The sequence below is a fragment of the Dermacentor andersoni genome, chromosome 3 (genome assembly GCF_023375885.2).
Source record: "Dermacentor andersoni chromosome 3, qqDerAnde1_hic_scaffold, whole genome shotgun sequence".
Classification (NCBI taxonomy): Eukaryota; Metazoa; Arthropoda; class Arachnida; order Ixodida; family Ixodidae; genus Dermacentor; species Dermacentor andersoni.
In genome coordinates, this window is record NC_092816.1 from 122,104,819 (window position 1) to 122,248,997 (window position 144,179).

General features: G+C 48.7%; 2 protein-coding genes and 1 long non-coding RNA gene across 3 annotated transcripts; 1 reads left to right on the forward strand and 2 right to left on the reverse strand.

Annotated features, from left to right (window-relative positions):
• Window positions 1-5,406: 5,406 nt before the first annotated feature.
• Window positions 5,407-12,463, reverse strand: LOC129386257 (uncharacterized). The gene is made up of 3 exons (XR_008613698.1): window positions 11,131-12,463; window positions 9,998-10,078; window positions 5,407-7,567 (listed from the first exon to the last, which is right to left on the reverse strand). It is a non-coding gene; the product is annotated as an uncharacterized lncRNA (long non-coding RNA).
• A 4,001-nt stretch (window positions 12,464-16,464) lies between these two features.
• Window positions 16,465-60,016, forward strand: LOC140216529 (uncharacterized). Its single transcript, XM_072286885.1, has 4 exons — window positions 16,465-17,178; window positions 17,263-17,742; window positions 59,739-59,906; window positions 59,981-60,016. Exons 1-4 carry the CDS (start codon window positions 16,465-16,467, stop codon window positions 60,014-60,016), a joined length of 1,398 nt encoding a protein of 465 aa, XP_072142986.1.
• A 28,285-nt stretch (window positions 60,017-88,301) lies between these two features.
• LOC126538065 (uncharacterized) lies at window positions 88,302-128,307 on the reverse strand. The gene is made up of 2 exons (XM_050185117.3): window positions 127,734-128,307; window positions 88,302-89,594 (listed from the first exon to the last, which is right to left on the reverse strand). The coding sequence occupies exons 1-2, from the start codon at window positions 127,923-127,925 to the stop codon at window positions 89,316-89,318; spliced, it is 471 nt and encodes a 156-aa protein (XP_050041074.1). The 5' UTR covers window positions 127,926-128,307; the 3' UTR covers window positions 88,302-89,315.
• Between the last annotated feature and the right edge of the window lie 15,872 nt (window positions 128,308-144,179).

Genomic DNA, 144,179 nt, shown 5'->3' on the forward strand with positions numbered 1-144,179 from the left:
GACTGTACAGCTCACTAAAAACTGAGTTTTTATATTTTCTTGGTCTAAGTAGGGCTCTGACTACACTTAATGAATCTGTAAATACAATAGCCCTAGCAAGTTTTGTGAGCCTTATGTTTTGAACAGCCGATAGTATAGCGTAGGCTTCAGCGGTAAATATACTTGTGTGTGGATTTTGTGCTCCGGATACTGAAAATGAAGGTCCCAGAGCTGCGTAGGAATCTCCTTTAGAGGACTTGGAAGCGTCTGTATAATATTCTGTACAGGAGTACTTCTCCTGAAGTTCACGAAAATGGAATTGTATATGTGCTTCTGGTGCCCTCTTAGATATTTCTACAAAAGAGATGTCGCATTCAATGGTTTGCCATTGCCATGGTGGGAGCAGGCGAGTGGGTGCCATTAGGACATTCTCTGGGACTAAGACACCTGTTTCTTCTGCCAGTGTTGTCAAACGAAGGCTCAACGGAGGTCTAATAGCTGAGCGGTTACGATATAATCTGGCTGTAGACACTTTATGAATAGATGAGTGACATGGATGGTGAACATCTGATTTGACCTTGAGAGCACAGGAAAAAGTTAAATATGTCCTTTGGAGATGTAATGACCATTCATTACACTCCACATACAGGCTTTCTACGGGACTTGTCCTAAAAGCGCCTGTAGCCAGGCGTATACCCAAGTGGTGAATGGGATCTAGCATCTTTAAAGCACTAGGCGCAGCAGAGCTATATACTATTGCTCCATAGTCGAGGCGGGACCGTATAAGGCTTTTGTAGAGGCTCAAAAGGCATCTCCGGTCACTTCCCCAAGATGTACGGGACAGGAGCTTTAGTAAATTCATTGTCTTCAGACATCTCGCTCTCAGATATTTAAGGTGAGGGACAAATGTTAGTTTAGAGTCTAAGATGATTCCTAAAATTTATGTTCGTGGCTGAGAGATAGCCGTTGTCCATTGAGATAGATAGCAGGGTCAGGTAATATACCTTTCTTTTTCGAAAATAGAAGGCATGTGCTTTTTTGGGGGTTTAACTTGAATCCATTCTCGTCAGCCCACTTAGATATTTTGTTTAGGCAAAGCTGTATATGTCGCTCACAGATAGAAATGTTGCATGATTTAAAGCCTATCTGTACGTCATCCACATACACTGAATAAAACATTGTTCGCGGTATGACGCTATAGAGGGAATTCATTTTTACGATGAAGAGCGTGCAGCTCAGTACACCACCTTGTGGCACACCTGTTTCCTGCGTAAATTGACGAGACAGTACTTTACCGACCCTCACACGGAACGTACGATTAGAGAGGTAGCTTTGGATCAGATTCAAGAGATTGCCTCTCACACCCATACAAGCCAGATCACGAAGAATTCCATAACGCCAGGTTGTGTCGTATGCCTTTTCCATGTCTAAAAATACGGCTAATAAAAACTGCTTGTGCACGAAGGCATCTCGGATATTCGCCTCCATGCGGACAAGGTGATCTGTCGTACATCGACCCTCCCTAAAACCACACTGCAAGGGGTCTAGTATTTTGTTGCTCTCAAGATAATGAATTAGGCGTCTGTTTACCATTTTCTCAAAGAGTTTGCATAGGCAGCTTGTCAGGGCTATAGGCCTGTAGCTGCAGACCGAAGTTGGATCCTTGCCCTCTTTGAGAATAGGAATGACGACTGCTTGCTTCCAGGCAGATGGAATATAACTGGCAGAGAATATGGAATTAAAGAGTGATAGTAGTGTTTTGTGTGTTTCGGCGTGTAGGTGTTCTATGACCTCATAAACTATTCGATCGCCTCCAGGAGCTGCCTTATTGCAAGAGTTCAGGGCAGCCTGAAATTCAACCATGTTGAATGGCCGATTGTAAGGTTCATTTTTGTTTCCTTTCCGGTTCAGAGGCTGTGGTTCCGCTTGTCGCTGATATCTTAGAAATGTATCTGAGTAATGGGATGAGCTCGAGATGTACTGGAAATGTGCCCCTAGCGAATCAGCTTGGTCCTCAATAGTGTACCCTTGTGTGTTTACTAAAGGCAGAGGGTGAGTTCGGCGGCCTTTTATTTTGTTGACCCTACACTCTAAAAACTAAGGGAGTGCCGGGCACTCTCTTTGAGTAGCTGCTTGTCCCATATTTCACTCTCTTTTCGAGAGTAGATCGACCCTCTTTGAGAGAGAGTAGGTCAACTCCTCCTGACAGAGTTTTGTTACTCCACCGCAAGGGATTGCTAGTACTCTTCCGCAGAGTGATAATACTCTTCCCACAGGGAGTGCTAGTACTGTTCCGCAGAGTGCTAATACTCTCCCCGCAGGGTTAATAGTACACCGCCAGACCGAGTACTTCTACTCCCCCAAACAGAGTGCTTGTACTCCTTCAGAACAGAGTGCTAGTACTCTTCCCAATACCCTCTTAGCCAAGTCCTGGTCACGCATGCAGGCAGGAAATCAGATCAAATTAGGGCCGCTGATATACTGTTCCCTAGGCGGCTCCTCGAGACACTGGCCCGATTCCAAGCGGCCTTCAGAATAGGCGTGAGCAAAGTTACGCAGGATTTTAAAGTCATTTTTTCCTGGCTATTTGCTGCCTACCGTGAGGCGTGACTGCTCTTAAGCGGCCTATGCGTATGCGTCACGAACGCCACTGAGGAGAAAAAAAAGCGAATTAACACTTAATCTGCAAATATCTTCGCAAATTTCACAATCAGGAGTCACACAATCTAATTAGAATAGAATTGTCAAGGGGATCACATACTTATCAAGAATCACAATGCTCTATACATCATGTGGATTCGAACCCGCGTACACTCGCATTTGTACAATTCAAAACACACATCATAACCATTACACCACAGCGCCGCCACGCCCAGTCGTGTTATTTTAGAGGTTATATATATACCAAACGTATTTGATGAATCGGCTGTGGTGGGTGGGGTTTCTCTGCAGTGTGCTGTGCTGTTGTGTACTGGAATACGTGTGCGTTTGCATCATTTCCATTCCTTGCTACGACTAACGAAGGAAGACAACGTAGACAACAACGTGAGAACTATTCACGGCTTGTCGTCACCGCAGGAAAATAACAAATGTGCCGTTCAGCTCATGATCGAGTGCTTCTCCAGTCCATGTTCTCCAAAATACGCGGATACAAAGTATTGCGCCAACCATCCACGTATGTGAATTTAATTCGCGCGTATACTGGTGAGCAACTGCGACGCCAGTACCAGGCATTTCGACGTGCCTCACGCTGCCGTGTAGGCGTTCTTTTCAAGTGCATTAGTTTAGAGTTTGGTTCAGTCCGCTGTGAGCTGTTGTCCTGCATTAGCAGCGGATCGTTAGCGTTTTGAAGCGCATGCATTCCAGCATTTGGAGACTGCTTATGCCGATAGCCGCGTCAAATGCATTGGCACGCATGTTTAAATGACTAATGTGTCCACTTGTTACGCGTGCACTGCTCGTATCCTGTGGCAGTGCTCGTTCTAAAAGCTTCGAAGACCATCTACACTCATGCGTGTGTTCAATTTATATATGCACAGGATGGACTTGCCGGCTAGTTGGTTGAGCATTTTAGGAGAAACAGCGCAACACAAGGACGACGCAAAAACATGCCACACCACGAAGCGCTGGTGTGGTTGATGCTTTTTTTCGTCCTTGTGTTTGCGCTGTTTCTTCTTCCACGATACACGCACACCACAGGTAAGCGAAAGTTTAGGAGCATAAGTGGTTAACTCTGTTTTCCCCGTTTTCTCTCAGTGTCAATGGCACAGTGCGTTGCCCGGAATTGTGCACGCTTACCCCCATATGCAGAAATGCATCATAACTTGAAGCCCATGCTTGACTTGATCTAAACGACGCAAGTCGTGAACGCACCAAAAGAAAGGCAGTAAGCGTCTTGGGGGACGTTCGCACCAGGCGTCCTTTATATCAAGTCAAGCATGACCTTTGTATTAAGATACATTTATGAATACGGGGGCTAGACATCTGCTTCTTCCAGAAAATGTCGAAGAAACGCCCGCCAAAACCAGGCACATTCGTAAACTTAACTAGGCAATACGAAGCTCCATAGAAAAAAAGAAGAGTGGTAATAAAAGCTTTCAGTATTTTTCTTTACTCCAAAATAGTTGCGCTCTCGTGGCTTCACTGTACAGAGATAGTGCAGCGTTAGCTAGAAAGCATGAATTTCCTAACTCCATGCCAAAATAAGCTTGTAAAATTATTTAGGTGCTAGAATCCAGGGTTTGTAGCGATCCTTGAAAATCCTTTATTTCTAATATGCCATTTTCAAGGCATTGAAAACCCTTGAATTTTTAGAAGTACTGGAAAGTCCTTAAACTTGTACACTTGGCTAGACTTAGCAGACATTGCCAAGCGCTTTTTTTCCCTTCTGTGACACTCTTTCGCATGTCACAGAAAATTGTCTCTGGAGGTAATAGAAGGAAAGCGACATCCTTAAAGTTGAAATTACAAAGGAGCTGCAGATACCAGTTTTATGCACATGGAACCGGCGACAAATGTGCTTGGAGGAGCAGAAGCAGGAAGCTCAACAGTTGAGGCATTCGAAGAGAAGCCGTGAAGAGTAAATTGAGAGCGACAGACACAATAAAAAGAAAATAGAAATGACTATTGCTTATTTGATGGTGAAAACAGCTGAGGCAACAGATGACATCACATACACTGTCAAACCAAACAGTATTCAAAAACTGCAAATGTTGCAGGTCCAAGTAGTTAATTGTGCTATTGCAGAAAAACTTTGAGCGCTTTCTTGAAATGCTTCCTTGTGTGCATTTAGTGGTGGGCGGTGAAAGGCAAATTAGCAGTCTTTCAAATGTTTGAAATCACTGAAATGCGATTTGTTTTGTTTTCTTTTGTTTGCATTAAAGTTAACGGTGTTCTTGAACAAGTTATTGCCTGTCCAAACTACTACACATATTGCGCGAGGTCCTTGAAGTTACTGTGTCGGGGCCTCGAAAGTCCTTGAAAACCATTGAATTTTTTTCTTCAATATTGCTACGAACCCAGTAGAACAACTGTCATGGAGTAAAAACCTTGGCTGAACAGGGGCTTATACGCAGAGCACAGGAAGACTAGAAATGCAGTAGTAGGCATGGAGGGCCCTGAAAAAAATGTGCCACATCCACTCGTCTGCCTTATGTTTCTGCACCGACTGTCGCATTTTTAATAGAAGTGCACTTTCTGTTCTACTCCAATAAACGCAACATTACGAACTCCAGTGTGGGGCAGTCCTTCAGCCAGTGCAGAACTTTTTCTGTACATCCGAGTCAGCTCTGTCATTTTTCCAGCATTGTAGTACAAGATTTGTTAAACTGGTTTAGCAGAATATGAGCAGTATACTCTTAAATTAGCTGTTTATTTGTATGCACAAGTTCAGGTCCTCAGTTTGGTTGCATGACAAATTGCCATACCTCAATAGATACAAGAAACAATTTTATTACAGTTTAATAAAATCCAAACAGTAATAATCACAACAATATAATGACATACATTTCTTTTGGTACGTATACAGCCCATGTCTTGGCAGTGTATAAATTCAACTATACACCGCAAGTACTGTGTCCCGACCACTATTATTCACATGTGTAAAACCATCACAGCAATTCAACAAATATCACAGTAATTAGTGACATACACTTTGTAACTGCTTTACATGAGCATAATGTATACAAATGGTCCCTGTGTACCTACACATGACTAGTGCCACCCGAGTACTATTACTCACAGGTGTAAAACCAACAAAGCAGTTCTTTAAAAAATATCACAGTGCTTAGTGACGTACATGCTGTAACTCCCTTGTAGAAACTTAATACAAACACGTGAGGACACAGAAAGCTAGCAGTGGGCATACCTAGGAATACCACTGCCTCAATACTAATTCACAAGTGTAAAACCAACCAAGCAGTTCTTTAAAGAATATCACAATGCTTAGTGACATACATTTTTTAACTAGCTTATATAAGCTTTATACAAACATGAGAACATACACAAAGCTAGCAGTGCACCCGCATAGAAGTGCGGCCATCTGAACACGATTATTTGCAAGTGTAAGCTCAACAGAACAGTTCGTTATTGTGACACACATTTTGTAACTGCCTTATACAAGCTTAGTGCAAGCACAAGAATGCAGAAAAATATAAATTAAAAACTTGCTCTATGCATACACAAACAGACCAACACAAATGGTAAACACCGCTTTGAAAACAAATGTGACTGTGGCAAAGCGCAGTGCTGTGCCGGTTGAAATTGCCACCCACAAAAGTATTGAGCAATGCTTAAACCAGAGGCAATAAAGTGCTGAAAGACTGCGTCTCTAACGTAACTATTTTAATTCAAATTTCTTGAATATAGGGCTCGCTTGCAGATAAGGCATCTCATCCAACTGACCTGATTTTACACCTGCTACATGCATACAATGCACTCAGATATAACTGGTGATAATAATTATAAAGGGCATTTAAAAACTTGATAGTATGATGAAGATGCATGACTAGAAAAGTTCTGTCCCCCTCGTACTTGTTAAAAAGGTGTAAGTACGACACATGTTCTTTTTTTCCTCAATTTTTGCATTAATGGACAGCCGGGAACCTCGAACCGACACAAAAAAAAAGATACTGCTATGTTAATAGTGTTATAATTTTTTGTGAAAGCTTTTTTACAGACAAGTTGCAGTCTCGTTTCTGGAGGTTCAGCTGTATCTTGCAAAATAACTAGAAAAGTGGTCACATGGGAGCATGACACTATATCATAATGTTAGTTTCAGTTGACTCTCTTGCCCTACAAGTCGCTGCTCACTGTGGCCAGTGATGCAACAGCAGTGTCTGTGTGATTTTCATCACACTTATGTCCTATGCCATTCTTACCAGAGTTGGCGGCACATAGATACCCAAATTTCGATAGTGTTGCTTTCTCAGGTGGTTGCTTTTGATTTGCTCAATATAAGTTGGCACTTCAGCTGCATCAAACTTCTTTTTTACCTCTTCAACAACAACATCAACAACAATCTTATGACACCTGTGTTGTCCTTCTAGTTGCCTACAAAGACCAGTCAATCTAGCAACAACACTGACAGTCTCTACTATCTTGTAATGGGGGAGAGGTGTGTCCCACCATGTGTTCCACATTGTTGTCACTATGTGGGCTGGCTGGGGAGGCAACAACTGTAATATGTTTGCATTTGCATATATTAAAGTGATGCTTGTACTGTGTTATAACACCTAACTTAGTCTTGCACTTGCTGCACAATAACACTGGCTCACAGTCGTGGTGAAAAGCTTTTGTATGTTGAGCAAATGAGTTGTATCCACTACAAAAAAAGTCAGTGATAGCACACATGTTGCTCTACCAGGCCTGGTGTGGTTCCTTCTGACACTGCTGCTGATGCTGACGCGCTGCTGCTTGCCTCGTACACTGTTGCAGCTGCAGTAGACATGGCAGTCTCTGTATCTATTGCTGCCGTGTCATCTGTCATGGTAACTTCCAAGTGGTATCGGGCTCACTTCTGCAACAGAGATGTTGTTTGCCCCTTGAGGGCTCTCATGATCAGGGCCAATAATTTCGTAGGCATTGTCTCCTGCATCGAAGAACCAATAAGAACAACATGAATTAATAAACATAGCTCTAAAAATACGGACATCAAGACTTAACCACAAGCTTTGCACATAAGTGACCGGGCTTAATGAATAATACTTGCAGGAGGAGTTACACAATTGTTTGTGTATATTACAGTAAAGCCTCATCAGAAGATATTCAAGAGGCACGGGAAACATGTCTCTCGAAACCAAAAATTTTGAGACACTGAGGAGCCAGACTAGATCACTTTATTATGCATCATCACTAAAGTATGTTTTGATATATCTGAAGGAATAAATGCTCAGAGTGGCTTAAAGGGCCCCTAAACCACTTCTCGACATTTTTTGAACATTTCAAGTAAACACGCGTATCAAAATCAGAATGCCGTCACGATCGACGAAGCCAAATGCCAGAGTACGTAGCACTGCCGGAGCACCACAATATGAAGAAAATGACCCCGTGCGCCTCTCTGGACCTATCCTGCACCCCCCAGTTTGTCCTGACGTCACCAGGCTGTCTCTGATGATGTCACCAGTTTCCGGTGCTGTCGATTGGTCGAACGAAAGTGTACGACTGCCGGCAAGGCCTGCAAGCAAATACACACACTCCTTCCTCGTCGCGTTGCGCGCGATGCCATTGTGGGCAGCCAATGGGGGCAAAGAACAGAAACGCCAACAGAAGGGTCTCCCTATGAGGCTCTTCAACACGAGTCACCATACAGTTCCGTTGTATTAGCGCCATCCCTCGCAGGACGACGGGCCAGCGCGGCAGCAACAGAGCTCGTTGCTGTTGGCCTGTCCCGTAACATTTGGAGGTGTACAAGGCAAGGAAAAGACGATACTGTCCATATGGCGTGTACCAGATGAAAGAGTAAAATGAGTGGGGACTACTTTTCGATAATCAAACACACGTAGCTCCACTATTACTGCACCGTTTCAAAAAATTCTCGTGGCTACCTGTTCATTGCCTTATTGTGTAGAACTGCAACACCGCAACTAAATTTCAACCTCGGTGGTTTAGGGGCCCTTTAAAGAAGACATTCACAGCTTTTTAGTGACTGTAGATTGTGTTAGCTTCCTTCCCAACTTCTGGAATTTAAACACTTCACTTTGCAAGCCTTGTTGCTCGCAGTACCTTTGAGGTGCTCTTAGACGCTCGTCAGCTTCAACTGCCGACACTTTCTGCCCTGCACTGTCCTCGTTGCCCTCATTTTCTGGTTCATGCTAAAAGAGACATGCGCGACTGACTTGTGTAAGGATTGCGTGATCTTTACGCCCTTCGGAGCACACAAAGTGCACAAAGTGAGTGTGTCTGGGTTGTGTCCCTTCGAAGTAGTGAATACTTAAAAAGTCATCCTTAGTAACAAAGGTGTCTCTTGTATACAGTATTGTTAACGTGGCAAACATCGGAAAACCAACCAAACCATTTTCAGATGTCTCTTACAACCAAGTGCATCTTGTAATGAGATTCTACTGTACTGAATATTTTTTAACTATGGATCATCTGCATGTACATATAGTCACAAAGACATGTTGTGTGGAATGGCGAATCGGGAAACAGTTCGTACTCTTACTTTTTGTCCCTAACATAAGCAGCTGATAACAATATGATAAAAAAGCAGGCAATGAGGCTAGAATGGAACATAATCCTTCAGCTCTAAACAGTTTTTTGGGCCCACATCATTCCCTCATATGACATAAGGAAACAACTTGATTGCAGTAATGGCTGCATGTGATCTGAGTTGATTGAAACAAACTCTACGTAAGGTTGTCCTGTATGTAATTTTATCAGAGTGCTTTTTAGATGTGCTGCTGGTGATCCTGGCTGCGCGATGCTTCTCATGCTTTTTGGCACGATTCCTTTTTTTCCACTCCACTTTTTTTTAAGATTTTCTCCCCTTTCCCTTCCCCCTTTTGTAAAATAGCACACTTGAAGTATCAAATCTGTTAACATGTGTGCTTCTCTGTGGTCTGTGTTGTATTTTTGCGCTGCACAATTCAATTCAAGATGAAAGATGGAACGTCCCTGCCTTTAGTTTAATTGTGTGTGTGTGTGTGTGTGTGTGTGTGTATGTGTATGTGTGTATGTGTGTGTGTGTGTGTGTGTGTGTGTGTGTGTGTGTGTGTGTGTGTGTGTGTGTGTGTGTGTGTGTGTGTGTGTGTGTGTGTGTGTGTGTGTGTGTGTGTGTGTGTGTGTGTGTGTGTGTGTGTGTGTGTCATGTTTTGAAATATATGTACATTCAGGAGTGCCTGCATGCCCTTCTCTCCTGCTCCAGTGACGAAAAGGAGAGCCTGTTTATGTACCATAGTAAAGAATTCAAAGGTTTTCGCTGTGCCCATTACATCCCTTATCATATGGATCTGTCACAATACAGAGTAGCAGTGGTCCATAATACTAGCCCATCCCAACATAATTATAAATTAACACATACCGACATGCTGCGAAACAGCTGTTGCAAAGCCGCTGGTGAAGGCAATTTCCGCAGCACTGGAGTGGTACAGCCGAGTTCCACCTGTATAGTGACAAATCCATATGCGTGTTAGCAACTCAGTAGTTGCTGATGGTTTCATAAGCTTTACACTACACAATAAAGTAATCTAGACAACTTTGTTGGAACAAATGCACATAATTAGGACACCACTTAAACACTAACACGATTAATTGCCCCCAATCTCTCACTCACTAAGGGATAATACTACTGAAACATCGGTGGAGAGCTCAGATTAACACAGCCCATAAAGGACAAGCGTTCTTTGAGGAAAACAGCTATAACAGCGGTTAGTTTTCTTGATCATTTTATGTGGTAGCTTTGATTTAAATGTCATGCAGTACTATAAAATACGAAGTGCCGCATTTCTAGCAGCAGAAGGCGTCGTCAGGCTCATGGTACAACAGATTTTTGCACTGTTTGTCAGTGAGCCGACACATACAAAGAAAACCGAATTCACACATACATATACCGTGTCAAGTGCACTTCTTCTGAAAACGCAGCCACCAGTTCCAATGTTGCTGAAAGGAAATGTTATATAAAGTGCGAGACTGCATGGAACTGCCACTTATGACTGTAAATGTATGGTCTGCTGATTGCAGAGGTAGTCACATGCTATTTCTAGTCTCTTTTAGAAGCATTACTAAAGAATAAATTAAAATCTATTCATAAGTCACGAATTTCATGCATCCACAGTTTGGCTAAATAACCTGTGAGAAAAAGACATGTTTACCTGGAATAGCAACCTTTTTTCCTGTTGCAAAACTTTCCTTCGAATTAATGAAATAACTTTACAGCGTCATAATGCGTTCCTCGCAACTACTTGCCGGCAGTGGCGAGTTAGTGTTTATACCCGACTCATTGGGCGACAATACTGCCAAACACAAATGCTTCACGAACACGAGAACACGTCCCTCGCAGAGAATAGCAACCATATATGCCTCTGTGAGACATGATCGCACCTTTGTGGTCAAAATGTACATTAAAACGACATCACCATCTCATTAAAAAAAAAAGCCTCCGTACAAGGCAGCCGCCAACTGCATAATCTGAAATTGCAACTGATGTCCACTTACTGGTGGCCTTTGTTTGAGTAATGCACGTCCTGGGTTGTCCCTGCAAAACATACAGGGTTATGTCAAATGTTGAAAATATATATATGCCGGCATTTCATCAGTCGCAAAACAAGCGAGTAAACTAATAAACAACTGTAATGTAAACAGAGTACACATCATAAGATAGGCTGTCAATTGTTAATGCATTACGCAAAAAACCTAATGCATAGGAAAGACTATATGTATACACACGAAGCTGACACACAATTTAATTCGCTCTAGGTTTTTCCGTGCAGTATATTCAAATTATTATGTCTCGTGGTTAGAGCAAAATTAGTGTAAATTACGAACTAAATTATCTACCCTGGAAACTTTTCTTCAATATGCACCTGTGCGCGCTTCGAACGAGTAGCGTTGTAAAATTTACGTACATGGCATTTAACATAGTTGCTGAACACGGATTTCCTTTGCCCTGTGTCGTGTACAGTGAGCTACATATATCTGCCCCCCCCCTCCCCCTTTTTTGTACTAGCCATACTGCGTGCCACTGCACCTATACGCACGTCAATAAACCTCACGACACAGAAATAAAAAAGCGCCAATCACCCATGCCTGCATGTTGTAGTGGGCCTAACCTAACCAAGCATGGGCTGTTGCTTTTTATAGTAAACACAGGCACCGTGCTCATTGCAAGTATGTATCATGTCGCTAAGCAAATATGCAATTTCATTGTACCACTATTTTTTTATCACATGGATATATCTGTTGAGAGGCAAGACAAAAAGCAGTCACTTCTCAGAACTAATCAGCTTTCTTAAAACACATTTTTAACTTTTCAATGACACTTGCTGCTATGTGTTTGTCTCCAGAGAGCATACTTGATTTGACTTTCCAATCAGAGACATTACATAAGTATACCATGTTAAGATGACTGCCTGGAGCACGTGAGAATTTTCATCTTCGTGTAACATACTGTATCTTGATTTTGTTGACATTTGGTCAAATGGTACACCCAATATACCCACATACTAGTTTTCTTGTCCAAATAACATGCCAATGTATTTTGATTTTTTGGCATTGGCTCCTCTGCACTACGTGAAGTCGCGCTGCACTGGCTCTTTCACATCCTCGTGTCCTTGCAGCTGCCTTCTTGCGTTATATAAAGCGGGTGCCTGAAAAATATCGTATGCAAAAGTCAACACAAGGGCATGGTGCAAAACAACATCAAGACAGTCAAGGCCATGGCAATAAAAAAGTCTTAGCTCTTAGTCTTCCTAGTGAAATGCATGCAAAACATCCAAATGACTGCAACAGTCAACTGCTAAACTAACTTCAATTTTTAGATTTAAGCAAAAAAAACAATTAAACCACAGTTCATCCTTGTTTTTCATGAATGTTAGAATACTCCTGCTAATGAATAGAATATTGGTCATTTTCAGACGTCATAGGTCTGTCATGAGTCTGGTGTATCGCAAACACCACTTGTGACACATCCTAAGCACGTGCCCAGTGTGCCCCCCCCCCCCCCCCGCACCATCCCTGGTTGTGCCACCGCTGAAGCCATAATTTGAGGATTATAGCTGCAAACATGATGCTCAGTAGGGATGAAAATATTGTCCTTCAGCTCAATGGATATATGGATGTGCCTATAAAAAAGGGCAACAAGGCTTGTTATGGCAAGCTTACCCACATTTCAATACTAACAAGTTCACTGCGGCCTGCATCTAAGCTTACTAAAAGGCATGAACTTATTTTCATGCATGAGGTGCGCAGTGAAGTTCATTTTTGACAGACCCGACGACTGCTGCAGTTTGAAATCTAGCATTTTAGATTCTTGTAGGCATGTAAAAGTTGCAGTTAAACCGCAGTTATTAGTTTATTACACCAACCTATTGTTCTGTGTACGACAGACTGGTAACACGGAATTAAAGCAACATTTTATTTTGATATTTTTTCTCTACTAAAAATATTCAAGCAATAAACACATCTTGATCTGTCATGCTATAGCAAAATGCACACATTACGCTTGTAACCCCCAGAGGAAGGCTGATTTAGCTGTTCATATGACATAACTCTGACACGCCAACTCATATTAGCAAATGCACAGGCATGTCCAAAACAATAAGCGTATGCAGAGCGCCCCTGCAATTGTAATTCCACACAGCAGCCGTTGTATTCGATGCCGATGCGTAACTAGCTGCTCGACAATTCACCGAGTTCGTAGACATAAGCATCCCTTCAGTTTCGCACCGTGCACGAAAACCGCAACAGGAGAGAAAACCAGACCTATAATCACACCATTTCAACATGAGCAAAAACAGTTCAGTCTTAGGGATAAACACTGTGAGAGCGATTTAGTGCGCGACGGCGACGAGCGACGGCTTCGAGCGACAAAACGGGCCGTCGCTTGAACAGATGGCTCGGTTCTGGAAATCTAGAAATCGTCGCTCGTCGCCCAGAAGTGCTATGAGCGACTAGCCAATAGCGCGAAGCCGGAACTGGATGTACATACATCGCTCAAATACTACCGATTGTCGCGCGGAACGAGCAAATGATTCAATTTTTATACGTGCAAGGATAAGAACGTACTGCAAGACCTCCGGAAATATTTTATGCTACTTTTTATAGTAAAATACATCAACGTAAATTACTAAAGCACGCGTCACGCGTGACTGCAGCCCTCATGCCGGCAACACCGGGGAGGCGTCGCTCAAAATCGTCTCAAATCTCAAAACCTATGGAAGCACTGTAGACGTGTTTCCACAAGGCCGCGTTAGCAGTAACGGCTCCTGTGACAGCCACCGATGGCGGCAGGCATAGCTCGCTCGGCCATCGAATCCGACACCGGTGGCGCTTGTGAAACGATCGCTTGCAGCTCGTATAACGAAGCGCCTATGTTAGTCGGCACAACATGTAAACAGTTATCTCATGCTTAAATTGCAGCACATTTGATTTCATTGGCGCCGACGGAAGCGAACGAGCATGCCAGGCGAGCTTGCGATCGCTGGGAGACTGTGTAGGCCTAGCTCGCCGGCCGTCTATCCGAGGCCAAGCGCCTAAATTCACAAGCTCCATTCTGGTGAAAAAGCCACCAGGGGGCCGAGTGGAGCGGACGCGCTTCGCATGGGCTGCTGCTTTTATCGCGAGTTATTGCAGTTAACCTTAACCAAACTTCACGATTTTGTGTCATTGAACTCGACAAGGCAATCGGCATCGAAAGTCGCCAGAATTACCGCGGTGAGTGGATTTGTTTACCTTGAGACACCGAGCAACGAGCACCTCGACATATTCGAACACCGTTCTCCGAACGCCGCACGCGCCCCAGGAGCGGGCCCGCGTGGCCTCGCGAGCACCGAGAATGGCAGGGGAAACGAACGGCAGTGCTCACGAAATGGACATAGAGAACAATAGCCAAGACTCCACAGCGGTCCAGAGCAACATGGAATTCGACGAGAACAGCGGCAAGACGCTGAGTCAAGCTGGCCCATGGTTCCAAGCAATCAAGGCAAGAAAAAACAAGAAGGCGCTGAACGAGGACCGCATACAAGAGGGAGGAAAGCAAGAAAACCCCCAGAACCAGCAAGGAGGACTGAACGCGAGGAGCAACCCGAGAGTGGAAGCAAGCATGCAAGCCAACAGCAACCACCAACGGCAGCAAGATCAGGGAAGCCGAACCAACGGCAAGCTACCGCCGCGACGCGTGACGCCGCCGCTGCCAGAGAATGATTACAAGGTGGTATACCGACCAAGAACCGGCATGAAACTGTCCAGCTGGCCGGACGAGATCACCGAAGGACTTGCAAGGGCAAGTGGTTCTCCTTTCAAAGAATTTTGCGCGAACGTAACCATCCAAACGCAGTGGAAGCAGAACCTGATAATTGCCAGCACCGCAGACGAGGACTACGTACTGAAGCTCGGTTCCATCAGCAGCATCGAACTTGGGGCGGCCACATACGAGATGACGCCGTACATCAAACCGCTCCCAGGAACAGTACGTGGAGTCGTGCACGGTATCACTGCGTGTACGACAGAGAAACGACTTGCGGAACTACTGGCAGCCAACAACTGTGGCATCCTGCATGCGAGGATGCTCGGCAAATCCACCTCAGCAGTTATCACCTTCGAAGGTCCGCACATTCCTTTCTATGTGAAGGTGGCCGGCTCGTACACACGTTGTCGCCCATACCGCAGATCGGTACACTATTGCAAGGCCTGCGAAGAAATCGGCCACCGGCAGGACGTATGCCCCAACCCAGACAAACATATCTGCAACCGGTGCGGGGTGCAGAACCCACAAGCAGATCATGATTGCCAGTTGCAGTGCAAACTATGTGGACTACCTCACGAGACGGCAAGCAAGGAGTGCGAGAAAAGGCTCAAGCCAAGACCCCCACCCCTGTACGTGAGGGAGAGAAGTCAATCAAGAGGCCGACAACCACCTATAACAAGGGAGACAAGTTCAAGCTCCTCGCAATATGGAACAAGTAAGCCACACCAACAACAGCAGAAGATCACCTGGGCGGAAGTGATAGCCAGTTCCAAGTCGACAACCGACTCATTTCCCTCACTGCCGACACAAGAGCGAAATTCTAGATACGAGGAAACCATCTCCTCTCTTAGAAGGGAAAACGCCGACCTGATGAAGCGGAATGAAGTGCTCATGAAACGTCTAGAAGAGCAAGAAGGTCGTCAGGAGGAACGCGACAGAAGAGCTCAGGCCAGGGAACAAGCCCTGGAGAGGAAGCTCCAACATCTCACTGACGAACTGCAAAAACAGCAGAAACTGACCACAACACCAACGCCGCCGAGGGAACATACTCCCCCGATGGAGGACCTCGATTCGGGAATAGAGTGCGACCACAACACCAACGCCGCCGAGGGAACATACTCCCCCGATGGAGGACCTCGATTCGGGAATAGAGTGCGAGATGAACAAGGCCCGAACCGAAGACAAGGCCGAACTGAGAAATGAGTTCCGAGCCGAACTGGCTCAGGCCGTCGACACCATAAGCAAATCTGTGGCAGCCACCGTCCAAGCAGCCGTACAAACGCTCCGCCAGGAGATCACCCAGATGGGCAACGAACTCAACCAACGCATCTCCATTCTAGAAAGGGAAAAAGAGCAGGCAAGGAAAAAGCCAAAATACCCCATCAGAGAAGCCCAGATGAACGAGACTCTGGGAAGCCAAGATGGCGAATAAGATAGCAAAGAAGAAAGAAGCGACCGAAACCCTCAAAATTTGGCAGTGGAATTGCAGAGGAATAAATCAGAAACGGCAAAATTTACTTCACCTATGCACCCTACACCAACCTGACGTCATCGCGTTACAGGAAACAGAAACAAATAATATTACGATGCGCGGCTACAAAACGCACATTGCCCAAGGAAGAACCCGGACCGCCGTCCTCATCAAGAAACACTACACGACGCAGCAGCACCAAATCAACCACAGAATCGAACACACTCTGATTGAGCTGGTTCCTCCCAAGAAAACCCTGCAGAGCCTCTACATCCTGAATGTATACAGTCCTCCGCGCGACACACTAAAGGACTTGGACAAGTTCCTGAGAGAAGTGAAGAAAGTCACCAACGGTCAAAAACTTCTCGTGGTGGGTGACTTTAACGCTCCACATGTGGCTTGGGGCTACCGATCAACCAACAAGAAGCGTATGGACGTGCACAACGCGGCACAACACCACCAGCTGACGTTGTGGACCGATCCTCTAATACCAACTAGAATCGGCAACAGTGTCTCCAGAGACACCAGCCCAGACCTGACCTTCTCCACTGGCTTAAGGCAAGTCGAGTGGTCGAGACTGGACGAGACTCTGGGCAGCGACCATCATATCATCCAGACTGAAATCATGCACCACAAAACCCCTGTGAGATTAGGTCAGGCCAAAATTACGGACTGGCCTGCTTTCCGGAAAGACGAACACCCCAGAAGCCTAGAGGACATCGAGGAGTGGACCAAGAACGTGATGGACTTGGTTACCAAGTACACAAAGACCATCCAACTCACTGCGGACAATCCCGAAGTCGACCCACACCTACTTCACCTCTGGGAGGCCAGGCGAGGACTTTTGAAGAGATGGAAGAAGCAGAAGAGAAACCGCAAACTCAAGATCCGCATTGCCGCAGTCTCGCGGCAGGCGGAGGAGTATGCTGAAAAACTCGGACGTCAGAACTGGAATCAAATGTGCGACCAGTTACAGGGAACCCTCAGCAACCGAAAGACCTGGGCCATTCTAAAGACCCTTCTGGCGAAGACGGAATCGAAAACTGTCACGGGGCAACACATACAAAGACTTATACACAACTTCCAGGGAACTGAAGAAGCGCTCGAAGCCATCACCGAGAAATACATCGGAGACGAGCAACAACGGAAGACGCAGCCGGTCATTCACCCGGAGTACGCGGGGGAACCCAATCCGGATTTAGACCAACCTTTCACCAAGTCGGAGATCGTGGCAGCCTTAAGAAATCTCACAAGAAACACGACGCCCGGCAGGGATAAAATTAACAACAAGACCCTCCGTAACCTGGACGACGGGGCAACGGAGAGTTTACTAAAGTTTATCAATGAAAGCTGGGAGAACGGCAGTATACCGGCTTCCTGGAAGCACGCGGACGTAACGATGATCCCGAAACCCGGCAAGCCCATCAACCTACAGAACCTGCGTCCGATCTCTCTCACGTCATGCGCGGGAAAACTCTTCGAGCACATGGTCCACAATCGTCTCTCGCCCTATCTGGAAGAAGGTGGGCACCTGCCGAACACTATGTTCGGTTTCCGGCCTAACCTCTCCACCCAGGACATTCTACTTCAGCTGAAAGAAGAAGTCATCGACGGCCTCAGCACATTCCACAAGAGTGCCATCCTGGCACTCGACATGAAGGGAGCCTTCGACAACGTCTCACACGAAGCAGTGCTAAACAGCCTACAACATACCAACTGCCGACGGCGGACATACAACTACGTCCGGGACTTCCTGACGGGTAGAACGGTGACCATAGGCCTGGGGAATCTCAGGACCGAGAAGTTCCAAGTACCGCAGAAAGGAACCCCCCAGGGGTCGGTGATCTCCCCGTTGCTGTTCAATATAGCGATGAGGGTATTGCCGAATCTCTTGGAGAACATCAGGGGTATCCGTCACGCAATGTATGCAGACGACCTGACCATGTGGACGTGCACGGGATCGGCGGGCGAACAACAAGACGCCCTGCAGGAAGCCATCGACAGGACCGAGCATTATCTGCACCGCTGCGGTCTTTCATGCGCGCCGGAAAAGTCGGAGCTCCTGATCCTCAAAAAGAGGACAAGAGGGCGGCCTCCGCAGGAGACACCTGACCCAACGTTGACACTAAATGGAGTCAACATACCCAAGGTGGACACACTCTGTATTCTGGGCCTCACTCTCCAGAAGGACGGTGCCGGTCTCGCCGCCATTAAAAAACTGCAAGCGACAGTTACCCAAGTCGCGCACTTGGTGCGAAGAATGACAAACAAAAAGCACGGCCTGAAAGAGTAGGACACAATCAGATTAATACAAGCCCTGGTAATCAGCAGAGTCACTTACGGCACCCCGTACCTGGGTCTCAAGAACAGCGAGAGAGACAAATTGAACACCCTAATACGAAAGACCTACAAGCTGGCACTGGTGCTTCCACCGACGACGTCGACGGAGAAGCTACTCAGCCTGGGCATCCACAATACTTGGGAGGAACTAGTAGAGGCCCACAAGACGAGCCAGATAGAGCGACTCAAGCTCACCAGCACGGGTAGGGACACGCTAATAAGACTGGGCTACCCAGTCGAATATGAGTCCAGAAAACAGCGGGTTCCTCTACCCCTGAGAGAGAAGATCACGGTGGCCAGCATACCGAGAAACATGCACCCTGAATACCACAGAGAAAGGAGGCGAGCGAGAGTGAAAGCTCTGCGTAAGGCCTACGAAGGACCAAAACAAGAAGTCCGATACACCGACGCGGCAAAGTACAAGAACAGAGCGGCCCACGCTATCAGCGTGATCAACGGCCAAGGACAAGAGGTAGCAGCGGCCTCGGTAAGCACTCCAGACATTGACTGCGCGCAAGAAACGGCGATAGCCCTGGCGGCCACTACGGGCCAGCGAGAGGAAGATCTAATCACGATCATCACCGACTCACAAACAGCATGCAGAAATTACCAAAAGGGCCGCATTTCCAAACAAGCCCTGAGCATCCTCGAAAAGCGAGACAATTTTCCAGAGGTGTACATTGTCTGGGCCCCGGGACACGAGTCCCTGGCGGGTAATGTAGCGACTAATGCCGCTGCCCGAGATCACATTCTCCGGGCTATCCCACCAGGTTCACGAGCACCGGTAGACCAACAAGATAGCGTCCCGAAAAGATACGCCGATATCCTGAGCCACTACAGACTGGGTAGAAGGATCTATCCACCCCCGCATCCCCAGCTGACAAGAGAAGAGGCGGTGATCTTCCGAAAACTACAGACCGGCACATTCCCGCACGGCACCCTGCTACACGCAATGTACCCTACGACCTATACTCACAAATGCACCTTCTGCTCTACGCCCAATACCATCTACCACATGGTATGGGAATGTCAACAAAATCCATAGACACCGCCCATCACCGGACCAACCGTCGAGCAGTGGGAGGCCCAACTGATAAGCTCGAGCCCTGAAGACCAGCATCGCCTGGTGAGCAGGGCCAAGCTATCAGCTCAAGCCCACGGCATCCTGGACTAGGGACGCCGCCCACCTCGGACGATTTTACCGTCGGCTCATTTCAACTAATAAAGTTTATTCCTCCCTCCATTCTGGTCGTTTACGAAACATTCATTTGAGGGATCGCCAGCTATTTGTGCGCAGGTGCGAGTAAGAGCGGGTGCGAGAGAGAAAATCTGGGTGCTTTTGCTCCTTGAATAATGTTGGTTCTTCATTCAGTGATGACTCTGCCTAGGCACTACTTTGTAGGCGTTTCTCCCTAGGCGTGCCGGCATTGCGAAGTTTACGCTCGGACGCTGAGCTGCCGGCGCTGTAAAATAGCTGAAGCAGCGGGCACTGACGACCGCTGTGTCGGACAGACTGTCTCGTACCTGCGGCTCTCGTGCTGTCGGTCGTGGCGGATCATAGCTTTCTCGCGCCTTACGGCGATGTACGTGGATGTACCTTGTAAATAACATCACAGATCTTTCTGTGGGAGCAGTTGCGACCGTAGTAGCGCACGGGCCGCATACATTGAAATAAAGTCGCGGGGCGAGTCATACAATTGGGGGCGAGGAGTTAACGGAGTCGCTATCTGTCGGAAGCGCCTCCCTTGCGTAGTATGAGGGATCACGCGGCGCGCTCCTCATAGGTTGAATTCGCTTACGGCGCTCAATAAAAGACCCCGCGGCAACCCTTCTGGACATATATGTAAGTACTCTCAAAACGAGGGAAGTTTTTGACCGTCGATATAATAATCTTGGGCAAACTGAAAGCACAGAATCGTTTACAGACGATATCTCCTTACCGAATACGTACAGTGAACGCCACTACGCGCGGTCGCCGTGATGGAGCCTCCCGAACCGGCTTCTTGCGTGAAAGATAGGCAAACGCTGAAATTAAACTATGTGAAATATGTTCTGATAGTGGGTTGTCTGTGTAAACAAATGGGACATAACAGAATGAAGCCTCATTGCAGCGATCGCGCGGGTTCGCAGCGACTGACTGCGCGTTTGCATGCATGTCCGCGCACAATGTTTTGCTTTCGCTGTGAGCGCGTTTTCGCACCCTACCGTGAGCTTTAGGCCGCAGAATATGAGCATTTGACAGTACACTAGCAACCATTGTTGCGTGGACGCTATCAGAACTGAGCAAAAATAATTTCGTTATAGAGACTTCGACGCCTACGGCAACTGTGATGTGCCGTCGCGACGATCCAACCTTTTCTTTTTTTGTCTTCTAAATTCTTGGACATTTCAATATTATTTCTCAAGTTGCGTCACACTGTATGTTTATCGGTCTTCTCAGCGTGCGATTTCCCTCTGCTTCTTTTTTGTAAACCAGTGCTTTAATTCATAACACAAACATGATCATATGCCATGCCTTTCTTTAATGTGCGTCTTACCGCTCCCTCTCCGTTCCAGTGAACTTGCCAGTATCTAGCATCAAGAAGTTCGTAGACCAAACCGTCCTGACATAGGCCAGGCAGCGGGCGCGGGCGAGCGTCTCAGCGCACGTTTTCTGCTACTCACCGAACATCGCGCAGTCCCGGCACCGTAGCAGAAATGTTCATCGTGTCTGTGCTTGCTGCATACCCGAGTTGTAGCCGATAGCTGTCTGCCGGTTCTAAGTTTCGGCAGCCAAGCTTCATGCAGCTCCTTGCCCTGCGGCTACGTGTGAATAAGGCCGACACCGGGCTCCGTTGCGTACGTCCGGCACTGCGGTACCGAGCAGTAGCCTACCATGCTGCACGCCTCCAAAGGCAGCCACTACCTATTATAGTACTTTCAAATGTTGTCAAGCAGACACCCAAGGCGGTAAAGCCTCACCACTTAATCAGAACCGCGGCGCAGGTGGGACTTTAAACTTTCGTTTTCAGCTCGCTTCCGAGGCAGCCGATACGGCACCTGTTTCCACGTGATCCCTCATGCCTCGTCACGCCGACGGTGGCGCCAGCTTTTCCAGTGGTGGAGCTCGCCCCCAATGCACCCTGTCTATCCGACCGTATGGCACCGCGAGTGCAATGGCCACTTGCTCGGCCAGCTCTCCAAACTCTCCGCTAGTTGCTTGGCAGTCGACCCCAAGGGAGAGCTATCAGAGCAGCGTGCGTTGCGAGCATTCTATCGCAGCGACGAACGTGTCTGGTATTCCGGTAACCACAGGCGAGCTGTGCGTTTCGACAGATGACTGGAGGCATAAACTCAAGATGATGAAGGAACTTTAGCGTAGACGTACGTGAGAGGCCTGATCTATTAGGTAATATACTGACTCTAGTGGACAAGCTAATCATAGGGCCCATGTATTGTAATCGGGAACCGCAAGAGCACCGCCATGTTACTACGCGATGAGGTTGCCAGCTCCTGTGACGCTTGCTAGACTTGGCGACAGTAGTTAGTTTTAATCTGGCAACCGATAACTTCTAGCAGTTAGCCGCGTAGCCCACGTAGCGGCGTCCCGCTTGTAGTGTAGTGATGTTATGTGAGTGCAGCCGTGTGTTTGTGCTTTATAAGTTGGTTCTTTATTCTATGTTGCGGGATGGTGTGGGTGTGGTCGATGTTGGCCGTGCAGGTGGCAGTTATGCAACCGAAGGAAGATCCTGTTGAAGTTTCCGGCGGAATTCGGTTTTCAGCGGTCACGCCTGTTGCAGGAGTGTCACTCGACGAGGTTACGAGTTAGGAGCTCCAAGCTGTGGTAAGATTCCTCGTTCATCATCATCATCATCCTGGTTACGCCCACTGCAGGGTAAAGGCCTCTGCCATACTTCTCCAACTACCCCGGTCATGTACTAATTGTGGCCATGTTATCCCTGCAAACTTAATCTCATCCTCCCACCTAACTTTCTGCCGTCCCCTGCTGCGCTTCCCTTCCCTTGGAATCCAGTTCGGAACCAATAATGACCATCGGTTGTCTTCCCTCCTCATTACATGTCCTGCCCATGCCCATTTCTTTTTCTTGATTTCAACTAGGATGTCATCAACTCGCGTTTGTTCCCTCACCCAATCTGCTCTTTTCTTATCCCTTAACGTTACACCTATCATTCTTCTTTCCATAGCTCGTTGCGTCGTCCTCAATTTAAGTAGAGCCCTTTTAGTAAGCCTCCAGGTTTCTGCTCCGTACGTTAGTACTGGTAAGACGCAGCTGTTATACACTTTTCTCTTGAGGGATAATGGCAACCTGCTGTTCATGATTTGAGAATGCCTGCCAAACGCACCCCAGCCCATTCTTATTCTTCTGATTATTTCAGTCTCATGATCCGGATCCGCGGTCACTACCTGTCCTATGTAGATGTATTCCTTTACCACTTCCAGTGCCTCGCTACCTATCGTAAACTGCTGTTCTCCTCCGAGACTGTTAAACATTATTTTAGTTTTCTGCAGATTAATTTTTAGACCCACCCTTCTGCTTTGCCTCTCCAGGTCAGTGAGCATGCATTGCAATTGGTCCCCTGAGTTACTAACAAAGGCAATATCATCAGCGAATCGCAAGTTACTAAGGTATTCTCCATTAACTCTTATCCCCAATTCTTCCTAATCCAGGTCTCTGAATATACCTCCTGTAAACACGCTGTGAATAACATTGGAGAGATCGTATCTCCGTGCCTGACGACTTTCTTTATTGGGATTTTGTTGCTTTCTTTACGGAGGACTACGGTGGCAGTGGAGCCGCTATAGATATCTTTCAGTATTTTTACACACGGCTCGTCTACACCCTGATTCCGTAATCCCTGCATGACTGCTGAGGTTTCGACTGAATCATAGAGTACCTCACTATAACACCTAGAGGGTAATCTGGCGCCACTGTCTATGGGAGTTTCTTAAGGGGGCACCGTGCCGTCATGGGAATGACGGTATATGTGTCTGCGAGGCTCGTGTTCGCTGGTGTTGTAAGAGGCTTCGTCTAAAACGTGGATATGGCTACGCAAATAACGCGTTCTCAAAGTAACATCTTCATAAAATGTTCCCATTCACGCATCTTACATCTTTACTCACCCACGATGCATGACCAAGCGAAGAAAAGCAAGAACAGACGACCAACTGTTTCAAAGCGAGCGCGAACCTTGTTGTCTGTCCTCCAACTTTAGCGGCCCACTGATACTATTTACGTAACGTGTAGTCGTACACACAATAACAAGTTCTCATAGTTAAACAAAACATGTTTTCGCGTAATAATAAAGCTAAAACAGCTTTTCACGTGCTGTTTTAGTAGAAAATGAATCATTGTGACAGACGGAACGGTACTTGCCAAGCGCGTCTTCAAGGTGTCCTGTCTCTACGAGAACGATGCCAATCCGAATCCACAATATACCGACACTCCCATGCACATCACAGCGCAGCAGCGCCAGATTTTCCTCTAGGTAATGTAGTGAGAAACTCTATGGACTGAATCAAACGCTTTCTCGTAATCAATGAAAGCTATAGACCTTTTCATCGGGCGAGGAGGATACGGCGCGCGGAAAGCGTTTCCTCCTCTCTGACTTCGGCGATCCGGCGCGGCGCTGCTTGAAAGTATTGCTGTCGCGTGCTGCGGAACGATTTCGAGATGCTTTAGATCGTACTTTGTAAAATTTACGCCATGTCCGTTCATATAAGGTCGTCAGGGCAGCCTTTCGGTGCATCGGTAACTACAGTAGGCGGAAATATCTCTTGGGGGCGCAAAAATGTGACGCGCTTTATCAGCCGCGGTGTGTGTTTGTGTTGTGAACTATGTTGCTTATATCGGTATTAATTAAATAAAGAAAACCGGTGTCTCTGTATTAGCAGCATGAAATGGTAAATCTGCCCACTATCTGATCGCTTGGCGTAGGGAGTAAAACATAAACCATAAGAGCGCATGCTCGTGCACAGCCAACCTAAGGCAACCACGAAACATCTAAGCGGCAGGCGCTATCAAATATTTGTGATGCAACGGCATTGTTTTCGCGCATATCAAGCCTAGTAGGCTTCAAATTACCACATGCCTACGCTAACCTTCCTGCATGAGGCCGATGGCGCAGCTCAAACCAGCGATCACTGCGGTTGGTGAACCAGCACGATACATATGTAAGTTGTGCGCTTCAGCATTGCCTTTTTGGCTGTATACAACCATTATATAGGAGAGGGATCGCATAAAAAGAATGCGATGCCTATTTTTGAGGACGAAATTTCCGGGGGGCCCAACACCGCTGCAGGAATGGCGCACTCACCCTTAATAATGTTTCAGGTGGCCGTGCTGACGGTTATGCCCGTGGCTGCGTGCACGACAGCTTCAATGACTGCTACTGCATGCGCTGCGGATGCATTAACAAGCTGGCCTCCCCCGGATCTTTTCGACTATCGGACGCCACCAGTGCTTTTTGGCCGGACTTCCCACGTTAGCTGGCAACCTGTATCTACATCTACCGCTTCCGCTATCAATCGGGGCCTCAGTCTACATAAGGATTCCTCGGCAAGCACTTCACTGGGGCCCAACACCGCTGCAGGAATGGCGCACTCACCCTTAATAATGTTTCAGGTGGCCGTGCTGACGATTGTGCCCGTGGCTGCCTGCCCGACAGCTTCAATGACTGCTACTGCATGCGCTGCGGATGCATCAACAAGCTGCCCTCCCCCGGATCTTTTCGACTATCGGACGCCACCAGTGTTTTTTGGCCGGACTTCCCACGTTAGCTGACAACCTGTATCTACATCTACCGCTTCCGCTATCAATCGGGGCCTCAGTCTACATAAGGATTCCTCGGCAAGCACTTCACTGGGGCACAACACCGCTGCAGGAATGGCGCACTCACCCTTAATAATGTTTCAGCTGGCCGTGCTGACGATTGTGCCCGTGGCTGCGTGCCCGACAGCTTCAATGACTGCTACTGCATGCGCTGCGGATGCATCAACAAGCTGGCCTCCCCCGGATCTTTTCGACTATCGGACGCCACCAGTGCTTTTTGGCCGGACTTCCCACGTTAGCTGGCAACCTGTATCTACATCTACCGCTTCCGCTATCAATCGGGGCCTCAGTCTACATAAGGATTCCTCGGCAAGCACTTCACTAGGGCCCAACACCGCTGCAGGAATGGCGCACTCACCCTTAATAAGGTTTCAGGTGGCCGTGCTGACGATTGTGCGCGTGGCTGCGTGCCCGACAGCTTCAATGACTGCTACTGCATGCGCTGCGGATGCATCAACAAGCTGGCCTCCCCCGGATCTTTTCGACTATCGGACGCCACCAGTGCTTTTTGGCCGGACTTGCCACGTTAGCTGGCAACCTGTATCTACATCTACCGCTTCCGCTATCAATCGGGGCCTCAGTCTACATGAGGATTCCTCGGCAAGCACTTCACTGGGGCACAACACCGCTGCAGGAATGGCCCACTCACCCTTAATAATGTTTCAGGTTAGATACCTTGATTGTTTTTCCGTTCGGAGTAGCAACCGTTGCCTATTCGTGGTGTTGTGCCCCACTGAGCTATCTAACTTGTGTAAGCGTTGTAGCAGCTGTGTAGCAATGTGTGTTAAAATAATTGCTCTGCTTCTATCTGGCGATGTCGAGACAAATCCAGGACCTTCTACCGAAGAGAAGCTGCCGAAACTTGTGTCATTTGGAGAGACCCAATTAACAGTAACCCCGCACCGTACCATGAACACAAGCCGCGGTGTTGTCTCGGACGATGACTTGCTGGAGCTCACTGAGGATGAACTCTTGGAGGGCTTCAGTGACCAGAATGTAATCAATGTTAAAAGAATTAAGATCAGGCGTGACAGTAAAGAAATCAAGACCAAACACCTTATATTGACTTTCGGCTCAAGTATTCTGCCCGAGTCTGTAGAGGCCGGGTACATCAAGCTCCGTGTTAGGCCATATGTGCCAAATCCCCTTAGATGTTTCAAATGCCAACGCTTCGGCCACAGTTCGCAGAGCTGCCGAGGCCGTCAAACCTGTGCGAAGTGCAGTGCCCACGAACATGATTCTGAAGCTTGCAAAAACACTCTCCACTGCGTAAACTGTGAAGGCGAGCACGCCGCATACTCGCGGTCGTGCCCGTCCTGGAAAAAAGAGAAAGACATAGTCACAATCAAAGTTAAAGAAAACATATCGTACAAAGAGGCACGCAGGCGGGTAGCATACCTGTCTAAGAGTAGCTTTGCCGATGTGGCGCGTAAGGGGGCAGCGTCACAACGGCCTCCGGCGGCTGTCCGACCCACAGGCAGTGAGTCGGCGGTTACGCCATCTGCCCCCGCGGCGGTTGCAGCTAGCGCTGCTCCGTCTACCCAGCAGACGGGGCCATCGACCCCGAAGGTGGACGCAGCCGACGCTGCCCCAGCCTCCGAGGCCCCTTCCAGCGCTGGCAACGGCCAGCGCAGCCAAATCCCTCTGGGAGCCCCATCGACCTCCGGGCTGGTGGGCGCAGGGGTCCTGCCCTCCAAGGCGGGACTCCCTCTGAAAACCTCTCGCTCGCAAGAGCGCTTGTCCGGCGTCTCACACGAGGCAATGGACACTACACCTGTCCCCAAGGCGCACCAAACGCCTAAGGAGCGTCGAGAATCGCTCGAACGCTTCAAAAAGAACAAAACACCTATTACAGGGCCTCGAAAGGGCTCTGTAATATAAGGCATCCACTCCGTTTCCGTAAACACAGCACCAATTTACCTTAAACATGGATACACAAATCATTCAATGGAACATCAGAGGTCTCCTTAGAAACCTTGATGATTTGCAAGAACTCATCCACAAACATAATCCAAAAGTGCTGTGTTTACAGGAAACACACTTAAAATCTAAACACACAAACTTTCTCCGTACGTATGTTACGTTTCGCAAAGATCGCGATGATGCCGTCGCATCATCGGGTGGTGTTGCGATTCTTACTCATAGAAGTATTGCGTGTCAACCTCTACCGCTACAAACGCCCCTTGAAGCAGTGGCGGTTCGAGTTGTCCTACTAAACAAACTCATCACCATTTGCTCCCTTTACATACCCCCGCATTACCAACTGAACAAACTCGAATTTCACTCCTTGATCGATCAATTGCCAGAACCTTATGCGCTTCTTGGCGATTTCAATGCGCACAGCTCCCTGTGGGGCGACTCTCGTATAGATGCGCGAGGTCGCCTTGTTGAACAGTTCCTTTTTTCTTCTGGAGCGTGCCTTCTCAATAAGAAAGAACCCACATATTACTCTCTTGCAAACCGATCCTTTTCGTCAATAGATCTTAGTATAGTCTCCCCGTCTGTACTGCCTGAACTTCAGTGGGAAGTTACCGACAACCCTTACGGTAGCGACCACTTCCCTATACTGCTAAGATCATATAAAGAAAACGAATATCCACCATACGCTCCTAGGTGGAAGATTGAGACAGCTGATTGGGAGAAATTTCGATCTCTAACTAGTATCTCATGGGCTGACCTGTCTTCGTTAGGAATTGACGCTGCAGTCGAGTTTTTTACAGCATTCATAATAGATGTCGCATTTAAATGCATATCAGAAGTAAAAGGCTTGGCCTGCAAACGACGTGTCCCATGGTGGAACGACGATTGTAGGATCGCTCGTAAAAAACAGAACAGGGCGTGGGGGTTGCTACGCGCTTCTCCCACTGCAGAGAATCTAGTCAACTTTAAAAAAGTAAAATCCGAAGGCAGGCGAACCCGCCGACAGGCCAGACGAGAAAGTTGGCAGATGTTTCTATCGAGTATTAACTCGTTCAGGGATGAGGCGAAAGCCTGGAACAGGGTCAATAGGATAAGAGGGCGACAAGCACATGCACTCCCATTGGTAAACACAGAAGGCGATACCCTACAAGACCAGGCCAACTCACTTGGGGAGCACTTTGAGAGTGTATCAAGCTCAAATCATTATTCGCAATCCTTCCTAAAATATAAACAAATAGAAGAAGGCAAGCCACTCATCAATAAATGCCGACAGAATGAACCGTACAATTGCCCTTTTAGTGCTGCCGAGTTGAAAGCTGCCTTGAGCGCATGCAAGAGCTCCGCACCAGGATCTGATAGAATCATGTATGAAATGCTCAAAAACTTACACAATGACACGCAACTTACACTACTCACACTTTTCAACACCATCTGGGATGCAGGGTACCTTCCATCCGCGTGGAAGGAAGCCATTGTAGTCCCTGTTTTGAAACAAGGCAAAGACCCTTCCTCAGTGGCAAGTTACCGCCCGATAGCCCTCACAAGTTGCATTTGTAAGGTGTTCGAAAAAATGATAAATCGGCGACTCATTCATTTCCTTGAACAGAGCAAAATGCTTGATCCTTATCAGTGCGGCTTCCGAGAAGGGCGCTCCACAACCGATCATCTCTTGCGTGTTGAAGGGAATATCCGGGACGCATTTATACATAAACAGTTCTTCCTATCGATATTTCTCGATATGGAAAAGGCGTATGACACAACGTGGCGTTACGGAATCTTAAGAGACCTGTCAGAAATGGGCATCCACGGTAATATGTTTAATATAATAAAAAGCTATCTGTCAAATCGTACCTTCCGGATAAAAGTCGGCAATGCACTCTCACGTCCTTTTAGGCAAGAAACGGGTGTACCCCAAGGAGGCGTGCTCAGCTGCACGCTATTTATCGTGAAGATGAACACGCTTCGTGCTTCACTACCACCCGCCATCTTTTACTCTGTCTACGTGGACGACATTCAAATAGCTTTCAAATCTTGTAACCTCGCAGTCTGCGAGAGACAGGTACAGCATGGCCTGAACAAAGTGTCAATGTGGGCAGACAAGAATGGGTTTAACATCAATCCTAACAAAAGCTCTTGTGTTCTTTTTACAAGAAAGAGAGGACTTATCCCAGATCCTTGCATAGAACTGCGTGGACAACAGATACCTGTAAACAAAGAACACAAATTTCTAGGTGTCATACTTGACTACACTCACCTTCGTCCCCCACATTAGACATCTCAAAGAAAAGTGTCTAAAAACAATGAACATAATCAAACTTCTATCCCAGACTACGTGGGGTAGTGACAGGAAGTGCTTAATGAATCTCTATAAAAGCCTCATTCGATCACGACTAGACTATGGCGCCGTGATTTACCACTCTGCCGCCCCGAGCGCATTAAGGATGCTAGACCCAGTCCACCATCTAGGAATCCGACTGGCCACTGGCGCTTTCAGAACGAGTCCCATACAAAGTTTATATGTAGAATCAAATGAGTGGTCACTTCATCTGCAGAGAACATACATCAGCCATACATATTTTCTGAAAGTCCACTCAAACCCCCAACATCCCTGTTTTAGTACCATTAATGACATGACATGTGCTACACTCTTTCGCAATCGTCCGTCCGTAAGACAGCCTTTCTCGCTGCGAGTGAGGGAGCTTAGCGAAGAAATGCACGTTCCACTCCTCGAGCTTCGCCTAATGCATCCAGCCAAGCTGCTACCTCCTTGGGAGTGGCAGCTCATACAATGTGATATATCGTTCGTGGAAGTCACAAAGGATGCCCCAGAGATTGAAATCAAGATGCACTTCCGGGAACTCCAGCACAAATACTCCTGCAGGGAGTTCTACACAGACGCATCAAAGTCACACGACGGGGTATCCTATGCAGCCGTCGGTCCATCCTTCTCGGAATCCGACGTACTGCACCCGGAAACTAGTATCTTTACGGCTGAGGCCTACGCACTGCTGTCGGTCGTAAAGCATATAAATAAATCACAACTCCAGAAATCAATTATATATACGGACTCCCTCAGTGTTGTGAAGGCCTTGATGTCTTTCTGTAATCACAAAAATCCAGTATTTAATGAGCTCTACTCCGCACTGTGCAAAGCATATATATCTAACCAACATGTGATCATATGCTGGGTGCCTGGACATAGGGGCATCGAGGGAAACGTTCTAGCCGACCAGATGGCCACATCAATCTCATTGCATGCAGTTAATCCTACTGCTTCGGGCCCTGTCACAGACCTAAAGCCTTTCTTAAGAAGGAAACTACGAAGCCACTGGCAACGCATGTGGGACGAAGAAATAAATAATAAACTGCATGTAATAAAGCCACAATTAGGTTTCTGGCCTCTTGTAACAAAATGCCGCCGGACAGATGTGCTATTCTGCCGCCTAAGAATAGGACACACTTTTGGCACACATAACTTTTTACTCACGGGAAACGAGCCTCCAACCTGTGGTAGATGCGGGGAGAGGCTGACCGTCCTCCACGTCCTACTGGAGTGTCGGGAAGCCGAACCCGAAAGAAAAAAACATTTTCTCTTAGCATACAGGCACCACATCCCCCTTCATCCTGTTATGTTACTTGGTCCAGAACCACTCTTTGACACCAACGCCGTCTTAGGTTTTTTGAAAGATGTTGTGTTGCATGTTATTAGCCCCACACGTTCGTAGCGCTTCCTCTCTTCTGAGGATGTCGCTGCGATAATTATTTTTAATAAGCACATGCCTCTAGGCCCTTGTGGTTCAAGGGCTCTGGCGAGGCTGTAGTGCTGTAAGCAATTTAACGTCTCGCATATTTTAAACAATGCATCATTCTTTTACGATGGATTTTAATCTTCACAGTCTTCGTCATTAATCATCGCCATAATATTATAGCACGTAGATTTTACGCAACTTACAGCGACTATTTTTAGGCCACTTTACAGCCAGGTCACATCTTCCATAATACATCGTTAACACTACCATTTGTCATGGCGCTCTTTGGCCATACCTGGCCCTTGCGCCATAAAACACTACACATCATCATCATCTACCGAAGAATTCACTACTGTTTTGGAAATTGTAACAAGGATTGAAAGCGGGCAGGCAGATATGCGTAGTGATTTACCCACACTTAAGCACTGGCAAGCATCTGTCAACGTGGAACTGCAACAGCTATCTTCAAGAATAAGTGTTCTTGAAGTTGACACGTCATCGCTGAAAAAATAAAAAAGCAAAGTGCATTGCCACTCCGCTCGCCTGAAGCTATTAATTCAATATCTGAGCAAATTAAGACTATTGAATCAAGATGCGATGATACGGAAAATCGGCTAAGGCGATGTAATCTCCTCTTTTTTTGGCATCCCCGACGATTCCAATGAAACATGGTCAGCGTCAGAAGACAGAGTCATTGATATTTGTTCAAAAGAGCTTGGCGTTACAATCGAATGTTCGCAAGTCGACCATGCGCGTCGTCTTGGCAAATATCAAGTGGGTAAATGTAGACCGATTATTACTAAATTCGCCTTCTTCAAGGATAAGCAAAGAGTAATAGAAAAAGGTTATAAGTTCAAAAATACAAATTTTGCTGTGCGCGAAGTCTTTTCATTGCAAACACGAGTAGCCAGAAGAAAGTTAATAAAATTTGCGAAGTCTAGAAAATGTGCCGTTTAAACTAGCCGTCGATAAACTGCGCATAGAGAATACCGTGTTCACTTACTGCGCTGACACGGACAGTGTTATTCAATCATCTAGATAGCAGTTTCAAAGGCCGGCAGTCTCAACTGATTGTTATCCACCTCGTAATCCAAGTGTCCATAATGATGTAGCGCAGATTTCGATATCTTTCACGAATATGCGCAGTTTACTCCCAAAACGTGTCGAAGTTTGCTCGCATCTAGAAAACAGCAATTGTGATATTCTACTAGTCACAGAAACATGGCTTCACTCCGATATCACTGATGACGAAGTCTTACAACAATCAGTTGACTACAGCACCTATCGTAAAGACAGGGACGGAAGAAGGGGCGGCGGGGTATAGATAGCCGTAAAAAAAGACATTACTGGCTTTCCACTTGAAATTTCAAGCCCACTTGATATAACCTGGGTCTGCATTCCATCTTCGCATTCAAAGACCGTATTTGGAATATGTTATCGACCACCAGACAGTACAGAAACGTTCACGTCTTATTTGTATGAAAATCTTTGCGAAATTACTACGAAATTTCCTAAAGCTAAGATATTCTTATTTGGTGATTTTAATTACCCAGGAATTGACTGGGCTAACCTAACGTCACCCTGCCAACACTCCAACGATTTCATAGCGCTTGCACTAGAGTTTTCTCTAGTGCAAATGATTCAGAAACCCACCCGTTTCTTTGATGCCTGGTTTTAGTGATCATCTACCCGTTAACGTCACAATAGAACTACCCTTATATAAACGGACTACGACACCTAAGCGCATATTTAATTATAAGAAGGCTGATTTCACTGCCATCAACATAGGTTTGGAGAATTTCTACAGCTCGTTCATAGGTAATTTTGTTTCGCGACCTGTTGAGGAAAACTGGAAGCTTTTTAAGGAAGCACTAATGCAGCTTACACATGCTCATGTTCCACTAATTCACTTCCGGGTAAATAGTTCAAAACCATGGTATCACAGGACGCTACGCTCATTAAAAAATAAAAAGAAACGTCTGTTCAGAATTGCTAAGAGGCAAGGAACCGCAGTGGCGTGGTTAAAACATAGAGTCCGAAAAAGATTATTGCTGTAACATTCGTAGCGCTAAGCACAAATTCTTTTCATATGACCTCCAATCCATGATGCAAAATAACCCTAAAAGATTCTGGGCAGTGATTTCCCCTCGAAAAGACTCGACCCGAATTTCACTTCAAGACGATACCGGAGCACCTATTTCAGAAGAATCCTCAGTTGCTTTTAATAATTTATCTCGATGTTTACACGCGAAGATTACTCTACCATTCCCGCAATCACAGACGTAAACTATAGGTATATGGCACCAATAAAGATTGATGCCTCCGGCATCTCATCCCTAATTAAGAAACTAAAGGTCTTTACCTCAGCCGGCGTTGATGGTATAAATAATAAAATTTTAAAACATACATCCACATATACAGCCCCCATTCTATCACGCATTTTTGAGCAATGCTTATCCACAGGGGAACTACCATGTGACTGGAAAATCGGGAAAATCATTCCCATCTTTAAGTCGGGCGATAAAAGTAAGATATGTAATTACCGACCCATATCATTAACAAGCATTCCATGTAAATTACTAGAGCATGTGATAGCATCTAATATTGTGCAGCACTTAGAAGCTAACAATTTCTTCTATCCGAAGCAACACGGTTTTAGGAAAGGACTTTCCTGTGAGACTCAACTCATCGAATTCACTAACGAGCTATTCACATACATAGACATGGTTTCCAAATTGATAGTACCCTTATTGACTTTGCTAAAGCCTTTGATCGCGTTCCCCACTCTAGATTAATAGCCAAATTATCATCATTACATTTAGACAGCCTTGCAATATCGTGGATAAGGAACTTCCTCACATCCCGCAAATAGTTTACGTTTACTGACAATCATTCTTCGTCCTTGGCCGATGTGTCATCTGGTGTACCTCAAGGTAGCGTGCTGGGTCCGCTATTGTTTCTCATCTACATAAATGATTTGCCATCCAACATAACATCAGCAATCAGATTATTTGCTGACGATTGCGTAGTTTATCGCCAAATTAAGACATCCGACGACCACATCGCTCTTCAAAAAGATCGAGACAAGATTACAAACTGGTGCACGCTATGGCAAATGCCACTAAATACAGAAAAAAATGCAAATAAATGACTGTCAGCCGAAAGAAAACTAACTCTCTTTACACTTGCTCGCTTAATAACAGTGCTGTCACTGTCACCCCCTTGTACAAATGTCTCGGTATTTATATTACAACAAACTTATCATGGAAGGCGCATATAAAACATGTTACAGCAAAAGCATCTAGCACACTTGGTTACCTAAAACGAAACCTACATGAAGCCCCTTCAGCCACTCGTGAAATAGCGTACAGAACCTTTGTTCATCCTCAGCTCGAATTCGCTTCCGCCATCTGGTCGACACATCAGGAATATTTAATAAATTCTCTCGAATCTGTTCAAAACCGTGCCGCGCGTTTCATCGCGAAAGATTACAGTAGACATTCTAGCGTAACTGCTATAAAGAAATCACTATCACTCCCATCTCTTGAATCTAGAAGGACGATAGCTCTGCTTTGCTTACTGCACAAGATCACTCACAGTCAACACGCAACTACATTACCTCTTTCCCGCCCATTTCGCACATCTCGCCGCTTATATAACGCACACAGTTTCACACGTGTTTTTGGCCACACAAATGCATTTAACAAATCTGCATTGTCTCTGGCAATAGCAGCTTGGAACGATCTTCCAAGCCACATTGTTGAAATTAATAATCTGGACACGTTTAGAGAAACAAAAAAAAAATTGATTCCGTAGTTATGCGCGCACGTTTCATTTGTGCCATGTCACTTGGCTGTCATTTTCTATCCATGCAAGCAGTTTATAAATATACATGCGTCTGCAGTTCTTTGCAGGAGTTCGATGAGCCATGCGCGTTTCTGATCGTCCAGAGTGTTGTTGTTGTTCTTCGTTTCCTTGATGTTGTTCGGCGTCTTTCGATTCAATTTTCTTTTTTTTTCACTTGTTTGATTTGTTGTTAGCTATGTTTTTTGCTCCTGTTTTCGCTACATGTTGTTTCTCTTACCCCCCTCACGCAATACTCCAGTTTGAGCCTGTGAGGTACGTGTATAAATAAATAATTAATACGTGTGAGTGCGTCGTAGAGAACGGAACGAACACAACCGAAAGAAAAATTCGGTTATCATCGCCTTTCTCGAAAAAGCAAGAGAAAACGGGCTAACGCCGCAATACGACCTCGCATAGTCACACCGCACAACGTTCATGAATATATAACCGCTGATGCGGTATGCTTGGACCATGCGGTATATAGAACGAAGATATGTGTAATCCAGCACCTACCAGTGCTTAGGACGCTCGCGCAGTTCGTAAACAGTCCCTTTGCTGGACAAGCCTAATTCAGACTGTAGTGTATACTGCTATTACTTGCCAAAACTATTTTATTCATGTCCATCGAACCAAGTAGTCGCGCAATGTAACCTGCAGCGACCAGTTTGAACGCTTGTCACAGTATAACATCACAGCAACTATCGTAGCAGAACGGTACCCACGCTGTTACGGTCGTCGAGTATGTTTCATGGCTCCTAAACCGCAGCCTAGAAATAGAGGATATTACTGCAATAAGGTCACATTAGTGATTGGAACATTCGGAAATACAGAATTGATCTCCGAGGCTGATCGTACGCTCAAATATGCGCGCGCACATCGCGCTGCGTGTTCCGTCCACCTCAACGCTAGCAGAAATTCCGGCCATAACGCCTTAAACCACTTCAGCACGTCTCACATAACCGTTTATCACATAGAAGACGCACGTCATACTAAACAGACCACACGACCGCGAAAACAAACGCCACAACCTACCGCCGAGCGTATACCTGCCATGCAAAAGACCGCTTTCACCCAAGCCAGTATGGCGCTGCTCATAGGCGGCGCCACTGCGTTCACAATATGGCGGCGCCTACGAAAAAACGGTCTATATATAAGGGTTGGTTATATTCCGCACACTTCTCTATCACCTGATTGATAGTGTGAATGTGGTGTATTGTTGAGTAGCCTTTACGGAATCCAGCCTGGTCCTTTGGTTGACAGAAGTCTAAGGTGTTCCTGATTCTATTTGCGATTACCTTAGTAAATACTTTGTAGGCAACGGACAGTAAGCTGATCGGTCTATAATTTTTCAAGTCCTTGGCGTCTCCTTTCTTATGGATTAGGATTATGTTAGCGTTCTTCCAAGATTCTGGTACGTTCGAAGTCATGAGGCATTGCGTATAGAGGGTGGCCAGTTTTTCTAGAACAATCTGCCCACCATTCTTCAACAAATCTGCTGTTACCTGATCCTCCCCAGCTGCCTTTCGTTTTTGCATAGCTCCCCATGCTTTCTTTACTTCTTCCTCGTTGGCGTTCCGTAATTCTCTTCGCACGGGCGCGGTATGTTGCAGAAGCCGCTGCGCGTTTTTTCGTTGCGGGGTGCTCTTCTAGTCGCGACGATAGATCGGGTTATTTTTTTTTACAGCTACTGATCCAGCTGTAGGGCACATGTAACCGACAAACGAGTCTCAGGAGAGCACCTGAGATTATAATAAAGCAGGCGGCGCAGGATCTCCAGGGCACCCAAGGGGCAATGGGGGGACCAAAGCTCGAATCAGGGCGGTCCGTAGGTTGGGGCCGCCGAGGCAGGTGTGCGCCAGGGAGCGTTCGCACGGACAGCTCCCCTGGCACGCGCAGCGGTGCCTCGCAAAGTCGAGATACTTTAAAGGCACCTGCGCCGATGCCTCGGTGCAGTGAGCACGAATAACCAGAATAATATGGAGGAATCCGGTGCAGTCGCGAATGCGAGTCGTGGCATGTGTAGCTCGCGTCGGCAGGCGTATGTATAATATCAGTTAGTTGTATGAACTTTATGCATAATACGCTTTGTTACGGTACCTTAAAGGAATGGGTCTAGAGGACGGTGTTGGTACGTTTTTTTTCGTACCACCCTAATCCTATACCCTTCCCCCCTACAAACACACACACATACCCCTTCTTTTTTCTGTATGTCTACATACAATACCTTCCCATGACAGATCGACCAGTTCAAGTTGTCAACTTGTCAATAACTATTATAGGAATTACTGTAATAAACACAATTCCACGATCGGATTGTTACTTTTATTTTTTATTGTAACACTGAGAACTACACAGAACCTTATTTTGTATATGTGAGAGAAGTATAGGCCTTTTGCACATGAGGATATCACAACAATCCAGTGTGCAATACACAGACAAAGCAGCTAGCTGCTACAACATGAACTGCAGTATTGAGGGCCACACAACACACACGTAATTAAAGGTGAAAAATATAAAGGGAAGCTTCAAAATACGCTCTGTAGCACTGCAAAGTATAACATGTATGTGTACACTAAATGTTCAAAAAACCAATGCATCAATGTCCCATTTGCGTTCAAGTTTATTATCAAGTTCAAGTTTACTGAAGTTTATTATGAGCATATGTACAAGAGGATTCTGCTGAAAACCCGCAGTCAAGGTGTGCTGGCTGCCTCAGCGTAAGAAAAAGAAAGAAATTGAGTTAATGTCAACACCAGTGCCACTGCTTCTTGCCTCTGACCTGCACGTGCCTCCGCGGCATCTTTATTGGTGGAGTCTGCACAGGTGAGCTGGTACGGCGAGGCGTAGGAGTCATCTGAGAGAAAGAGTATAGTTTACACGGAGAAGTGGCTGTTTACATTGCCTGTCGCTTTCCCTCAATTGCTTCCTTGGTGACTTGGGTGACACACCCACAGTCAAGGTGGCTGTTCGAGGTGTGTTGGCTGCCTAAACGCAGGAAAAAGAAAGAAATTGGATGAATGTCAATACCAGTGCTATTGCTTCTTGTCTCTTACCTGCATTTGCCTCCATGGCCTGTTGGCTTGCGGCGTCTGCATGAGGGAGCTGCTGTGGCTAGGCGTAGGCATCGCCCAAGAAAAAGGAGAAGGCCATTCAAGTGGGTAATTATGGAAATAAATGCAGTTCTTATGTCTCCTTCTTGCACTGTTCTTGCCTAAAAGTTTTCTAACATAGTGTCCAGGATACACCAGCACTTTGACTGCTTTTGCTTTCTACCTGCAGGTGTTGCTGTGAGATCCTTAGTATGGCTGCGTGCAGCATTGTAACACTTGGCGGAGGCATTTGAAGTAGTAGCCAAAAATATAAAGAATCATCCTTTCTGCATGAATGATTTCAATTTCTAAATGCAGTGGTAACTATCACTATTGGTACAAGGCCCCCCACATCTATGCGGCAAGTGCCATAGCTCGAAATTGAATTTTTCCATTAGTGTTTCACATAGTGTATGAAATATCCACATTAGATGTGATCCGTTTCTTTTTATTTATCCCAGTGTGGAAAGAGCATCATTAAATTATTGTTTTTTGCGTGGCTTGTTTTTTTTATTTGTTTCTGAATTTATCAAGCAGCAGTCTCATGATGCTAAAGTGACTCATGTAATAACAATCATAAGCTTTTGTTTTGCAGAAAGACAACGCATTTTCTGACCCACTGTTTGCTATCCAATTACTCGCCTAATTTTGCGCAGTATTCTACCTATATTGACTTGCTTGACCTCCACTAAAGAGTCTTTCATTTTCAAATACCATTCTTCGCTTAAAATCATTCGACACTTCTCATAATTCTTGTACCTTGCGTTTCTGATACTATGCCTTCACCCTTTTTGCTTGTTGTTTCTGACTAGAAATGTCTTCTTTAATTTAGAGCTTAATGTTTACCTTTGGAACACACAGAAGGGATTGCCATTGCATATCTGCACAACAAGGAAACATGTCTTATTAAACATTTGCAAAATTCAATAGAAGATTGATGAATGCAGCTTGAAGTGTGATTTGACTGAATGAGCCATTAAAGTAACTCATCTCACTTGGTAAATTAAAACACACATTAGTGTGACGTACAACATATGTTGCACTAATGTGGTAGGTTCTCTTGCTTATACAGCAAAATAATAGGTACGCGAGAAAAAAAAATAGTTTTGAATACCCCCTGTGCACACTGATTTAAGGAAAATGTGCTGGAGCTGTCCACATGATCTACTTATTTTACTTGCGAGTATACTCAACAAAAATGTGTCCCAGCTGCTTAGTGGTATTTGAGATTATGTTGGTATTACATATGTGCGTGTTGTCTAAAATAATTGAATTTTGAAAATGCTCGTAGGAACCTGATGTGCATATCTGCAGTTTATGGATGCATGTAAAAGACTCAGCACAATATGCAAGTGAACGGTCCCACAGGCCCGGAGTCGCTCATGCAGATAGATTCGCTGCACACATTTGTGACCAGTAAAGATACGACACATGAAATGGCATGCAAGGAAGTGTTGAAACTGTTGCACAGTTAACAAAACGCCTAAGCTATAAATATGTGGGTTCATGCACTCGATTTCGTCCGTATTAGGCACTCGCCTCTTTATTGCTTCCTGACAAAGAAATACTCGGAATCAGGCTGTTTTTCTGCACACAACATGAGGCAGTAAGCTGGCGAAGACTGCAAGCAGGTACGTTCTTCAACCTGCACACATTACACAAAATGTTCCCTACGCAGTACAGGGATGCATGTCCGTAGTGCGGAACAACCCCCACGTTATACCACATCACGTGGGAATGCAAGCGTAATTTCGCATTTCATAAAGTAAATAACCCAAGTGCGGAACAATGGGAGGGTATGCTCACCAGCAGCGAGCTCGCAGCCCAACGGGCAATTGTGCAGCACGCCTGCGAGGCAGCAAGACTCAGCGGTGCCCTGGAAAAGGGGCGCCGACCTTGTGAAGCGGCCAGGACTGAAGACATGAAGACACCGGCCCACCGCCAATCTCTCTGAGATATAGAGAAATAAAGTTTTTCCATTCCATTCCATTCGGCTGTGGTCTTTGTAGAAGCATGGTTGTTCAAAATGCAACAATTAAAAAGATTCTGTGATTTGCTTGTAGATTCGCCAGTACAATTCCAGTGCACTGGTCCACCTGTCCAGCAATTCCCTACTGAAGGAAAACCTGCAAATAAAACACCACTCCGCATGTAAAAAAATGCTCCACTTTGACGCTTCTCAAACGATTGTGATGCATCACGAGAGCTGTCTACTCGCTTGATGTTCTGAACAAGAAGATACATTCGTTTACTTACATGTGAAGGTATACGCCAGAGCACTTCGGGGCTTGGGTGGCACAAAAGGGACGAATGTGCCACAGCTTCCGATGTCGTCGCGCGATCACATGTCAAACCTAAACTGTACGAAACTACTACGCGTCCAAAAACTGAGAATCGAAACCGAAATTCGCGCCATGCTTTAGTACATGAATGCGTACATCGTGATTTGCATAAGTCACGCACTTAGCAAGCGCTTTCTGTCAACTTATTATTAACGCATCACCTTCATAAAGCCATCAGGTATGCGTTTTTAAATGACAAATAATCAGTGGACCTGTACTTGTTTTCAACTCTTTCAATAGTAAATGCGCTGGCCACATTGACTAGCAGCAACTGGGCGGCGCCCTAGCGGTTCCCACTTTTTCGGGCCAGCTTTTCCTCTAGAGTTCGTTATATTAACTCTATGGCCTGATTGGTCAGCACGGTCCAGCCGCTAGTTGGCGCAGAGCTTAACCAGCCAAACAAAGCACTAATATTGCTCTAATCAAACGTAGAACATTTTAAACATTTACAAAAACAACGTATTGATGATTACACTCCTGCGAAAAATTTACACCAGCAGCAAAGAAGAAATAATTTCGTAACTGCTACTGTGTGTGGTTGAGCTCTGTGCCACCAGATGGCTACACCGTGCAGACCATTCACATTTGCACTTCTGCTCATCCCGTTAAATGGCACGGTCAAATGGCCAGGCCATGTCCCCATACACTTGCGTTTACCCTAATACCGGACTTGCGAAACGCTATTGCGGTAGTAATCCTCTGGTGTAATGTGACGGCCGCAAACGCGCAAATCCTGGCGCCGATCGGATAGCGGCAGTCCGATGCGCTGCAGCCAGTCCGCTCGTCTGCTGCCTTGCAGAGGGACACGATGTCGCAGCTTGACATATTGCCAGTCGCTACATTTGACGCCCACAATGCAACAAAGTCGAATCATGGTGCTCGCAAAAAGACTGAGACCAACTCTGACCGCGGAGCTCTCGTCAAATGGAGCACGTTGTAACACAAGCAGACGACGCTTGCGGTGTGCCGGAAATGCTTAAGTGTAGTGAGAAATTGTTCTTGTGCATTCTGTTTATGTTACTTTCTTTCTATAGAAAAAAATTAACAATCCAACTATTACGAACATCATTTGTTCACCATAAAGGTGGAAAAATTGTCGATGACGCGCCCTGAGCAGCCAATAGGATAGCTCGCCCTACTGACGACAATTGGGTGATTGACGTCATATGGGTAGGGGCGGCTGAAAGTTCCGCCGAGCAGTGTGCTGCGATCGGCAGCGGTGTGCATTTTTTAACACCTTATAATAAATTAAACGCTTTACGCGGAGCGCTTAGATGCGTCAATTAATGATCAGAAGGACCTACTCTAACGACTCAGTACGTGTGAATAAAATCGTCAAGATTGTTTCAGGGTCCCTTTAAGGGCTGGGACAACAAGAGCATGTGTTCAAAAGAGCATGAGTCATGCCCACAGTTGGGGCACGACTGTGAGTGGCCAGGGTCTATCTTGTTAAGGTACCGTGGAGTGGGATACGAACGGGTTTGCAGAAATCTGAGTGTGCTAGCCTGAGGTTTGTTCAATTTAGGGTGGGGGTTTGAAATGTCCTCCTGCCCAGTCGATATTGGGAAACGATTTCGTGGGAAGTACATAATGGATCTTTGTGGATGTTGACCTTGTTCCAAGCGTGGCTATCTGCGACAGCGCGGTACGTGAAATCGTGCGCTCTCTGGTGGGCCTGCTCGTTAGGATTACATTTGAGCGGGTTAACTGAGCCATCTAGATGGGCTGGGAATGACGAGATGTGGTATCCTCCTTCGCTGCTCTCCCGAGTTCTTCGAAGGGCTTTGTTCACAAAACTGTTCGCCTGTTCAGACACGAGGGCGGACGAGAAGGATCTAACCGCCATGCGCTAGAAGACGATAGACGAAGACGATTTTGAGCTGTGAAGAACCAGTGTGATCGCCGCTTTCTCCGAACATGGGCAAACTTCATATAGACAGAAGCTGCATTAAGCAGGTACCCCCCCCCCTCCTCCGCGTCTACAACCGAGACAGCGAACTTATTCCCACAGTCATATCTGGCAGCATCAACAAAGAGGGCATTTAGTTTCTGCTGATTGATCTCTTTAAGGATGGACTTGACTGCCGCCAATCATCTACCCTCGTTGTGCACTGGGTGGATCTTTCGCGGGACAGGGTCAGCCATGATGCGAGTTCTGGTTCTCTGGGTCAAGCTAACTTTGGCCGCCGGTTTATGTTCGGGTTGGATACCCGCTTCTTCTAAAATCTTGATCCCTGGCTTAGTGGATGATAGTCTCATTACTTGACCCGCTGTGTAAGCTTCTATTAGCTCATCGATGGTGTTGTGGAGTCCTAGCTCCAGCAGCTTCTCGGTGCTCGTGGACTGCGGACCGGTTCTGATTAGGAGTAGAGTTCGACCTTTTCCGCCTTACCCCAATTAAGGTACGGTGCGATGTTGATAACATGACTCAGGAAGAATTCCTGATAAGCTCTGAGCAAATTGCGCTCTTTGAGACCACCTCTTCGATTTGAGACGCCGGCTACAAGTCTTAGGACATTACTAGCCTGTCCAGTGAGCCTGTTGAGGGTCGTCGAGGTACAGCCCTTGGCACCAATGAGGAGACCTAGAATCTTGACCGAGTCCATCCTCGGTATGGGATGTCCACTCTTAGCTCGAATTTATAGCGGCAGAGTTTCCAAAGGAGCAAGGATTCTGACCCCTTGTCTGGACTGTCGGTATAACAGTAGCTCTGATTTAGCGGGGGAGAGTTCAAGGCCCGTTTTTGAAAGAAAGTCTTCCGTGGCCTCCAACGCGCTTTGTAGCGAGTGTTCGAGCATGGCAAGTGAGCCGCCCGGCGCCCAGATCGTGATGTCGTCCGCATAAATGGCGTGACCCACGTTCGGGATTGCAGCGACGCGAGTGGAGAGCTTGTGCATGGCTATAGTGAATAAGAGTGTGGAGAGGACCGAGCCATGCGGGATGCAGCAGGTGTCTAGCTCGTAGGGTCCTCCCGAGGCCCTGCCTAGTCGGAGGTGTGCCTTGCGGTCCGCGAGGAAAGATTTGGTGTAGTCATGAAACCGTTGACCCAGGTTAAGAGTGGAAATCTCCGTCAAGATGTGTTTATGCGCGACCCTGTCGAAGGCCTTGGAGAGGTCTAGTGCGACGATCCCTCTCACGTCGCGAGTAGGATTATCAAAGATTGCTCTCTTAAGCAAAAGCATAGCGTTCTGTGTGGACAGCGCCTGTCTAAAGCCGATTAGGTTGTGTCTAAAGAGCTCCTTGTTTTCAAAACGTTCAGTGACCCTGTTATGTATCGCGTGCTTTGCAACCTTGGCGATGCATGATGTAAGGGAAATTGGGCGCAGGTTATCTATATGTGGGTGTTTTCGTGGTTTGGGTATGAATACCAGTTTTGCTGTACGCCAATCTACCGAGACCTGTCCAGTGTTCCATACCTCATTGATTTCGGCCGTGACTATCTCGATTGCCCTATCGTCTAGGTTCGTGAGGAGTTTGTTCGTGATTCCATCGGGTCCCGGGGCTGATCTGCCATTTAAATTGAAGAGAACATGTCTGATTTCTGACACGGTGAAGGGTTCGTCTAGATCAGGTGCCGAGAGTACCATGTAGTTTACACGCTCTACCGGGCCATCGCCGTCTTTGGCGAGGGAGAGACAAGTATGTGCTAAGTTGTTGGCTAATTCCCTTTCTTTGAGACCGATTGCGATTTGCCTCTTTATTAGCCTATCCGTCGCAAGGCTAAAGGTGCCCTTACACTGTTTATCGTTGAGGAGACTTCAATAAGCTCCATTTGCTACCTTTTCGCATACGCCCGTCCGTTTCGGTAAACGTCTAATCTCATTGTTGCCGGGCGAGCTGGGCTGACTAGGACTCGATCTCCTTGTTAAGGCGCGCGATTTTGGCTCTGAGTCTACGATTAAGGTTTTGTGTCCTCCACCTGGCCGAGAGGGCGTGTTTTGACTTCTGAAGGTGAGCGAGTCTCGAGTCCATTTTAGGAAGCCTCCAGATCCGTAACGATTTCTTTGGTTTCTCCTTAAACTGCCATGTTGAGATTCTCTAGCAGATCCTCATACGTCCCGTCTGGTGGGACTGTTTCATTTCTGATTTTTCGAAAAAGGTCCCAGTCCACATACTCATATCTCGCGGGTGGTCTGGGTTTGACACGCAACAGAATTTCGAGTATGTGATGGTCACTGCCTAGCCCCTCCTGGGGGGTTGTCCCACGTGCCTTCGATACCTCGGAGGAAGGTGAGATCGGGGGTCCTATGTCGACTGACCGAATTACCGGATCTGGTAGGGAGCCTTAGGTCTGTGACTAGTATTAAGCCGAGCTCTGGAGCGTTGAAGGCCTAGTTCGTCCTTTGTTCACTTTTATAACCCTACCCCCATTCCGTATTGGTGGCGTTAAAGTCGCCCGCCACAACGAGAGCCGTGTTTCTCGCCGCCCTAGCCGCGGTGCGTAGTGATGTTTTGAAGTCTCTTTTCCTATCCGATGGTGCACCGTACACGTTGAGAATGAAAACGTTAGAATTGATTAGTCTATTGGGTACGACCTCTATTAACTGGGCCTCGAGGCCCGCTTTGTACGCGGAGACCTCGTGCTCAACAAACGAGATGTTCTTTCTGATTAGGGTGCGATACCTCTGCCCTTTTCTCCCCTGTATACTACCGTGCGGTACCCCGTGAGAAATTTCTGCTCTACATAGCGTTTCCTATAACAATATAACTTGCGGCTTGTCCGCAATAGACCTAATAAGCTGTCCCAATGGGGTCTTGCGCCTCTGGACAGTTGCGCAGTTCCACTGCCAGATTTTCAGATTGTTGCTATTCGCGTTTGCCATTTTGCCTACTGAGGATGATCAATTAGCCCTTTAGCACCACCTTCGGGATTCGGGTTTGGCTGAGTCTGTACTGTCGACACCGTAAGCCTGCCTTAAGCTAGGGACTTGGGTCTCTCTAGTTGAGTTAATCTCGTCTCCATCCCGATGAGCATTTCCACCATGCGTCCTAGGGTCTTTTCTATGGAAGCCAGCTTGCCTCTGCTCTTTATTTTGGCAGGAGGATCGGCGGCTGTAGCTGGGGCTTCGCTCGGCTCCGCCACCTCGTCCTCCTCTTCTGTGTCGCTCAGCAGTTCTGGGTTGGTAGTTCTACGCTTGGATCTGCCAGCAAGCGGGCCTAGAGCTTTAATTTCATCGTCATCGCGGTTCGAGATTTGCCCTCTAATGCTATTTAAGGCCTCCTTAAGCGCTGCAAGTTCGCGTCTGAGCTTTCGATTTTCCGCCTCAAGTGATTGGATTCGGTGATCATTCACATGCTCTGACTGTGCCTCACCACTTGCTCTTTTGGCCGTCGTAGTCTTCTTTCCCGTCGAGGGCGCTCGTGTGGCGGTTACGATACATGCGGCGCCGCAGCGAGCACATTTTTACGTTTTACGAAACTGTAACATTAGCGAGGTCGGCCTGTTTTCCTTTTTTGTTTCTCTCAGTGGGATTATTCAAAACAGTGAAGAGGCTACGATCACCGAGGACGAATTTACTAGCGAAAAACGCCCTAGAAATGTCTTGCGCAGAAAACTGCATGAGAGCCGTGCAACAGCAGCAGCAAGCGTCCACCACCGCTCGCGCGTTGCGGTAGACGTTTTCAAAAGGATGGACTCGCGGTAAGAACTCCTTTATCGAAATAACTCGAAAAGGGCGAGGACTGCATACAGTAAATTTTCTAGTTTGAGAAAACGGCACCTGACAACAGCGGTTCAGCTGTTTCAGTGAAATACAATTTACGAGTGAAAAGAAGCTATAAACGCCGTCGGAATCCAAACAAATGATCACTCGTTCCACTTGTGCATATTCCAGACGCAAATGAAAGTTCCTTCGTAAGCAGAGTGACGTCGATTTCGTAGGAGCCGCTTAATTCTGGTGTCCACGGCGCCGCGCGAATTGAAGGCGGCGCGTCCCCGCTATAGCGACAGGGCCACTCACCGTTTGCAGTTCGCGGACCGTCCGGTGTTGCTGGCGGACTGCGGGATCTGCCCGTCACACACGGCACAACGACGTGGTCATTCAGCGAGCGTGCGAGTGGTCGCGGCTACGCTCTCGCGTCGCCGGCAGCCTCACTACAGTGCTTTACAGCCTCGACGCCGGTGATTGCTTGCCACCAGTCGCTATAAGCCTTTTCCGATTCACTTCGAATCTGTAGCTGACGGCGCCGACGTGCGCTCTCAAGCCGCAATGTTTTATTACCGTTGTTGCCTCTTTACCCCCTCCTCGCAATAATTTCACCCGGAGAAGAAAACATCTGCTATTTGCGGCGCCGCCAGCTGCGATGCGAGCACGGCCGATGCGGTTCGCTGTGCACCGTCGGTATACAGCATGCACTGCAGCTGAACGTCGCTGAACGTACGTTTAATCGTGCACGTGGTTTTTAATAAAATGATGAGGCGTCACTTAATTCCAGCGGGCATCATTTTGCTTGGAATAGAAGCGGGACAACCTGTAATATGTTCGTGTCGCCGGTCGCGGCAACGCTCTGGTGCAGCGTCGATGCGCTATTTCTGCAGTAAACACGAACTACTCAGCGTTTTTGTTCGCTATGAGATTGTATGATTAGCATCGTCTTTTGCTTCCTTTTCATACTGTCGCCAGGCACTGTCGACGGGAGCCCCCCCGGAAACCCAGTGGGCATTTGTGTGGCGGTTGGCACTAATATATTACTCTTAGCGCGACCGAAAAAATGCCGGCTGTGTATATTCTGGTACTACATACGTGCATATATATTTGTAATATAGAAGCATTGCCATTTTCTCTTTCAATAACATAAAATGCACACGGATAATATTTGGCCGGAGAAGCTGTAGAAATAGTTGAAACTGCGTGCGATCGCGCCTGCCTGAACTAACGTCGCCGGCACTCATGCCCGTATCATCATCATCATCATCATCATCATCATCTTATTTTATGTCCACTGCAGGACGAAGGCCTCTCCCTGCGATCTCCAATTACCCCTGTCCTGCGCCAACCGATTCCGACTAGCGCGCGCGAATTTCCCAATTTCCTTGCCCTACTTAGACTTCTGCCGTCCTCGACTGCGATTCCGTTATCCTGGTACCCATTCTATAGCCCTGATCTCTCGAAAGCTGCTTACTGCGTGCTTGGAAGAAGCATTCAAACAATTAAACTGGGAAGGCTTAGGAGTAAGGATCGACGACGAATATCTTAGCAACCTTCGATTTGCAGACAACATTGTCCTGTTCAGCAACACTGGGGACGAGTTACAAGTGATTGAGGACTTTAACAGAGAGAATGTAAGAGTGGGATTGAAGATTAATATGCAGCAGACAAGGGTAATGATCAATAGCCGGGCAAAGGAACAAGAGTTCAGGATCGCCCGTCAGCCTAGGTCAGTTAATCACAGGGAACCCTGATCACGAGAAGGACATTCACAGAAGAATAAAAATGGGCTGGATCGCATACGGCAGACATTGCCAGCTCCTGACTAGAATCTTACAGTTATCATTGAAAAATAATGTGTACAGTCAGTGCATTTTGCCGATGCTGACATATGGGACAGAGGCTTGGAGACTGACAAAGAAGCTTGAGAACAAGTTAAGGATTGCGCAAATGGCGATGGAACGAAAAATGCTAGGCATAGCGTTAAGAGACAGAGAGAGGGTTGGATCAGGGAGCAAACGGGTATAACCGTTATTCTAATTGACATTAAGAGAAAAGAATGGAGCTGGGCAATTAATGCACACGTTAGACCATTAGGGCATGCTCGTATAGTTCTCAAGAAAGATACCAGTATGATAAGGCTATATTACGGATATTCTAGTTGCGGTAACTAACCATGCAGGAATAACGACGGCCTACAATAATAACCGCGAATAACGGTGTCTCCCACAGTGCCACCGCGGGCCATTTTCTTCTGTTTATATGGCTAAACAATGTGCGCAAGGAGCGGCGAAGGAGGAAGACATTGAGGCACCCTAGCGAGAAACTCCAGCGCTGGTTCCCCATACATGGCAGGAGCGCGGCAGAAAGGAAAGGCGACGCGAGAAACTCGTTTGGACTTCTCCAGCATGTCGCTACAATACCCTCTAGATTGTTGTAATTATCTGTGACTCCCGCAAGAGCATTGCAGAAACTGGAGCACTTACCTTTGTACTAACGCGCAACAGCCCGGAGGGGAGGTACATAGAAAGGTAGAGAGGAGGTGGGGAGAAGAGGCAGAAAAATTTTGAAAATGGCAAATTTTCAGGAAACGAGATTATCAAGTTTAGAACTCTGTAAGTCAGCAATGAAAAACGATATCACAATTCTGTTAATTGCATCTGATGGTGCATCTAAAGCGGACAAATTTGATGTGTTATACATGGCTCTCAAATACACCATTCATATGTGAGTAAGACTTTTGCGAAACCTTTGTAAACAATGTAAGATATTCACGTAGATAAACATTGATAAATCAAGTTGGTCGGTTTTGAACGCTTTTAACGGATGCAGTTTACAGAACTGCGATATCTGTTTTTAGTGCAGAGCTGTGAATTTGTAAACTTCGTGCTTCTATTTTTTTTCATACTTACCAATTCTTGAAAATTGCTTAAGAAATTCAGGACTTATAATACTGCTTTTAACCTTCACTAAAATTTAACTTTCTCTCTAAAATGTAACAAATTTCATTAAAATCGGCCATGTGGTTATCTCACAAAACCGTTTCTGCGCTTTATATGTACTTGAATAAGCGGCATCGGAGTTGTTTGGGCGTATACGGTGCATGATATACAGGGCGTTCCAACTATCGTGCACCAAGATTTAAGGATATGCAAATGCTGTTTAGCTGGACAGAACAAAGGTAGTGTTGTTTGCCGTCCCTTGGAGATACTCGGATTATTTCTCGCGTCCCGCCTAATTACATAATTAGTCTTAGTTAATTAAACATTTCTCAAATATTACAATTAGATGAAAAGTGTCAATGAGAAAATTGTTGAGCAACACGAAAAACTCCCGATACAGCTTTCTTTCGCTCAATACGTGATACAAAAAATGCTTTTTTTTCCGAGCGTGATAGAAGCCCGCCAATACACCCAAAGTGCCTGGAGCGGCCAGTCGCGCGGCCATTTCACGCCCAGCATCACGTATACTGACACCGAACACCGCCAGCCGCCGGCCTCGAGGTTCCTACTTCGAGGGTCACTGCACGAGCCTCATCGGTGTGGATGGACTGTCGACGGGCCCGGCACCTAGCTTCTTTACATTTGGCAAAAATAAGTGGCACGTTATAGGTAATGTGTCGGCATATATAGTTCAATGTGTGCGGACGAATTACGGCCTTTGAGTAGTATACCGTACGTATGCAAGCAATCCGGATCTTTATAAGCGTGTTTCGCGAACGAGGCAGAAATTATCACGCTGTGCCGTGAACGCCCCCGACATCAGATTTAGTGGAAATCTCGAAGGAGGTAGTGGCGAGGGGCCAGGGTACACTATGGCCAAAAGTTCTTGGGTAATTGATTATGTGTGGATAAATTACTGGCCTTCGTAGAAATTCCTTAAGTGCTCGAAAAAGTTATATGTGGCCGAGATTTACAACGGACCGGAGATGTGCGGGCAACATACTAAAGTATGTGATTTAATTACGAGCAACTGAAATGCTTATTCTAACTGCTCACAAAAAAACAGTTTCAGCTGCATATGTAGCGAGCTCAAAAAGAAAACGAACGACCGTGTGTTGTTAAAAGACATCTGATGAAGCTTCCAGTATACTTTGCAATATCTTTATTATAGTTAAGTAACCAGTAAGTGAAAAGCTTTGCTTAAAATCTAGAATTCACAGCCAGTATGTCGATGCGAGCTTTTACAGCACGCATGAAAGCACGCGTTTCAGTTACATAAGAAATACCTCAAAGCTAAAAAAAAAAAGAAGAAAAAATGTCACGTCTTCCCGTTCACGCGCCATGTCATCGCTACTAGCTCTCAAGTACGCTGCGAATTATCTAAACGTGCTGCGTGCCTAGCCCTGTAGTTGAGTCGAACTAACGCAGCATTTATCTTGGTTTGGTCGCTGAATTCCCGTTAGCTGAGTCTCGCGTCTAGCACGAACACGGCACACAGGCGACGGCTGTCTGCGAGAGCCAATAAGTGAAGACAGCAAAGGCTGTCGATTCGCCACGTCAGGCGCCCGCCCAAACAGTGACACGAATGTCATATTTATAGTCGATACCGGTCATTACAAGAGCGGAATTAATTCGTGATTAAGTAAGGTGCCCGAGAGCACCACGCACGACGCACTGCTGCAGCACGCGAGCGGGCGGCCGCGCCTCTCTTCTTTCTCCCCACCCCCAAATTTGGCGGTATTTATAGTGAAAGTCGTAACCCCGAAAGCGCTACTCTAAACAGCACACTCTATTCTAAAGGTATAGCGCACTGCAAACAGCTAACGTATGTTTTCAGATGCAGCTCTTATTGAAAAACTGACCGTAAATTTAACCTTTATAGGTGAATTAGCTAAGATAGTGGATGAGCGACGGAAAGCGATTACGATACTCTTTAATGCGAAATTTGAGCGCAGCTCTATACGTGTTTTCATTTAGCGATATATTGGCTGGCGCGGACAATGTGTCTCGTGCGGCACGTCGCAAGCGGAGTGAGTGTGGCGCAACGGCAGCCGGCCGCAGACAGGCCTCCCAGACGACGCGTGCTACTCTGGCGCCATCTTCTAGCCAACGTCGCAGCAGAGAGAGAGAAGGATAGAGAGAGAGGGGTTGTGAAGAGGAAGAGGCGCCGCAGAGCCCGTCTTGCGCGGCACTCGTTCTTCTCACGCTTTCGTCATACCCTCCTCCTCTGCTTTCCACCTCATGATTTCGCTGCACCCTCCTCCTCGCGCTTTCTTCGCTATCGCCGTCTTTCATCTGCCGCTGCGCCCCGCGTTCTCTTTCATCCCACACACGCTGGGGGAACTTTCATTGCACTTTGTGAAGAACCCTGCTCTTGCCTAGCGACTGTGTGCAAGTGCAGAGACCACACAAACCAGTTGGACAGATTCTCACTGCGAACCGGCTCGTCAAACACAAACACGTTGCGCTCGATAATGTACATTCCGCGCACGACGACGAAGCAATGGCGACGAGGAATAAGCACGACGGCACGGCGATGATGCAACGATGGCAACGGCATGACACGACGGAATGACGACCACGTGATGACGACCGTGGAATGACGACGACAGTGTGGCGACGAAGGCGCGATGAAAAATAGCGGAAGAAAGAGGATACGCATTGTAAAAGCCCTCTATTCTGGAGAGTAGCGACACTCCCCTTCGCGCGCGCGCTTTTCTCCTCCATTCTCCTCGGATTTCACTCCTCTACGGACCGGCGTTATGCGCATGTCACACTTTTCCTGTGGCCGCCGGGCGCCGCGGATGAATCAATGCGCGCGCTTGTTGTTCCAGTCGTTTGAAGCATTGTTGTGGCATTCATCACATAATGAGATTGGCACGAGTGTGGTAAACTTCCAGTATGTCATGCTGACGAACATTCTCGAAAAAGACTTCGAGATAAACTAGCGGAAGCGCTCTAAAAAATGGCATCGAACAGTAGTTCAGCGGCTTGTTCTCCATTGCCGCGCCGCTTTGGCCATCCGTCTCGCGGAGAAGTCCGGAATACAGAACATTTAACTAGTGCATACATCTTTAAGGGGTGTACGGTAGCGCGATTAAAAGACGGGACAAAAGAAGACACACAGGGGCACATACAGCGCTAACTTTCAGCAATGTTTATTATCGAAAACCAGGTCGTACTTATACGCTCAGCCAACATGAGTCACAGCCACGTGAACATATAAACAATCGGAGCGAAACATTTTTGTAAGTGATATTGCCACATCCTATATGGTCGCCGCGGGTATGTGCCAGGCGATGAGAACGACGCTGAAGTAGCGCGCGAGTGGAAAAACAGACGACAACGACGGCGCGTTGACTGCTCTGATAAAGTGCTTCCATACGTCCTCTACGCCGGCTTTCCCGTCTTCTACTAGGCTGCGACAGTGGTGGAGGTGCTGGGTAGGATTGCCTCATGCTCGGCACCCCTTCGCGGAGCCATACCTCGAAAACGGAATCACCTACGTTCGTCGAAACTCCTGTTCACCGGTACAGTCGCCGCCTGCTAGGCCTGACGCCCGAGTTCAACCCTTTGCAGGACCCTGCTGGAACGCGTCTACCTACTTCCGCCATGGCTACTGCAACTCCATCGCAGGTGACGCTGCAGAATCCTAAGATACCAAAAAGTTTCCATGGCGACGCTTTTGAAGATGTCCAAGATTGGCTTGACCAATTTGAGCGTGTCGCCAGTTATAATGACTGGGGCTCCCGGCAAAAGCTGTCTAATGTCTATTTCGCGCTTCAAGACAGTGCGCGGACGTGGTTTGTGAACCGGGAGAGAAGTTTGACCACATGGGATACCTTCCGCACCCAGCTGCTAGACACGTTCACTAGTACCGACAGAAGAGACACTGCGCAGCGCCTACTCGAGTACCGTATTCAAAAACCAAACGAGAGCGTAGCCATGTATGCAGAAGATATGACCCGCCTTTTCCGCAGAGCAGACCCTGAGATGGCCGAAGAAAAGAAGTTACGCTATCTCTTGCGCGGAGTGAAGGAGGAACTGTTTGCCGGACTCGTGAGGAACCCACCGACGACAGCGGTCGAATTCACCAAGGAGGCTACCGCTATAGAACGGGCACTAAAGCAACGGTACCGCCAATATGATTGCGCGAACTCGCCGGTGAATGCTTCAGTTCTACCTGAGGGCTACGGCACGTCTCTGCGTGAAGTCATCCGGGAGATTGTGCGAGAAGAGATCCGGCAGCTCGGGATTTCTCCTATGGCACCAGCGGTGGCTTCTGTAGCTGATATCGTTCGGGAGGAAGTTCAACAGGCCTTTTCGTCCCCCGACCGGCAGGCGGTGCCGCGACGACTAACCTACGCGGAAGCTGTCTGTCGTCCACCTCCCGCGACTTCGATGCTGCTGACACCGTCGACCCCTACGACGCAGCCAGCACCGCCACCCCCGACGCCATATTTTCGCCAGTCACAGCCGCCGCCAGCTATGTCGTATCGCCGCCAGCCGATCGCTGCGCCTCGGTCTTACGGCGAATCCCCTGTGGGCTACCCGCTTCGAAAGACCGATTTGTGGCGCACCACTGACCGCCGGCCGCTGTGCTTTCATTGCGGCGAAGCAGGACATGTTTATCGCGCGTGCCACTACCGCGCAGCCGGGTATCCAAGGTTTCCCAACTGCAATTACCCTGTGTTTGATGCTGCACGTACCTGCGACGAAAACTCTACAAACTTTCGGCCGGAAGGTTCAGCGACGCCTCGATCACGTTCCCCTTCTCCGGCTCGTTATACCCCACCGACCCGTCGCGATTTTTCTGACGCCTCTAGGGGCAGGTCCCCTAGCCCGCGCCGGGGAGACTAGAAGCAGCGACCTCCGGGGGTGAGGTTGCAAACCGTCTAGCTTTCCAAGAGCCCCAGTCAACGACGACCGACGACTCTAAAACTCCGACGTCTCCAACCGCACCCCCTGTAACCGATGCCGTCAGCGCCGATCTTGTCGTTTTCATTGACGGCCACCAAGTGACCGCTCTCGTCGATACTGGTTCGCATTTTTCGATAATAAGTCAAAGGCTGGCCGACAGGTTGAGAAAAGTGAAGACGCCGTGGACCGGGCCCAACATCAGAACTGCCGGCGGCCAGTTGATGACGCCGATCGGAAAATGCACAGCCAGGATAGTAATCGCCGGTGAAACCTTCGTCGCCACCCTCGTCATTCCCTTTGAGTGCTGCAAGGAATTTATATTGGGTTTGGATTTCTTGAGAGAGTACGGTGCAGTGATTAATGTCCGTGACCTCGTCGTCACATTTTCTACGAGCTCAGGCGACGTCGACCCCGCGGAGCACCAGCGACCCCGCTTACGTATCGCCGACGACGACGTCACGCTTCCGCCGCGAAGCTGTGCCCTCGTACCTGTTATCTGCGACAACTTGAACACCGGGACTGGTGTCGCTGAACACATCGACACACTGGTACTGAGTCAAGGCGTTTCCATCGCCAGGGCCGTAATTAACGTACACGACGGACGTGCTGAACTCCTGCTGACGAATTTTACCAGGGAACGGCGACACATTGTTAGAGGCACGGCTGTTGCTTATTTCGACGAATTTACCTCAATGCAAGACTGCCTCTCAGTGGAGCACGCGACGGCCACCGTGGCCATGCCTGCCCCTGTGGTTGATATCAGTCCCACCTTGTCACCCGTCGAACGTAACAGCCTTCTTGAGCTCATCGATGAGTTTAAGAGCTGCTTTTCATCTACGTCATGAGTCAGCCAGACGCCGCTCACTAAGCACCGTATTGTCACCGAAACCGACGCCAGACCAATTCGGCAGAATCCTTATCGTGTGGCACCGAAAGAGCGCGAGGCGATACAAACGCAAGTGAAGACGATGCTTGAGGACGGGGTTATTCGGCCATCCAAGAGTCCTTGGGCATCGCCTGTCGTGTTGGTGAAAAAGAAGGACGGTAGCCTGCGCTTCTGCGTCGACTATCGAAAACTCAACCAGATCACAAAGAAAGACGTTTATCCGCTGCCGCGTATCGACGATTCACTGGACAGGCTACGAAACGCACGTTACTTTTCGTCGATGGACTTGAAAAGCGGCCGCTGGCAAATAGAAGTTGATGAGAGAGACCGTCTGAAGACCGCTTTTGTGACGCCCGACGGACTTTATGAATTTCAGGTGCTCCCCTTCGGTTTGTGTTCTGCGCCAGCAACGTTTCAGCGACTAATGGACACGGTACTCTCAGGCCTCAAATGGCAAACCTGTCTGGTGTACCTCGACGACGTGATTGTTTTCTCCGTCACGTTCGAGGAACACTTACGGAGACTAAAGACGGTCTTTGAAGCAATACGCTCAGCTGGTCTAGCTTTGAAACCTGAAAAGTGCCGTTTTGGCTTTGAAGAACTTCAATTTCTCGGTCACGTTGTCAGTCGTGAAGGTGTCCGACCTGACCCTGATAAAATCTCTGCCGTTGCTAATTTCCCAACGCCATCAGACAAAAAGGCCGTGCGACGTTTTCTGGGCCTTTGCCCCTACTACCGACGCTTTATTGCGGACTTTTCGCGCATCGCATGGCCATTAACGCATCTAACCAGAGAAGATGTCCCCTTCGTATGGGGTGAAGACCAGCAACGGGCATTTCACGACCTACGGCAACGGCTGCAGACGCCTCCCGTGCTCGCACACTTTGATGACGACGCTCCTACGATTCTTCATACCGACGCTAGTAATGTCGGCCTCGGCGCAGTGCTTGTACAGCGGCAGGACGGCGCCGAAAGAGTGATTGCTTACGCCAGCAGGACGCTATCAAGAACGGAGGCAAACTACTCCACGACAGAAAAAGAATGTCTCGCACTGGTGTGGGCCGTCCTGAAATTTCGGCCATATTTGTATGGTCGGTGTTTCACCGTTGTCAGTGATCATCATGCACTTTGCTGGCTGACTAATTTAAAAGATTCAGCTGGTCGGCTAGCGCGTTGGAGTCTTCGTCTCCAAGAGTTCGACTTCACGGTTGTCTACAAATCAGGGAAACGACACACCGACGCCGACTGCCTTTCTCGGTCTCCTGTTCAGACTGCAGTGCACGACGATGATGACACGGCTTTTCTAGGCGTGCTAGATACTGTCGACGTTTCACGCCACCAACGCGAGGACGCAGAACTGGTTCCTCTTTTTGATTACTTAGAGGGAAGAACAGGCAGCGTGCCGAGGTTATTCGCCAGAGGGCTGCCTTCATTCTGCTTACGCCACGACGTTCTGTATAAAAAGAACTTTTCACATAGTGGCAGCAGCTACCTACTCGTCATTCCCGCATCTCTTCGCGACGAAGTCCTACATGCCTGTCACAACGAGCCAACCGCTGGTCACTTGGGCTACACTCGGACATTGGCAAGAATTAGGCTAAAGTACTATTGGCCGAGACTTGCGTCGATCGTGAAACGTTACACACAGACATGCCTGGATTGCCAGCGCCGCAAAGCCCTACCCGGCAAGCCAGCTGGACTGCTGCATCCTGCTCAGATACCGCAAGCGCCGTTCGAACAAATTGGCATGGACCTTTTAGGTCCGTTTCCACTGTCTACTGCCGGAAATAGATGGATAATCGTCGTCACGGATTATCTTACGCGATACGCCGAAACAGGAGCTATCCAGCGTGGAACAGCAGCCGAAGCAGTGCGATTTTTTGTCGAAGCCGTCGTCCTAAGGCATGGCGCTCCCGCAGTGGTCATAACAGACAGAGGATCTGCGTTCACGGCTGCGCTTCTGGATACCGTGTTGCGACTAAGTGGTACCACTCACCGAAAGACCACGGCTTACCATCCCCAAACCAATGGCCTGACAGAACGTCTGAATAAGACTCTGGCAGACATGAGTATGTACATCGACGTCGACCACAAGAACTGGGACGAGATTTTACCATATGTTACATTTGCATATAACGCGGCTCGCCAAGAGACAACACGCGTGACGCCTTTCAGCCTCGTTTACGGACGCGAAGTGACAACCATGTTGGACGCAATGCTGCCGCACGAGTGCGGTGACGACGAGACTGGTGCCGAGAAGTTTACGCAACGCGCAGAGGAAGCCAGGCAGCTTGCGCGTATGCGAATCAAAGAACAACAGCAATACGATGCCCGACACTACAATCTTCGACACAGACCCGTCACGTACAACGTCGGTGACCAGGTGTGGGTCTAGACTCCGATTCGTCGGCGGGGGCTGTCTGAAAAGCTCCTGCGAAGATACTTCCGCCCGTACACAGTTCTGCGCCGCATCAGCGGTGTTAATTATGAAGTTGTCCCCGACAGCCATAACTGCTCCAAACGCCGGCGGCATCTGCCCAAGGTTGTGCATGTGCTTCGTATGAAGCCATACATTTCCTCATGACCTCAACTTTGCACCATCTGTGCACAGCCTTCGGACGTTGGTGCATCGGGACGATGCCTCTTTTCTTCAAAAGGGGGGCAAATGCCACATCCTATATGGTCGCCGCGGGTATGTGCCAGGCGATGAGAACGACGCTGAAGTAGCGCGCGAGTGGAAAAACAGAGACGACAACGATGGCGCGTTGACTGCTCTGATAAAGTGCTTCCATACGTCCTCTACGCCGGCTTTCCCGTCTTCTACTAGGCTGCGACAATATATGTTAAGCCATGCGCAAAATTTTCAGTTCTTTTTCAGAGAGAGCCAATGACGGTTTGCTGATACGTGAATGCCCTAGGGCATCAATCTGCTCGGCTTCTATTATAGGTCTAGTGAGTTCGCACTTGCTTCTACCAGTAATGGTTGTTCATTCGAAGAAAAGGAAGCACTAATGTTGCTTACAATGAAGGAAGAGAAACCCATCTTATACAATTTTGTCGACTTTATTTTTGTGTTCGCACAGTCTATCATTGATGCATCTGCCCGGCTGTCCGACGTAATACTTCCCACACGATAAGGGTATACGATATATAATTATGTCTTACAATCTCTAAACTTCTTACAATCTCTAAACGGGACAGCAGCTATAGATTCCGCGGTTGCAGGTGTACCGTGGGGATAAGTTTTCCGGAAATAAAATATTAGTATGGGTGTGCAGAATTTGAATAGAGTATATAACAATGTCCTATTCGATTCGGTTGTCGAATTGAATAATCATTATCGATTCGTCTCTGGCAGTATTCGGTTCAGTGTCAAAAGTTAGTATATATATAAATGTATATATCAAAACGTTTACTTAAATGAAAAAAAAAAGAAAAATACGCGCACCCCTACAATATAGACAGCATAGTACACATGGCTAGGCTGTTAGCGTCCTCACCTAACCACAGGACAATCCTGCGGACATTGACCCCCCCCATTGCCCGGCCGGCCTGCGGCTTGCTCACGATGCGCCCCGTCGCCGACGGCGCCCGATCGTTCTCGCCTTCCTACGCAGTGTGACACGTCCACACGCAATGCACGCTTCGTGGCCCGTCCACTGCTTCGACTGAATTGCTCGAGCGCGCACCCCACTTCGTCGCGCACCCTACGGGTTTCGTCGTTCCTGTATCCTCGGGACAAATCTGTCGTCCGCCATCTCGTCCAGATGGCACGTTCGTCCCACCAGTGTCCAATCATCGGGTCCTAGCTTCGTCCGTTACGTAAGACCCAGTGCCGCCTGGCTGAGCTTCGATACTCTTCGCGTTGAATACTTGGACTGACCATGGACTCTTCTGAAATCCGCTTTCACTACCTTGCTTTATCGCCGTTCTGTATGGCGGCGTGGAGACCTGTAGCGACCACCGACGCCGCAACGCGAGTCGCCATGGGGCGGTTTCTTCGTCGTACGGAAAAAAATAAAGTCGGGCGGGGTGCGCTCGAGGCGCAAGCTCGGCACGCGCAGAGTCGTCCTGGAAGCCCGCCGAAATATTTGTAGGGACGACGGCGCGGCTCATTGGCCACCATCACGTCATCCTAGACAAGAAACGCCAATGCAGCGATCGAACGTCGCGTGGCGTTGCCGACTGTTCTCTTCTCTCGCATGTGTTCCTTTGGTTTTCATTTTTAGCGTGTTTGATGAACACCGTCCGGAAAAAGATCTTGAGGAGGAAGACGATGACGGTTCCTTGGGCGAGCGGCAGCAGTTAAACGGCTATCTTCCCAATCGATCGTCTCCTTTATCTGTACATAAATACGCGATCATCCGTAGCAGTTCTAATCATTACATAAAACATGTATATGATTATGCGCTAACCATAATATACATTGCTAATAACATTATTGTCACCAATCATGTCTAAATGATGGGTGATTCACCAATTTTTCATATTGCTCTTTCATCATATCCGAAACACCGATGTACCCACGATAAAAAAGTGACCGTGTGGCCATTTGTAGATAAATATCGTCGCAAACACTTTATATACCAAATATCACGAAGCCAGAACTTGCTGGGGCTGATATCATTTTTGGCTCCTTTGGAAGCTGCTATGAATGAAGGCAACTCCTTTTCCTTTAGTACATCAAGCTCACCGGACAAACGAGAAAACACCCAACAGTTAGCGTTAATGTCAATGCATATATGTACGCCCTAACCTCTAAAACATCGTTAAGACCGTAGGCGAATGTTTAAGGCGCAGGAATAGAGTCATTCAACACTGTGCCGCCCACAACTTGGTCTATGATCCAAGTTGGTTCGTCTGTTGTCTCGCACATAGATTGCGGGTCCACACGAGATCCCAGGTGCAACAGCCGCAGGAGCACGACTTTGCGTACGCGTGTCGGTGATTAGCGTCACCGCGGACTCCGAGCTAATGTGCGTTTCCAATGGTGTCCTCGAACCAAGCACGCCGCAGGAACACAATGGACAAATGTCTCTGGTGTCGGTGAGTGGCGACACCGCGCGTTCCGAGCCAGATATGCGTGTGTCGGGCCCGGGTTGAAGACGACCGGCCCACAGGAGCAGCAGGGCGGGCCCCTGGCTGCCGGTGACTAGCGCCACCGTGGGTACCGAGCTGAACCATGGCCGCTTCCGAGAAACGGTTACCCGCAGGAGCAGCAGAGCCTGGCTGTCGGTGATTAGCGCCACCGCGGACTCCATGCCAATTCTCGCTTGTCTTCACTCCAGGCCCTACGCGGCGCAGACCACAGGAGCATCTTAGGCAAAGAGCCTCAAGGGTGTAGGTGATTGGCGCCACCGTGGTAACTCTTCAGCCAGACCAAGTGCGTTTCGAGGCCTGTTGGAAACGGCGCTCCGCAGGAGCACTCCGGTTAACCGCCGTTGGGTGTCGGTGATCTTTGGCGCCACCGCGGACTCCAAGCCATTCGATGTGCCGTTTTTTTTTTTATTGCGATCCATGTAGGTTGTAAGGGGCATCTTGAATCTTAATCTTACGCCAGCCCAGTGACCCAACTGACAATCGGCCCGAGTTGCCTACCAGCTTGAGTCACTAGCTATATGAGGGTTTATTCGGTGAGGTGAGGTGAGGGTTATATGAGGGCTGTTCAACTGACCCAGACGATTTCCTCTCCCGCCTTGTGACAGGGGATGAGAATGGCTGCATCAGTGGGACCCAGAAACAAAACAGCAGTCTATGAGGTGGAGGCATTCGGGGTTCTCTCGCCCGAAGAAATGCAAACCCAACGCTCAGGGATGAAAGTGACTCGGCGAACAGGGCGTGTGTCCTCTCCTCTCATGCGTGTATAACGGTAATGATGTCCTGCCGTAGCACTAGACTCCTGCCGCGCGCTCTCTATAGCTGCCTGTATTCTGGCGTTTGTGCGCTCTGTTGCAGCGTCCAGCTGTGCATGCATTTGCGCGTGACGCGCAAATGCATGCACCGCCTTGGCACTGGTGTTCTCCGTGGCCCGTGACTGCTGATGGTCCGGGATAGTTGCTGAAGTTGCCGGCTTGCTTAATAGCACCTTCTTGTAGGGCTGGGGGGATGCCTGTGATGCCGGGGCGCGTATTTCCAACTGCTCGTAGGTACAACGGGGCGTGGAACTTGCGGAGACGACGGACGTTTGCGCGCATGCGCCAATGAGAGCGGGTGCGAGAGAGGAAATGTGGGGAGTTTTGCTCCTTGAAAATACGACTCTGCCTAGGTACTACGGAGGAGTTTCTTGGCGCGCGGTGTATGCGCTTGTCCCTAGGCGTGCCGGCAGAAGTCGCGGGGCGCGGTTGTGCTGAACATAGCATCGCAAGTTGGCGCTCGACGCAATCATATTTAATCGATCATGTTTTTACTAATGAAAACAACGTGTCATTATTCCGCATTATTGGCGGCGCCTCCAGGACACCAAAGCGGCAACGGGGATATCAAAGCTAGAAGCCGGACTGGTCCGTGGGTTGGGGCTCGCAGAGGCCTGCGCATGCCAGGGGAGTATAAGATCGGCTGTCCGCTATCGCGGACAGCCAATGTTTTATGCGGACACCCCCAGGCACGCTTCGGCCTCTGCGGCCCCAACCCACGGGCCGCCCAGCTTCCAGCTTTGATCCCCCCGCTACCGCCTGGGTGCCCCGGAGATCCTGCGCCGCCTGCTTTAATATAACCTCAGGTGCTCTCCTGAGGCCTCCGTTTGCCGGTTACATGTGCCCTCCTGGAGCAGTGCTTGTAAAAAATCCGATCTATCGTCACGACGAAAAAAGCGACCCGCGACTTATAAAACACCAGTCAGAACATTGTCCCTTCAGACACAGCGATCACCAAGCGGCGTCCGCGCCCACTGCCTCACCGCGCGGGCAGCCAGCGGCGGAGCGTATAAACCAACTCGACCGAACTCCGCAATGCCGGCATGTCTAGGGGACAAACGAATACAACGCGCTCTAAGAAACCTCCTCCGTAGTGCCTAGGCTGTCATATATTCAAGGAGCAAAAGCCCCCAGATCTTCTCTCTCGCGCCCGCTCTTACTCGCGCCTGCGCAGAAACGTCGAGCTCCGTCAAAAGTGGCATGCCCCGTTGTACCTACGAGCAATTCTAAATACGCTGCCGGGGCAGCCTGACGCTTCACGTGATCGCGGGCGGAGGACGACTAGGAGCGGGATCAGGAACGGTATTTGGATTTTGCCCGTGCCTTGGAGCGGGATCTGGACCGCGTATTCGAAGCAGTAGCAGGAGTTGTTGTCAATGAATGAGCCGCGCTGACGGAGACCGCCAGTTGCTCGCTGTTCATCGTCGATGGCTTTTTGACCGAGGCTCGATTGAAGTATTGTCGCTGGCGTCGCGGGCACTTCGGTTCAGTTGTAGGATGAACCCCACCACAGGATTTACACCGGGGAGATTGATTGATTGAAAACATCTTTATTTGCAGGATATTCGTAGAACTCGTGGGTGGGCCGCCTATTCCGGTAGCCCACTGGTTACTGCTGCTGCGCTGGCCCTCCCCACCAGCCAGTGCTGACGGTCAGGATCATCGCTGAGCAGAATAACCTCCCACTGCTCTTTAGAGGGATTTGGAATGGGGTCAACTATGGGAATAAATTGGCAAGCCGGCACCATGTGGTAGAGGTTAGCTACCTCTCCACAGTGTGGGCACTGCGGGGAGTATAGTGTAGGGTACCACTGGTGTAACTTAGCTGGCGTTGGGTATGTATTAGTTTGTAGTCTCCTAAGAGTGTTCTCTTAGTGAGTGGGGTTGGATGTTTTCATCGAGGCGCAATTCACCACCGATCCTGAAGGCATTAAGACCACAATAGTCATCACTCCATTCTTTGGCCCTGCGGCGTCCACATAGAGGGTGTTAGGTTGCTCCTCCCATTTCTTCTGCAGGGCTTCCCCTCTTGCTTTTCTCCTTTCGATGTTATATGCGGGATGCATGTGCCTCGGAATGGGGTACATGTTGATGCGTCTCCTCATATCACGTGGTACCTCCTCCCTTTGGTCTATCGTATAGGGCAGATTAATATGGATCTTTTCGAGCAGATCTCTACCTGGTTTTGTGAGTGCGAGCCTATTGAGTTGTGAGAGGCATTGTGCTTCCCACATATCTTTGAGAGTATTATGTACTCCTAGAGCCATGAGCTTTGCCGTTGGCGTGGAGTTTGGTAGCCCCAGTGCCGTCTTGTAGGCCTTCTGGATCAGTGTCTCCAACTTTTCAATTTCCGACTTGAAGAGGTTAAGGAATGCCGTCCCGTACATTATCCGAGAAATCACGAAAGCCTGCGCTAAGCGGATGGCGTCCCTTTCCTTCATGCCATGGTGCTTATTTCTGATACGATGCATCATCCGGAGGATTTGCTCGGTGTATGTTGTAAGCTTCTTCATAATGGTGGTGTTCTGTCGCCCCTGCGGGATATACAGCCCTAGGATCTTGATCTCCGTGGGTTTCGGTACTGAGTGGTTGTCTATATACACCATGATGTTCTGCGCCAGGGGTGTACTCGGTTTCTTCAGGATGAGCAACTCGGACTTTTCCGGCGCACACTGGAGGCCTCTTTCCCTGGCGTACTGGTCCACCGTGTCCGCTGCTGCTTGAAAACGCTCCTCGATCTCGGCGTCACACCCCGAGTTGCACCAAACAGTGATATCAACCGCATACAATGTGTGTTTGATACCCGGGATTTCGGAGAGAAGGCCTGGGAGATCTTTCATAGCCAAATTGAACAAAAGGGGTGATAGTACCGCCCCTTGCGGAGTTTCTCTCGGGCCTAGAGTGATGGGATCTGATTTTATTGCACCGAAGTTTATAGTGGCTTGCCTTGCTGATAAGAAGTTTTTGACATAGTTGTAGGTTCTGGCGCTACAGTTGGTGTCGGCGAGGCTTTGAAGAATATTTTTATGCAGAACGTTGTCAAACGCTCCTTTCAAATCAAGTGCCAGGATGGCCCTTGTCTGTGACTTGGGGGGTGTCTCAAGGAGATCCTTTACAGGTACAAGAGGGCGTCCTGGGTCGATAGGTGAGGGCGAAAGCCGAATTGAGTGTTAGGTAGGAGGTTATTCTCTTCTAAGTATCTACTGAGTCTCGTGTTGATGACCCTCTCTATGAGCCTGCCCAAACACGAGGTCAGCGATATCGGTCTTAGATTATCCAGTTGAAGGGGCTTGTTCGGCTTCGGAATGAACCGAACCTCGGCCGTCTTCCAGGATATTGGTAGCGTTCCTGTAGCCCAATGCTGCTCGTTGAAGCATTCCACCAGCGAGGTGATGGTGTCATCGCTGAGGTTAAATAAGAGCTTTGCTGTTATTTGATCTAGACCTGGAGCTGCATTTTTTCTCATGGCCGCTATTTCTGCTTTGATTTCTTCTTTCGTGAGTGGGATGTCCAGCTTCGCATTCGGCAGCCCAGAATATTCCGGTTGTTCCACGACTGGGTCCGTGCACAGATACCTGGTCTTGAGCTTTTCCATCAACTCTGTGTCCGTACCCGGGATGGTGTGTACAACCTTCGTGAGCCTGTCTTTAGTGGCCGACTTGCTGCTGCTGGGGTTGATTAGGACACGCAGGAGCTTCCAAGTCTTTGACACATTTAGCTTCCCCTGAATACGATCGCAGAGCGTATTCCAGTTCTGTCTGGCCAAGGATATGGCGTAGGATTCTGCCTTTTTGTTTATCTCGTCTATTTTTTTCCTGAGTTTGCGGTTAAGCCGTTGTCTTCGCCATCTGTTTGTCAATGAGTGTCTTGCTTCCCATAAATGAAGAAGGTGCGGATCGACCGCTGGGCAATCTTCTGTCGTGCAGACACTTTCATAAAGGCTTTCAAAGCTTGCACCTCACCCTTAACCCATTCCTATAGGTTTGTCAATAGGGTTTGCAGTAGATGCCCGGGCTTGTCTCCACCTGTCCCAGTTCGCAATTCTTGCGATACCTATTTTGCGTTTGCACGCGTTTGTGCTTATCTTCAGAGAGAGGATGAAGTGATCGCTTCCCAGGCGCTGTTCGGTATTCCAAATTGCGCTGTTTATGTTCTTGGTGAACGTCAGGTCCGGACACGTATCTCTAATAACACTGTTTTTCAGCCTCGTAGGGTAAGTGGGATCGGTGAGGATCGATAGCCCTTCTTGCGTCACTACTTCCAGTTATGCGGCCTCCTCCACATAAAGCATTAACAAAGGAGGAGGCCGCAGGATGGCGGAGACTGCAAACGGGCTCCTTCCCAAACTTACACATACTAAGTCGGATGTTCCCCACGCAGTATAGCGCAACCTGTCCGTGGTGTGGAGCTAAACCAACATTATACCACATTACATGGGAGTTGTAGGAGTCGAGGAGGACGTCATTGATGAAACGCTTGGGAGGTTTATTTACATTATTTACAGTGAGTGTCAATTAACAGTAGTAGAGTCATTACGGGCCGGCAGCAACTCGGACGCTGCGGCCCGTCGCAAGAAGTTCGAGAGAGATGAATCCAGGGATGCTCTGGAATCCTCTAGGAATGCTCCCGGTCTGCGTCTTTTAAGCCCTTCAGTGTCTTGGCTTAAAACGACGTTCGGCCAATGGGTGAGCCCGCTCAGATGACGCCATTTCCGGCCAATGGTAGGCGCCCGTGCGATGGTGTCATACCAGGCGAAGAGAGTCGCCGCTTGGTCCCCCTGCGGTCTTGCCTTGCTGACTTACAACTCGCCGTCACAATAGCCAGGTGGGGGCGACGGCGGACCAAGGCGGGCAGAATTTCACGGTGTCTTACTTCTCCCTGCGGTCTTGCCTCGCTGGCTTGCAACGCGTCGGCACAATGGGCGTATGGGGGCTACGCTGCCAGGCCTTCCCGGTACATCACAGCCGTCTTGCTTCGGGACCTACTTTACTTGCAACAGTGCCGGGCTATCCCCTCGCTTTCTGGAAGAGTCAAGCATTGAATAGCTCCACCGGCGGCGTACGAAGTGAGGTCCGCCAACTTGTTTGCACGTGCCATGCCTCAGGAATGTGGCATCTGCTTCTGCATTCCTTACTTAGCTGTGGTGCGATTCGATGTGGTCTGGGGAACTCGAAGTAGGCTCAGGAAACGGCCCCATATCTAACAGCTCGTCCTCGCCCCGGAAGTTCGGAATGGCCGGTGAACTCAACTCGCTGGCCATGAGGAACGCTGAAAGAACCTGCAGGGTACTGGTGTCGAGCCTCGTTTGACAACCTTCGGGATCCTGGGCCCTGGAGAACATACGTCAAACAAACAAAACAACACAGCGCTGCACCACGCGTAAGCGCAGGCTCTTCACCCCTGACTCGCCAGGCTATTACTGAGTCAAAATGAACCTTGATCTTTTATTTCCCCAATTTTGACAAAGCAGTTCCAACCACCCTTCCAAACCGCTATCCATTTCTCCCCGAATGCCGACAAGACCAGAGTGCTATTGTTGTAGCAAAACAACGGGTCGTTGCCGTTGCAAACAGTGAAAACAGCCGAACATAACTTAAGTGGCCTAACTACACGAACAGCATGTTTTCAACCTACCGCAGTGGCGTACTTATCGCACGTATTGGTGCCACTGAACAGTCTGGTCAACCTCACAAGTACGTAATCACAAGCGCGCTAGCCTTGTGGTCACTAAACAGAACGCGTATTTGCGTTGTAGGCAAACTTTTCATTCCACCTACTCACGTGTCTTTCTCTAATCCATACAGGACACGTACCTTAAACCAGAACTTAATATGCGTAACTTACGCAATCCGCAAAACCCTCTGTAAAAAAATGCGTCCGCTAATAACTCGTTCCACGCCCGCTCACTAAAGAAGTCAGAATACGGCTGCCCTCAACACACACGAGCAACCCAGTCAAACATCTGCTTCCTTCCGCCCGCACAGGACACGCGCTAATGGAACTAAGAACGCTTCTCAGTGCAAATCATGCACTCATTGAAAACCTACGCGGTTAACCTTAGAAAATAAAAAAAAAACGCTTATAAACAAAAGAAGGTTAGCTAATCGGTGAGAGGCCTGTCGCGTTACGATAGGCCTCTCACCGATAACCTTGACACTCAGGTTACTCACACACACACACACACAAAAAAAAGAAAGCCTATCTACTTATTAATGAACACCTCGCGATACTACATGTTTACAAAAAAAACGCATCTTTCAAATCTCGAGCTTCTCTAACAAAACGCAAACAAAGCTCATACTTTTACATATTGAAAGAAATTCTTAGTCTCAAATCGCGAAAATTTGCAAATGTTCCAAAATGAAACAAAAACACCTCATTTCTACGGAAGCTCCCTTGGCCTCCCGTTTCAAACGCTTTTGACTGACTCATACTTTGAGCCGTACTCGAGGGGGTCGCGGTGTGAAAGGTATTCTGGCTACCGAGGAACAACAAAAGGGCTGACTCACTATCAGCTCCTCCAAGACGTTACAATCTCCTGCCAATTTGCGTCCTGGCGCCCCTCTTTCTTCACGAACCCGATTGACCGCGTCGCTACTCCCCACCTGGTCTCGACTTGCCACCTTGCGCTTCTTTGAACTACACGCTGAGCTTCGAAGAGAACGACGGAACGACGAGGAATTTAACTGCCCCGTGCCCTTTGTCCGCGTCCGTGCAGAACATGCTTCTCGGTCCCCCTTTGACCTGTGGCTCGAACGTTTAGGATGCGTCAACATCGTCAGTGACGACCGCACCTTTCTTTTCCTCGCGCCCTGCCCTTTAGGGTCTCTCGCCGTCTTTGGCGGCGCTACATTAGTCACCGCATTCCTATCTTTAGCGCGCTTCTTTCTGCGGCGCTTTCTCTTAAAATGCCCTTTTATGCCACCTTCTCGTGCCTCGTGCTGGCCGTTACACATCTCATCGGCCCGGATCGGTCTCTTACCCGCACAGTCTGAGTGATTATCATTTAAATCTACTCTATCTTTGCCTCGACTAGCGGACAGCTCAACCGACTCTTGAACAATGCAGCAGGCTTTACTCGAGTTATGCAACTCACACTCTTGCGAACTGCCCTCTACAGCATTGCCCAGCTCACGCTGTGCATCGACACACAGCCCGTCGGTCTCGATCGCTGTCTCACGCGCACAGTCCGAATGATTCCTAATTAAGTCATCCATCTCTAGGCTACCTAGACTGGCGGAGAGCCGCACCGATGCCTGAACAATGCAGTTGTTCTCTCGTGAGCTACGGAGCTCGCCATCCCGAGAACTACTCTCAACTGCATTGTCCAGCTGGCACATCACTTCGGCACGCAGATCTGACCTGACTTGGGTGCTCGCGTCTGTCGGGTCAGCAGTACCCTTTTCTTCGCTAGCAACCTCGCTAACATTGCAAGCGACGCACACGCGCGGTAACTGTACCAATTTGTTCGCAGCTGGCCTAGCTGTCTCTACAATCCTCTGTTGGCACAGCACCTCGTCGCTTTCACAACGGCCTTTAACGGCCTCTGTTGCCACTAAGGCATCGTTAGCAGCTAGCCTTTTCCCTTTACCTATGAATGGGCAGCCAATCTCACAGGCACTACTCTTCTCATCGGCTTTTGGCGAAAATGCGCTAGATACTTCCTCATTCTTTTGCTTTGAAGTACCTACATAATTTTCAGACAGCCGTTGTCTCTGTGCCATTAACTGATCACAATACTGTATCTCTTTTAACAATGCTGCCTTCTCTCTCTCATACTTTTGCTCACGCTCACGCTTACGTTCCTGATACTCACGTTCGCGTTCATTCTGACGTTCGTGGCGCTCACACCTAAAAGTAAGTTCTTGAAGCTCACGCTTCCGTTCATTCTCGCGTTCTTGACGCTTACGCTCACGCACACGTTCTCGACGCTCACGCTCCCGTGGTTCTTGTATCACCTCCCAAGCAAGCTCAATGCTTTTATCATCATTGCCACTATCTTGAATCGCCTTCATGATAGCTGGCGTTTTCATCTGTTCGTCCGCCTCAACTCCCAAATCGTCGCACACCAACACCAGGTCTAACCTCGTCAACCTTCTAAGATCCATGGCAGCTGCCCCGACTGGTGGTTAGAACTGTTTTCCTTAATTAATTTGTGCAAACACACAATGCAACAAATTCCCGATTCCCAGAGCTATCAAAATGAACACACAACATTTGAGTCTGGCGAATCAAAAGGAAAAAAAGCACGCGCTCACTTACGGTTGCAGCACCCTGCGATCCGGTTCATTGGTCCGCTGTTCCCGGTTCCTCAGGACTCCCTGGGTCGAAGGCTCGCTCTTCTTCGCTACTGCCAGTTTCTTAGGACCTCTTTCGACGAAGGCTCTCTCTTCTTCGCTCTTCCCGGTTCCTCGCAACTCCTTTGGACGAAGGCTCTTTTTCGCTGTTCCGGGTTCTTCAGGATTTCTCTCGACGAAGATTGATCCGTAGCGCTGCCACCAGTTGATGCATTTGGAGGCGATCCCACCGCTAGCAACCAGTTGTAGGAGTTGGAGGAAATCCCACCGCTGGCGCCAGTTGTAGGAGTTGAGGAGGACGTCGGGATGAAAAAAACTTGGGAGGTTTAATTTACATTATTTACAGTGAGCGTCAATTAACAGTAGTAGAGTCATTACGGGCCGGCAGCAACTCGGACGCTGCGGCCCGTCGCAAGAAGTTCGAGAGAGATGAATCCAGGGATGCTCTGGAATCCTCAAGGAATGCTCCCGGTCTGCGTCTTTTAAGCCCTTCGGTGTCTTGGCTTAAAACGACGTTCGGCCAATGGGCGAGCCCGCTCAGATGCCGCCATTTTCGGCCAATGGTAGGCGCCCGTGCGATGGTGTCATACCCGGCGAAGAGAGTCGCCGCTTGGTCCCCCTGCGGTCTTGCCTTGCTGACTTACAACTCGCCGCCACAATAGCCAGGTGGGGGCGACGGCGGACCAAGGCGGGCAGAATTTCACGGTGTCTTACTTCTCCCTGCGATCTTGCCTCGCTGGCTTGCAACGCGTCTGCACAATGGGCTTATGGGGGCTACGCTGCCAGGCCTTCCCGGTACATCACAGCCGTCTTGCTTCGGGACCCACTTTACTTGCAACAGTGCCGGGCTATCCCGTCGCGTTCTGGAAGAGTCAAGCATTGAATAGCTCCACCGGCGGCGTACGAAGTGGGGTCCGCCAACTTGTTTGCACGTGCCGTGCCTCAGGAATGTGGCATCTGCTTCTGCATTCCTTACTTAGCTGTGGTGCGATTCGATGTGGTCTGCGGAACTCGAAGTAGGCTCAGGAAACGGCCCCACATCTAACAGAGTGTACAATAAACCAGGCATTCCACAAACACAAAACACCAAGTGCGGAGCAATGGGAGAGCTGGCTCACCAGCCGCGAGCTAGAGGCTCAAAGAGCTCTAATAGCGCACGCGTGCGAGGCAGCCCGGCTCAGTGGAGCCCTGGACTAGGGGCCCATCCATGGCTGAAGAGGACCCAAGCTTCAAGAATGAAGACTTCGGCTTCGACCCGCTAAAACCTTAAAAGAGTCAATAAAGTTTTCCATTCCAGTTTTATTCCTCTTGGTGTCGCCGCCGGGTAGCCCCATGAAGGGTGCGGTGCGTTGAAGTCGCCCCCAATCACGCAGGGGGCATGGCCCGCTAAGCTCAGAAATTTCTTTATGAGGGAACCCAATCCTGCGTGCCTGTCTTTGGGAGGGCTGTAAACATTCAAGACATGCGTGCTTGTCGCTCCTCTTTGGAGAGGAAGAATAGTAATATAGCAGTGCGCAATATCCGGCTCGAAAGGGTCGTGCAGTATGGCAGTGTATAGTTTGTGCACTAACGTGGCAGTTAACTGGCCTTGCTGATAAGTCACATAGTCTTGGAGTTTGATAGGTATTAGGTGGGGTTCTTGAATTAGGATAGCTGCCGGTGGGTCAGATTCCTGAGATAGTAGGAGATTAAGAGCCGCCTGCTTTCTCCTGTAGCCCCGGCAGTTCCACTGCCAGATCTTTATTCTAGGTTCGGCTAGCATGGTGAGTCCGTATCGGAGGGCTCGTCCACTTGCATTGTACAAGCGAATTTGGACTTATGTCTTTTATCCGCATGTTCCTTCCGAAGTGCAGAAATTGCCGTCTCCGTGTATCGTCTGTTGTTTGCAATCTGCTCTCGAATTTCTTGGAAATGGGCGTTCACGTTCAAGGAGGCTCGAAACTCCTCCTTGAAGGATAGGAGTTCTTGGATAATTTGTTGGTAGACCCGCCTAAGGCAGGCTGGGAGCTAGGTACCTGCTGTGTTTGGCTTTGAGGAGTCGGCTGAGTTACCGGCGTTATTGCATTAGTAGCTGACTCGCTTAAGCTCTTGGTTTTGGATTGTTGAAGCGCTGACTTGTTTTTTAAGACTTTCTATCTCTTTTTTGAGTGCTGCCAACTGCGTGTTATTCTGCGGGGAGGACGAGGGGAGGGGAGGCCACTCTACAAAGCTCACCTTCGAATCTGAGAGCTGCCCCGAGTACGTCTTCTTCAGCGCCCCGGTGGTCTTCGTGAGGTTCTCCTTCCCTTGTTCTTTACCCGCCTCCACGTGACTGGCGTTCTGGTTGGAGCCGGTTGCCCGGCGTCTCGAGCTCGAACGGCCGCGAGAGGTGGAACGAGAGTGGGAGACTAATGACGACGCTCCTCGCCATCGCTGTTCAGGCTGCTTCTTCTGTCTCGGCCTGCTCCTACCTTCTTCAAGTTCCGTTGTTGATGCCGCGTTTGATGACGTGGCACTAGCGTTCTTGTTCAGCGGTCTGTGGAATTTCTCCTTGCAGTCCCTTGAATAAGTCTTGTGCGGACCCTTGCACAACGCGCAAACGGGTGCGCACTCGTGCGTCTGATCTGGACTCGGCGTTCCACAGTTCTGGCAAGCAGCCCCCTTGGGTTTCGGGCAGACGTCTGCTCGGTGACCTGGCATTCCGCAGTTGATGCAAGCCGCCCTCGTTTTCTGGTAGATGTAGCAGCGGCGCTATGACCACCCGTAGTTGACTGTGAATGGAACTTTCTGGCCGGCGAAGACGATGACTGCCGACGTAGTCTTGCCCAGACGGCGCGCTCCCAGGATTGTATGGCTGGGTGAGGAGACGTCTTGGAAGATAGAGTCATTACCCACTTCAGGCTTGATATTATGTATTACACCCCTGCAAACATCCTCTGGCAAGGCAACGTAGGCGGTGACTGTTGTACTCTTGCCGTCGAGGTGCAGACTATTAAGCTTGGCGAGGCGGAACGCATCTTCCTCACAGTGAGTACATATCATTATAATGTTCTGCTGGCTAACAACGCGCAGAGTTGGCTTTTCTTGTAGCGGTGTGTCGAGGGCAGCTTGGATCCCAAATTCGAGATCGAAGGAGCGTGAAGCCACAGATTGCAGATCCACCTTGGTTTTAGGTCGTATGATGACCTTGGATGGAAAATTCTTTAAACTCGGTAGACGCGGAGGTCTCGGTGCGGGAGGCTCTCGGCGTTTTTTCTGCTCCGGCTCTTGCTTGGGAGCTGTCGATTTAGCTTGCGCCGCTCTTTCGTTGTTGCGCCGGGACCATGTGTTCCAGCCATGGCTGTTGTCTTCCTTCGGGAGATCCTGCGGGGGCATCAGCTGCTGCTGGGATGTTGGTACATGACTGAAGTCCATGTCGGGTCGTAGCCTCTTAGGGAATTCATAGTAGTCGCGGTAGTCATGAGTGGAGCGGGAGCACTCACCGGCGAACGTCGTTAGACCCAGCGTTGCGCGAACGCCATGCCGCGCATCCGCTGGCGCACCTGCGTCTCTGCTGCGGTGAGGCAACCAAACCACTCGGCCGTTAGGGTTAGCGTTCTTCGCGTGGTGCTGAGAAGTCAGACAGTCTTTACCGCCGAGAATATGGCACTCACAGGTTCACTGGTGGTACCAGGCGATGCCAGGCGTTGAAGGGAACCCGTGGATGGTAAATATACGGTGATCCAGTATTGTAATCCGCCGCAATCGAAGATTGTCAACGGAGCCCATGCGTCGAACGTCCGCTCTTGACGAACGCTTGCAGAACCCCCCACACCGGGGAGAGCATGGGTGTGAGGTGACCGCATTGTCGGTGCCACACTGCTCGCAAATTATGACGTCCGGTGTGGAGCAGTGGCCGGCTCGGTGTCCCAATTTGAGGCACGTCTTACAGACCTGCACACCTTGCAACTTGCACCTTGCAGGCCTTGCATCTGTATTCTGGCGCCCGAGAACTGCAAATACAATTGACAAGCATGGCAAGGACTTTGTCCGCAAACTTAGGCGTGCCGACGAGAGCCAAAAACAATTCCGCCGGCTCGTGTGACAATAGGAAACGCGACGCCTTTCGAATCGGAGAGAAAGCAACGTCCCGCGCCCACGAGAAGGGAAGCAGGCCGTCGTCAGAGAGTGGGGGCGCTTTCCGGTAGCGTCCACTTACCACCAGCTTTGTTTGGATAGCGTCTGCTCAGCTTCCTGGATGCAGGGTAAAACATAAACCTGTCATGTGGCTATGTATACTTCGTTTCACAAGCTGTTTGCAGCACTGTGGGAGGTAGGGACCTCATAGCCAATCAGGGATGCAGGAGCACAGCAAATAGTCCGTCAAATATATGAGCAGTTTAGGACTAGATTTAGAATATTAAACCGTCGACTGACCGTCGACTGACTGACGAAAATATCGACTGACCGAATTACCGGATCTGGTGGGGAGCCTTGGGTCTGTGACGACTATTAAGCCGAGCTCTGCAGCGTTGAAGGCGAAGTTCGTCCCTTGTTCATTTTTGTAACCGTACCCCCATTCCGTATTGGTGGCGTTAAAGTCACCCGCAACAACGAGAGGCGTGTTTCTCGCTGCCCTAGAAGCGCTGCTAGTAATGTATTGAAGTCTCTTTTCCTATTGGATGGTGCGCTCTACACAATGAGAATGAAAACGTTAGGATTGATTGTTCTATAGGGTATGATCTCTATTAGCTGGGCCTCGAGGGCCACTTTGTACGCGGGGATCTCATGCTAAAGGAACGATATGTTCGTTCTGATTAGGGTAGCGATACCTCTGCCCCTTACTCTCCTGTATGCTACTGTGCGGTACCCTGAGAGAGAAATTTCTGCTCTACATAGCTTTTCCTGTAACAACATAACTTGCGGCTTGTCCGCAATAGACCTGATAAGCTGTCCCAACGGGGCCTTGAGCCTCTGGAAACTTGCGCAGTTCCATTGCTAGATTTTCAGATTGTTGCTATCCGCGTTCGTCATTTTTCCTACTGAGGGTGATCAATTAGCCCTTTAGCCCCACTTTCGGGATTCGGGTTTGCCTGAGTCTGTATTGTCGACACCGTAAGCCTTGCCTTTGGCTTGGGCCTTGGGTCTTTCTAGTTAAGTTAATCTAGTCTCTATCCCGGAGAGAATTTCCATCATGCGTCCTAGGGTCTTTTCTATGGAAGCTAGCTTGCCTCTGCTCTTTATTTTGGCAGTAGGATCGGCGGCTGTAGCTGTTGTTGTTGTTGTTGTAGCCTGTGACACGTGTGGCTCCTACCCACGATGGGGGATTAGCCAAGAAATGGGTGGATTGGCTGTAGCTGGGGCTTCGCTAAGCTCCGACATCTGATCCTCGTCTTGTGTCTCGTCTGATCCTCGTCTTGTAGCCTGTTGGGAGCTTTACGCTTGGATTTGACAGCAAGCCGGCCTAGAGCTTTAATTTCATCGTCATCGCGGTTCGAGATTTGCCCTCTAAAATGATTTAAGGCCTCCTGAAGCTCTGCAAATTCGCGCCTGGGCGGTTGATTTTCCGCCTCAAGTGATTGGATTCGGGGATCATTCACTTGCTCTGACTGTGTCTCACCACTTGCTCTGTTGGCCGTTGTAGTCTTCTTTCCCGTCGAGGGCACTCGTGTGGCGGTTACGGTAGACGCGGGGCCGCAGCGAGCACCTTCTTACGTTTTACGAAACTGTAGCTTTAGCGAAGTCTGCCTGTTTTCCTTTTTCGTTTCTCTTGGTGTGATTATTGAAAACAGTGAAGAGGCTGCGATTACCGAGGACGAATTTACTAGCGAAAAACGGCCTAGAAATGTCTTGCGCAGAAAACTGCATGAGAGGCGTGCAACAGCAGCAGCGAGTGTTCACCACCTCTCGCGTGTTGCAGTATACGGTTTCAAAAGGATCGACACGCTGTAACAGTTCCTTCATCCAAATAACTCGAAAAGGGCGAGGACTGCATACAGTAAATTGTTTTCCAGGTTGAGAAAACGACACCTAAAAACGGCGATTCGTCTGTTTCAGTGAAATAAAATTTACGAGTGAAAAGAAGCTATAAACGCCGTCGGAATCCAAACAAAGGATCACTTGTTCCACTTCTGCATATTCTAGACGCAAGCGACAGTTCCTTCGTAAACAGAGTGACGTCGATTTCGTTGGAGCCGCTCAATTCTGGTGTCCACGGCGCCGCGCGAATTGAAGGCGGCGCGTCCCCGCTATAGCGACACGGCCACTCACCGTTTGCAGTTCGCGGACCGTCCGGTGTTGCTGGCGGACTGCGAGATCTGCCCGTCACACACGGCACAACGACGTGGTCATTCAGCGAGCGTGTGAGTGGTCGCGGCTACGCTCTTGCGTCGCCGGCAGCCTCACTACATTGTACTACAGCCTCGACGCCGATGATCGCTTGCCACCGGTCGCTATAGGCCTTTTCCGATTCACTTCGAATCTGTAGCTGACGGTGCCGACGTGCGCTCCCAAGCCACAATGTTTTATTACCGTTGTTGCCTCTTTACCCCCTCCTCGCAATAATTTCACCCGGAGAAGAAAACATCTGCTATTCTGCCGCCAGCTGCGATGCGAGCACGAGCACGGCCGAGGCGGTTCGGTGTACACCGTCGCTATACAGCATGCACTGCAGTTGAACGTCGCTCTAATCAGAACTCTTGTTGGTGCTGTCGGTTTAATCGTGCACGTGGTTTTTAATAAAGTGATTAGGCGGCACCTCATTCCAGCGGACATCCTTTTGCTTGGAATACAAGCGGCACAACCTACTTATGTGCGTGTCGCCGGTCGCGGCAACGCACTGGTGCAGTGTCGATGCGCTATTTCTGCAGTAAACACGAAGCGTTCTGTGTTTCTGTTCGCTGAGAGGTTGTGTGATTAGCATCACCTTTTTCTTTTTTTTTTCATTCTGTCGCCAGGCACTGTCGACGGGAGCACCCCCGGGAACACAGTGGCCATTTGTACGGCGGCTGGCACTAATATTACTCTTAGCGCCGCAGAAAAAATGCCGGCTGTGCATATTCTGGTACTACATACGTGCATATATATTTGTACTAAAGAGGCATTGTCATTTTCTCTTTCAATACCATAAAATGCACACGGATAATATTTGGCCGGGGGAGCTGTAGAAATAGTTGAAACTGCGTGCGATCGCGCCTGCCTGAATAGAACGGCGCCGTCACTCATGCCCGTATCATCATCATCATCATCATCATCATCATCATCATCATCATCATCATCATCTTATTTTATGTCCACTGCAGGACGAAGGCCTCTCCCTGCGATCTCCAATTACCCCTGTCCTGCGCAACCGATTCCGACTAGCGCCCGCGAATTTCCCAACTTCGTCGCCCTACCTACACTACTGCCGTCCTCGACTGCGCTTTCCTTATCCCGGTAGCCATTCTATAGCCCTAATCTCTCGAAAGCTACTCACTGCGTGCTAGGAAGAAGTATTCAAACTGTTAAACTGGGAAGGCTTAGGAGTAAGTATCGACGGTGAATTCTCATTGACACTTTTCATCTAATTCTAAGATTTGAGAAGATGTTTGATTAACTAAGGCTAATTATGTAATTAGGCGGAACGCAAGATGAGAAGACGCAACCTTCGATTTGCAGGTGACATTGTCCTGTTCAGCAACACTGGGAACGAGTTACAACAAGTGATTGAAGACCTTAACAGAGAGAATGTAAGAGTCGGATTGAATGTTAATATGCAGAAGACAAGGGTAATGATCAATAGCCGGGCAAAGGAAGAAGAGTTTAGGATCGCCCGTCATCCTCTAAAGTCTGTGAAGGAGTACGTTTACCTAGGTCAGTTAATCAGAGGGAACCCTGATCATGAGAAGGAAATTCACAGAAGAATAAAGATGGGTTGGATCGCATACGGCAGACATTGCCAGCTCCTGACTGGAAGCTTACCGTTATCATTGAATAGGAAGGTGTACAATCAGTGCATTTTGCCGATGCTGACGTATGGGGCAGAGACTTGGAGACTGACAAAGAAGCTTGAGAACAACTTAAGGACCGCGCAAAGAGCGATGGAACGAAGAATGCTAGGCATAGCGTTAAGAGACAGAGAGAGGTTTGGATCAGATAGTAAACGGGTATAACCGATATTCTAACTGACCTTAAGAGAGAAAAAATGGAGCCGGGCAGGTCATGCGCAGGTTAGACCATTAGGGCATTCTCGTATAGTTCTCAAGAAAGATACCAGTATGATAAGGCTATATTACGGATATTCTAGTTGCGGTAACTAACCATGCAGGAATAACGACGGCCACCAAGCTATTTTTTTCACGGCTTTTGCGCGTCCCCCACCGTGCGGCCGCGGGCCATTTCTTCTGTTTATATGGCTAAACAATGCGCGCGAGGAGCGGCGCGAGAGGAGGACATTGAGGCACCCTAGCTCGAAACTCCAGCGCTGGTTCCCCATACATGGCAGGAGCGCGGCAGAAAGGAGAGGCGACGCGAGAAACTCGTTTGGTCTTCTTCATCACGTCGCCACAGTACCCTCTAGATTGTTGTAATTATCTGTGACCACCGCAAAAGCATTGCAGAAACTGGAGCACTTACTTTTGTACTAACGCGCAACAGCCCGGAGGGGAGCTACATAGAACGGTAGAGAGAAGGTGGGGAGAAGAGGCAGCGAAATGTTGAAAATGACAGATTTTCAGGAAACGAGACTATCAAGTTTAGAACTCTGTAACTCAGCAATCAAAAACGATATCACAATTCTGTTAATTGCATCTGATGGTGCATCTAAAGAGGACAAATTTGATGTTTTATACATGGCTCTCAAATACACCGTTGATATGTGAGTAAGACATTTGTAGAACTCTTGTAAACACTGTAACATATCCACGTAAGATAAACATTGATAAATCAAGTTGGTCTGCTTTGAACGCTCTCCCGATAGCTCCCGACAACTCCCTATAGCTGTGTCGGGAGTTATGTTCTGTTGCTGAATACGTGCTACATAAAAGTGTGTTTTTCCGAGCGTGAAAGGACCCCGCGAATTCACCCAAATTGCCTGGAGCGGCCAGTCGCGCGGTCATTTCACGCCGCCAACTGCCGGCCTCGAGGTTCCTACTTCGAGGGTCAGTGCACGGGCCGCATTGGTGTGGATGGACTGTCGACGGGCCCGGCACCTTCTTTACATTTGGCAAAAATAAGGGGCACGTTATAGGTAATGTGTTGGCATAGAGTTCAAAGTGTGCGGGCGAATCACGGCCTTTGTAGTGGTACCATACGTATGCAAGCAATCCGGACCTTTATAAGTGTTTTACGAACAACCCAGAAATTATCACGCCGTTCCGTAAACGCCACCGACATCAGATTTACTGGAAATCACGAAGGAGGCAGTGGCGAAGGGGGAGGGGCCACTATGGCCAAAAGTTCTTGGGTAGTAGATTATGTGTGGATAAATTACTGGGCCTTCGCAGAAATTCCTTAAGTGCTCGAAAGAGTTATATGCGGCCGAGATTTACAAAGGACCGGTCATATGCGGGCAACATTTTAAAGTATGTGATTTAATTAGTATGTGACTTAATTACGAGCAACTGAAATGCTTATTCTAACTGCTCGCAAGAAACAGTTTCAGCTGCATATGTAGCGAGCTCAAAAAAAAAATGAACGACCGTGTCTTGTTAAAAGACATTTGATGAAGTTTCCAGTATACTTTGCAATACCTTTATTATAGTTAACCAACCAGTAAGTAAAAAGCTTTGCTTCACATCTAAAATTTCACAGCCAGTATGTCAATGCGAGCTTTTACAGCATGCATGAAAGCATGCGTTTCAGTTAGACAAGAAATATCTCAAAACTAAAAAAAAAACAGAAAAAATGTCACGGCTTCCCGTTGACGCGCCATGTCATCGCTACTAGCTCTCAAGTCTGCCGCTGCGCCCCGCGTTCTCTTTTATCCCACACACGCTGTGGGAACTTTCATTGCACTTTGTGAAGAACGCCGCTCTTGCCTAGCGACTGTGTGCAAGTGCAGAGACCACACAAACCAGTTGGACAGATTCTCACTGCGAACCGACTCGCCAAACACAAACTCGTTGCGTTCGATAATGTAGATGCCGCGCACGACGCCGAAGCAATGGCGACGAGGAATGACCACGACGGCACGGCGACGATGCAACGATGGCAACGGCGTGACACGACGGAATGACGACTACGTGATGACGACCGTGGAATGATGACAGTGTGGCGACGAAGGCGCGATGAAAAATAGCGGAAGAAAGAGGATACGCATTGTAACAACATCTATTCTGGAGAGTAGCGACACTCCCCTTCGCGCGCGCGCTTTTCTGCTCCATTCTCCTCGGATTTCACTCCCCCACAGACCGGCGTTATGCGCATGTCACACTTCCTGTGGCCGTCGGGCGCCGCGGATGAATCAATGCGCGCGCTTGTTGTTCCAGTCGTTTGAAGCATTGTTGTGGCATTCCTCACATAATGAGATTGGCACGACTGTGGTAGACTTCCAGTATGTCATGCTGACGAACATTCTCGAAAAAGACTTCGACATAAGCTAGCGGAAGCGCTCTAAAAAATGGCATCGAACAGTGGTTCAGCGGTTTGCTCTCCAATGCCGCGCCGCTTTGGCCATCCGTCTCGCGGCGAAGTGCGGAATACAGAACATTTAACTAGTACATACATCTTTAAGGGGTGTACGGTAGCGCGATTAAAAGACGGGACAAAAGAAGACACACAGGGGCACATACAGCGCTAACTTTCAACAATGTTTATTATCGAAAACCAGGTCGTACTTGTACGCTCAGCCAACATGAGTCCCAGCCACGTGAACATATAAACAATCAGAGCGAAACATTTTTGTAAGTGATATGTTAAGCCATGCGCAAAATTTTCAGTTCTTTTTCAGAGAGAGCCAATGACGGTTTGCTGATACGTGAATCCCCTAGGGCATCAATCTGCTCTGCTTCTATTATAGGTCTAGTGAGTTCGCACTTGCTTCTACCAGTAATGGTTGTTCATTCGAAGAGAGGGGAGCACTTGTGCTGCTTACAATGAAAGGAGAGAAACCCATCTTATACAACTTTGTCGACTTTATTTTCGTGTTCGCACAGTCTATCATTGATGCATCTGCCCGGCTGTCCGACGTAATACTTCCCACACTATAAGGGTATACGATATATAATTGATGTCTTACAATCTCTAAACTTCTTACAATCTCTAAACTTCTTACAATCTCTAAACGGGACAGCAGCTATATATTCCACGGTTGCAGGTGTACCGTGGCGATACGTTTTGCGGAAATAAAATATTAGTGTGAGTGTGCAGAATTTGAATAGAGTATATACCAATGTCCTATTCGATTCGTTTGTTGAACTGAATAATCATTATCGATTCGTCTCTGGCCGTATTCGATTCAGTGTCAAAAGTTAGTATACGCGCACCCCTACAATATAGACAGCATAGTACACGTGGTTAGGCTTTTAGCGTCCTTACCTAACCACAGGACAATCCTGCGGACATTGACCCCCCATTGCCCGGCCGGCCTGCGGCTTGGTCACGATGCGCCCCGTCGCCGGCGACTTCCGATCGTGCTCGCCTTCCTACGGAGTGTGACACGTCCACACGCAATGCACGCTTCGTGGCCCGTCCAGTGCTTCGACTGAATTGCTCGAGCGCGCACCCAACTTCGTCGCGCACCCTACGGGTTTCGTCGTTCCTATATCCTCGGGACAAATCCGTCGTCCGTCATCTCATCCAGATGGCGCGTTCGTCCCACCAGTGTCCGATCATCGGGTCCTAGCTTCGTCCGTTACGTAAGACCCAGTGCCGCCTGGCTGAGCTTCGATACTCTTCATGCTGAATACTTGGACTGACCATGGACCCTTCTGAAATCCGCTTTCACTACCTTGCTTTATCGCCGTTCTGTATGGCGGTGTGGAGACCTGTAGCGACCACCGACGCCGCAACGCGAGACGCCATGGGGCGCTTTCTTCGGCGTTCGGAAAAGAATAAAGTCGGGCGGGGCGCGCTCGAGGCGCAAGCTCGGCACGCGCAGAGTCGTCCTGGAAGCCTGCCGAAATTATTGTAGGGACGACGGCGCGGCTCATTGGCCGCCGTCACGTCATCCTAGACAAGAAACGCCAATGCAGCGATCGAACGTCGCGTGGCGTTGCCGACTGTTCTCTTCTCTCGCATGTGTTCCTTTGGTTTTCATTTTTAGCGTGTTTGATGAACACCGTCCGGAAAAAGATCTTGAGGAGGAAGACGATGACGGTTCCTTGGGCGAGCGGCAGCAGTTAAACGGCTATCTTCCCAATCGATCGTCTCTACTAGCCTTTATCTGTAAATAAATACGCGATCATCCGTAGCAGTTCTAATCATTACATAAAACATGTATATGATTATGCGCTAACCATAAGATACATTGCTAATAACATTCATGTCACCAATCATGTCTAAGGATGGGTGATTCACCAATTTTTCATATTGCTCTTTCATCATATTCGTAACACCGACGTACCCACGATAATAAAGTGACCGTGTGGCCATTTGTAGATAAATATCGTCGCAAACACTTTATATACCAAATATCAATAAGCCAGAACTCATTTTTGGCTCCTTTGGAAGCTGCTATGAATGAAGGCAACTCCTTTTCCTTTAGTACATCAAGCTCACCGGACAAACGAGAAAACACGCAACAGTTGGCGTTAATGTCAATGCATATATGTACGCCTTAACCACTCAGACATCGTTAAGACCGTAGGCGAATGTTTAAGGCGCACGAATAAAGTGATTCAACACTGCGCCACCCACAACCTGGTCTATGATCCAGGTTGGTTCGTCTGTTGTCTCGCACATGAATTGTGGGTCCACACGAGATCCCAGGTGCAACAGCCGCAGGAGCACGACTTTGCGTACGCGTGTCGGTGATTAGCGTCACCGCGGACTCCGAGCTAATGTGCGTTTCCAATGGTGTCCTCGAACCAAGCACGCCGCAGGAACACAATGGACAAATGTCTCTGGTGTCGGTGAGTGGCGACACCGCGCGTTCCGAGCCAGATATGCGCGTGTCGGGCCCGGGTTGAAGACGACCGGCCCACAGGAGCAGCAGGGCGGGCCCCTGGCTGCCGGTGACTAGCGCCACCGTGGGTACCGAGCTGAACCATGGCCGCTTCCGAGAAACGGTTACCCGCAGGAGCAGCAGAGCCTGGCTGTCGGTGATTAGCGCCACCGCGGACTCCATGCCAATTCTCGCTTGTCTTCACTCCAGGCCCTACGCGGCGCAGACCACAGGAGCACCTTAGGCGAGAGCCTCAAGGGTGTAGGTGATTGGCGCCACCGTGGTAACTCTTCAGCCAGACCAAGTGCGTTTCGAGGCCTGTTGGAAACGGCGCTCCGCAGGAGCACTCCGGTTAACCGCCGTTGGGTGTCGGTGATCTTTGGCGCCACCGCGGACTCCAAGCCATTCGATGAGCCGTTCTTTTTTTTATTGCGAGTCATGTAGGTTTTAAGGGGTTTAAGGGTAGGTTTCAATCTTAATCTTACGCCAGCCCAACTGAGAATTCGCCCGAGTTGCCTATCAGCTTGTGTCACTAGCTATATGAGGGTTGTGAGGTGAGGTGATGTGAGGGTTATATGAGGGCTATTCAAGTGACCCAGACGATTTCCTCTCCCGCCTTGCGACAGGGGATGAGAATGGCTGCATCAGTGGGACCAAGAAACAAACCAGCAGTCTATGAGGTGGAGGCATTCGGGGTTCTTTCGCCCGAAGCAAGACCCAAGATTCAGGGATGAAAGTGACTGGGCGAACAGGGCGTGTGTCCTCTCCTCTGATGCGTGTATAACGGTAATGATGTCCTGCCATAGCACTAGACTCCTGCCGCGCGCTCTCTATAGCTGCCTGTATTCTGGCGTTTGTGCGCTCTACTGCAGCGTCCAGCTGTGCATGCATTTGCGCGTGACGCGCCTCCATGTCACGGCATAGGCGCGCGATTTCGGGGAAAGGATCGTTGTTGACGTTCGGTATGAGAGTAGAGTGGGACGTGTTGTGGGGTGAAGCTTGGGGGGAGCGAGCTGTGCGGGAACCCCCGCCTTGGCACTGGTGTTCTCCGTGGCCCGTGACTGCTGATGTTCCGGGGTAGCTGCTGAAGTTGCCGGCTTGCTTAATAGCACCTTTTTGTAGGCCTGGGCGGATGCCTGTGATGCCGGGGCAGCCTGACGCTTCACGTGATCGCGGGCGGAGGACGACTAGGAGCGGGATCAGGAACGGTACTTGTATTTTGCCCGTGCCTTAGAGCGGGATCTGGACCGCGTATTCGAAGCAGTAGCAGACGTTGTCGTCAATGAATGAGCCGCGCTGACGGAGACCGCCAGTTGCCCGCTGTTCATCTTCGATGGCTTTTTGACCGAGGCTCGGTTGAAGCATTGTCGCTGGCGTTGCGGGCACTACGGTTCAGTTGTAGGATGATCCCCACCACAGGATTTACACCGGGGAGAGCACGGGTGTGATGTGACCGCATTGTCGGTGCCACACTGCTCGCAAATTATGACGTCCGGTGTGGGGCAGTGGCCGGCTCGGTGTCCCAATTTGAGGCACGTCTTACAGACTTGCACACCTTGCATCTTGCACCTTGCAGGCCTTGCATCTGTATTCTGGCGCCCGAGCACTGCAAATACTGACGACAAGCATGGCAAGGACTTTGTCCGCAAACTTAGACGTGCCGACGAGAGCCAAAAACAATTCCGCCGGCTCGTGTGACAATAGAAAACGCGACGTCTTTCGAATCTGAGAGAAAGCAACGCCCCGCGCACACGAGAAGGGAAGCAGGCCGTCGTCAGAAAGTGGGGGCGCTTTCCGGTAGCGTCCACTTACCACCAGCTTTGTTTGGATAGCGTCTGCTGCTGCTGCTGCTGCTGCTGCTGCTGCTGCTGCTGCTGCTGATGATGATGATGTGTTGTGTTTTGTGGCGCAAGGGCCAGGTTTGGCCGAAGAGCGCCATGACACGTGGTAATGTTGACGATATACTATGGAAGATGTGACTTGGCTGTAAAGTGGCCTAAATATATTCGCTGTAAAGTGCGTAAAATCTACGTGCTATAGAATTATGGCGATGACTAATGACGAATACTATGAACATTAAAATCAATCGTAGAAGAATGATGCAAAATATAAAATATATAAGATGGTGAAATTACTTGGGGCACTGCTGCCTCGCCAGAGCCCTTGAAACACAAGGGCCTAGAGACATGTGCTATACGAAATAGCTTTCACAGCGGCATCCTCTGGAGAGAGGAGACGCTATGAACGTATGGGGCTAATTACATGTAACACAACATCTTTCAGATAACTTGGGACTGCGTTGGTGTCAAATAGCGGTTCTGGGCCGAGTAACATTACTGGATGAAGGGGGATCTGCTGCCGGTATGCTAGGGGAAAATGTTTCTTTCTCTCAAATTCGGCTGCCCGACACTCCAGGAGGACGTGGAGGACGGTCAGCCTCTCCCCGCATCTACCGCAGGTTGGAGGATCATTTTCAGTGAGTAAAAAGTTATGTGTGCCAAATGTGTGTCCTATTCTGAGGCGACAGAATAAGACATCTGTTCGCCGTGCTTTTGTTACGGAGGGCCAAGAACCTAATTGTGGCTTTATCACATGCAGTTTGTTGTTTACTTCTGCGTCCCACTTACGTTGCCAGTGGTTTCGCAGTTTGTCTTAAAAAAGGCTTCAGGTCTGTGACAGGGACCGAAGCGGTAGGATTAACTGTATGCAATGAAATTGATGTGGCCATCTGGTCTGCTAGAACGTTACCCTCGATGCCCCTATGTCCAGGCATCCAGCATACAATGACATGCTGGTTAGACATATACGCTCTACAGAGAATGGCAGAGCTCAGTAATTACGGGGTTTCTGTGTTTACAGTGTGACTTCAAGGCTTTCACGACGCTTAGGGAGTCTGTAAATAAAATTGTTTTTTGAATATTTGATTTTCTGATATGTTTCACAGCCGACAATAATGCATGGGCCTCAGCTGTAAATATACTTGTTTCAGGGTGCAGTACACCGGATTCCGAGAAGGATGGACCAATGGCTGCGTAGGACACCCCGGCATGCGACTTAGAAGCGTCTGTGTAAAACTCTGTGCACGAGTACTTGTACTGGAGCTCCAAGAAATGCATTTTGATATGTGTCTCTGGCGCATGTTTAGTGACCTCCACAAAGGATGTGTCACACTCTATCAGCTGCCACTCCCAGGGCGGTACTAGCTTAGCTGGAGGCATTAGGCGTTGTTCGAGAATTGGGACATCCATTTCCTTGCTAAGTTCTCTTGCACGCAGTGAGAAAGGAAGTCTCATAGAGGGTCTGTTATTAAAAAGTGTTTCACACGTGAAGTCCTTAGTGGTTGTGAAACACGGATGTTCCTTATTAGAGCGAACCTTGAGAAAATACGTTAAGCTGATGTTGGTTCGCTGAAGATGGAGTGGCCACTCATCCGACTCTACATATAAACTTTCAACAGGGCTTGTCCTAAATGCGCCAATGGCCAGACGGATACCCAGATGGTGTACGGGATCTAACATCTTAAGCGCGCTCGGTGCGGCAGAGTGGTATACTACGGCACCATAATCTAGCCGTGATTGAACTAGGCTCCTGTAAATATTCAATAAACACTGTCTGTCGCTACCCCACGTTGTGTGGGATAGTATTTTAAGTAAGTTCATTGTTCTAAGACATTTTTCTTTAAGATGTTTTAAGTGAGGAATGAAAGTGAGCCTGGAGTCAAGAATAATACCTAGGAATTTGTGCTCTTTGTTGACAGGAATTTGTTGTCCGCCCAGTTCTACACAAGGATCTGGGACCAGGCCTCTCTTTCTTGTGAAGAGAACACAAGAACTTTTGTGGGGGTTGACCTTAAATCCGTTTTGGTCTGCCCATTTGGACACTTTGTTTAAGCCCTGCTGTACCTGTCTTTCGCATACTGTGAGGTTGCAGGATTTGAAGCCTATTTGTATATCGTCTACGTACACGGAATAAAAAATGGCAGGTGGTAGTGAAGCACGTAGTTTGTTCATTTTAACAATAAAGAGAGTGCAGCTGAGCACGCCTCCCTGGGGTACACCAGTTTACTGGGTAAAAGGACGTGACACTGCATTGCCGACTTTTACACGGAAGGTACGATTGGACAAATAGCTTTCAATTATTTTGAACATATTTCCACAGATGCCCATTCCCGACAGATCTCGCAAGATCCCGTAGCGCCATGTTGTATCATATGCCTTCTCCATATCGAGGAATATGGAGAGGAAATACTGTTTGTGTACAAAGGCATCGCGAATATATCCTTCAATGCGCACAAGATGATCTGTTGTTGACCGCCCTTGTCTGAAGCCACACTGATAGGGATCGAGTATATTGTTGAATTCAAGGAAGTGTATGAGTCTGTGAGTAATCACTTTTTCGAAGAGCTTACACAAACAATTCGTAAGAGCTATTGGACGATAACTTGCTGTCAAGGAGTAGTCTTTTCCCTGCTTCAGGACAGGAACGACAATCGCCTCTTTCCATGTAGATGGGAGGTATCTCGCAGCTAAAATAGTGTTGTAAAGTGTGAGTAGTGTAACTTGTGTGTCAGCATGTAAGTTTCTGATCATATCATACATGACTCTGTCAGGTCCCGGTGCAGTGCTTTTGCATGTGTTCAAGGCAGCTCTCAACTCGGCAATACTGAAAGGCCGGTTATAGGGTTCATTCTGCCTGGAGTTTCTAATTATTGGCTTACATTCTTCTATTTGTTTATATTTGAGAAAGGACTCAGAGTAATGGGTTGAGCTCGACACGCTCTCAAAGTGCTCCCCAAGTGAGTTTGCCTGATCTTGCAGGGTATCACCTTGTGTGTTTACCAGAGGGAGTGAATATGTTTGGCGCCCTCTAATCCTATTAAACCTGTTCATTAAACCTGATCTATTAAACCTGATCATCACGAGTCCAAATTATTACTTTGCATGCTATAATCTACTCCTTTCATCATACACCATCGAGCAACGTAAGAATCTTGCTTCTTTTTCTACAAAAAAAGATTATTTGCATTGTCAAAAGATATTTCTAAATTATATTTCAAGTGTGTCTTGTTTCTATTGCCGCCGCGCATCACCTCTGCGTTTTCGAGCTCGTGAACAGTGTATCCACGTGCTGTCTAAGGCCAAGCACGTGTCCAGCTTTACCATAAGACGTACACAACACTAAAAGAAGTTACATATGACACACGCTGCAATAGAGATACATTATCTGTGTCGGCACCATATGCAGTCGGCGCAGAGTGTACCACGACTCTTCGACACCGCCTGGCCAAATCAGGTGCACATGGTGCTGGTTTGTGGATGCAGTACATTTCCTGAGAAGCTGCTGTTTCTTCGGAACGGCAACGTTATTCGTACCCGCAGATAGTACACAGTACAACAGTACACACCACACGGCATACACATGCATACAGGGAACCACAGCTAACGATCCGCTCGCTGCGCGCACGCCCATTCTGGCGCCGATAGTAATTTCCAGTTTTAAAACGGGGCATTAAATAACATATTCTAGCTATTTGGACGTAGTGTATTTAACAACAAAACGATAATGTCAGCATTTGATGCCCTTCCTACTAAACTTTTTTTTTTCTTTTTGGTGACGTAATCACGCGTGGCAGCAGTGGCCTCCACTTGTGGTCGTCTGCTGCCACGTGCGTGCACCCAGCGCCGGCCAAGGACTTATCGCTTTGGTGTGCTGCTCCTGCTGCGCCGAGAAGGCCTGTCAAGGTGCAAACGCTGCAGCACTCGTGGCGGCAAAGGGATGAAGCCCGGACGTAGTTGCAGTCGGCTCTCTCAGAAGACATACGGCGCCGTTCAGGCACCTTATCTGTTCTTCCAGCGCGATGTCGACGTTGCTCGTGATCATCGACGAGGGTGCTGAGCATCTTTCTTCCGGCTGCGCATACGCGTGGCATAGCCACAGTGAGCGCAGGAACGGGTCGAGCAAATAAATGCACCATGACGTCGTGGCGCATACGCGTCCTGAATGCCGAAAGCAAAACTGTCTCACAAATATTGCTGTAAATTAATTATGACGTATGCTGAGCTTTATAGTAGTATTTCTAGGTTTGGATACTGATGTAAGTGTGAAGAAATAAAAATAGGTCGAAGAAACGTCATATTAAGACGCTTCTGTTGAAAGCAACAGCGCCCTTAATTGAAATGAAATTAAGCCACAATGAAAATAAGGAATGCTTTATTCTTTTTTTGTTGGACTCACGTGGTTACTAACGTTTAAGAAGTACGCTTCTCTTCGGTAATTTTCCCTCTTGGGCAAATTACCGAAGAATAGCAAAAATCCTGTTTTATAACTCAACTTTTCAAAACAGTGGCGGCGACAGATTTGCACCTTTGCTGCCTATTTTATAGGAAATATGGTAACTGTATTTTTATGTCCGTAAAAGGTGTCACAGTGATGTTATTAAGCCTTCCTTTTCGATCACGTTTCACGATGCAACCTTCCACATAGTAGGGAAGGTTGACAGTTGAAAGCAGAGTGTCGTTTATTACTAAGCACAATTGTTTATTAGGTGCGTGTTTTTAGTATTTCCTTCCCGAATAGCTGTTTTGGAAGTGCATTACTTCTTTTCATTTAACTCCGATCCTATTGAAGCAATTTTTGAAATCGACGGCAAGTATTTCATTTTCCCTTTAAATTCTGTATGCACTTGAGCTCAGTGATCACAAGGCGGCAAAAACGGGTTTAAGGAAGTGACAATTTTATAGCAGGTGTGGAGATTCTTAGCTCGTCCGTAGATAGATTAATTAACCTAAACCGTACATCAGGTTACCGGAGATATGGTCAGCAGCAACGGCGCTGTTACCGACGCTTTGCCTAACCAGAACGCGTTATAGTTATTTTTGTCTTACATGGGCATTCTCGCCGAAACAAGAATTTATGAAGGATTTCTGAAGGACTTCCGTCGCTGCCGTCGCCAGCAGCAAAGTACAATATACTAGTTACTGCAACGAAGTTACTGCAACGCTATGTAGTTAAAGCTCTCCGCCACCTATGCGGCCGCTCACGTTTATGCCCCCGGTTAATCTGGTAGCCCGGTACTACGCAAAAGGTTTGGGAGCAAGATAATCTCTGGACAAGCATCTTCATCTATTGTTCGATGTGCTGTTGAGTTGCAGCGAAGCGGAATCGGCCGCGAAGGAATACGGCGCCATTCCTGCTAGTCTTGTTGCTCCTAAAAGAGTCCCCTGGTGAAGACGAACTTAGCCGCCCTCACGGCGCCATACAGCACCACGGAGCCGAGGCCCATGGTGGCGGCTGGCTGGACGACTTCCTGGAGCACGGCTTGGGCGTCGCGTTCACCCGAGGGCGCCTGTATGCCCAGCCGACGCAGTAGCTCCTTGGCCCACTTCTGGCAGTTGTTGTTCGTCACATGGTAGCGGCCCGAGTCGCACATCCCTTTCATGACCTCCTCGATGCGGGTCCTCGGAACTCGGCGTTTTCCCAGGTGCTTCTGCAGAAGACGAGCGAGTAAGCGGAAATAAATAGAGACGCTTTTTCCGGTGACCGTTTATCACGCGGTTTTCAACTGCTACAGCCTTATCGATCAGCGGAAGAGGCGCCTTCGAGTTATTGGAACCCTCTCGAATGTTGTCGCCAATTCGGCAGCGAGGGGACCTTGTATAATCAAGATTACCCGCGAGAGGCGCATAGCGGTGTATAGTCGTGAGCAAAAGTGATGACCCTTGCCATTGTTTGCCGAACTAAGCCCCCTGAAAAAAACTAGTGTCGCGAAGCACTTTGGGCAGTAAGCGTTCGCGAATAGAACGATAGAGCAGACAGAGGTAGTACAGCCGATCGAGCACCGAAACAAGGTTTTTCCTCTCTCGTCGTCGTTCTCTCTCATAGCCACTACTCCTCATTTTACAGTACAGTTATCTCCCCGGCGAAAAAGGAAGCCGTCCCGGCGAGCTACGGGTAGTACAACACAGGCGGATCAGAGTACGGCTCGAGATGCTGGACATGCACAATTTCGCGTCCTCGACGGCGATGATCCAAAGGTAACTCGAGGGGTTCTGCAATATAGTTGACCGGAGACGTTTGGTTGATCACGCGGATCACGCGGTATGGGCCCTGGTACTCCGACGCGAGTTTCGGTGACAGTCCAGGGGTAGGGGCTAGAACCCAAAGCCACACTAGCGAGCCAGGAGCATAGTATACAGGAGCATGGGAAGTTTCTCGATGGTGCTTCTGGCGTTGCTGGTCTTCTGACGTAAATATACGGGATAGCTTGCGACACTCTTCTACGTGTGCAGCAGCTTCGAATAAGGTAGTGGTTTCCGTGGTGTCAAGGCGGTACGGAAGGATAACATTCATTGTGGAAAAAGGTTCGCGTCCGTACAGGAGAAAGAAGGGTGAAAATTCCGCGGTAGTTTGCGTGGCGGTATTGTAAGCGTAGGTCCGAAATGGTAGAACATGGTCCCATTTGCTTTGGTCGGATGCAACGTGCATGGCCAGCATGTCAGCAAGAGTGCGATTAAAGCGCTCGGTCATGCCATTAGTCTGCGGATGATATGCAGTAGTGGTGCAATTAATGATGGGACATTTTTGAGGAAGGCCTCGATGACGTCGGAGAGGAAGACGTGGCCTCTGTCACTGAGTAATTCGCTTGGAGCTCCGTGGCGAAGGATGATGTGGCGAAGGAGAAAGCAGGCGACGTAACATGCAGAAGCGCTGGACAAAGGGGAAGTTTCCGCATAGCGCGTAAGATGGTCGCTGTCCACGATTACCCAGCGATTGTCGTCTGATGCGGTTGGCAGAAGTCGATAAATGTCGATGCCTACTCGATCAAAAGCACGTGCTGGGCAAGGCAAAGGCTACGATGGTGCGGTTGAACGACGAGGGGGATCTTTGCGGCGTTGGCCAACGAGACAGGAGCGGGCATAATGACGGATGAATCGATACATCCTCCGCCAGTAATAACGAAGGCGTAGACGCGCGCACGTTTTCAATACACCTGCATGCGCGCACTGGGGTCATCGTGGAACGCTGCAGAAATATTCGAACGCAGATGCCGAGGCATGACAAGCAAGCATTTGCGGCCGTGCGGGATGTAGTTACGACGGTACAAGAGCCCGTCGCGAATGGAGAAGTGATGTGCTTGGCGACGTAATGCGCGATTGGTAGTGGGTGTCGATGGCGTGGACAAGAAACTCAGCATGGCCACAATCCATGGGTATTCAGCTCCAGAAGAATGTCGGTGGCCGCAAGGGAAGACTCGGACAATGAGGCCTTCGGGGAGCTGACCTCGTCTGTTAGCGGTGAACGAGACAAGGCATCCGCATCCGAGTGTTTTCGGCTGGAACAGTACAGCACTGGAATGTCGTATTCCTGCATTCTACGGACCCATCCAGCAAGACGACCGTATGGTTCTTTTAAGCGCGACATCCAGCACAGCGAATGGTGATCAGTTATCACGTCAAATGGGCGGCCATAGAGATACGGACGGAATTTGGTTATGGCCCAAATTATAGCCAGGCATTCCTTTTCTGTTAAGTTTGATTCAGGTTTATTCAATGCACGACTGGCGAAGGTGACGACGTACTCTTCGAAGCCAGCCTTTTTCTGAGCGAGAACGGCACCAAGGCCCGACGCCACTGGCATCCGTGTGTATTTCAGTTGGAGCGCTTGGGTCGAAATGGTGCAGGATTGGCGGTGACATCAAGAGACGACGCAGCTTTGTGAATGCAGCATCTCAATCCGGTGACCAGGTCGAAAGGGTGTGGCCACCACGAAGAAGCTGCGTTAAAGGTGCTATTATGGTGGCGCAATGGCGGATGAAACGGCGGAAGTACGACGCTAACCCAATGAAGCTGCGTAGTTCTTTCAAGGTCGTCGGTCGCGGAAACTGGGCAACAGCTTGTAGTTTTGATGGACCAGGGAGTACACCTTTCGACACAACATGGCCGAGGATGACGAGCTGCCGGGCAGCGAAGGGACATTTCCTCAAGTTAAGCTGGAGGCCAGCATCGGCGATGTACTTGAGGACGCGTTCAAGTGGCAATTAGTGGGAACGAAATTCCGGTGAAAAGATAACGATGTCGTCCAGACAACACAGGCATATCTGCCATTTGAGGCCGTGCAAGATGTTGTCCATCATTCTTTAAAATGTGGCAGGCGCGTTACACAGGTCAAATGGCATCACCGTGAATTCAAATAAACCGTCAGGTGTGATGAAGGCCGTTATTGGACGGTTTGAGTCAGCCACTGGCACTTGCCAGTACCCGGATTGTAAGTCTCAAGATGAGAAAAATTCGGCGCCTTGGAGGTAGTCTAGCGCCTCGTCAATACGGGGTAGTGAATAAACGTCCTTGCGGGTGGTCTTATTGAGTCGCCGGTAGTCCACGCAAAAGCGAATTGTGCTATCTCTTTGACCAGTACTACTGGAAAAGCCCAGGAACTGTGCGAGGGTTGTATGACGCCGCGTTGGAGCATGTTTCCAACTTGCTCAGCGATAACGTTACGCTTACGCTCCGTGGCGGATACGCGATACGGCCCGTGGCGTAAAGGAGCATGGTTGCCAGTCTCGATGTGATAGACAAAAGTGGAAGTAAGGCCTAAGCGAGGTTGTTGTAGGCCGAATGACGTGCGAAAGCGGTCAAAGAGGTCGGCGATCTGGGCGTGCTGATCTGGAGGTTGCGATCAATACACCGGGGAAATGTTGGGTCACACGGCGGCGTGGGAGGAGAAACTTGAAGGGCCAGGGCGTCAACCGGAGTAGAAGTCGGTTCGTCAGCCACATCGTAAAGGAAGCTTGGTTCGACTTCGTCAGCATAATCCAGAAACTTATAGTGGAGCAGCCTAGCACGGCAAGGAAACAGGTTGGATACATAAAGTGCGCTGGAACCTTCTCGAATGGCAAGAAGGGCAAAAGGAAGCAAGAAGGGATGACGGCGAGCAACAAGCTTAGAAGGCGTGAAAAGAATTGTGCAGTCGGAAATCCCAACGCAGGAAACGGGTACAAGTGCGGCAGAGTATGGAGGAATCTCAGTGTCGGCGGTGGCGAACACACCACCGGAAGCGTCATCAGTATTTTCAAAAACGTTGTTGCCGAATGGCGACAGCACAATTTCAGCACGAGCACAATCTATAATGGCATGATGAGAGGACAGAAAGTCCCACCCTAAAATCATGGCATGGGAGCAGCGAGGCAGAACAACGAACTCAACATGCTATAAAGTGCCACTTATAACAACACACACGGTACACTTCCCTAAGGGTTCAATCGGCGCAGCGCTTGCTGTGCTTAATGAAATGGCTGAATATGGCGTTGCGACTTTTCTAAGGTTAAGACGAAGCTGGTCCGAAATCACTGATATTGCTGCTCCCGTATCTACAAGCGCACGAACGGCAATGTCTTCTGCATAAATTTCAAGGACGTTCGCCGCAAATAAATGAGGTCACGAGGAGTTCGTTGAGATCGCTGTTCTTGCCTCCGGAACTGCGGTCCTTAGTTTTCCTCTCGGAGAGCTTCAGGGCGACGGATAAGTGGCGACAGAGAACGCCGACAGGGAGACGGAGATAGACGGGTATTGAATGTTCGGGAAGCAGGAGGCGAGGCTTCGAAGGGCTGAGCGGCAGTAGCGGAACGGGACGGAGAGTCGAAACCGTTGCTTTGTTCCGTCGGAGAATCCGAAGGATACCATCCGCGACGGCGGCAAAGCCGTGCTACATGTCCATGTAGGCCGCACGAATAATAGACTGGCCGATTGTCATGGGTGCGCCATGGATTGAGAACAGCGGGCAGAGACTGATGAAATATTGTCGAGGTGGGCGCACGGGCTGCTGTGGCGGCCAGTAGCTGCTTGTAGGTGCATATGTTGCAGCTGCTTGCGGACGTGAGGGAAAGGCGCTGGTAAGTCTGGATTAAATAGCTGCAGACAGAGGCCTTGCATTCGCGACAACGGTAGCGTACGTAAGTGCAACAGGCGTAGGAGGGGGTTGATGAGCAAGTGGTACGGCGTTAGCGACTTGTTCTTTTATCGCCTGACAGAGATCGGGAGACAAGGGCGACTCTGACGCTGGACGGACTGGCAGAAGAGAGAGTTGGCGTGCCACTTCTCGGACAAATTGTTTGATTTGGTCGAAGATTGCTGAACTGCAAGGATGAGCACTGACACCATCACTCAGAGCTGAAAGCGCGACTTCCGGAGCGAGAGCACGGCGCGTAGAAAGCCGTTGTTTACGTAGCTCCTCATAGCTCTGGCAAAGCGTTATGAGGTCGTTGACCATCTAAGGATTCTTGGCCAAGACGATTTGGAAGTCGTCACCTCCTATGCCTTTCAATATGTTCTTGACCTTGTCATCTTCGGTCATATCTGAGTTGATACGCCGGCAAATGTCAACTACATCTTCAATGTAGCTGGCAAAAGTTTCGCCCTTTTGTTGGGCATGACAGCGAAGCTGGTGTTCAGCCAGATGTTTGCGCACAGCAGGGCGACCGAATACTTTTTGAAGTGTCGTTTGAAAAGCTGTCCAGGTGGAAAAGTCAGTCTCATGGTTTCGGAACCAAAGATGGGCGACCCCAGAAAGGTAGAATGGTACGTAACCAAGCTTGTCAGCTTCAGTCCATTTGTTGTGGGCACTCACTCGGTTGTGCGATGACAGCCAGTCCTCTACGTCATGATCGCCAGTGCCATTGCATATGGGAGGATCCCATTGGCGTGGCGCACCAGGACAGACGACCGGAGGTGGGGTGGATCGGTAGGACTAGCCTCCTCAGGCATGGGAGATGTGACAGGGATCATCCGGCTCCAAAATTCCAGGTTCGCAAAAAGTCCAGCACCTCCAACCAATTGTTGCGAAGCACTTGGGGCAGTAAGCGTTGGCGACTAGAACGGCAGAGCAGTGAGAGGTAGTACAGGCGGTGGAGCACCGAAACAAGGTTTTTTTCTCTCTCGTCGTCGTTCTTTCTGTCATAGCCACAACCCCCCTGCTCCTTATTTTAGAGTGCAGTAGCGACATCCCTTCTCGCCCGACCTCTCCTTCTCCCTGTCTCCTCGCCGCTCGCGCTTTCCCTTGCCGCTAGCCCGAGCAGTTTGTCTAGACGCTCATTGCGCAGGCGCGAGTAAGAGCGGGTGCACAAGAGAACATCTGGGGGCTTTTTCTCCTTGAATATATGACTCTGCCTAAGCAGTAGGAAGGAAGTTTCTTAGCGCGTGTTGTATGCGTCTGACGCCTAGGCATGCCGGAATTGCGGAGTGGGGTTAAGTTTCTTTGCGCTCCTCCGCTGGCTGACCGCGCGGTGAGGCAGTGGCTGTCACGGACGTCCCATTTGGTGATCACTGTGTTTTGCTACACCTCAACGCCACCAAGGGTGTTAACTGAATGTTTTCTCCGTGTGAAACCACCGCGTCTCCAAATCAGACGTCAGCGCGGCGTGGACAACGACTAAAAGCACTCTTCCCACCATTACCTCGAAACCGGCAAAAAGGATGAACGGTAGGGAACCACGTCAACGAATTGACAGGCGCAGTTAATTACACGAGTCGAATCACCAACCATCCCTCGGCACTTATCCAGCCGTCAAGACAGCCTGTAAACCGGTTGTTGCAGGGTTCCACGAAGGGATCTCAGCCCATCCTTCACCTAGCAGAGTGAGCGAAGAACGGCGTGGACAACGACAAACTAACCAGGCGTCGCCAGAGATTTCCTTCTCCCACAAGTTCCAAACGAGTTTCTTCGAGGCAGAGTTACTGCGGATTATGGATAGGATAGGCGTGGTATCGCAACGGTGTCGGCGATGGTGATTTGCTGCAGCACAGTCGTCGGATTTCCTAGTCGACTCGCCTTGAGAAGATGACGGTATTAAAAGCAGACACTTTTCGAGAGTAAGGACAGAGGGTGCTGATGTGAACCGAGACGTTAACTTGCTCCCGCATGGAGTGGGCTTCCGTGCTCGAGCCGTGTAACTAAGCTAAATAAGCCCTTTTTCCTTCATTTTCTACAACTTGACATCGTAGTCGATGGCCTTGGTCCATTCAATGCCCCGGACGCCACATTAGCCGCAACAGTCTGAAGGTAAGCCAGACATGCTTTCTCACGTCTGCGGCGCTGGTGCTGAGTTAGTCATGCCAGATTAAACCTTTCTTGCACATTACGCCCCCCCCCCCCCCCCCCGCCCCGCTCTACCTTCAAAAAAGCATGACTGATTTTTGCGTGAGAGCAGTAGGGGCCGTAGCAGAGGCTCGGCCTGCTCTGCTGGTGCAGTAACTTCACTCTTGGCAGGCTTTTCGTACGCTGCTGTCCGCGACTATTCAGGAGCATTATTGAGTTGTTCCCTTTGAGTGAAATAAGCGCACAGCGCCTTAGAAACCACGCTGGAACGCCACTGCCTGATCTCACGCCGTGAGAATTATTGGCTTTGAGTCTCGCCCCCCTTAGGTTTAGGTTACCTTAGGTTAGCGCAAAAGTGTGGCGCCGCGTATTCTCATACGGTTGCAGGGGCGTCGAGCGTCACCGTCGGCCTTTGAGACACTTGCTCTAAACCGCGGTTGCTAAGGCGCTCTAACTTCTGGATTTTCAACATTAGGGGCGAGCACTTACGGAGTCGCTATCTGTCGGGAGCGCCTCCCTTGTGCAGTATAAGGGATCACACGGCGTGCTCCTCGCAGGTTTCGCTTACAGCACTCAGTAAAACACCACGCGGCAACCGACGTGGACATTTCTGTCATCATCATCATGAGCCTGGTTACGCCCACTGCAGGGCAAAGGCCTCTCCCATACTTCTCCAACTACCCCGATCATGTACCAATTGTGGCCATGTTGTCCCTGCAAACTTCTTAATCTCATCCGCCCACCTAACTTTCTGCCGCCCCCTGCCACGCTTCCCTTCCCTTGGAATCCAGTCCGTAACCCTTAATGACCATCGGTTATCTTCCCTCCTCATTACAGGTCCTGCCGATGCCCATTTCTTTTTCTTGATTTCAACTAAGGTGTGATTAACTCGCCTTTGTTCCCTCACCCAATATTCTCTCGTGATCCCCTTTAACGTTACACCCATCATTATTCTTTCCATAGCTCGTTGCGTCGTCCTCAATTTAAGTAGAACCCTTCTCGTAGGCCTTCAGGTTTCTGTCCCGTACGTGAGTATTGGTAAGACACAGCTGTTATACACTTTTCTCTTCAGGGATAATGGGAACCTGCTGTTCATGATCTGAGAATGCTTGCCAAACCCACCCCAGCCCATTCTTATTCGTCTGATTATTTCAGTCGCATGATCCGGTTCCGCGGTCACTACCTGCGCTAAGTCATTTCTGTAAGTACTCGCAAAACGAGGAAAGTTTTTATTGTAGAAATGATAATCTTGGGTAAATTGAAATACGCAGAATCGTTTACAGACGCTATCTCTCTACCGAATACGTACAGTGAACGCCACTGCGCGCGGTCGCCGCGATGGAGTCTCCCGAACCGGCATCTTGCGTGAAAGGTAGGCAAATGTTGTGAGCAAGCCACGTTGTTACGTTTCGCCTACGGCGCGCGGTATAGCCGGCGCGGATGCAACGGACGCCGGGGCTTCGTTCCAAGCAGCGGACATTTTGGCCCGTTCAGCGCCGCCGATACGTCTCCCCGCCAAGCGCGTCCAGGCGTGTTTCAGTGCCACGTGTCTTCGTGTGTGCGTGTGTGTGTGTGTGCCACGCTTGTCAAAGCGCAGCAGCCGGGGAGAGGAGCTCCCCAAGTGTGAAGCGAGGAGGTCTGACAGGCGCCGGCCAGGCGATGCGTCACTACACTCGTCTCAACTTGTCTCTCAGCTCGTCCGTGCTGCGCCGTCACGTGGTCTCAACCCGTGACCTTCCTTCTTGCCCGCGACGCCGAGAGTATAAAAGCAGCTGCCCCCGGACGCCAGGAGAGAGGCTCCGATTTCTTCTGTCGAGTTACGTGCTCTCCCGTCTCTCACTTCGGTCGACCTGACCGCCCGCTCTTTTGCGATGTTAGAATAAACCAGTTGTTCTGTTACCAGCCGACTCATGCTTTGCCGGGACCTTCGGATGCTTCCAGTGCCCCAGGCCGCCAGGCCAACGCTACCCTTGGGGCTTGCGACCCGTTTGCAATAACGGGCGTCAGCACTCAGATTCTAACAACGTGAAATAAGTTCTTATAGCGGGCTGTCTGCATAACTAAATGGAGTATCACAGAATGATGCCGCAATGGAGCGATCGCACGGGTTCAGGGTGACCGTCTACGCACCTGAATCCATGTACGCGCACAATGTTTCCCTTTCGCTGCGAGCACGCTTTCACATTGTGCCGCGAGCTTTAAGCATCAGCATATGAGCATTTGACAGCACACAAGCAACCATCGTTGCGTTGAAACTGTCAGAGCTGTTCAAAAATAATTTCGTTATATCTAAGGACTTCGACACCTACCAGGGCACGTCCCGTAGCGATGATTGAATCTTTCTTTTTGTCTAAGGTCTTGGACGTTTATATAGCATTATTTTTCAAGTTGCCTCGCACTGTACGTTTATCGGTCTTCATAGCGAGCTTCACTTATCGTCTTATCGTCTTCACCCGCTGCTTCGTTTATTTAATCCAGCACATTTCATTGTCTTATGCCACACAAGCATGAGCATATGTCATGCCTCTTTTTATGTGCTTTTTGTGGCTCCCTTTCCACTAATACTGTGAACTTGCCAGTATCTAGCATCAACAAGTACATAGACCAAAACTTCATAACATTAGCTGGGTAGCGCGCAGGCGAGCGTCTCAGTGCGCGCTTTGTGCTACTCAACGAACATCGCAGCCCCGACGCCGTTATTAGAAATCTTCCTCGCGTCTGTGCTTATTGCACACTCGAGTTGTAGCCGGCGGCTGTCTGCCAGTTCTAAGTTTTCGCGAACCAAGCTTATCGCAGCTTCTTGTCCTGCGGCTACGTGTGAATAAGGCCGACACCGAGCTCCGTTGCGTACGTCCGGCACTGCGGCATCGAGCAGTAGCCTACCATGCTGCACGCCTCCAGAGGCAGCCAATACACATTATAGTGCTTTCGAATGTCGTCAAGCAGACACCCACGGCGGCAAAACTTCACCACTTAATCACAACCGCGGATGCACGTGGGATTTTAAACTTTAGTTTTCAGCTCGCTTCGCCGCTTCCGAAGCAGCCGACGCGGCCGCTGTGTCCACGTGATCCCTCGTACCACGTCACGCCGACGGTGGCGCCAGATTTTTCAGTGGTGGAGCTCGCCCCCGGCCAGGACTCTGCTACGTTCCCTACTGCACCTACGGAAACATCTGTGATGGTATTTTCAAGGTACACCGCCGTAAGGCGCAAGAAAGCTATTATCCGGCACGTCTGACTTAGCACGAGCGGCTCAGGTACGAGACAGCCTGTCCGACACAGCGGATGCCAAATGGGGCGTCAGTGCCCGCTGCTTCAGCTATTTTACTGCGCCGGCAGCCAGCGTGCGAGCGCAAACTTGACACCACTCCACAATGCCGGCAGCCTAGGGACAAACGCATACAACGTGCCCTAAGAAACCTCCTCTGTAAGAGCCACACATTCAAGGAGCTAAAACCCCCAGATTTCCTCTCGTGCACCTGCTCTTACACACAGCTACGCGCAACGTCGGGCGATCCTTCAAATGAACGTCTCGAAGTAGTTTGGTCGTACGCTTCGGGGCGCGCCTATTCGCGCAGAGTTACGCGTGGAGGGATTTAGGTTAGGGGGACGCAAGCGTTGGGTCTCCCTAGCACTTCGGGCGATGATACTGCGCACCCGCGTAAGCGTCTGCGCATGCGCAGTATCGTCACTACACGCGTTAGGGGGCCCCCAACGCTTGCGTCCCCCTAATCTAAGGCTCTTAAAATTGTGCATGGACCCGTGTCGCATAAAATCCGTTGTGGTCGTCTTGCGTGGGACGTCTCCCAGCGAAAAACGATTGCCAACCACAACCACGCAGGCCCTCCGCGTGTCGCAGAGGTGTTATTGAACTAATTGAATTCCTCGAAGTAAGATCCGTTAGAAAAATCTAAGGTACAACCTAAATAGAACCTACAGACATGATAGCGTCGGATTGTAATTTGAGTACACCAGAAAGCATTGATGTGTTACGCGGAAACTCAAACATAAACCACTTTTTCATGAAGCGGCGCGATGCGCTCGGTTTCTTGCAACAACACCATCCAGGTGGCGCTTGCTTCCGCGCATCCGCGGCCCACGCAAGAGGCCGCGTTTCTACTAGAAAGGTTGCCTGCTCGCCTTCGTGCATAGCGTTCGCCGCAAGCGCTTCCCGGTAAACATTACGGTTACATTAGCTGCAGTTACCGGGAAGCGTGAGAAGCAGTCAGGGATCTTGGAATGCTATCGTTTTCCACTCGTAAAGGCGAAGCTTAGGCGTCCTCCGAAGTTTTTACGGTACTTAAGTATCGTTTATTGTCTGTTGTGCTAGGAGCGATGACGGAACGCTATGGAGCCGATGATTTTTGTACTTTTTCGGCAGACTAATTGCGCACTTGTTTTGCTGCTTCGAGTTGGCTGCGTGCTTCCAGTTAGGAGCCTTTTGAGGCTAGTTTCACGGACGAATTCATTTTAGTGTCGAGTAATTGCACAAAAATCAGAGGTTTTTGTCTTGCTAATAATGTATACGTATGTAGACGATGGACATATACCTGCCAGAGTTTTATTTGAGTGCTAAGTCGTCCATCGACAAGTGTACCTTTAGGCGAAACACTGTGGCGGCTAGTACAGATCAAGCCACTTCGCGAGTTATTTCTATTGCGTTGATGAGATTATGTGGCTTTGTAGAGAGACTTGCTGGCCGTGAAATGGCTGCGATGAAGTCAAGGTTTCGCCGGTACACGCAAAAGGCGATGCGTTCGCGTGTGTGTAGCCCTATGTAGCTAGTACTGATTTAACAACTCTGTGTTTGCGCGGCTTGAAAGTGCGTACGTGTCTATGTGCGTGTGCCCAATCGACTGCCGTGAGTCGAGCTTGTGCAGCTTCATAATTTAATCATCTTAATAGCACGATAACCGAACGTATAAGGCGTGTGACATAATCGCCGGAATAACGCGAGCGTCATGTGCGCGATCAACGCCAAGCATGTCGGCTATTCTCGTCGTTTCGTCATGACGCTGGCATCTCTGCGTGCAGTGAAAGTGGTCCCCCGCCTTTATGACAAAGTGGTTGCGCTGGGTCTCAAGCGCAAATACCGCAGTGGCACCTACTTGTACTTCAATTGTAAACAAATCGTTTGCAAGGATAAAAGACACACATAGAAACGGTTTCCATCAATGAGCACCTTACAGATGTTGGCCTTTTGCGCTGCAGTGCGAGTGTAAACCGCGTTAATTGTTTGTCCCTCTTGCGAAATATATTTGCGGCACCTTACAAAAACACGGACTGACAAAGCTACGCACTCTCAGTAGTACAATAATAACGTGTGCTACGTACTTTAGCACGATACATGATAGTACTCAGCCTACGCACTACATAACATCGTACACTTGTTGACCATAGCGCAATCACGAAAACAAATCCGAACGAGCACCGAGAATAGCACCCATGCATACGCTTACCCTTTGCTGAGCTAAGTACAATGGTAACAAAGAAACATTTTCTGTACGTACACATTTGCGCCTTCCATACCCTTAAAAGCAAAGCAATCCCTAACATAGAACGAAACAAAAAGTTCTTCAATGACGGGGTAGTCAGAAAACTTAGCGAGAACATGCCAGATGCCCTTGCGAATGCCAAATGTCAGGGTGGCGAGTGCATCGAGCTGCGGAAAAAAAAAAAAGATAGACAAACGGCTGCGAAAAATACCACGTGACCACGCTCAGCCAATGGCGGAACGCAGACCTTCTCTTCTGTCTCCTGCCCCGATCCTCGCATCATCTGCGGCGGCGGTTAGATAAAAAAGTTTGTCGCCACCTTTGGATTTATTCCTGGAGCTTGGGCCACACTCCATACCTGCGCCACTTGAATCCACACCGCTCAAGCTAACGTGTCGTCAATTCAGGTGCAGTGCACATTTGCGTTCCTGTATTATTCGTCAAAATGGTGCCCGAAATGACGTTACATGAGCTTCAGCGGCGTAGCGCTGGCATGCTTTTGGGCATGCAAAACACCGCAAGGCACCGTTACTTAAGCTGATAACTGTTCATTCAGAAACGCAAATGAGCACAAGCTATTACAATAGAATGCACGAAAAGTATATATAGCCGAAGCGCTTGACCCGTTATCAGATTTTGACGACCGAGGAACATGCTCACCTATATCGTTGTGCTTTGAGTACTTGTTCTGGCACAAGATCGCCCAATAAAGAGTTAGCTGAATAAAGTGTATCTCCACGTACGGAGAGTGCTTAACGCCTGCTTCATCTCCGCCACAGGTCGGGCCGGTATTGCACTACCTGCGGGACCGGCCCACGTATGGGGAGTGCTTAACGCCTGCTTCATCTCCGCCGCAGGTCGGGCCGGTATTGCACTATCTTCGGGATCGGTCCACGTATGGGGAGTGCTAACGCCTGCTGCACCTCTGCCGCGGTTCGGCCCGGCATTGCACTATCTTCAGTATCGGCCCACGTATGTGGAGTGCTTAACGCCTGCTTCATCACCGCCGCAGGTCGGGCCGGTATCGCACTATCTTCGGGATCGGCCCACGAATGGGGAGTGCTCAACGTCTGCTTCACCTCCGCCGCGGGTCGGCCCGGCATTGCACAATCTCCGGGATCGGCCGACGTAATGGAAGTTTTTTTGCTTACCACGCGAACGACACGATAATTTACTTGGACGGTGGAGGTAGACAACGTCGCTGTAAAAATAGGTCGTACACGTGCGTTGGCTGCGATTAAAGGCACTCATGTTTGGGTCTTGATGTCTCGCGTTGCATTCTGGTTTTCAACGATAGTGGCTTCGCGGTGATGTACATTCATTCTGTATTTTGAGAACTTGTTCCCTTGGTATTTTCTTGGACGGTAGAGGTATACAGCTTCGCTGTGAAAATAGGCTGTACGCGTGCCTTGGCTGTGATTGAGGGCACTCATGTTTGGGTCTTGATATCTCGCGTTGCATTCTGGTTTTCAAAGATAGTGGCTTCACGGTGACGTACATTCATCAGAACTTGTTTCCTAAATAAATTTTCCAGTTACAAGTAGCGCTTTGCCATGTGTTTTGTCAAGTGTTTGTCATAGCGCTTTGTCACGCAGCCAGCGTCCGAGCGTAAACAACTTCGACCCCACTCCGCAATACCAGCACGCCTAGGGACAAACGCACGCAACGCGCGCAAACAAGCTTCTCCACAGTAGTGCCTAGGCAAAGTCAGATATTCAAGAACCAAAGGCCCCCAGATTTTCTCCCTCGCACCGGCTCTTACTCGCGCCTCACAGAAACGTCGAGCGCCCCGACAAACGCCACGCTCCGCTGTACTTACTAGCAATGTCGCCGTGTTGCGCGCACGTTCGCGCGCCGCATTGCTCCGACCAACAGATCCAACCCACTGTGTACTGCATCGCGACAGGACCCATAGCAAGCCCATCTGCAGTCACTGAGAACAAACGCGTATGCAGGATAAGAATCGTTTCGCTTTATTAAACACATTTCGGGCTGCCACTCACTGCGAAGATGTGACGAGCCACAGAGTGCCGACGAACGGTGCGGCAGAGAACGTCGTTACGCGTTTAAAATACGCCGACTGGCGTCTGAGGGTATATTGTTCTCGCGTTGAGTGAAGCTTCATACGAAGTTCTGCGTTCCTTAACAGTAGGTGCGCATGCGGCGCATGCGTGCGGCTAGAGGATTGACCGGCCCTACGTGTGGCCATCAGCCATTTGATGTGCGCTCAGGCGTACGTTCTTTTGGCGAGGCTTGCTCACTCTCGCGCGTCCCTCGAGCACACAGATAACTTCGGTAAGGGGGGTGCGCCCCTTTACTACTCAGAGGCTGAATCTTGTAACGGTTCGGAAAAAGAACGGTTCATTTCGCCGCTTACGTCACCAAATCTGCCACTCCCAAGCCGGAGGCGGAAGAAGGGGAGGACGCGACCAATGGACGAGAGGGTGCTACCTCTGAATGTACGTCGTCATATGACGAGCTAATCGAAGAACTGCAGAATGTTTCGGATTGCTAATTAAATATAAAATATACATTGAATATTATACGGCAAGTTCCCAAGTATAACCTTGTGGTGCAGGGTGTTTATGCAATGCAGAAGTAATTTATTAATGTCATTCTTTCGCATTCTCAGCCGACAGGCGGTATCGCAAGCGTAAATGAGTTGGCAGAGCGCAGCGCTATGTCGCCTGCTACCAGGATCTCACACGATGCACGCAACAGGAATGCACTGCCAGCACTTCTTAAGTAGCGAGCGCGACAAAACCGTGAACTGGTTCTTAGGGACACCTTTACTAGCCGACTATATCAATTTTACTTCTTTTTTCGCCCTTCGTCATCGGCTTGGACATGACTCGCTCGCCGTCGCGCTGTCGCTATTCCTGCGATCTGCCACACGGCGCATCGCGCGATAGAAGCGATGGAACTTGAAATCGAGCATTACGATATGCGGGCCCTGCATTGCCTGCGCGAAGTAAAATCGAAGAGTGTGGTGCTGACGGTGCGCGCTGTGCCGTGAAATTGACGAAAAAAGTGCGGCACTCCCGAACTAGAGAAAAAAGGGCAGCCAAATAAGAGGTCCCCACGGTATCGTCCCATCCAGACTGTATAGTTTTATCAGCCTAACGAAGGAAGCGCTGGACCAGCCTAGGTTGAACCTTTCTGATTGGCGAGCGGCGATCTCCGAGCTATTCACGCTGGCGATAGCACTGGGAATTCGATCTCACCATGCAAATATCTCCTTGGCATTGGCTTTGAAATGGAGGTCACAGGAAAGCTGACCCAGCCCTTCTACCGGCGAACATAGTAATTGCGAGAGCAACTTCGTGGACAGTGTCGGCAGCAGAGATATAGGCCATTCCGATTAATGCTTCGCTTCCGACAGACCCCTGGGAGCTGCATGCCGGTGACGATGAACCGCAGCGCGCAATATTCCTTCCTCTGCGTGGAATGACCACTGGCACGCTTGCCCCCGAGTCTCCTCCATTTGATAGCGTAGCCTGCAAAATGTCTACTTAGAAAACCAGCAAGGGCGGTGCAACTCATTATCCGTCACTTCTTCGAACGCGTATCGCACCACCAGCCGTGGTCGACACCGAAATAGCAACGCCAAGCAGACGACGAAGGCGAGTAATACTCTCCGAAGCAGCAACGCACGCGCGCGCGACGCCAGCGTGTCTCCGGGGTCGTGCGACCGGCGCGCGCGGCCAGGGTCGCAATCCAACAGTCAAGCCAGAGCAACGGAACCCAAAGCGGACTACCCCTTCGCCGGTTGCGCTCTTAGCCAAAGACGGATTCGCTTTGGAAATGACTGACAGATACGTGACGCAATCATAATTTGCGGTGCCAGCCCGCTGTCTCTGACGGCCCCAGACGCAATCAAAATTGACGCTTCAGTTGCCGGATAGTCTTGTTATACGTCACTCCGCGTGACAATATAGTAATGCGATAGCAATTATATGGACACTCCAAGCGCATTCCTGCCGTCACCGTCGGCCTCATGTTTCGTATAAAGTCCAAGGGCGATAACATCGTGACCGCGCGCCGCATGCTGTATGTGCGAGGGAAAGCATATTGTCACGTGGTAGTGACGTTAAAGAACACAGTCGCAGTACTGTGAAAGACAAAACTAGCTTTTATTGGGCGAACCTGTGCCCACAAAACAGGCTACACTTAAAGCACAACGATAGCGGCGAACACAGTCGGCGATCGTCGAAAATCTGATCAGCGAGGCAAGCGCGTCGGCTTTTATACAGCAGTCGTCGAATGTTCCAGACTAATCGTTCGGACCCGCGCGCCTTCCACAATGTTCTACACCATTCGAGTCACACGATGAAATCAGATAACACAACGTTCGGCGACAACAGACAGCCGGGTAGAAGCATCGATAACTTTCCAGAAACTTCGGATACATGCAGGCGCGTCCCGCGCTGTGCGATTAGATTTGTTAGGTGGCGAAACGTGGTCGCCCGATAAAGATAAGTACACGTGTCAATACCCCCCTCTTAAAAAGCATCGACCCGATGCTGCAAACAAACGAAGTTAATAAACAAAAGCACTCGTAGCAAAGAAAAGAACAAAAATGACGAAGTTCGTCAGCGTCCGTAAAAGGGTTTAAGGCGCACCACGTGGACCACTTCAGATCGTGCGCGGCGCCGCTGGGAATGCGAAATGCCGTCTGGCACGACCTCATAATCCAGAGCGCCAATACGTCGGATGACCTTGTAGGGTCCGAAATAGCGTCGGAGTAGCTTCTCACTGAGTCCTCGTCGGCGTATCGGAGTCCAGACCCAAACACGGTCGCCAGGCTGGTACTCGACGAAGCGTCGTCGGAGGTTGTAGTGTCGGCTGTCGGTCCTCTGCTGGCTCTTGATTCGCAGGCGGGCGAGCTGTCGGGCTTCTTCGGCGCGCTGGAGATAGCTAGCGACGTCAACATTCTCTTCGTCAGTTACGTGCGGCAGCATGGCGTCAAGCGTCGTCGTCGGGTTCCTGCCGTAGACCAGCTTGAACGGCGTGATCTGTGTTGTTTCTTGCACCGCCGTGTTGTACGCAAAGGTTACGTACGGCAGGACCGCGTCCCACGTCTTGTGTTCGACGTCGACGTACATTGCTAGCATGTCGGCGAGGGTCTTGTTCAGGCGCTCCGTGAGACCATTCGTCTGCGGATGGTAGGCAGTTGTCCTCCTGTGGCTTGTCTGGCTGTACTGCAGAATGGCTTGGGTGAGCTCTGCTGTAAAAGCCGTTCCTCTGTCGGTGATGAGGACTTCCGGGGCACCATGTCGCAGCAGGATGTTTTCGACGAAAAATTTCGCCACTTCGGCTGCGCTGCCTTTTGGTAGAGCTTTAGTTTCAGCAAAAGGCAGCGCAGCCGAAGTGGCGAAATTTTTCGTCGAAAACATCCTGCTGCGACATGGTGCCCCGGAAGTCCTCATCACCGACAGAGGAACGGCTTTTACAGCAGAGCTCACCCAAGCCATTCTGCAGTACAGCCAGACAAGCCACAGGAGGACAACTGCCTACCATCCGCAGACGAATGGTCTCACGGAGCGCCTGAACAAGACCCTCGCCGACATGCTAGCAATGTACGTCGACGTCGAACACAAGACGTGGGACGCGGTCCTGCCGTACGTAACCTTTGCGTACAACACGGCGGTGCAAGAAACAACACAGATCACGCCGTTCAAGCTGGTCTACGGCAGGAACCGATACCCAGCACCTCCACCAGATGTCACGTGGTAGTGACGTTAAAGAACACTGTCGCAGTACTGTGAAAGACAAAACTAGCTTTTATTGGGCGAACCTGTGCCCACAAAACAGGCTACACTTAAAGCACAACGATAGCGGCGAACACAGTCGGCGATCGTCGAAAATCTGATCAGCGAGGCAAGCGCGTCGGCTTTTATACAGCAGTCGTCGAATGTTCCAGACTAATCGTTCGGACCCGCGCGCCTTCCACAATGTTCTACACCATTCGAGTCACACGATGAAATCAGATAACACAACGTTCGGCGACAACAGACAGCCGGGTAGAAGCATCGATAACTTTCCAGAAACTTCGGATACATGCAGGCGCGTCCCGCGCTGTGCGATTAGATTTGTTAGGTGGCGAAACGTGGTCGCCCGATAAAGATAAGTACACGTGTCAATATATAGGGAGGGGGTTGGGGGGCTGGAATGAGTGAGACGACGATAGTGGCTCAGTCTTGTGTGCGGAAAGGAGAAAAGCGGGGAGCAAGCGCGCCGCCTTCCATCGCGCGCGATACATCGGGGGGAGTGGATGGAATGGGGGTGGGATCTAGGATTCTGTGAATCTCTGATTGCGCAACATGTTTATTTGCCTTGTTTGACGCATTGTATACAGTGACTTTTCTTTAAATATGTAGATTTATTGGAGACTTATGCGTATATTTAAATATTTTGTTGCGAGGTTTTGTGTATACGTGCAGTGAACTTTGTTTCCAGGGACACATTTTGCCTTTTATCAAGCTGTATCTTCGCATTTGTATATTCTATTGTAACTTCGCGTTTCTAATGAACGAAGGCGAGTAAAATGAAAGTGAGCCAACCCACCCCGCGCAATAATTGTTCGGTCCATTATCTGCGAGGCATGTACGTGACACAGAGGGATCTCTCTATTACAAAAGTGACACGCAGGTGTGAGTATCAAGGTTGTTTAATGCTCTCATACACTGGGTTGAACATGGTTGCGCGACATAATGGACGCTCTAGAAGTTGAGCAGCGTGGTGCCCTGAGGTTGTTGACAGCTGAAAGTATTTCCCAAAAAGAAATTAGTCGGCGTAAGGCTGCCGTGTACGTTGAACATTGCATTTCATTGGCCACTTTGAAGCATTCGAGCAAACGGTTCAAAGAAGGACGTGAAAGTTGCAAAGACGATCCAAGGCAGGGCCCTAACCAATCACACCTAACAATATTGCAAAGGTTGATGAGCTGATGAGACAAGAACGGAGGATAAGCATCGATGAACTGGCAGAGCGTGTGAACATCAGTCACGGTTCGGTTCACGGCATAATTCATGAACATCTCGGTTATCCGCTCTTGTGTGCACAATGGTTGCCCAAGATTTTGAACTACCGCCAGAAGACGGAGAAGTTCAGCGCTGCCTGGACTCATCTGATCCAGTATCATAATAAGGATGACGACTTCCTGTCTCCAATTCTGATCGGGGACAAACCATGGTGCGACTTCTACGAGCCTAAAACACGACAGCAAAACTTACAGTGGAAACGTTCGAATTCACCACCCCCAAGAAAGGAAAGACCGTCATTTCCGCCGGAAAGGTGTTGTTGACTTTTTTTTCGATCGTCAGGGGCCATTACTGATAGAATTTGCTAAATCTTGAGAGACCATCAATTTGTTTCTTTATAGTAAAACGCCAGATCGGCTGCGTGTCACAATCAAGAACAAACTACGTGGAAAATTGACGAATGGGGTCCTCTTGTTCCACGACAATGTCATCCCCACGTCGCTGATGTAGTTAATACAAAACTTGCAATGTTCAAGTGGGAAACGCTGCAACATCAGCCATTCAGCCCAGACCTGTCACCTCGCGACTTCCACTTTTTGGAGCATTTGAAAAAACAGCTCAAGCGAACCAGCTTCGTGTCGGACGATGACGTCAAAGAGTCAGTTGCAGACTGTTTGAAGCAGCAACCCAAGGAATTTAATGAGACGGGAATCACGCGACTCGTTAGACAACGGGACAAATGTCTAAACGTTCATGGAGACTACTTTTAAACAAGGTATCCCGTGTTAAGAATGGCCGTACGGGGTGGCAACGTGCCAGCTTTCAGCCCGCTGCACGTGTTCCAAGCCCACCAGTCGGGGCGCCTTCCGAGAACTGCGGACGGCCGGCAGCCACATGGCGCGCGATCAACTCCGGAAATTGGTACTTGGCCGAACCACCCGAGACGGAGCACAGTTCTACGAAGCCCTCGGTCGTCGACTCCGGAGCCTTTGTGTGTATGGGTTCGCACCTGTGTGTTTGCGTGTGTTTGGGCGTAAACGATAGTGCGGGGCGGCGGCAAGTTTACAATGCTTGGACGAACCTTCCCGACCATTCATGCTCAGTTCCCGCCGAACGATGACGTCGAACTATGACGTCAAGCGGAGAGCTTATAAGCAGCGTTTGCCGGCTGCTAGGGAGTGCTCGTGTCGTGATCGTTGTCGGGAGCTGAGTGCTCTGTCATGCTCGAAATGTAGTAGTGAGCTGTGTGCTCGTAAACTGTTTGCTGTATGTTAGTTTTGCGGGCTCCATATGGGAGTCGCGCTAGTCTGCCAATGTATCCTGTTTTAAAATGTAAATCCTGCAATTAAATCCTGCTCGCCTAGCCATGTCGTCCCAAGTTCATCTCTACAGCTACGTCCGACAAATCCTACAACTGAATGGCAGCGGAGGGATCGGCCTGCGGCTCGTAAATCGGCCTACGACTCGGAGACAGCAACGGCAGCTGACGGACGTTGACACATGGTGACCGACCGGCATCCTGATCAAGTTGGAGGCGACTTGAGATTGACCACCTCTTGCAACTGACTGGATACGGCGGGGAAGGACTGGTGATATGGTGCTGCTTCAGTGGGTAAGCGTTTGGTTTTGGCTGTAAGATTTACCAGGCTGCAATTTCACTGTGTTTTTGGATTTGATTCGCTGGGATCTTTTACTTGTATTTTGATTTGCGCTGGTATCGCAACAAGTATTGTGTGACAGCAGAGCGAAAGCTTAAAGTAGCGACCATGGTCCTAATGTGTTTGACGAGAGCTGACCTGTTGTGGTTGTGTGAGGAGATCGAGGTAAACGTAGATGAGGACTTGAAGGAATCAGAGATTCGTAAAACCATTCTAGAAAGTAACAATGATTTGAAATTCATAAAACAAATGGGCAAACGAATTCTAAGTAAAAGACAGGAACCACTGGTGCGTGAGCGTCGTGAACGTAAGAGTGAGCGTAAGCGTGAAGAACGCGAGAATGAACGGAAGCGTGAGCTTCAAGAACTTACTCTTAAGTGTGAGCGTCACGAACGTGAGAATGAACGCGAACGTGAGTATCAGGAACGTAAGCGTGAGCGTGAGCAAAAGTATGAGAGAGAGAAGGCAGCACTGATCAAAGAGATACAGTATTGTGATCAGTTATTGGCACAGAGACAACAGCGGCTTGAGAAATCTGTAGGCTGGACGCAGCAAAAGTGTGAAGAAGTAGATTGCAGATTTTCGGCGAAAGCCGAGAAAAGTAGTAGTACCTGTGAGAGTAGCAGCACGTTCATAGGTGAACTCGAAGTGCTAGCAGCTAACGAAGCCCTAGTGGCAACAGAGGCCGTTAAAGGCCAGAGTGAGAGCGACGAGGTGCTGGGCCAACAGAGGACTGTAGAAACAGCTAGGCCAGCTGCGAACTAATTGGCACAGTTACCGCGCGTGTGCGTCGCATCTCATTGTAGCGAGGTCGTTAGCGAGGTACAGAATACTACGGACTTGACAGACGCGAGCACCCATGTCGAGTCAGATCTGCGTGCAGAAGTGAAGTGCGAACTGGACGATGCAGTTGAGAATAGTTCTCGGGGTGGCGAGCTCCGTAGCTCACGAGAGAACAACTGCATTGTTCAGGGATCGGTGCGGCTCTCCGCCAGTCTAGATAGCCTAGATAGGGATGATTCAGTTGTTAATCATTCGGACTGTGCGCATAAGACAGCGATCGATACCGACGGGCTGTGTGCAGATGCACAGCGTGAGCTGGGCAATGTAGTAGAGGGCAGTTCGCAAGAGTGCGAGTTGTCTAACTCGAGTAAAGCCTGCTGCATTGTTCCAGAGTCGGTTGAGCTGTCCGCCAGTCGAGGCAGCGAGAATGTTGATTTAAATGAAAATCAATCAGACTGTGCGGGTAAGAGACCGATCCGGGCCGACGAAATGTGTACCGGCCAGCACGAGGCACGAGAAGGCGACATGAAAGCGAGTGCAAAGAGAAAGCGCCGAAATAAGAAGCGCGGTAAAGACCGAAAGACGGTAACTAATGTAGCGCCGCCAAAGATGGCGAGAAACCCAAAAGGGCAGGGCGCGAGGAAAAAGGTGCGGTCGTCACTGACGATGTTGACGCATCGAAAACGTTCGAGCCACCGGTCAAAGGGGGACCGAGAAGCTTGTTCTGCACGGACGCGGACAAAGGGCACGGGGCAGTCAAATTCCTCGTCGTTCCGTCGTTCTCTTCGAAGCTCAGCGTGCAGTACAAAGAAGCGCAAGGTGGCAAGACGAGACCAGGTGGGGAGTAGCGACGCGGTCAGTCGAGGTCATGTTGAAAGCGGGGCGCGAGGACGCAAATTGGCAGGAGACCGTAACGTCTTGGGGGAGCTGATAGTGAGTCAGCCCTTTTGTTGTTCCTCCGTAGCCAAAGTAGCTTTTAAACCGCGACCACCTCGGGTTCGGCTGAAAGTATGAGTCAGTCGTAAGCAATCGGGAACGGGAGGCCAGGAGAGCTTCCGTAGTAGGAAAACGTGTTGTTTTGTTTTATTTTTGAACATTTCCAAATTTTCGCGATTTGAGACTAGGATTTCTTTCAATATGTAAGGTATGAGCTCTGTTTATGATTTGTTTGAGAAGCTAGAGATTTGAAAGACGCGTTTTATGTAAACCTGTAGTCTCGCGAGATGTTCATTACGGAGTACATAGGCTTTCTTTTTTTTGTGTGTGTGAGTAACCTGTAGGTCAAGGTTATCGTTGAGAGGCCTATCGTAACGCGCGTGTGTTATTTAACCTTCTTTCTTTTTAGGTGTTTTTGATTTTTCTAAGGTTAAGCGCGTAGATTTTCAGTAAGTGCGTGATTTGCACTGAGAAGAGCTCTTAGGTCCATTAGCGCGTGTCCTGTGTGGACGGAAGGAAGCAGAACGTTTATGACTGGGTTGCTCGTGTGTGTCGAGGGCAGCCGTATTCTGACTTCTCTAGTACGCGTGCGTAGAGCTAGTTATTAGAAGACACATTTGTTCGAAGGTTCCTCTGTGTTGCGTAAGTTACGCAAGTTTGGTTGTTTGTTTAAGGAACGTGTCCTGTGTGGACTAAAGGAACAAATGTGAGTCAGCGAGATGAAAACTTTGTATGATGCAAGCACGTGTTCGGAATAGGGACCACAAAGCTAGCGCAATTGGGATTGCGTACCTGTGGAGTTGGCCAGACTGCTCAGTGGCAACAGTACGTGAGATAAGTACGCCACTGCGACAGGGTAAGAACAGGCTGTTCGTGAAGTTAGGCTGCTTATGTTATGTTTGGGTATTGGTGTTTGAAAGGATTCGGTTTAATTCTGCGTAAACCTTTACTCTTGTGCAGCACGACATGAATGAATGTTTGATGTTTTGTGGCGCAAGGGCCAAGTATGGCCAAAGAGCGCCATGTCCGTGTTAGTGGGCTTGCAGCGAAATCATGAGTTCGATGAAGTTGGTGTGACGTGGCTGTAGAGGGGCCTTAAAAACGGTCGCGCTAAAGTGCGCAAAATCTGTATAATAAGATTATGGCGATGACTTATGACGTGTACTATGAACATTAAGATGCATTTAAATAGAATGATACGATGCGTAAAAATATCTAAGGTTATAAGATATGCTCGAGCACTACTGCCTCCTTAGAGCCCATGAAAAAACAAGGGCCTGGAGGCATGTGCTAGGAAAAACTGTTATCGCAGCGGCATCCTCTGGAGCGAGGATGCTCTACGAATTTCTTGGGCATATAACGTGTAGTACGACATCATTTAAGAAGCTCAGGACTGCCTTGGTGTCAAAAAGCGGTAACTTACCAAGAAACATAACCGGGTGTAGAGGGATGTGATGTTTGTAAGCAAGCGGAAAATGTTTCTTTCTCTCCGTTTCAGCTTCCCGACACTCCAGGAGCACGTGGAGGACAGTAAGCATCTCACCGCATCTACCACAGATTGGAGGTTCACTTCCAGTAAGCAGATAATTATGGGTGCCAAATGTGTGTCCTATTCTGAGGCGACAGAATAGGACATCTGTTCGCCGAGATTTTGTTGGGGAGGGCCAAAAACCTAACTGCGGCTTTATAACGTGCAGTTTATTATTTATCTCTGCGTCCCACATGCGTTGCCAGTGGTTTCGCAGTTTCTTTCGTATGTAAGGTTTCAGATCTGTGAGAGGCACCAAATCAGTATTATTAACAGCAGGGAGTGCAATTGACGTAGCCATCTGGTCTGCCAAGACGTTACCTTCGATTCCCCTGTGGCCGGGTACCCAGCATATGATGATTTGCTGGTTAGATAGATAAGCTTTGCACATGTCGGAATAGACCTCAGTAAGTACAGGATTTTTATGTTCGTAGGGTGACATTAAGGCCTTCACCACACTTAGGGAGTCTGTATATATTACGGCTTTTTGGAGTTTTGCTTTCTTTATATGCTTTACAGCCGACCATATAGCGTAGGCCTCTGCCGTAAAGATACTTGTTTCTGGATGTAGTACATCGCATTCCGAAAAAGAAGGACCGACGGCTGCATAGGATACTCCGGCATGTGACTTGGAAGCGTCTGTGTAGAACTCTGTGCACGAGTGTTTGTACTGAAGTTCTAGGAAATGCATTCGAATTTCTACCTCTGGAGCATGCTTTGAAACTTTTAGAAAGGATACGTCACATTCTGTGACCTGCCAGTCCCAAGGAGGTAATAGCTTGGTTGGGCGCATTAAGCGGTGCTCCAGGAGTGGGACATGCATTTCATCGCTAAGCTCCTTCACACGCAGCGAGAAAGGCTGTCTTATAGACGGACGGTTGCGGAAAAGTGTAGCATACGTCATATCGGTAATGGTATTAAAACATGGGTGTTCAGGAATGGAATGCACTTTAAGGAAATAAGTAAAGCTGACGTATGATCTCTGTAAGTGGAGCGGCCACTCATTCGATTCGGCATATAGGCTTTCGATCGGGCTTGTTCTGAAAGCACCAGTGGCTAGGCGGATACCTAGATGATGGACAGGATCCAGCATCCTTAGCGCGCTCGGGGCGGCAGAGTTATACACTACGGCCCCATAATCCAATCGTGACCGTATTAGGCTCTTGTAGAGATTCATTAGACACTTTCTGTCACTACCCCACGTAGTCTTGGATAGAAGTTTTATTATGTTCATTGTTTTTAGACATTTTTCTTTGAGATATTTGATGTGTGGAATGAAGGTGAGTCTATCATCAAGTATAATACCTAGGAATTTGTGCTCTTTGTTGATAGGAATTTGTTGTCCACACAGTTCTAAGCAAGGATCCGGGACCAGGCCTCTCTTTCGTTTAAAAAGTACACAAGAACTTTTGTGAGGATTGATTTTAAATCCGTTTTTCTCTGCCCATTTTGATACTTTGTTTAAACCATGCTGTACCTGTCTCTCGCACACTGCGAGGTTACAGGATTTAAAAGCTATTTGAATGTCGTCCACATAGATAGAGTAAAAAATGGCCGGAGGTAATGAAGCACGGAGCGTGTTCATCTTCACTATAAAGAGCGTGCAGCTAAGCACGCCTCCCTGGGGTACACAAGTTTCTTGTGTAAAAGGACGTGACAGTACATTGCCGACTTTTACACGGAATGTGCGGTTGGACAAATAGCTTTCTATGAGGTTTAGCATATTACCATGAATGCCCATTTCTGACAGGTCTCTTAAGATTCCGTATCGCCACGTTGCGTCGTATGCCTTCTCCATATCGAGGAATATGGATAGGAAAAACTGTTTGTGTACAAATGCGTCACGGATGTTTGCTTCAATACGTACATGGTGATCAGTTGTGGAGCGCCCTTCCCTGAAGCCACACTGATAAGGATCAAGTATTTTGTTCTGTTCAAGGAAATGGATGAGGCGCCGATTTATCATTTTTTCAAATACCTTACACATGCAACTTGTGAGGGCTATCGGGCGGTAGCTTGCGACTGAGGAAGGATCTTTGCCTTGTTTTAAAACAGGGACCACAATGGCTTCTTTCCATGCAGTCGGAAGGTACCCTGCGTCCCAGATAGTGTTGAAAAGTGTAAGTAGTGTAACTTGCGTGTCATTGTGTAAGTTTTTCAGCATTTCATACATGATTCTGTCAGATCCCAGTGCAGAGCTCTTGCATGCGCTCAAGGCAGCTCTGAACTCTGCAATACTAAGAGGACGGTTGTATGGTTGATTTTGACGACATTTTCTGTTGAAAGGCTTACGTTCTTCTATTTGTTTGTATTTGAGGAAGGATTGTGAATAATTTGATGAACTTGACACATTCTCAAAATACTCCCCAAGTGAGTCTGCCTGGTCTTGTAGTGTATCGCCCTGTGTGTTTACCAGGGGGAGTGAATGTGTTTGCCGCCCTCTAATCCTATTTACTCTGTTCCAGGCTTTGGCCTCATCCCTAAACGAGTGAATACTTGATGAAAACTTGTGCCAGCTTTCTCTTCTGGCCTGTCGGCGGGTTCGCCTGCCTTGGGACTTTATTTGTTTAAAGTTTATAAGATTCTCTGCAGTTGGAGAAGCGCGTAGGAACGCCCACGCCTTGTTCTGATTCTTACGGGCGATCCTACATTCGCTGTTCCACCACGGTACACGTCGTTTGCATGCCAGACCACTCACTTCGGATATGCATTTTGATGCGGCATCTATTATGAATGATGTAAGATACTCTACAGCAGCATCAATTTCTAGAGAAGACATGTCGGCCCATGAGATGTTAGTGAGAGTTCGAAATTTCTCCCAGTCGGCTGTGTCTATCTTCCACCTAGGAGCTTGCGGAGGATATTCGTTTTCTTTAGATGTTTTTATCAGTATGGGAAAGTGGTCGCTCCCGTAAGGATTCTTCGTAACTTCCCATTCAAGTTCGAGCAGTATAGACGGGGAAACTATACTAAGATCTATTGAAGAAAATGTTCTGTTTGCTAGAGAGTAATATGTGGGTTCCTTTTTATTCAGCAAGCACGCACCGGAAGAAAAGAGGAACTGTTCAACAAGACGACCTCGCGCGTCTGTACGAGAGTCGCCCCACAGGGAGCTGTGCGCATTGAAATCGCCAAGAACAACATAAGGTTCTGGCAATTCGTCTATAAATGACTGAAATTCATGCTTGTTTAATTTGAAGTGTGGGGGTACATAGAGCGAGCAAATGGTGACGAGCTTATTTAAAAGAACAGCTCGAACCGCCACTGCTTCAAGGGGCGTTCGTAGCTGTAAACGTTGACAGGCTACGCTTTTTTGAATTATAATTGCAACACCGCCCGATGATGCGACAGCATCATCGCGATCTTTCCGAAAAGTAACAAATTGTCTAAGAAAGTTTGTGTATTTTGATTTTAAGTGTGTTTCCTGTAAACACAGCACTTTTGGATTGTGTGTATGGATGAGTTCTTGCACATCATCAAGATTCCTAAGAAGACCTCTGACATTCCAATGAATGATTTGTGCATCCATATTTAAAGAAATATAGGTGCTGTGTTTACGGAAACGGAAGGGATGCCTTACATTACAGAGCCCTTTCGAGGCCCTGTAATAGATGTTTTGTTCTTTCTGAAGCGTTCGAGCGAGTCTCGACGCTCCTTAGGCGTTTGGTGCGCCTTGGGGACAGGTGTAGTGTCCATTGCCTCCTGTGAGACGCCGGACAAGCGCTCTTGCGAGCGAGAAGTTTTCAGCGGGAGTCCCGCCTTGGAAGGCAAGACCCCTGCGCCCACCAGCCCGGAGGTCGATGGGGCTCCCTGAGGGATTTGGCTGCGCTGGCCGTTGCCAGCGCTGGAAGGGGTCTCGGAGGTTGGGGCAGCTTCGGCTGCGCCCACCTTCGGGGTCGATGGCCCCGTCTGTTGGGTTGGCGGAGCAGCGCTAGCTGCAACCGCCGCGGGGGCAGATGGCGTAGCTGCCGACTCATTGCTTGTGGGTGGGACAGCCGCCGGAGGCCGTTGTGACGCTGCCCCCTGACGCGCCACATCGGCAAATGCTTTCTTGGGCAGGTACGATACCCGCCTACGTGCCTCTTTGAATGAAATATTCTCTTTAACTTTGATCGTCACGATTTCTTTTTCCTTCTTCCGGGAGGGGCACGACCGCGAGTATGCGGCGTGCTCCCCGTCACAGTTTACACAGTGGAGAGCATTCTCACAAGCTTCAGATGTGTGTTCGTGGGCACTACATTTAGCACAAGTTTGGCGGCCTCGGCAGCTCTGCGAGCTGTGGCCAAAGCGCTGGCATTTGAAACAGCGGAGTGGGTTGGGCACGTACGGCCTAACACGGAGCTTGATGTACCCGGCCTCGATTGACTCGGGCAGGACACTTGAACCAAAGGTGATTATTAAGTGCTTCGTCTGAATCTCTTTACCATCTCGCCTTATTTTTATTCTTCTGACTTTGATAACATTTTGCTCACTGAAGCCCTCCAGTAGTTCCGCTTCAGACAGCTCAAGCAAATCATCATCTGACACGACGCCACGGGTGGTGTTCATTGTACGGTGCGCGGTTACTGTTATGGGGGTCTCTCCAAATGACACTAGTAGCGGTAGTTTCTCATACTGTTTTACATCGCGGAGCTCCAGGAGGAGGTCGCCGCTTGCCATCCTCGACACCTTGTAACCTGGACCAAAAATATCAGTTAGGGACTTTGAAACAAGGAATGGTGAAATGTTTCGCACTGCTTTGTTTGGCTTTTCTGAATGAATAACATGGAAGCGGGGAAAGTTCTGGGTTTGGCGTCCGAAAAACTGAAATACATATTCGGTGCGCCCTCGTTTCGGAGGGCGATCAGGAAGTTTGGGGAAAGAAGTTTCCATGAGAATATATAAGATTCGGCAACAGCGCCGACCGCCCACCACGGAGCCCAACGAGGGGACGCGGCAGAGCTTGTGTACAAGCCTGCACGACGCCAGCCGTACGCCATCACTATAACCCAATATGGTGTACCCAAGGTAGGATATCCACACAAGGTTAACCCTTGCCGCCGTGGAGAAGGAATAAATGGAAGAGAGAAGAAGACAGGAAAAATATAAAGTGAGAGATAAAGACGAAGGTTTGAGAAGAGAGAAACAGGAAAAGGCGACTGCCGATTTCCTCCAGGTGGGTCAGTCTGGAGGTGCCGTCTATGTGAAGCCGAGGCCGAAGAGGTGTGTTGCCTCCGCCGGGGGGCCTTAAAGGTCCAAACACCCGGCATCGGCTCAACCCCCAGGATCCCCTTTTCCCCAGACACGGCTAAGCCGCGCACGGCTACACGCGGGAGGGTCCAACCCTCGTGTGCTCGGGTACGTGGTGTCGCAACACACCAAACGCCTGCTGACGCAGACGCCCCTGCGGGGTGTGCAGCACGACAGTCAGGTTTGGTCGAACTGAAAGGGGAACGTGAACGCTCGCTTTGGCGGCACGAAATTCTGGGGCAAAATTTGGAATTCCCAGTTGAGTGACTTGCATCGGAATTGTGATAGGAGGCCTGGTGGGTTAGCAGCTAATTCCGGGCGTTTGAACGCTGAGCGGTATTGTGTTGCCGGGTCGACTCTTCTGTGCCAGTTGTAAGATGGTTGAAGGCATTCCAAGTACGCAGGGGTTGCAGAGAGCAAAGCCATCGTCTTGCTCGCCAGCCATTCTCTTCCTGCCCAGCGGTTGCCAGCACTGGCCAGGCGAGATTTTCCGGGCCATGGAGGAGCTGTTAAGAATGGCCGTACGGGGTGGCAACGTGCCAGCTTTCAGCCCGCTGCACGTGTTCCAAGCCCACCAGTCGGGGCGCTTTCCGAGAACTGCGGACGGCCGGCAGCCACGTGGCGCGCGATCAACTCCGGAAATTGGTACTTGGCCGAACCACCCGAGACGGAGCACAGTTCTACGAAGCCCTCGGTCGTCGACTCCGGAGCCTTTGTGTGTATGGGTTCGCACCTGTGTGTTTGCGTGTGTTTGGGCGTAAACGATAGTGCGGGGCGGCGGCAAGTTTACAATGCTTGGACGAACCTTCCCGACCATTCCTGCTCCGTCCCCGCCGAACGATGACGTCGAACTATGACGTCGAGCGGAGAGCTTATAAGCAGCGTTTGCCGGCTGCTAGGGAGTGCTCGTGTCGTGATCGTTGTCGGGAGCTGAGTGCTCTGTCATGCTCGAAATGTAGTAGTGAGCTGTGTGCTCGTAAACTGTTTGCTGTATGTTAGTTTTGCGGGCTCCATATGGGAGTCGCGCTAGTCTGCCAATGTATCTTGCTTAAACTGTTAATATGTAAATAAATCCTGTTCACCGAGTTCCTGTCTACGACCTTCATCTCCTTCAAATGGTGGCAGCGGCGAGATAGTCCGACGACTCCTACATCTGGCCGACAGCGGTAGGACCGTCCGACGAATCTAATATCCGTTTGTTATATATTCGCATTGGCTGACTTTCATTTGACTCGCCCTCGTTTAGTTTTCAGAACTCCTACTTTTTATACGTGCTCTCTGTTGCGGCTATAATTTCGGTGCAATTACTCACGATACACGACCGGTGACAGCTGCTCTTGCGTAATACATTGGAACAAATTACAGCGTCATAGAGATTTTTCACTGGCCGTTGCATATGTACAAGAATCTAAACACGGTTTCTGAATGACAAAGTTTCATTACAATATTTCTCCCGAGCTTGTTAATTTCATGGCCTTTACATTTTTCATATCAGCGGCATGCACTGTCTTGCTGGTTTCGAACTGATATAGTTTTAAAGTTCGTGTGATATTTTATTTATTTATTAAATAGACAAAAAAAAACATGGAACCATCAATATCGGTTATTTTGGGCACAATTTTTGGTACATACAAGTATATTCTTTTATGAATTTTACTTGTTTTGACAGTGCGTAGCGTTCAATCATTCGTTTGCAGCATCTCTAGCAATGACAATGCAGTTATTATTCATGTATTTGATCCCCAGATTGTTTAAAGGGGCCATGAACCACTTTTTATCGAAGTGGGGAAAGATATTTGAAGTGAAGGTAGGCTATTTCAGAACCACTTTGCCGCAAAAAGTACTTCAATACGTTCAGCAGAAGCGGAGTTATCGGCAACCAAACGCGGCCTCAGCTGCGCTCCCCTTCCTCCTCCAATGCCTTGCACTGCGCAAGCTACGGCGGAGACGTCACTGTAGCGCGCAGTTCAAGTTCCCGACTTGGTGGCTATGCCGCGCTAAACGTAAGCCAAACGCGGCTGCCCTCAGAGAGCCGTAGTGCGCTTAGCCACTGGAATCGTGGCGGCACCTCGCGGCGGCCGCGGTGTCGCCGAGCGCAGCGACCAACAGCAGCCGCGCATTGAAGTGTGCTTTATGGCGAAATAAGGCACACAGAAGAGAGCGAGGATCATGGGGTTTTTGAAACGAGAGCGTTTGAGAAAAAGGTGACTGCGCGCTCCGCTTGCGAGCTCTACGGACCGCATGTGACACCAGAACTTGCCTGAGATGTTCACAACAGCGTATGCTACCCGCGGACTATGTTATTTCACCAAGCCCGAGGGGTGGTTCAGTGTCCCTTTAAGCGGAAGCTTTAGCTCGCGCTGAACTCCGACGCGGCCTATTCAAGTACATGTAGAACGCAGAAACTCTTTTCTGTGATAACCCCCCGATCGCTTTTAATTAAATTTGTTGCATTTGAAAGAGAAAGTTAAATTCTAGCGTCTGTTGGAAGCGGAATTTCTTTTTAGGGCCTGAACAGTGTTTAAATATTTTGAAAAACTCGAAAGCTCAAAAAAAAAAAAAAAAAAGAAGCACGAAGTTTACAAACTAATAGCTCTGTATCAAGCACACATGTCACTGTTCAATAAACGGCATCTATTATAACAGTCGAAGAGGACAAATTTGGTGTCAGTTCGTATATTACGTGAATTGGTTACGTTGTGTACAAGGATTCTGCGAAAGCCGCATTTCTACAATGCTAAATTTCTTGACATTCCCGTGTAACATAGAATTTCGTCCGCTGTACATGTACTATTAGGTACAATTCACAGAATTGTGATATCATTTTTCATTGCTGAGTTTCATAGTTTTACACTTGATAGTTTAGATTTCTGAAAATTTGCGATTTCGGTGAATTTTTAATGAACAATTGACGACATAAATGAAAAATTCGAAATAGCAGTCACTAGAAATTAAGTTTTTCTTTTAAATGCAACAAACCAACAAACACGCGGGCATGCGCGAAGGCAGCGTCATCCGACTCACACAAGCCTTCGTCATTTCTCAGATAAGGTACACGGCAGCGTTTCACAACTGGACGGTTGCGGAAAAACACAAGCTCAACGCGCTCATACGCAAGGCGTACAAATGTGCGTTGGGACTTGCGCCTGGAGTTAGCACCACCAAGCTTTTAGAACTAGGCCTACACAATACGCTCGAAGAACTCGTGGAGGCGCAACAAGTGTCCCAACTTGAACGCCTATCCAAGACGCGCCCGGGCAGACACGTCCTTGAAAATCTCGGCATCACATACCACTCGCAACACGGCGTCAAAGTAGACATTCCAAGACACATACGCGAGCAACTATACGTACCCCCATTGCCTCGCAACATGCACCCCCAACACCACACGGGGAGGCGTAAAGCCAGGGCAAAACACATGAACAAAAGTTACTCTAACGACAAGGAGGCGGTCTTCACCGACGCAGCCCGCTATCGAGACAGGAAGAGTTTCGTGGCGGCAGTTACTAGCCACCGAGGCAACCACCTCACGAGCGTCACCGTGAACACGGCACATGCCGAAGCGGCAGAGGAAGCGGCCATAGCACTGGCCCTCACACAAACCAAAGCTACATGCGTGATCTGCGACTCGCAAACGGCAATTCGCAATTTTGCAAATGGGCGCATCTCGCAAGAGGCGTATCAGATACTCCAGCGACATCCCATACACCAGGGAGAGGCCGACGCTGATCACCGAAGGCATTTGCTATGGATCCCGGCACACACTGGAATGAGCACCCCCAACGAAGCGGCTCACAGCGTTGCTCGAGGCCTGACTCACCGAGCAGCATCGGAGGAGGAGCCCCCGCGGGGTACTGCAAACGTCTGGGCATCGGAGGATCGTATGACCAGTTTTCACGACATCACGGCACACTACCAATTACAAAGACGCATATACCCATTCCCTCACGCTACGTTAGACAGGACGCAAGCAGTACACTTCAGACAATTACAAACAGACTCTTACAGAAACCCCAGACTCATGCACGCCATGTATCCAGACATGTACACTACAAACAGATGCGCATCGTGTGGCGAGGTTGCCACACTAAATCACATGTTATGGCAGTGTCGGGACCTAACAAACAAGTCGGGCAGTGCCGACCCCTCCGTCTCTTCCACCGCCAGCCTCCGGTCACGCTGGATGACCGCACTGCTCAGCTCTGACCTGACAGCACAACTCTGGGCCGTCCAGCGAGCCGAGGAAGCCGCTTCGAGACAAGGTCTCGGAACCGCGTCCGCCGCGGGTGCCCAGACCCACTAAAAAGACGCCGGACTCAAATCTTGTTGATTTGAAATAAAAGTTTACGCTCTCTCTCTCTCGTCAAATTTGGTGCATTGGTTGCCGAGAAAAACGAATTCTCCTTCTACATGTATTTAGATACGAGCACCCGAGCTAAAGCTTCCTCTTAAGGAGGAGACCGAGCTGCAGTGTGAGCCCCCCCACCCCCCAAGTGTGAGTGAGTGAAAAACTTTATCAGCTCTAGATTCGCTGGTCTTCTGCGGTCTTCAGATGGAATCGTCCATCTTCTAGCACAACGGTCGGTTGCCCTTAGTCCAGGGCTCCGCTGGATGCTGCTGCCAGTTGTGCTCGCCGAATCAGACCTTCTTGGTCGACCTGGCGATCGCTGGAGAGCACTCCCTCCCATTGCTCCGCACTCGGGTTTAGTATAACGGGTACCACGTCTATCTTCTGTCATGCCCACGTTATGTGATACAGCGTGGGTGTTTCGTGGCACCAGGGGCATTTGTCATTGTATTGTGTGGGATAAATTTTGCTGAGTACGTTTAGGTTCGGGTACGAGCCCGTTTGTAGCTGCCTCCACGCGACAGAGTCCTCTCTGCTAAGGGAGTTGTGCGGTGGTGGATACCGCTTTCTGCAGCCCTTGTAGTAATTTAGTATCGCCGAATAGTCTTGGGGTACAGGTTCAGTGTCCTCGAGGTCGCCTACGTTGGATGCTCGGTAATAAGTGTACCCTCGAGCTATCCTGTCCGCCTCTTCGTTCCCTGCCACTCCCGCGTGTCCCGGCGTCTATACTATCGTATGCCTAATTGGTTCTTCTTTTGTTTGTCGTTGTGTTATGTGGTCTCCGGAGCGGAGTATGCGGAGCGCTCCGTGCCCTATTCTGCCGCGTAGGTAGTTGCGGCACGCTGTTTGCGAGTCTGTAAGGATTGTTAGAGACCGTTTAGACCGACATCCCTCCGCTGCCGCTAGAGCGACGGCCGCTTCTTCAGCCTCGACTATCGTACAGCCTTGTAGTGATGCGCTGGTGATCTTGCGTAGGTTCGAATCAATCACCGTTGCTACCGCGTTGCTGTTGCTCTGCCCCGCTGCTCTGGCGTATGTGGCTGCGTCCACATATACCGTCGTTTCTTGGGGTGCTAGTGTCTTTTGTAGGTATTCAGCCCTCGCTTCTCTGCGTGCTTTGTGTAGATTGGGATCCATGTTCCGGGGTATTGGTGCTACTTTTAGTGTGTTGCGATACTCATCCGGAATTGTTTCGGTCCTCTGTATCTCTTGAAGTTGATCGGCGCAGCCTATTTTCTTCAGGAGCTCCCTGCCAGATGGGGTCTGCTGTAGTCTGCGTTGTTGGGAGACTAGTTGCGCCTCTTTCAATTCGTCGAAGGTGTTGTGTAGTCCTAAGGCTAGGAGCTTTTCGGTTGAGGTGTTGTGGGGAAGGTGGAGTGCGGTTTTGTAGGCTTTGCGTAGAATCGCGTCCGCCTGTTGTACCTCACTCTTGATGGGATTGTAGTATGGGGGGCTGTATGCCACTCGGCTGACGACCAAGCTTCTGACCAGCTTGAGTGTGTCCTCCTCTCGCATGCCGTGGCGTCTGTGTGAGATGCGCGTGATCATGCGGGCCACTTGTAGGGTGGATGCCTTGAGTAGGGCGAGGGTGTGGGTGCAGCGTTGGTTTGACTGTATCTACATCCCCAGGATTCTGATGAGCGTCTTTTCCGGTATCGGCTTCCCCTCGAGGTAGACGTTGAGCTTTAACTCGTCGCTGGTGGGGACTGTGCGATTTTGCTTTCCTCTCCAAACTCTCAGGAGCTCGGACTTCTCAGTGGAGCAGGCTAGCCCTCTTGCTCTGACGTAGCCCTCTACGCAAGTGGCTGCCTCTTGCAACTTCTCTTCTTTCTGTCTGAGCGAGCCTGTGTTAACCCAGATGGTGATGTCGTCGGCATACATGGCATGGTGTATGCCGTCGATTTCTTTTAACGGTTTTGCCAAGCCAATCATTGCTATGTTGAAATGCGTGCAGGAGATGACCGACCCTTGAGGCGTCCCTTTGTTTGGAGTAAGGAACTTCTCTGATCGGAGACCTCCGAGGCCAATCGTTGCCGTTCTGTTTGAAAGGTAGGCTTTGACGTAGCCGTAGACTTTCCTCCCGCAGTTCAGGTCGTTCATGCCCGTGAGGATAGCTTCGTGGCTTACATTGTCAAAAGCCCCCTTGATATCCAATGCCATTATTATATTCTCCCCGCTCCTGGGGACGTTCCCGAGTACTTCTTTCATTTGAAGTAGTACGTCTTGGGTCGATAATTTTGCTCTGAATCCAAACATGTTGTGGGGATACAGTTCGTTGTCCTCCATGTACTGTTGTAGTCTCAGCGTCACCACTCGCTCGTACAGTTTTCCCAGGCACGATGTGAGCGAGATCGGTCTGAGGTTCTCAATTTGCAGTTTCTTGCCCGGTTTAGGAATCATCACTACCTCCGCATGCTTGCACTCCTCGGGGACGGTCTCAGCTTCCCAGTGTTTGTTGAGAAAGTCGGTTAATTCTGCAACTAACTCTTCACTGAGGTTGCGGATGAGTGCGTTATTTATCTTGTCTGCACCCACGGCCGTGTTTCTGGTTGTGCTTCGAATCGCTGCGTAGACCTCTCCTCGCGTGATGGGTCTGTCCAGGTTAACGTTTTCTCTTCCTCGGTAGCACTCTGCGTAAGCTGCCGGGTTTGTGTCCCCGTAGCATTTAACGCGTACCTTCTCCAGGAGTTCCGAGTCTGGTCCCTCGAACTGGTAGATGAACCGGTAGATGGTTGTGTTGTTTTTTTCATTCTTGGTCGGATCAATGAGAGCCTTGAGGATATGCCACGTCCTCGCTGTGTTCAAAGTCCCGTTGAGGGAGTCGCTGAATTGCTGCCAATTTTGCCTTGCCAATTGCGCCGCGTACTCCTCTGCTTTCGCTGTGACTTCTGCGATCTTTATCTTTAGCTTCCTGTTGTATTTTTGTTTCTTCCACCTCTTCGTGAGCCCGCGTCTATCTTCCCACAGCTTGAGCAGTCTGGCGTCTACCTCGGGCATCTGCGTCGTTCGCGCGATTTCTTTGGTGTACTTGCGCTGTTTTTCAATGAGCATTTTCCCCCACTCTTCTATCGATTGGATCCCGTTCTCGGCGAGATTCCTATCGCATGCCTCTCGAAAAGCGCTCCAGTCCGTAATTTTTGCCGATCCCAGCTGATGCCTTAGCCTGTCCGAAGTTACTTGCGTCTTGAGTATGTAGTGGTCACTACCCAGGTTCTCTAACTGGCTACGCCACACACACACACACACACACACACACACACACACACACACACACACACACACACACACACACACACACACACACACACGCACGCACGCACGCACGCACGCACGCACGCTCAGGCGACATCGTCGCGTATGCAGTCATGCCTACAAGGTTGATCCAAATGGGTCGCGAAGCTTCGCGAAACCAATTGTCACAGCAAGGGCAGTAATGGGAGCAGCGTTTGAAGATCGACTATGTGGAGAGAAGAAACATTGAGTAAGAATTTTTTTTTCTATTAAGAGGAAGCAGCTTGATTTCATTCAACAAGAACAAAAAACAATTCTAATTTTATATGCGACTGGCGAGGAAAAAAGAAGACAACTCTTTTTTTGCCTTATCATTAACAATAAATACTTCCATTTCAGCTTTGGCTAGATAAAAGGGTGCTCACGTCGCTATAAATTGCAATACTATGCAGCTCTTGAAGTCTGCAAGAAGGCGCAATCGTAAGGTTCGCCCGCCTACATACGCCCCCTCACGCGTTCTATTGTTTTGCTTGTCATCGTCTTGTTTGCCACCCCTTGGCTACGCCACTGCAAAGCGCTCAGCCTTAGGTGGACGTTCAGTAATCTCGGGTGATAAAAAAACTAAATTTTGTGCCATTTTAGTACAGCGTCCCTCATAGCCCGCTGTGCATTTTCCGGAAGCTAAAGTGCGCAATTTATCATTTCTCTAATAGAGATAAACGTCCCAAAGCGACAGTGGGGATTTACGGAAATAAATCGGAAAAATGGCAAAATATCGACAATCGCCTTAAATGGGAGAAATGGTCAAAGAAATCGATTGGGTTAATAAAGGTTTCCCTCACGCGGCACCATTGCAAATTTTGGTTATACACTGGAGACTAAAGCGCCGTCGAAAATTGCAAACTTTCTGAAAAGGAAACCATGGTGTACACAACTACACCTTGGCAATAAATATGTACGTCACAATTCTGTGAACTATACATATACTACAGCTAAAGCGCACGAAATCGGTGTAATATGCGTGGGCCTAAAGTACACCATGGCTGATATCTGAGTAGTACTTTTGCAGAATCCTTGCAAACGTTGTAAGAAAGTCATGTCAGATAAGCATTCATACATCAACTGTGTCTGCTTCAAATAGTGTAATAGTTGCAATTTACAGAACTGCAATATCTGTTTATGATGCCGTGTTACGGGTTTGTAAACTTAGTGCTTCTAATTTTAACCAAACATACCATTTCCGACAATTTTTGCAAAACGCACAGGAACTTAAATCAGAATTCTATTGCCTAGTGTCGCCAGCATAATTACTTGCATAATTCCGGCCCCGCAGTATGTACTGACCTTGCACGAGTAGGTCTCCTTGAGGACAGTTCGCTTCTTCCAGCACTTGCGACCCGTCAGGTCTCCAGCGTGGTCCACGTCTGCGTCGCAGACGAGTACCACGTCCTCGCCGTAGTCGAAGATCACCAGCCAGTGCTTCTCCCACAAATTGCCGCACGCGCTTCTAGATGCTGAAGCGAAGTACGACAGCATAGTCGCGCTTGCAGAACCCGTGTTCTGGATCGGCGCGCAGCAGAGGTAGACGTCGCAGCATCGGAGTGCATCGAACCAGACATCGTTGTCTGTGTGGCCTTTCTTTCCCCGAGTGTCTTACGCGGCGGCGTAGCGTAGTAGTAGCGTGCAGCAGCTGAGAAGCGCTGCCGTCTTCTAGGCTGTCGGCTGTTGCGGTTATTCAAACCAGCACAAAGTGCACGCACAGAGCGTCAACGGACGCCAAAAAGCGAATCGTGGAATGTCAATCGCACGGTTTTATACCTAGACGGGTAGGTGCAGAGCGTACTACACAATGCTCGAGTGAGCCGAACGGCGCGCTTCCGCTGAGGCGCCGCTTGTCATGCGAGGGCGCTGCGAACGAACTGGATTGGTGCCACGGAGGATTGGTGCGGAGACGTGCGCAGTGTCCGCACGCCAAGTTTCACCCTAGACGCCGGCGCTCGTTTCTCGCCTGTCGGAACAATTTTAACTCCAACAGGCGTATGTTTCCAATCTTTCCGCCGCTTCCCTTCAAGGTCGCGCCCGCGTTCAGTTCGCGCTGCGCGTGAAACGTCTCTTGTTTCCGACGGCGCCTCTCGGATGACTGTAAATTATTATTGTGTTGTTAACGTTCACGACAGCGATGTAAACACAAAAGGGCGGATGCCGCCAGTGAAATTCTGCCGATTCACAAGAAAATGGTTCGAAAAAAGGAGACGACAGACGCGGATTACTGCGGTGCGCTGAACGAAGTAAATAACTGGCAAACGAAGCGATCTCGTTCATTGATCACTCGTAAGTGTATGATGATTTTTACACGTAATCCAGATGAATTTCATGATTACTTGGTATCTAATCCTTTTATTCAAATAAAAGCTTTCAGTTGTTCGACCAGCGCTTGTCCTGTAACCTTTCTCGTGTTTCGTTTGTGTGTGCGCGACCCAAGAATGGAAACCACTTCTGTCGCATGCGCTAGCAGTGGCCGAAATTCACGCGTGCAGAGAAATTGAATAGGTGCACGATGCATTGAACATGACCGGAGTTCATTCCTGCATCACTACTGCACCGATCGATCGAGTTACTGGACGATTCACGCCCGCGTCTTCGTCGAGCCGACATTGCTGAAGCAGAAATGATTACTAATGCTTTCGACTTCCGTCTCTTGAGCACTGTTAAAAATGGCCAATCTATTACATTGCTGCCTCTATTCTATTTTGTAGGGGACTTACTAGTTACAGTTGTGTGCGCATGTCGTACTTGTGCTATGCGGCGATATATTTTGTTTGTTTCCGCAGTGTCGATGGATGTCCGTCGTCGCCATCAGAGACAACACGGATTTGTAGCAAACACTTTGCGGGAAACTGCAAAAAATGATTTTAGCTGACAGGCATCGTATCTGCCCACGATTTTTGCGGCGGCACGTACGATGTCGTTTCCAATTACCTGCGCAGTGTCACTGACATGGCTAAGCAGACGCTACCCTTTCACCGCATTGCAACCATGAAAATAACCGTCAAGCGTACCAATCTTAACGGTAAATAGAAGCGTGTACATCGTCGTTCGAATAAAACGTTCACGAGCCCGGCGCGACAGCGCCGCTCGGCGGTGCCGTTCTTGTCTATAGAACCTAGTTTTCATGAGGGCGCTGAGACCCATTACGCATGTACGCTCTTGTAATGGTGCTTTATGCCAAGTGTAACTTTATATCGACACCATTTGCTGCGTATACAAGTTTAAGGCATGGGTTATACACCATGACGTTTTCAATTTTGCTATCGCTCTCACGTGCGCCGTATCCTAGCGAGCGGGCGTTCGTTCCGCCAGCATTGCATGCGCGGGCGCTGGTAGACAACCCGTTTTTCTAGCACAAAGGCTGTGCAGTAAAATTTCCTTATGGTTTTACTTGCTTTAGTGCGCCCGCGACTCTTGTCGGCTGGTACCAATTGTAGCTTTAGTCAGGTGAACTGCTATTTGAACATTGTTTTCTAAAAGTGACACGTAATCTTTGCCACAGAAGCGGCCTACATATCTGTAACATGGAGCTACGTGAGAAAATTATATTGATACTGTGTCATTTTACGCGCGCATCTTGTTCGTGGATACTGATCAGGGACAATGATCAAAGAAAACAATGTTATAGTTAAATAAACCAGGTTTATCAATCTGCGTTGCGTGAAGAGATGCAGATGACCAATGTACTTCTAGGTAAATCTAAGGGTACATAGACATGCATTTCCGCGGCATACGTGTAAGAGGAAAATAATCAAATATTCTAAATGCACTGATTTCCAGCGGGTGATGTTCGTGAACACCAAGCTCGGCAGGATCCAGGACGGAGTGAGGGTGTTCCTGTGCAGGAGAAAACAAGCCCGAGGGCTTGCTTGGTGCCGAATTGTAAGTTCGGCTACAGCAGTGCAAGCCACGGCGAAACTATCATTGATTTCGATGCGCTGAGACCAAGAACTTTCCGAAACACGGGAGCTTGCCCTTTGCCGTGCTGATGAAATGCTCCAATCGCGTTAGTCATGTGCCAGCGCCACTTCAAGGAGCACGTCATCGAGCGTATGGCCGGCAGGAAGATCGTGCAGATTCTGATGGTGTACGCGCGTCTAATGATTGACAGTGTTCGTTCGATGCTACCCCACACTTCGGATTACGTACTGAAGAAAATCGCTCAAAAAAAAAAAGAACAACGAGCAAGGCTGCTACGGGATGTCGGCTGTTGAAATAACCCTGATGAGACAGCGAGCGAAACTGACACACGCATTAAGCAAACAAGGTGCTAGTTTATAGATAAGTGAAGAAATTAACCTGCTCAAAGACGGCCGACGAAATGATTCTGTGTGCAAAAAGTTGAGCTTAGCGGCGGCGGTTTACAACAAAACGACTGGCAGATGTCCTGCCGCTGGCATTTTTTGTTCCTTTCGCCGGTTCAAGCGTTCAGCAGTGATCGGTTGTGGCCAGCATAACATCTAAATTACAAACAGCATCATCAAGCTAATATATTATTCGCCCGCACTTCCTTGTGACGACTAAGTACTTGGCTCGTGAACGCACTCCAGAAAAGAAAAAGCACCTTACGCTACCCTAGATATAGTGTGAGCGCTATGATGCAGGGCAAGATTTAATTTAAAGCCATTGTTGAAGGAAAAAGCATCGTGTTGCTGATTTGCCTGTGTGACCGAAGAATTACCTAAATATTTATCGCATTGAAATATACCTATTTACGATCATCACACGTCCAAACAATTAATTACTTTGCATGCTCTTAGCTACTCCTCTCATCATACATCACCGAGCAACGTGAGAACCTGTTTATTTTTTCTACAAAAACAAGTATATTTGTATTGTCAAAAAATATTTGTTAAATATGTTGGAAGTGTCTCGTTTGTAATAGCCCCAATACAGCCAAATAAGTTGAACCAAGGAATATTAGTTGTAGGAATATGAATATTTATGTCACTGTATTAAATTTTACATTCTTTCAAGCCAAGTATTTTCCTTTGTGCATTTTGTTGCATAACAATACACCCTGCACGAACTGCCGTTCGCATACAGCGCCTGCATGCTATACATTTGTGCTGCAACGCAAGCTATCGCCTTTCTCGCTTTAGAACTGATGAACGGCTATTTCGTCCATGCAGAATTCGTGCTTCTCTTCATAGACTCAAGTTTAACGAGCTTACCCAACAAACCAGCGTTAATAGCTTTTATATTTTGCACCTCAGAGAGGGGACGCAAACAGGTGTCGGAAAAGGCAAGTACAGTCGAGCGCGATTTGAAGGTTATCGCGTGAGCGTCGACCGGGCACGCGAACAGCGCCATGGCCCAGAATTCCCTGCCGAGGCGAGGGAGGTATCAGGCCTGCTTCCCTCACTCTTTTTGCTGTTCCTTCAGCAGCCGTCACTCCCTGCTGGGCTATCAGTTTCTTTCCGTTTCTTTTTTTGTTTGGTTCTGCGAACAGGCAGTTATCGTAGTGCGCTCGACGTATTCTTCGGTATTATCTGAAATTGGACGTTACGAAGCTGTATCTAGCCTATGTAACGTCATTGCTGCTGAGCCAGGAAGAATGGGTGACCAAGAACATTAGCTTAAGCCCGCGAAGATACGAGGTAACCAAGTCCACACTTTATCGCAACAAATGGAAAGCTTAGAATAGAGAGAAAGGGCGGTGAGTTTGTCGCGGGGTGATGGTTGTTGTGTGTAACAGCGAACGAGGGAGAGAAGAGTGCGAAATCATGATTTTTCTTGTCTCGAAACCGGCCGCCAGGTGCCTGGACTGCTGGGCTGGTTGACGGTCGCGCGATAACCTTCAAATCGCGCTCTACTGTACATTACCTTCGCAAGTGAACGAGCTCTGCTGCATTCGGGAATTTGTAACTCCCTAGGATGTCACTCTGAAGGCAGTTTTCAGTTCAATTACGATGGTGAATCTGCCACAGTCCCAATGCAACACGACCGCAGCAGCACACGACGCGCGGCGCTTGCAACAGCCCTCCGACCGCAGCGCCACATTTTATTTATTTATTTATTTATTTATCATACCCTCAGGGCCATTACGGCATTATAGAGGGGAGTGGTTACATGCAAAACGGGTAAATTCAACAAACAGGAGTTACTTGTGCAGAAAATTATGTATATAAATATGTATAAACAAAACTATTTAACAAATGACACGTAGATATACAATGTTAGCTAAGGCATTTGTGAGTACAGGTTGAACAGTATGAAAAAATAGGTTCCTAGTTATACAGTGCTAGCTATGGCATTCTTGAATAATTGGTGATCTGCGATAGTGGCTATCGAGGCGGGGAGGTGATTCCACTCATTGGAAGTGCGTGGTACAAATGACTGCAAAAAAGCGTTGGATCAGCAAAATGAAATGCTGACCTTATGAATGTGGTCTAGTCTGGGTGATACATACGGAGGCGGAGAAATAAGTTTGTTGCGTAGCAGCGGGTGATGAAATAATTTATGAAAAAGGCACAAATGGAACAATTTTCTACGTGAAGACAAGGACGGTAGGTTAAGACTAGAAGGCAATAAAGATAATTTAGTACAGCATTATTTAAAGATCTCACAACACTTAAAGAGCATGTGAATATAAATACTTTTTGTAGATTTGTGTTGCTCATAATTTCACACGCGACAGTACTGCGTAGGTTTCAGCCGTAAATTACTCGTTACCGGGTGCAGCGCATACGACTCTGAAGAGGATGGCTCGAGTGCTGCAACGGTCACGCGAGCATGTGACCTTTAAGCACCATTGTAATACAGCGGGCAGGAGTACATTAACCCACTAGAAACCGAGAAGAATTAAATTATAGCCCGTCTACCCTAAAAGCATAACAAGACTACCCATAATGCAACACTGGCCAAGGTAAACGAAATTTAGATAATACAGCTAAATAATTTTGGCACTAACTGCAATGGGGTGAAACGACCTACCTAATCTTTGACATTCGCCCTTTGCGTAGCTCCACCCTGCGCAGAGCTCGTTTTTCCTTCTGGGAAAATAAACCCGCACTGGGATGATCGGTTTAAGCGAAATGATTGTGAATCGGCATTTCTGAAAAACTGTATTGCTGTTTAGCGATCATTTGCAAGTTGAGACCATTCAACCCAAATTGGCATTCCCACTGAGGTGGCCTCGCTCAACGTGCACATGTATGACGACGAAGGAATGACAATGATGAAATGACCGCGATGGCATGAAATGATGACGAAGGCATCCTGAGAACGGCATAAGGACACTAAGATACCTGCGATGGAATTACGACGTCATAAATACCACAACGGCATCATGACGAGTGCATGTGGGTTGTGGTATGGCGACGGCGATGTGGCGACGTGGTATGACGACAATGGCGTGACGGCCATGGGATGACAACGCTGGAGTGGCGATGACGTAGAACGATGTTTGTGTGATGACGATGGCGCGACGACCATGGAATGATGACGATGGTGTGACGACGATGTTATGGCGACGATAGTTTGACGAAGGAAATGACAGAGCTGGAACGACGGCATGGTCGCATAGGCATAACGACAACGGAACAACGACCTCGGAAGATCCCACGGCAAAAATGACAACAATGAAACCGCCACTACGGCGTGACGGAAATCCTGCGATGAGGACGCGACAATGGAGTCATGACGATGGAATGGCGACGATGACTTGACAGAGAAGGAATGACAACAATGGCCCGAAAGGCGAAGAAATGACCACGGTGCTCACGTGCTTACTCACGCGCGTAACTTGCCGCAGCGGGCCGCATTAATTCGTGCTATATCTGGTACTTGCTTTCCCTACATCGGTAGCGGCCAGTCGCGCCACTCTAATTTTCACTATACCCGGTGTTTGCTTTCACAATTTTCGGTGCCGGCGAATCGTAAGATACTGTGACCAGAAGCCAACAGGGATGAGAGTGGTGTGACGAGGACGACGTGATGACCACATTACTTTCAGTACAACCCACGCATTCGGACAGAGTTAATCGCCAAAACAGCAGCCAGCAGCAGCGTAGCGGTACAATCAATGAGGCAAGATAAGCTGCGCTTTAACGCTTTAAAAGTTGATCCGTCACATGATTCCGAGCCTCCAAGCTTGTATCTGGCTTGTTTTCCTTCGAGCGAAAATTCATCTGCCACAGAATTTCGAGAAGCCGCGCACGCGCAGACGCTTCCAATCTCCTGACTGCATCTGTACTTGATCTTGCCCCTCCCTGGACAACGATAGACGCCCTCTGGGCAAATTTTGCGACTAGCGGTGTGCCTTGCAGGGGTCATGCACTTTAGTAGCAGCGGCAGCGGCGAAGGGACCTGCCTATGTTTTCGCATTCGCGACTTTACAGAGCTCCAGCCTACGCCTAGCTCTTTTTGCCCTCGAGCAAAAAGTTGATCGGCCGTAGAATTTCGAGACTTCAGCCTGCGCCCGGTTTCTTTTCCTTAGAGCAAACAGTTGAGCGTCCACAGACGCTTCCGATGCACCCTGGACAATGACAGACGTCCCCTGTGCGAACTTTGCGACCGGTGGTGGGTCAACACAATGGTTACCTTGGTGGCAGCGGTGGTGGCGAAAGGACCGACCTCATTCTTCGCATTCGCCACCTTCGAGGTAAGTGCAGTTTTGCGCTTACGTAAACAGCTCTGTTCCTCCGTCCGCACCTCTTGCTACCAAGCTGCTTCCAGTTTTAGTAAATGCTTTTAGTGCGTGTTTTTTTTTCGTAGTCTTTAGCACGTCCTTGCACGGTTTCGTACAAACACGTCAGCACAGGAGAAAAAAAAGGGCTGCGTGCAACACTTCAAGTCATGACAAGACAGCAAAAGTTGCGTCACACGTTGCACTGAAGAAAGACCCCCTTTGTAGTAAACATACGCTTCCTACAAAATACTTTTCTCTGGTGTTTTAGAAATATAGCTGATAACCGCAGTATGGTACTTTCTAGCCCTTTAATTTTGTTGCTGATGCAGTGTTTATTCCACAGGTACGCACCTTCGCTCATACATTTGTGGTAGGATGCCTCCCCATGCTCCAGTCTTGCATTTCTGTTAAACATACAAATTGCGCAACAGCGTGCTTTCTGGACATTGGGAAAATTAACACCTAAAGGCAGCGTAACGCTTGCGAACATGTGCTTCATATACTTTTTGCAAAAGCTGTATTTGATCCACGCGCAATTAACTTCGGACGCACATTTGCCGTATTGGCCCGCCAATTGTTGCCAAGTTTGATATTGGTGGCGTTTGTAGTCATTCCGCGGCTGCGGGCAAAATTTGCCGCAGCCGGCAAAATTTGCCGCAGCCGGTAGAAATGTAGGCTCTGGAGCAATTGATTACACAGTTCATTGCAAATGTGTACAATGAAAGCACTTTCAATTTCGTATACGTATGAGGCTTAACACGCCCTTTATTTTCGCCAGACGTTAGCTTTGTGCAACAAAGAGCTCTCTCGAGACGCGGAAAATCAGCGTAAAATGGTAACATGACCATTTGAAGCACGTGTTAAATAACTTACAGAAGTTGAGTTTCTTCCATACGCAGTTCCCTTCGCACTAGAATTTGTCGTAATTTTCTCCGCATGTCTGTTAAATTTGATCTTGGTGGTGTTTTTAGCTGTGTCAGGGCAGAGGACTATCTTGCTCTGGACATAAAACACACTCGCATCTCTCCGAAGACCTTGCATACGTAATTTATTGCAAAAGCAAGATTTAGTTCAACCACTTCGACTTTCGCATGCACGTCACCTATTGCGTAGCCCTTACTTTTACTAAACAGAAACAAAGTGCCTTGTTTAATTCAACGAGGATACCCAGTGAACATCTTGTAACGCATGGAAATATTGAAATAAAGTGGGTTCATGAAATATTTGTCACACTCCCAATAAAGCCAGAGACTTCAACATTTCGCGCAACGTTGCAATAAAGATGCCTCCCATTTCTACTGAACAGGTTGTGTAAGGCTGTATTCTATCGCGACACCGTGAAACGCTGCTGTTACTGGCAGCGTGATACTTGCCAGCATGTAAGCACCTCTTTTTTTCGGAAACTGTATTTCATCCACATGCATTTAGCTTCGCGCACAGATTTTCCGTAGAGGTCCACCTATTCCTGCTAAGGTTTATCTTGGTGGCATTTGAGTTGTGCCGCGGCTGCGTGCAAAACTTTCCGTCACTCGTGGAAGTCACTTACATATGCTCTGAATAATCAACACTTACATATGCTCTGAATAATCAATGTATTGCAAAAACACGTCACAAACCGGAACACTGCCAATTTTCCTGACACATGACCCACAACGTGGTCCTTATTTTTGCTTAATATAACCTTTCTGTAAGCAGAGTGTCGAGTTTCAGCGAAGAAGACCACATTGAACGCTCGTGCATCAACCGAGGCCAACGACAAACTGCCCTTATTGCACGTGATAGCATATATGCATATGCGTGTACGTCATGCATGCGGCGTGCAACACTTCAGTACGACATGCTGAAAGAATTAAAGCACATAGTCAAAGGAAGCCTGCTCTGCATTACATTCGGAAATACAGCAACGCTCTGGTTTTCTTACTTCCCGAACAAATTGTGCAGAGTATTAACCTGGAGTTACCAGCAATAGGATATTACGTTGCTCTTGCAGGTTTGGAGGACTTGTGAGGCTGCGCACGTCAGCCCATTTATATCTTATGGGCGGGTGTTATTAGCGATGATAGTTTTTTATTGCAGTTTTCTCTCCGAATCTGTTTTCTGGAGGCTAGGCGGTTAAAGGCTGTGGTGTGGAAATGAAAGTACGAGCTAACGTAAAGGATCCAGAAGAATGTTGCTAGGCTAGTCGGTTCATATTGCTTACTAGGCCAAAACAATTGACCCTTAGCGCAAACCAGAAAAACACAGAAGGGGACAAGGGGAGCGCCAACTTTCTGTTTATTCATATTTTGAGTGATTATTATTATTCTCGAATAAGCAATCGGAAGTTGGCGCTCCCCTTGTCCCCTTTTCTTGTTGGCACTAAGCGACCATAATTTTTTATGGTCAACGGAACAATACCGTAAATGAGACTGCGCATTGCCAAGTGCGGTATGTTACCCTGCCACAAATAAGCACAGAACACTGAATTCTATAATTTCCTTGTAATGACAAAATTCAGAAAAAAATAATAGTACTACACGTGAAATAAATATACAGTGGCTTTAGAACTGCCAACTATACAATAAAAGCTGTGGTAGACACCTGCGTTCATGTCTAGCGAACATATCGCCAACCGCCGCGGCAATTGCATGCTCGCGTAGGCAACGAGGCGTAGAGGCCACGCGCGAAATCCGGAATACATCCTACTCGAATGACCATTTTCTTCAATATGTGCCCGAACTGAACAAAAGATGTCATGCTGGTAGGTTTTCTACTCTTTTCATGTAGGATATATTGTTTTCCTTCTGCAGGTCGGATGCTGTAAAATTATGACCATTGTTAGATGCAACTTTCGACCCATAATATCTTTAGATAAAGCATGCAGGCATAGCTCGCAATCATCCTTTTAAACTGTAGTGTGCGTAAAACTAAGCAGATGTGTGCAAAATGCGTAAAAAAAATACAAAACTGTCATGACTCCAATTGCCAAGAACTGTGGATGTATCTGAAGGTTATCTGATATTGTCATAAACATCATGAGCAGTACTAAAAATTCATGGATAACAGCATTTTACTAGCCCTAATCACGTTGTGCAATAAATTTCATTAAAGTATGACAATTTATATATACTAATCGGTGCGTCCAAATAGTAAAGGTCACACAATATCGATAAAGGAGACAAATGCATGGGAAAGCTTGAAAACTTTTTCTCAACACAATGTTGGTACAAATGCATAAACTTGCGCCAATGACGTTCATGAGAACTTCCAAAAGCATAAGTCACTAAAACTGCCCAGCACTACAAGTTGTGCATTGACGGTCCTTGTGAACAGACTTTCAGGCGTGCCCATTTCACCGCATTATGACGGTTTGCTCTGGTTTTGCCATGAAGCGACCAGACAGCCTCATCATAAGTCTTTCATCACAGGAGTTACTAAGGGTAACTAGTCCTTTAGTTGGGAGCATGTCCAGCGTTTCCAAGACACTCAAAACTACCATGGCCCTTATACCACATAATTGCAATCGGTGAGGCAGTTTCAATGACCGCTAGTGAAACAACTTTGTTTTTGTTAAGTGTAGCCATATCTGGCTGTTCGGCGATCCTAACGCATTCTGGGTTTTCCCTTGAATGCGCCGAGCAAGAAAGCTTTTTATCTGCTAGCCATTTATAAATGGGAATAGCCAATCCCTGGGGCTTTTGTCAGAAGGGGTGTGTGGAATGGTGCAGTTTCACCTAGTGCTTCAGCACGTTTATGCTTGCACCAGGAATCTAGTCTTGCTGGGTAATACTTGACTGCCAACGTTGTCTGAGGAACAGGAGTGAAATTACGATGCCCGTGTTGTAGTGTCTAGGGGCGCTATTCTGGACATTCCGCCATTTTCTTCGGTGCGTGACGTAGGCGCGACGCAAACAAAATGGCGCTGGTGGCCAAGTTTTGCTTACGTAACGTGACGCCAACTTGACGTTTCGCCTAAGAAACTGAAATGAAGGCACTGAATGTAGCGTTATCAGTAAAGCAAAAGTTTTCCTCCGCAGTAAAAATAAAGCAGCTATCTCAAAGCGCATGATTATTCCGTCGAAAACGCTTCTCGCTTCCGTCGTCTGCTGCGTACAAGCCATCATCTGCTTCAATAGCTGGGATGCATGTCCCCGGAAAAGGGACTGAGTCATCGCATGTTGGCGCCAACGCGCTTGTTTTCTTGCTTGAGACAACATACGCGACCTACCAGTGGTGATGCGCGCACGTTCTAGGCCCCGTTATCGCTATCTCGTGAAACCTAAGTGACTCAGCCCGACTCGGCTGGCTGAGAAACGGCCGAATATCACCGATAGCGTTGCGCGCGCCAAAGATATCCATTAGAGCGACGCAAGCGCCGGCGCTGCCATCTCTTGTTCATTTCGGTGGTTACTCACATCGCGAGAGGAAACTTCAAGGCGCCGCCTTGCGTACATTTCTTTTTATAATTTAGAAAGAGGCCGTTGTCATAACTTTTCATTGTGCGAAAAGGCATTAATCTTGATTACAATACAAATGCAGCAGTGAAAAGTGGACAACATTGCCGAAAGTTTGCTATGTTCAACCAATATTATTTCGTATAAACGCGCTCTTTTAAAAAACCATGGCCCCAAACACAAATGCCAACACCACCTGAGAGCGATGCAAATACTATGAGCACGCGTTATGAACAAAAGATTTTCGTGGTGGCAAACGACGGGGAAAATGTGGCGATACGCATTCCTCTCGGCTGCCATTGCATATGGTTGCTCATTAGCATAATTCGCGCGGCTCGTCGCAGCAAAAATTATGGCGGAAAATCTCAGCAATGGCGGCCCAGCGCAACGTCACGCATCGTCAAAATGACGTTTACGAAACAGCCCTTCCTGTGACGCTCCTCACGAGATATTCCTTCAGCCAATCAGCAAGCTGGCATGGCGCATATCTTGGATCGCCACCACATATTCGCGCAATTGCAGATGCATTGCACTGGCTTCTGCACGCTACCGCTCACATTCTTTTTGAAGCGCTAACATCGCAATATAGCTGCCAAGTACCAAAAAAATGTACTAGCCCATAAAATTTGCAGCTCCACGTCACGTTTCGTCATCTTGATGAAAACGCAAAATTGCATTTTGCAACACTTCCGCTTCCCGGCTCAAATTTCAGAACACGTGACCTCTCGACAGCCAATCAGAGAGTAAACATGGCGGATAATGGCGGCCGTGCAGCCGCCATGCGTGTCCAGAATAGCGCCCTAGTACGGCCCACTCCGCGAGGGAACACGCGGGTGCGTGCCCAACGTCTCGCGCCGTGCTAACTGTTGGCGAGATTTATAAACGTGTGCATGCAGATAGTCGCAAGGGCGACTCGTGTTCCGCTTCATCTGCTACTTGTCCGCCCGTTTGCTGGGCAAGCGCTGGAGAACCGCCTCCGTTTTTATCTCGCCGCTGCTCTGCCTGCTGCTCGACGAGTAATCAGCAAGCGGAAAAATGAGTTTTTTTTTCTGCTTGCTGATTACCGTCGAGCAGCAGGCAGAGTGGCGGCTAGATAAAAACGGAAGCGTTCTCCAGCGCTGAGGCCGCCACAAAAACTGCCGGACCGTTCTTTTCAGTAAAGTTTCTTATTTTTTTCAGATAAGCTAGTCATGTGTTTCACATACTACTCGCAGCAACTGACCACCTTTGATAGCAGACAAGGCAATTGAAGCCCGATGCAGCGAGCATACCAAGCTTGCCTTTCCAACCATGATATGTCAGCCTATTCAACAAGCAGGAGGCAGAGTTGGTATCAGTTGCTTCACAATGCGGGAAAAAAAAAAGCCGGTAGGGACAGCGTTCGCTAGCACGCCGATTGCTGGGACGAAGTAGCAGATGACGCGGGCCACGAACAGCCCTCGTGAATCTATGCGCATGCTCCGCGCTTCCAAATCTCGCCAGCAGTTACTGCTGAACCAATTAATGAGCCGATTTGAGAAATTTTTCCTGCAGAACGCTCCCTAGAGGACACGTAAGAACTTCCAGCGTATATGCATACTTTGCTATGGGTCTTGGTGAGGGGTCCTTTAAGGTGGACATGGCGAGCGTCTGGCTGGGCCTAGTATCGTCTCGTCAAGCTCCTTAATTCCGACAAGACGCACATGTTGTCCGGTCTAAAGAGCGGCACAACCGTTTGCAGGCCATTGCTGAGGGCGCGCCTTGCTTTAGCATCGGTCGTCTCACTACCATTGAATCCAGTGTCCCAGGATCCATTGGAACATTATTTGGTAGTCTTTTTGTTGAGCGCATGAAAGGAGCTCGGTGATCGCCAGAGCCTGGTAGGCGGTGTGGCGCAGGAAGCATCCCAAAATTTGCTGCGCGGGTTTCGAGTCCCGTGAAGATGCACCACTCTTGAGGTCATTCCCCCTCAGATGTGGCGAATCGTTTCCCGAAAGGCCACAAACTCTGCAGTGGTTGATTGTAGACTTAAGGTCTAAAACGAAATTTCGAGTCGTCCGCTGGGCGGGTATCACCACGGCTGCTGTCGATTCCCTTGGTGACGCAGATCCGTCAGTGTACACACGAACACAGGTCTGGTATTCTGACCAGATGTATGTCAGAGCAAATAGCTGCAGTCCGCTAACACCAACCAATGATTTCTTTAGTATGCCGGGGACATGCAGGCACACTGACGGTTGAACCGATCCCTCATGGTGGTTTGACGGGTAGATATGGAAGGAAGGCTAAAACTGCGCGAAAAAACGAGGACGAGCGGAAGGAGCACACAATCGCATAGCCTGTTCTTATGTGGGGTAGATGACGGCGGAGTGCACTTGTGAAAGCGCTGTCGGGCTGCTCATGCAGAATCGACATCACTGGGTGGCGACGGTGTCGTCTGAGTAAGCGTAGGTACACAGGAAATGCTTCGTGGGACATGTATACCAGTATTGAGCAGACGCGGATTTCCTCAATTGCGCCTTTGTTGGAGGTACGCCGTGGCAAGCCATGGCATATTTTGAGTGCCTGCGCTTGAACGCTCTCTAATGTCGATAAACAGGAAATACTTAAGTTAGAGCATCGGGCGGATGTAGCGAATGTAACCTATGAATGGACTGGTAAAGCCGCAGTCAACGTTAGAAACGTTGGTCGCAGTATGGAGCCCTCCATGGGGCTCGACTTCATGCCTGCTACGAAGCGAAGAACAGGGAAAAAAAAAAAGAGTAAGCTTTTGCTTTAGCATATTAACGTGCCTCGAACATGACAAAACCGCTGTCAATGATGATGCCGAGGAATCTGTGGTGGGAGACATAAGGTATCGCAACACCGTTAATCTAGATCTATGCCGCTGCTCATGGAACACTTTGGCCCGTTATATTTTGTCAATACAGCAAATGAGGAAACATATTATCGCACCAACGTTTTGCCCGACATAAATGGTCTTCTATTCAAATTTTTTTTTTCAAGAATTGGAACCGGTTCCCTTATATTTCTTAAATATGAGCTTTCATGAAAAAAAAAAATGTAACTATTTCTTCTCATGCGTTTATGCTTTTATGCAGGAGATAATATTTTGCGTATATATGGCAAATAGACCGTTATGTTTGACACTTTTTTCCAGTTTCTCTGAAACAAATCGCACCAAAACGCACCTAAGTTAATTTCTTTTTAATGTGGCCCATGTTTGGAAATTTTATATTCAATTTTTTTGTGACAGCAATAAAAAGTATGGAACTTATTCACTGTGAAGAGTATTAAAATGAGCGGAAATGTTTTTTGACACGTTTTCGGTTTGCGTTTAGTTCGGTGTGAAAATCGGAAAATATTGTAAGCAATAGGAGGACGCTCGCGCCGCCACCTTCATATATCTTTTTGGCTTCCTGGGAACGCTTTTTGAGAATAATATTTTCGGTGCCGTGCAGTTTGAATATTCCTTCATGACATATAAAAACTACACAAAACAATAATCAAGAGGACATGCATATTCGATCTCCCGTGCAATCATCCGTAGGATGATTCTGCCGTAATGCATGTACATCTACTCGCGCTTCTTTACGTGAGTGCCAGTTCTGCGTGCAATAAAAATGATTTCTTCAGAGGACATATTGCGCGTTGATCACGTTGCAGTAAATGTCATCGAGGGATAGTTATCCAAAATTTTCTGCATGGAGGTCGTCCTGGCAGCGCAATTCAAGTTATTTGCAGGCTTTATTTTCTTAGTGGTGACAGCAGTGAAGGACATGCTACCCACAATGTTTTAGAATTAGAAGGAATCTTAGAGGAAAAGTGCATCTCATTGAAATCTTCATCTTTACTACTATGTAACTACTGTTACTACTATGTTATGTTACTACTATGTGAACACCCGAAAATTAGCAAACCTAGCCTACACAATAATACATAAGGCTCCTACGACCATTGAACATATTCAACGCAACAGAATCTAGTCTTGCATACTTACTTTATGTTCTATCAATAAATATAACCTCGGTGTACTTTTTTTTTTAAATCTCGTTCATATGGGTTGTCTGAAATAGCAGAATTTCCATGTTATTTGCAGACTAATTCACTTGCTAGTGAATGAACCAGTTTGGAATATTTGCTGACAAGGCGTATATCTTAAAACCATTTCTCTACGAGTCTGAGCATTGCGAATAGGAATAGAAAACATTGGCTTCTAATTATTAAGAGCTCTTATAGTTAACTTATTTCCGGTTTCTGTTAGACCAAATTCTAAGATACGTTCGTCCAATATTACCTTTGGCTAACTGCATCGCTGAGGAGCCTGTGTTGATAGAAGTCGTCATAGTCTATAGTGTGGTTATGATTATCTTGCAGCTTGACTTGTCATGCCGAATGGTTGATTTGTGTAGGCTTAGTGATACTACCATTTCACAACCCGTCCCAGTGTACCCTTGCTTGGAGTGCTTTCCTTTGTTTATTTGCTATACGAGTATAATATGACCACGAACACACCTATATGCAATCCTAAACTATATAGATTCGAATGCAAATGCACTTCTTTTAGGCTTATATAAGCTGACCACATGGCTTCCATCCCCGAACACCTATCAAAACGTTGCTTAAAATAATATTGTCGGCACATTTTGTATTTATATAATCGTTGCAGAGTTTCATAAAGTACATTTCCAGTGTAAG

Bases quoted from the DNA above. Each gene is read 5' to 3' on its own strand.
- LOC140216529 (XM_072286885.1), top strand. From the start codon at position 16,465: ATGCGCGGCTACAAAACGCACATTGCCCAAGGAAGAACCCGGACCGCC. The intron at 17,743-59,738 runs GTAACGATGATC...TCTCGCACATAG, and splicing joins CTTCCTGGAAGCACGCGGAC to ATTGCGGGTCCACACGAGAT. The intron at 59,907-59,980 runs GTGAGTGGCGAC...ACCGGCCCACAG, and splicing joins GACAAATGTCTCTGGTGTCG to GAGCAGCAGGGCGGGCCCCT.
- LOC126538065 (XM_050185117.3), bottom strand. From the start codon at position 127,925: ATGCTGTCGTACTTCGCTTCAGCATCTAGAAGCGCGTGCGGCAATTTG. The intron at 89,595-127,733 runs GTCAGTACATAC...CGTCTTCTGCAG, and splicing joins AGGAGACCTACTCGTGCAAG to AAGCACCTGGGAAAACGCCG.